We start from the raw sequence: 143,549 nt of genomic DNA, 5'->3' as shown, positions 1-143,549 counted from the left end.
CTAAAAATATATGTATTTTAGCAATTTACCTTATATGACTATAGAATATTGGCACCTAAGCCTGGCAATATTGACTCATGGCACTGATGGAAGTCTTTCATCAATTGTTACAGCTGTTGACCAAGCAAAACATCTCAACCAAAGTAGACTTTAACATAATATAACTGAAACACACGTTGCTTCTATATTGGAGTAAGTAGCAATGTGCTCTGTAAGGAAGTTAAAGCTTTGTTTTAGTAGCTATTAAGAATATGGATTAAAATATGTCTTATACCATTTTTGTTTAATCATAAAAAGTTGAGACTGCCTGGAGATCTGGTTCCATACAAGAACACACCTCTGAACACCCGCTAGAAGCTGTAGAAAAGGAGAGGATTGGAAACACTCCACTTTAGCCTAGGGAAAACCTGCAACAAGGAAATATGCCACAGCCTCGGCTAGCAACCCCTGCTGAGTCACCAGAAGGTACCAACTCTTTAAATTTTCTCCTTGAATGAGATAAACACACCCACAGGAGAAACTTCAACTCGGTTATTGTAGTTTCCAAGCACAGTAAAAAAGACAAAAGCTAGTTAAGTCATATGGCATAGTGGCTTATGTATTAACACATATTACAGTACTTTTTTCACACTGCTTTTTTGTCAAATCACCCACCTGCTCGTTTCTAAAATCTCAATTAGAGTCATTTGTCCGAGATGAAAAACAGCACATGTTTTCAGTGAACATCATTTTACTGTCTGACACGGCAGGCATCTTAAGAAACTCCAGTCCTGGGCCTGCTGCTGCTAAAACTAATAACTAAATGGAAAAGCCACTGAGGCTCTGAACAGGTTACACAGAGGCCCAGGAGATTTCTCATGGATGTGAAGTAAAACGGGCACATCAGATCAGGATGTCAAGTGACTACAGTATTTGTAGAAAGTAGCCAGGGTCACCAGGCCAGCACTGACCTCTGAAGGCTCTTTTCACTCTTTGTCATTTGTCACTCTGTCGAGGCCATCAATGGTAATAGATTATTGACCAGCCCAGTGCAGCCTCAGCGTACTATGTGGTCCAATTCCTATAGGCTTCTTTATCACAAATGGAAAAACCACCACGTATTCGAGAAGACAGGCTACTAATGTCTGTCCCGCCATTTCCAATACTGAAACTGGTATCAAAAATGATTCATAAATTACACCAATAATTACACATATATTGGATATTGTACAATATGTCATATTTATTCAGTCACGCATGGAAATTTAATGTGTATGCCCTCCCAAAAAAACAACGATTCTTTTTATCCTACATATAAAATATTACAAAAGGAATAAGTAGCACAGGGTGGACAGAGTGTGTAAGTAAAAGATATTTTCATCGCGTGACTCGAAGTCTTGGATGTGAATGATTCGTAGATGACGTTATCAGAAAAAGTTTAGCGGGGAAGGAAAACAACAGCATTTGTAGGCATTAACTTCATAGTTATAATCGCCAGTAAGTTGGTTAATTAAGAACAATTAGGTTTTTTACCCAGGATCAAAGGATCACATTATATTTTAATGAAAACAACAAGAACACCAGCATAAAGTGCATAAAGCCAAAAATGGCGTATTTTAAGAGTCAGTTAAACAGATGGCAACAAATGGTATAAAATTATATAGGCATAATGTCAGTTCATAACATTTTGTCAACATTTTGTCGACATACTTGATTTAGTCAGTTAGATGCTGTTTCCCTTTTTTTGAGTCCATATGGTAACAAAGGCAAATGAACCTTTTTAGATTGCAGTACCAATCTGGCACCTTAATCACAAATAGAGAAGCAAAGTAAATTAGACATTTTGACTGGAAAAAAAAAGAAAATTAAGAAAATCACTAAAATGCAAAAGATGTCTAAAATGTCAGAGTTTCCAAAAATGTTTTAAGAAAATATCTACAGAACTGATAAACATTTTGTGTTTTATTTTTGGCACAGTCTGGGATTTTTAATTGTATGATAATTCATCTCGGAGCTCTAATTTACCCCCTGCCGTTATCTTTGTGTGTCGTACCATTTTGTGAAACATTCCACAGAATTCTAAATGAGCTGGTGTTAAAAAAGGCCTTTCTTCCAGCTAAAGCACCTATTTATGGACATATTTGTTTGTCTTTTCTTCAACATTAACCCCTTAGGTAAATTAGTGCCCATATGGGATGTTTTTGACCATATAAGAAATTTATAGTGTTTTCTTAGCCTTCAAAGTGAAAAAGCCATCCAAAAGACACATTTTAGGCACAAGACACTTTTTTACTTCAGCACAACATGACCAAATTTGAATAACGTACATATTTGTATCTGCTGAATATATAAGATTACATTGTTCTTAAAGAGTAACAATAATAATTCAAAGGGATCAATGCCTTTGAGGTCACAGATAAACAGAAGGAAAATAATTTTCTGTATCAGTACATAATATTTATCAGAAACAGAGGCAGTGACCACTGAAATTGTACCTTGTATTGCTCTGAAGTAGATGTGTTCAATATATTGATATATAGTATTACTTGATCACCATCAAGTGAAGACTATGCATTGATTTTTATGTGCATTTTATTTTGAGCGAGAGGAGATTTGTTGGAAGACACAGCTTTCTTGCTATTTTCTAGTATAACAGTGGTATTTTGAGAGGTTAAAATACCGTCTATACGACCTGGTGGACGTGATGTTGTACTGTAATTCGCACGTATAGTATTCACAGACTATTTTTTTTTAAATCCTTTTCACTATGATAATAATAATTGCTTACACTTATATAGCGTTTTTCTGGACACTCCACTCAAAGCGCTTTACAGGTAATAAGGACTCCACCACCACCAATGTGCAGCATCCACCTGGATATTATGATATGTAATATAAATAATCGTTTTATGGTAGAAAGTGATAAATCAAAAGTTAAAAAACAGGCATCGAAACAGACCTAAAAATATCATATTAAGTCTGTCAAATACCTGGTCAAAGTTGCGGAAATTCAGTTTTCAGAAATACGGAAATTTCAGAAAAGGTTAACCATTGTTATTAACACCACATCAAGCCTCGGTTTTGTTTTATAGGTACACCACCACCTATAAATCTCAGCGGTCAAACACGCATTTTCAAGAGGTTCGAAACAAATAATCCATAAAAACAAGAAAATAGGAGCTAAACGGCTTTGGGATTTTACCATGGATTTTACAGGACCGCGCCTTGGAGATCAGATGGCTGGTCTTGGACTCCACAGCGCAATGGGAGATAACATTACTTCACTTTTAACGCAGTGAAATTGTTCTTATTTGTGTTCCCTAGAAAGAGTAACTCACATCAGAGTTGCGTGCTTATTCGGTGCGCTGAAGAACCACAACTCTGGAGAACTCCACGCACCGAGCTTCTGCTGCTCCTAGTTGAGAAACGACTGCCCCCCACGCTTTCATTACGCCTGAACTGCGGGCCTTGAGCACCGTTTCCGCTGTGCTATTGCGCTGTAACCTACAACAATTCTAACCAGAACTAAAATGTTAATGAGACTTGCTAAAAATTACATGTATCTTTTTTAAAATTCTACATGTTGTGCGGCATTAGCGTTTCATTCGGGAAGTCAAACGAAACAATGTCGTTTATAACATTTTATTATTGCAAGTACGATTGATTCAAATCTGAATTATTCCTATCCGAAACGGAATCATTGGTTTAATGAGCGATTCATATAAAAAACAAAGCATGACATTATCAGCTATCGCGACGATGCAGATGGATTTATCAAACTTGTTTCGTTTCTAAAGATGCGTTCCCCGGCCGGCTTTTTATAATCCGGCTCAGACCGTTGTTTCTGCAGAACACCAGCTCTGCGACACGTCCCACTCCACCACTTCACATAATAACTACCTGCTGTTCTGATTCTTCCGCCCTGTCTGTCAAATAATTCTGGGACGTTTAGTATTATTTTACACCATTGCTTATTTAGCCGCAGGAAGCCTATTAATTTCAACAGAGTCTGTCCTCTCTAGAGGCTATCAATATACAGCGTGTGTCCCATTGTTTAGATATATTTACATCTGTAGTCAAAGAATAATGACGGCACTTTGGTAAGCCTGAAATACAAGCGTGCGTGCACACACACACTGGTGTCCTGAAGTATTAGTGTCCTAATTAGCTTCAATATATGTATCCTTATATTCAATAGCTGTTTCTTTTTTAACCAGCTGTAGTAAAAATCCCGTGAGTAGGATTTTAAGTGATTTGTTTTCAAAATGGGTTTGATCAACCATTAGCTACCAGATGTGAAATGTTGGACCCATTAAGTGTCCCAACATTATTAAACTCCCCTTTCTTAGGCCAAAAAAAAAAAGCTCTGTGAAATTAGGCCAAAAAGGCTCTGTGAAAAGCAATTAATGGTCTCCAGAAATTTACCAAACCCAGTTACTTTCAGAATCAGTTACAAGGGTCAAGACTGAATGTTTGCTTACGGCAAAATTGGTCCTACAACTATCTTGACTGGATTAAGGCGATATCTGGAAAATTAAAAAAGACAAAAATGTTGGACATAGCTGTCTTTCAAATCTTGAATAAGAACTTTGAGAAGTAACATGAAACAGTCTGTTTTGGGGGAGAAGTCACAAACAACCACTAGTGTCTACTCAACTTTTCTTCCCAATAAGTAATTACTTACAGTCTGTCTCAAATTTTCATTAACAAAAACCTTCAGCAGGGGAAAAAGTTCAAGAGGTTGAGATAATTATAAAACTACACAGAAACAATTCTGACATTGAATGTCTGCACTCAATGAATTAAGAACACAGCTTTATCAAATATTAAAAACTAAATTGCTATTCAAAGAAAAAAAAACTGTTAGGGTTTGACCTGATGCTGGGAGCAGAAAAATCTCTCTTGTTCCTCTCAGCATCCTTTACATCACCAGTATCTTGGGAAATAAATCTGTCAGGTATTCAGGCTCCAGTAAGGAGGCAAATATTCTCTGGTTGAGCCTATGCCTTACAAAGACAGTTATGCTAAATATGGAAAGACAAGATTATATATAAAATAGCGTTCAGTTTTGAGTTACAGAGAAATAAAACATTTTTTTAAAATATTGTTTTATTCTTTTCTTGACACTAAGAAAAAACAAGACGTAAAATTCACCACATTGTTAAAGGGATTTTTTAAAATACAATGCACTCGCAATGGAGTTTTGGAAGTGAGTCTTTAGTTTGAACAACAAATTGCTATTGCCTAAGATTGTGTAAGATTGTCAACTTCTCCTGCTTGGCCAAACCTATTTCAATGAGTTTCCTAATAATGAACAAGCAGCTTGCTGTTCACATCTTCAAGTGTTACGTTTATTAGCACTGTTCAGAGCACATTCTTTTCTTGCACTTTTTTGGTCTTAAAGCAACCTTTTCCCCATGTAACTGCTTGTAAAGTGATATCAATCAACTGCTCCCATTATTTATTGTAAACTGCATTTATGGGAAGTCTCCCGTGCGGCTTTTGACAAATGTTAATGTAAGGGTATTATATTAGTTTTGATTTTACAGTAGTGACAAAGGCTTTCGAGACTGTCAAAACAATGTTCTTTAAAGTTTACTCCCCTAAGGTTTAACACTGAATTTGTAATACAAAGTATTGAAATTATCATTGAAAGTATCAGGAGAAAATAGACAACAAAAAAAGTTAACATTCTGTATGTAAAACAAAATACTATCACTCATATCAGTGCTACACAAATGCCATACATTTCTTCAAGAAAACCCATCTGTGTATTCTGCCAGTCAGATAACAGTCATGAAAAAGGTGAGGACACACAACATTTGTGTTTTGAGTTGTCAACTCCAGTATTTTCTGCTCTCCATTAATACATCCTGAATGCTGCAATATGGCCATATAATGTTGCTGTGTTCACAGATAAATGTGTAATTCAACGTCTACCACACCTCAAACTGCATTTTGACTGATTCGGTGCTGTTGCACAGACAGTACCAGCAGAATACATCACAGAAAATTAACCCCTCCTGCTTGCTGGCATCCATACCAGATGGCAGAGCGCATCAGAACGCAGTAACAGCTGTCAATTTCAAGGTACTGCCTCACTAGTTGATTTTTTTCTTCTTTTTTTCTTTACTCTGGGGGATCATGTGAGGATTTTAAAAACAGAATAGCAAAACCAATGCATGGTTTAAAACAAAATGTCCATGAAAGAATCTGAGAACTGAAGAAAAACAGCAGCCAGGCTCGAGTCAGTCAGCAGAGTATTACACATATTACATCGACTGGAAGAGGTCTTTCACATTAAAATGTAGCAGCCAGCTGAGGTTTCCCTGTCTCCCTGGCTTCCTACGTGAGAGGTAAGTGGAGACGATGAGACATGGTCCCTGGTGCCTCCTTCAACTGCCATTCCTTTTAAATTAGAACTGAGTTCTCCAAATAAATTCTTCTTCGTGGGCCTGAGATGCAGGAAAGTTGCATTTCACTCAAGTGCTGGCTTGGGAATTCCCTCCATTTATTCTTGTTATTTGCATGATAAAGGCAGAGGCTTAGGGACAAGGCTTGGAGCCATGCTGCTTTCGTTTATTCATTTCTTTACTAACATTACTCTGCTTCAATCAGAGCCAGCTAAGGAAAATCATAAGAGCAATTTATGTCAGGCCTAACAAAAGCACTCCAAGGAAAAAAGGAGGGGAATTGGCTTAAGCACAGACTCTCACACTACCTGCAGATTTTATCACCTTTTCTGAAGAGCATTGCCACAGAGCAAATCATTGATGCCAATACAAATATTGCAGAGCTCCTGTTAGTCTTCATTACATTCACTATAATGGCAGGTATGCAGTGCCTCTTGAAATTCGACATCTTTTCTGATCATTACACACTATTTCTATTAAACACAGCATCCTATTTATTTTTAAGTTGAGAAATGACATATTTTTCATAACATTTGCCATTCCAGAAGACGATGATCTGTTACAGAGTGTATTCAAATCATCTTTAACCCATTACAGTGCTCTACTACATTGGAATCAATGAGAAGCTTTGTGGAATTGCATATTCATCTCAAATAGCTATGGGACACTCATGGCTAGGTGAGCATAGAGTTGATTACCTTTTAAGTATGTGATCTTCACCTGGATCACTCTACCTCTTTCCACACAAGCAATCTTATACCCATTCAACTTTCCAGTGTGGATTCACCAGCTTCCTTCCTTGCCCTGTTTAGTGATGTTGAAAAGTTATATACTGTATATATTTATATAGTTGTAGTCTCATGCCCTGGCCAGGATCCATGGAAGAGATTTGGGGTCTGGGAAACGGTACAGTTTGAGATCTGTGCAAGCTGGCACAACGGGTGCTTCATTGAAGAAATAAAGGCACTGTTTCCAGTTCAGCATTGGCTCTTGCCAGAAGGCAGCTTTCATGTCATGTTTTGCACCATTCCCAGGTCCATAAATAGGGTACTTTCCATAAGGGGCAGGTTGCTGGAGTAGGAGTTTTGGCAGGATTTTATGTTACACAGATTTCTTACAGGGTCAGGTGGCCTGTCTAATACCACATTATCTAGGACTAAGGTAAGACTAATACCCTTTGTGCATGCATGTCTTTAGGACCCTTTGAAACAAGTTATTTTGTCACTATGTATAAATACAGTCTGACTTCTAACTCAACAGTTGTACCCTGTTTACATACCGAGCTTTATTTAGAACAAAACTGTGACATACATTGCTAATCAAAATAATACTTACTCTTCTCAACCTTTCTGTAACCTGCAGTAACCTAATCGAAGATACCCTTCAGATTTTCCATCCAGTACTATAACTTGATTGTATTATCTTTGCGTTTGTAAAAAATTTATTTACAAATATTTTTGAGACATTTATCTAATTACTGAACAGAAATAGCAGTTGAAGCTAAGCACTGAAGCATAGGTAGTTTTAATGCATGTTAAAAACTATTAACTGATCTCCCTTTTTACTATTGAACCTAAAATCATGAATAATTGCAGTTACTGGTATTATTATTAATATTTTATTATTATTCCAGTTGTAATTTGTAATATTTACTGGTTGGAATACTACATGAAATTCAAATGTCTTCTCACTAAATAAGAACACTTTTGCTCATATGTGGAGTTCATTTGCTTGTTTGGGTTATCCCAAACTGGATAAAGGACCAATGTTTGTGTTACTATTCTTGATATTGAAAAGGGTATACAGTATCGGTCAACATCCATGTGGCATACATTTTTCAAGAAATGGTTATTTCATTAGGAGGATAAAAATTATCCTTGTATTTTCATTGGCAACACTTTGAACACTGAGATGTAGGGCTCATTGAAAGTCCCAAATTAGTGGTATAGGCCTTCTATTCTCTTCATTTTGTTTAGTACACACCTCTGATTAAACCAGCAGGGGTATGGAGCAGTGATTAGGACGTTAGAGCCTTGCACTAGGTTGTGTGATCAAATCCTTTCACCCTTGAGAAAGGATATTCACTTACTTAAAAAAAATAGTCTGCTGAATAAAGAGACACGCACATAAGTCACTTTGTCAAAGATCATCAACCTGAGAAATTAATCATTTAAAAAGTCACCCCAGACTCCTGGAAAGCTGTACTGCATCATCTCCTTAGTCAGCTTAGAATGATCCTGAGTGGGTTGACCAGATCTGCACGTCCACTGTGAGGAGGCTTTCCCAACCAAGCTCATCATAGAACAAGTGTTTCAGCTGTGAATGTGAATGGCCAAGCCCTCGGAAAGCCCACCCACTAGCTGGTCCAGACAATCAATACTTCCAAATGATCACCCCTCCTGCCCAAAAAACTTGCAAAAATCAAAACCATCAGTCCAACTGGTTTTTCATCAGCCGTTACCTTCAGGAAGTTCTTCTTCAAGTCCCAACCCTTTCTATAATCATAAATCCAATCTCAATGACAATGACATCTTCCTAGAGACTGAGAAGCCAGGCTAATAAAAGGGAAGCACTAATGCAGCATACAGTACATAGCAAAAAGCAACAGCCTTCAAGAACATTCCCCAGTTCTCCCACAATAATATCCAGTTTGTTCCTGTAGGAATGACAGTCCTAACAAAACATCAATATCTAGAGCTCTTTCTTTGGGTTGCAGGCATTTGTTTTTTGGAAAGTACTTGCTACATTTATCCAATAAACTGAAACTGTTACTTGCGCATGGTTTATGGAACATATACCATACAAGCCATGCCCATGCCCTGTATGGTTCCCTAACACACCCAGGATGGAGCTCACGAGAATCTGCTCATCAAACTGTGTAAAAGCATCTGACGTGCCTGATACATGACCAAAGCAATCGGCACTCATCTTACCACTGCATACAATTTACATACCGGGGTAAAAACAAAGCTGATTCCTGTGATTAACATAGCCCATTTTTTTTGTTAATAATCCTATCCAAACCCCACCACCACCACCACCATCTATTTTAAATGGTATCCTCCCCCCTAAAGATTAATTGAAGCCAAAATAAAAGAAGATGACTCCCAGGGGGTGGCCCACTATTTGTTATTCATGTTGGTCTGAAAACGGCAACAGTAAATCCTCTAAGTTGTTGTTAAGCTGGGGGTAATACCATATGTGTGCCATTTCCATAGAGTGACAGCCCCTCTGGATCAACTAGGGACTATTGATCCTGCAGCACTCCATTTCAAGTTAATTGTGCTTGAAATGAGGTGCACACTCTCAGGCATACCTGCTTTGGTAACGGGGTTTTATTTATTTATATTTTCCAGACTGTTGATGTAAGATAAACGGAAAATATTCCATTCGCATTTGGTTTTGTATTTAATTTTCAAGAGCAACGTCTGAATTCTGCTGATGTGTAATAGTAGTCAATCTGCACATGCTTGTCCTGCGTCTGACAGCCTATGTCTGAGCCCAAGTCCATGTGTGCCCCAGAATCCTTATACAGGACCCTGCTGGTATATTCATCCCAGGGGAATAATGCAGCGTCACCAGATTTTCATCAGGAACTTTTTAAAGAAATAACCTCTAACCATGTCAATCTCCTATTAAATAAGGTTTCTGCTAAAGACTGTTATATTAGAGAATAAAGGCCTTGAGCAGGCTCAACTTGTAATTTTTCCAATATGCGTCATCCTCAGTTTCACAACTTGATTTCCGATCAATAAGCTTTGTGTCACTATGTAATGACGCCACATATGGTGCAAGTCAAAACATTACGTTGGAACAATATTAATCTACATCTAAACTTATTATCTGATTTCTCAAGTTTCATTTAAAACATAAATACATTTGAGGTGCACTTCCTAAAAGGGTAGCTTACTCCCCCAGATGCTGGTAGTGTATATATTCTTATTTCAGTTACACATCTCAACTACAGTAAATACTTTTTTCTAAAGAAAAGAAATATGTCTATTCTCATTTAATAAAACTGGAGTTTTGGGCTTTTATTGACATTTGTTCACAAATCTATCTTCTCCTGACCGTAATTCAGTTAGCTTTTCCTGATAAAAAAAGAGTTGGAACATAGTTCAATAATCAAACATCATATGTGAGGTGAATTCATTTCAATTTAATAAAACTTCCTGAAGATGATACCTCTTCAGTTCAGGCAAATGAATTATACATACAGTACCCACTACTGATCCTTAACCCTTCTAGTGTGAGCCTGTTTTGGTTTCAGACAAAAACTGTTTAACAGGATATATTTTTAAATAGCTATTACTAGTACCCAATGAACATATGTATCTCAACAAGGAATTGTGTCTATTAATTTATTTCTTAGGTATTCCTTAATTAAAACGTATAGTTAAAAAGCACTTTAAAAACAAACTGACTGCTACGACTTCAAACATAGAGAGGGAAAAAACTTAACCAATAAATTCACTTGTGGAAGGTATAGACTGTGAAGGAAAATAATTGACTGGCTTAATGCCCATAGCTATTAAAGGTTGCTCATCACAAGTTGGTTCCAGGCCCAATTCTACTGACAGGTTCCACACACCATGCACTGTGGCCTACTAATCCAATAAAGTGCTCATAAAGGAATGGGAAACGGATAATAATGCCAATGTCTCTGTTTCAAGGCATAATGAATTTCCACCAGTGTGAAGCCTTTCTTACACATAAACTTCTAGTTCATACCGAATGTGTAGAGTGCCCCAACTTTAACTTCTGTGTCAGCACATCAGGAGAGTCATCTCAAAGACAACAACAGTCCTTATGTCACTATCTCAAAATGTCTAAAAGCATGCCTCATTCAGCACTTATCAGAAAACCGCTTATTCTTGGAAAATCTTGTGGCAACCCAGAGTATATTCCAGAAGCACAGGGTGCAGGGCAGGACCACTGACTGGAGCCAGTCCATCGCAGTCCACACGCACACGCAGAGACAATTTAGACACTCCAGTTCCAGACAGAAGGAATCAGCCTGGAATCAAACCCAGGACCCCAGGGCTGTGAGGCAGCAACATTAACCAGGTAACATTTTACCTTAACATAATGCAATTGAGAAAAATAACTGATCCAAATAAGTGCACAAAAGTTGAATTCATTTAAGCACTAATACAGTACGTCTCACACCTGTCATTTGACATCTTTCAGCAGTAAATTCCTTGATCTAAACAGCCAGACCCTCTACTGGAGAAGTGACTGTTCTCCAAACTGAGCAAAAATATATTTTTCTGTAGAGATTTATATTTTTGGCACGTTATCTGTATTATTTTAGAGCTGTTTCCATGTGTGTTTTGTATTCGTCTGTACAGACAGGTCTTTCATGTGTTACCATCAGAACATTGTGTTCTTTCCATCAGTACCAGACATGTGAGACACCATTTAAAGGCACAATGCCATCCACTCTGGAAAGTTGCCACATTCTCCTCTTGAGTTTTAAATTCCCTTGCTGGGATGTGAACTTGTCAATCTGGAGTACAGAAGGTGGCCGGCACTTTCTGCACACAAAGCAATGTGCGTGCCCAAGTGTTTCAGGAGCGAGAACTCAGACCTCTGACGACCTCCTTCCCCTTGCTGTTAACGGTGGAAGTCCGGAGTTAACCAGGCATGGAGAGACCAGCAGAAAGGCGCATGGGCAGAATGCTGCCAGGGTCCTGGGCTCGCTGGGATGAGTGTTCCCATAGCGCTCTGCTGTTCCCAATTAAACCACAGATCAGCCTCGTGCCCAGAGCAATTGGACAGACACATATCTTCAAATTGAATACCCACTCTACTTTTATTTATACTTCATGTTATTTTATGTGGACTTTGTTTAACGAAGCCTGTATTTTGTTCTCTAGATAGGGGTGAGAATTCAGTGCTATTATATTGCTGAGGCCAGACCAGAGGAATAACAGCAAAAAGATGAAACCTCTCATAACTTTGCATGTGAATATCTTGGTAGTGTTAACTCGCAAAATCAGTGTTTTGTGACTAACTATTGTTGCTAACATAGGTTAGTATTTGGTAGCATTAACATACTGTGTAAGTCAAGCCCAGCTTCTGATATTCATACACAGTCAAACAAAACAAAAAAACTCCACTGAGGTGTAATATAAACATGTCTAAAAAAAGTTGGATACATCCTGCTACTGATTGGGCAGAGGCACTCTTAAGATCTCTCCCTGTTCATAAAGCAAGAAAAAAAAAATAACCCTGACAGTGGGAGTTAGTAAACAGAGTCACGGACTACGAGCCTCAGTGAAAAAAGGCATATCGCTGCTCCCTCCACTGGAGTCGGGGCCACTCTGCAGGGAAACCAGAACACCCAGCCCCAAACAATCCTCATCTTCCTAAGTAATTACTTTTCTATTCTGCAGGGCCCAGGCGCTTATAAGCCTATTTCTGTTACAATATTAGATATAAACAAGTAAAAGTGTGTAATGGATCACATTAACCAGGCTGGCATATTGAGGCAGGATTTAATTTGCATGCCAGATTAGCCTGTCTCTGGTAGGAGCAGCGCCTCAGGGCATCCACTTCATTAATAGGATCTAGTCTCTTAAAATCCATTAAGTCAATTGAGCGAACCCGTATATAATCTGATTTCAAATCCACCATGAAAATGCTTAAACGGCAGCCTCTTTCACAAGCTGGTTTTTTACCTTCCCTGCAGCTGCCTGCCACTCAGGACTAAGGAAACTGGCCCTGACAATCCAACAGGAGAGGGCTTTTTACACCAGGTTCCCAGTATGGGATTTTGCAACACTTTAATGTATGCTAATTACAGTCAGAAATTAGGTTTAAAATGAACGCCTTTGAAATGTAAAAGTTCTTCAAATCTTAAAATATGTATATGTAAGTGCGGATCCTTATCTTTGTTCTCATTTCAGCAGACCTCAAAGTCTCAGAATTTCCTTTTTCAAAGTGTAGATGTCCTGAGCACTAAATCGTCTTTTTTCCACCCCTTGCTGTCGTTTACCGAACGCATATCGCCTGATTTCACTCATTAAAAGTAGTAGTAGTAGTAGTAGTAAGGGTTCATCACAAGAATAAAAGAAAGGCAGAGAGGATAAAATAATTTTCAGAAATAAACTTCTCTGAAGGAAAAAGAGACGGAAAGTGAAGTTCCTGTCCAGCCTTGCTGGCGGCTTTGAAAGTTCTGTGGAAGCCCCAGCTGGAGGCGGTTTTCTTCTGTGGCCTCAGCACACAGGCGCTGACACAGTTGGGGTCATGCCCGACTGCCTGAGCTTGCCTCAGATTTACACAGCACACACTCGCACAGCTGGGGCGGCTGGAGCCAGGCAGCCAGAAAGAAAACGCACACTTCCCAACTGTAGATTGGAAAAGAATGCACTTGCTGGGGGAAATACAAAATTCATACAATTTATAATTGGCGAGGGAAAAAAAAAAACAGAAAAAGGATTAAAAGAATCTTCACAAATCTGCCACAAGGGTTACATTAAGCTGAACGGTTTTTAAAGTGAGCAATAGTGTAGACCGTGGTGTTAGAAATAACTGCATATATTTTTTTTCATTCCTCTGTTAACATTCTTCGGATGTTTTAAGTATACCTACAGCACAGCATCTTTCTGACTGATTAAACAAAAGTGCGACAAAAGCGTTTTTTTTCCACCTTTGATTTGGCTGCAGTTAAAAAAAAGAACTCAAGCCATATTTTGAAGCATGTACTGTAATGTCTCGGTTTTTATTTCAGCCTAATTGTATTTCAAGAGATTCTAGTACATCAAAGGTATTATATTTGCTTGTTGCTATCATGCATTTACAGCTTTTAAAAATGTATGACATCTTGCTTATTCAATAAATGGCAATACCTATAATGTGAAAGTCAATTTTAGATATATGAAATATTTTGTTATAAAATATCCAATTGAAATTAAAGGTATATTAAGTAGAACATTAAATTAATATTTAAATTGTATCTAATATATTTTACAAGAAGGTCAAGAATATTGCCATGGGGTTAATGATGTGCAACCACAATTGCATTATTAATAATTAGAACAGGTTGCAAAAACACAAAGGAAAAACAGACCTATCTTAGAAATGATACACAATCTTTTCTGTGATGTAAAATTTATGTAAAATTATCTTCTAACTGACTATAATACCACAATTATTTTTTCCTACATATTATTTTCTATTCTAATTATTTATAAAAATACTAAAAAATACATCTTAAAACTGATTCCAAGGTGGTTACTTGAACTAATGCTAACACTTCTCCTTGAAATTATTTTCCAGATATTTTCCAGGAGTAAACCACAAGGCGTCCAAACTAAATAAACTCAATAAACCAAATATAAGATTAATAACTAGGAAACAATTGTTATAGTGGAGTTGACATTAATTCCAGATACCTTAGAACTTTAAATGATTAAATGATTGAACCGTATGTGATGAGATACCATACACAGCCATTCCATTAGGAGAAACATGTTCCGCATTTGTTTCTGAAGAACAAATATATCTAATAAAAAATATTGAAGTTGACTGTAAACATACTGCAGATCTAAAAAGCATTTGATCAAGAAAATATTTTGATAATGGGTTGTAGCTCCAAGCTGTAGAATATTGCAAATTCTGTGCAGATGGGGACCACTTTTGAACACCTCCTGTATCTGATAATTTGTTTGAAAACCACCGATATAATTCAAAAAATGATGAGAAACCTTCAATGAGATGGCATACTTTGAAATTCCTGGAACTGAAAACTGCCATTCAATGTATTTATAATTCTATACTTTATATCAAGTTCTTCCTTTTGCAGAAAAATAACCCAACACAACCTGTTTTTCTCCCTTATCGCCTCACGTGTGAGTGAATAGCTTGCATGCAGTTCTAGGAATTCCTTACAAAGATTCTGAAACGCACCAGCTGCCTCACCCTCAATAGCGTATCATAAAACTACTGATCTTGACTTTACATTACATCTGTATTCTTTTCCCTATCTGCATCTTATTAACATATAAAGCACTGTAAGAACTAGGTTTTCTAACAGTTCATGCATTAACACACAGGGGGTTTACACATTCCTGCATTTCAAATATAAATGTTCCCAAGTGCGATGTTGTATCAACAAAATCTTGCAAATAAGAACTGCTTTGTATGCTTTGACTTAATGGGCTGGCCATATTGCAGTTGCCTATCATTGGTTAATAAAATGGCTGATTGCCTAGTCAAGCAAAAATCTTATAATTCTGTTTGCCCCACTTACATGCCGTAACATCTCTAAAACGTAATACATGTATATATCATTTTAATCTGCAGCGAATCACTGCTTAAGTTTAATTCACAAAACACCTTGCACAAAACCTTCACTGTAGGAGGCAATTAGCCGGATTTCTTACTCAGGACTTCACTTTTTCCTAACCTTTGCAGAATGGTCTGTGTCAAAGGATTTGTCGCCTCTGCTGTGAGGTCTTCTCAGCTTTTCAAAATACACAATAGGAAAAAATTTTAAATCCTCCACTGAGGATTTAGGCACTTATATAACTCCCAATTATCAAAACTTCTCAGAGCAGCCTCACAGCCCTCTGCACTGTTTATACGACTCACAAATATCTAATACTGAACAGTGAATAATGCCAGTGTGCCCACATGACTGGAGAAAAGGCTCTTTTGCTTTCTGCCCCACTGAGTTAAGCATAATGGGTGGCTTGAAAGACTACGGGCTTAAACTAGCAATGTTAACAAAGCCATGGTGACGTGCAGAGAGTCTGCATCCCGCAAAGTTGCCAAAAACTCATTTTCAAGAGTACTCATAGATGGGTTTCCTTAAAAGTGATATTCTCAACGAAACAGGCTTCAGCTAAAGTACCAGCACATTATAACTGGGCCATTGTGCGATGGTAGTCTCCACTTGCACCTTCAGCAGGATCAATCAACTGATTATTGCATAAATAAGTATTTCAGAAGAAAGTGTAATGCAAACAAATGTTTCATTTGCTGCTCTAGCTGTTTTCTCTTGGTTTCTCCTTCTCGTCAAATCTCTTTTCATTGACAGCTTGTTATCTGAAACATTCCGTAAATATATTCTCCTTATAATACACAGCAATGTGGCAACAGAAATAAAGCCCTTACTGTGCAGTTTTTTAAATGACACAAAACTATGATTTGTTTTTAAAAAAATGTAGTTTTCATAAATATATAGAGCTTTAACCTCTAGAAATACATAATAATTCATTAGTTACTTTTTAAATAGAATGGATAAATGCATCTATAGGTACTTACTATCACTTTTATTTTTAAAAAGCTTGTACTTTCTGTGCATTCTAGTAAAATATTTTTAATGTATATTATATATGAAAATTCAAGTTATTCAATTTAGATTATGTGTGACTCCAACAAAAGAAAATAAATACAAATTATGCTCAACAGTAATTGGGTTTAAATTACTTTATTCAAGTGTCAAATTAAACCAGTCTGATTTCTAAGGCTACAAAGCTATTCATTTATGATGTTAATAGAAAATTGAAAATGTACTGAAAGTCTGAGAGGCTATAATATGCCACAAATTGAGTACTTGAGCACTTGACGGTATTTTCTAATACAGATTTAAATTGCACAATAATAGACAAAGGCCTAAATTTCGGTTATAATCACTGTCCCATGCTGGTCAGGTGACAAACCTGATACACCTGAAGTGTCCAGGGTGGAATTTCTGGCATTCAATTGAATTTAGACTCTTGTTCTTCCACAGAACACGCAGATAAATTTCCCCATCCAGCAGAGCAGTGCACCACACAGGGATCGCGATCCGCCAGCCAGCCGGCCTCCCTCCTCCTGCTCCCTCTCTTTTCCTTTCAGGACCACCTTAACGTACCTGTTTACCTGACACTGGGTGGTCTTGGGCCTTTCTAAGCATAAAGGCCCTTTCCCCACAGATCCAAGTGTAGAGTAGCTGTTAATCCGATTTCAGGAAACAGCCAAAGCCGCCCTCTAGCTTCCCAGCTTATTTTTACACTGCTGCGAAGGCAGACAGGGGTGGGGGCATCATTCAGCGAGTGTTCCTAGGCAGGCTTCAGGACCACCTAACCTGTGGCTTTTATTGCTGACCCCGTAATGAGGGGGGGCATATTACCTTTTCACTGACTGCGCCTACCTAGATACGCTCTGCCCCCACAGAGACATTACAGTGGCCAAATATAATGTGGGTTTTCATGGAGCCCGAGCTTATCTGGCCTCTGAAAGTATGTGAGACATGCCTGTGAACAAAGGCCCGTCTCTCAGCCACAGAGCAGGGTGAAGGGATCTCTTTCAGCGGCCACAGATTGCCCTGTGTTTCCTTAATTGACAGACCCTGGCCGGGTTTGACAGAAATGACATGCAGCTGGCTTGGGCCCCGGCCTCGCAGGTAGACCACCTTTCAGCAGGAAAATTGTCTCCAATCCACTTCATGAACAGCTCTCCCTCCTGCCCCTTCTCTTTTTTTCAGGAGGAACTGTACAGATAGTCGTGACCTCCACCCAGTCCACAACGGCGAGGACGTGTTCCACGCCTCACTCGCAGACAAGCTGAAGGCACTGTCCTGGTCTCTCAGGGAAGAAAGGCGGCTGACGATCCTGCCCTGAAAATGATTTAATTTCACCAACGCAATCTAAGACCTTGGCTACAATACAGTCCTAAACAGCGCCACGTTTGGGAGATTGTTTTGTTACAAGAAAAAAGAAAGCGATAGTGTCTTAAGTTCACGTCTAGTGAAAAGGATCACTTTACCCTATACTGTACTACTCAAAGCATCATGGATTTGAGACAGGACGAATTAAAACACAAAACCCAGGGGTCAGTTTAAATACAAGCCTTCACAAACACTCATTTAACTCCTAAAGAATAGTGTTTTTCCAACAACATAAAAGTAAAAAGATTAACAGCTATCGCATCGGCCCAGTAATCAGGTCTTCAACTAGCAAAAGACGTTTTACCCAAAAAATACCTTTTATCCTTACTAGGCTGAATATCGGCAAGGAAATTAAGTGTCAAACAGGAATTAATCTTATATTAATCAAAACTGAAAGTAATCTTAATTCAGATCCTTATTTTCCTATTTCTTGGTATGACTCACGGCTAACTCGGCTGACTCAGAAGGCGGACTCAGAGGCCACAGACACACTGCCAGCAGGTTTTACTGTGAGTAGCGGGGCTTGAGCGGCATGACCAAAGGACGAAACCACAGCGACTGTTGGATGTTTCAGCAGAACACGGTGAACGTCCTGAATTTCACAGGATGCTGGTCATCACCCAATGATCACCAAACGTACTCTTGAAAACACTTATTCATAAATCTCCTTTAGTTCATTCTTCTCTACCATCACAAACTGGTCTGCAGCCCAAACTGTGACGGCGCACATTAAACATCACACAGCACAAATGCCGTGGGCTCATCTACAGCAGCCACGGGCACCTCGTGCACTGGGCTCAAACCACACCCATACACAGCAACCAGCGTCATTGCCTGTGGGGAAAACTCTCATGCTGAATAATAAATAAGCCGAATTCTGTCAAAAGAGAGGATTACTAGACTTTCGGATTTCACATGCATCAGAACCAGTTCCAACTCAGAGGAAACAACAGATTCTTACATTTCAACTATGGCCTCTTTTGACATTAATTAACCTTTTCCGTTGCTTTAGAAACATTGATGTCGATTATGTAAAACTGGGACTCTGAGGTAAGTCCAGGTGCAAGGCTGTTGTTTACTGTTGTGGCTCTTGATCTCAGACAGGGCCCTCGCAGGATGTTTTTCAGGAGGGAGTGGAGGGCAGGAAGGTATCTGTTGCATCGGTTCACATCAGATATCAGTGTTCCTTTATCATCCAGCCCTTGTTCTGGGATCAGAAGGGGCAGCTCACTCTGCCTCCCCTCACCTGCAAGGCCCTTTGTATTGCAGGCTGGGAGGTTCCAGGCAGATAAGTGACTTCCCATCTTACTCCAGCAATACTGCTATTTGATAAGAGCTTTTAGAGTCAATAAAAACCCTCTTCTGTCTGTCAGGAGTCTTTCAGCTCCCTTTGATGCCTCATCACTCTCATCCTCAGCACAGATGACCTTGATCCAACACTTTGCCTACCAAAGGAAGCACTGTAAAAGGGGCAGTAAAGCAGACTGTTTGTTAACAGGGATTTCCCATAACAAAAAGGTAAATAACACATGGCTGTGAATGCATGGGGGAAGGAGGGAGAGGGGGAGGGGGAGGGTCTCTCCTACCTATTTGTTCACAGGAATCAGGTGTTTATAACCTGTGAATGAAAATAAGCATACCACAGCAACTTACTCTAAGATCAGGTCAATAAGGTACATCTACATATGAAGGGCAGGTGAGCTCTAACACTAAATAAGACAAAACGAGAAATGCTCTTCCATTGTAAAAGTGTTTCCATTTACAGAACAGGAACCGCATGTCTGAAGTCAGATCTGACACTTTCTATAATCAAATCCATCCGCCTTTCTCATTTCTTTTCTTCTCTTGTTTAGGATTTTTCAGTTAGTCCCATTTACTGTACATTCTCTAATCACGGTGTTCACACACACTAAACAATGATCAAATCAGGGCATATTTCATTGAAATGAACAGACTGCTTCTAGTTTCTTTCAAATTGATAGAAACTTATAAGAGTGCTGCTGCCTAAATGTAAATGAAACAAAAAATACTCATGCAGGATGGAAATGAAACATCCTCAGGGGAGACAAACTGTCAAAATAATTATTTTAAAAAAAACAAAGAAGAGGTTTGTAAAAAACAAAAACCTAAAGAAAGTTAACTTTATCGCAACACAAAAACCAGCCCAGTGAAGTGCCGGGCCATTGCAAGTCTTAGTTCAAGATGAGCCTTAGTGCATATGGGCTTCTGGGTATTGATCCAAATTTACTAGACAAACACGAGGGACTTATCAATAGAAGATTTGTTTTATCAGTGGATGTTCTGCAAACCAGTGAGATTCTGTGGAAGCGGCTTTGTGTTTTTAGCATGTACGGAAAGCAGCACACCAAGGACCTGAAGCGACAGTGGTGTTTTGATTAGTTTGCTTGTTTTCTTTATGGCTGTTCTCTGAGTTCCTTATAGAGGGAGGAGAAAAGCACAGCTGAAAGCCCTGCTTTCAATCTGAGGAAGTCAATAGCTCTTCTGTGAGCACTGGGGAAAACAAGAGGCATTAAAGACCTCTCTTTATGCTCCTGAAACAAGATTAGAAAAGTGACTCTTGTCTCAAGAACATAAAATGTTATTGTGTGCCCAGGAATACACAGAATAAACTACCTAGGAGGTCACAGACTGCACTCTGAAGACAAAATGTTTTTTCCATGTGTTTCATTATGGATCCTGGCATATGTTAATCAAATAAAGTAACAATATGTTCCATGTTATATTGTATTTTGCTGAGAAAACACAAAATATATGTTTACCTTGAAAATAGCACCACTTTAAGATGATATAAGACTAGGAAGTTGTTTCTCATTTAAAAATTTAAAAAGGCTTACAATAAACTAAATGTCAAAAGCAAGTACCCACCTCCATTGAGAAGAGAAAATCTGTTGTTAAAACTTTCTGATTTTTTTAAACCTTTTTTAAAGTCCTATTAGAAGCCACCCAAAAAGATTTTTGATATTTGATAGTTTGGGGAATTGTCAGAACTCCTACACTTGGGTGAAAATATGTTTTCAGAGAACTTACTGTGTTATCACTACTAAGCCCCTTTTGTTAAAAATGTTTTTGAAGTTTGACTGTATTTAATTAGTAGTGTCATGGTTGTTATGCGTAGTACTAATTTGCTATAACTATAAACTTAGGGGTCTATAGTTTGACTCAGAAATAAAGTTTATATTACACAGACCTTTCCTAAACTAAAGAAAGGCGGAACTTTTATATGGATTTGGCATGAGCTTCACTGACCATTAAGATGCCTCTTCATGAATTATTTTCTGAAACTTTTGAAACTCTGCTGAAATTAATTCACAATGCAGAAGCATGCAATTTCCCTAAATACCACTTTTCAAAATTAAAAAAAAATCTCAAAGCAAATAAAAGATGAATTAAGAAATTGTAAAACACCAAGATACTATTAACCAAGTAAAATTTGCCTAACACAACCTTGTCAGTAAAACCCAAAGTTTTACTTCCAGTGCTTTGTAAAAGTATTCACTCCCTACCAATGATGTCTGGGGCTTAAGGGCATGTCCAACACTGACAGATGAAGGAACTGTACAGAGGGGATTATAAGAGGACCTGTTACATGTCACTAGTATTCAAAATCCTCTCCTCAGAACAAAGTCCTTAGCAAAATCAACCCAGTGGATTTCCTCAGAATGAACAGGGGGAAACACCAGACACTTCTTTATCTAAAGGGTTGTAAAAGTATGAAACAGGTTACTGCTGGAAGAGGTGTTAGTGGGGCCAGCAGGGGGCGCTCACCCTGCGCCCCATGTGGGTCCTAATACCCCCCTTATAGTGACAGGGGCACTATACTGTAAAAAGGTGCCGTCCTTCGGATGAGATGTAAAACTGAGATCCTGACTCTTTGTGGTCATTAAAAATCCCAGGTCTTTTCCTGAAAAGAGTAGGGGTATAACCAAATTTCCCATTGGCCCTTACCAATCATGGCCTCCTAGTAATCCCCATCTATGAATTGCCTTCAATACTCTTTTCTTCTCCCCACTACTAGCTGGTGTGTGGTGAGCATTCTGCGCACTAAGGTTGCCGTCACATCATCCAGGTGGGGCTGCACATTGGTGGTGGTGGAGGGGAGACCCCATTACCTGTAAAGTGCTTTGAGTGGAGTGTCCAGAAAAGCGCGATATAAGTGTAAGCAATTATTATTATTATTATTATTATTATTATTATTATTATTATTATTATTATTATTATTATTATTATTATTATTATTATTATTATTATTGTTATTATTATTATTATTATTATTATTATTAACAATTTACCCAGCTGTGTTGTTGATTTCAATACTATGCTTTCGTTCTAGAAACGGCTGTATGGGAGTCTGGGTTCAATGATCTGCTCACTACCAAACAGGCTAGATGGGGTGAACGACCTCCTCTCATCTGTAAACTTTCTTATGTTCTTATGAAGTTAGACAGGCCCCAGAGGCCAACAAGCAAATCTTCTGGGCCAACAAACAGGTCACATGGCGCTGGTGGGTTTACTAGGCTTTGAAATTCCAGAGGACGATGGCACCATAACAGCTCATTCCAAACAGCATGGAGCTGGAGCCGAGTAGGAACCCCACCTGAGACCTCACTGGCAAAAGAAGATAGACGGACCCCAAACAAGGAATACAAAGCCCACCGCTGTCAAAGGTATCGAGACGCCACATAGGGCTGGCCAGTGTGTCCGTGCAAAAGCAAGTCTTGGTGACCAGTAACTTCTTCAAAGAAAATAACAGTTAATTTGTTCAACTTCTGGCAGCAGGGTACACATTGTCTCTGACACATGTGAATTAAAGCTCTCAGGGCAACACAGTCCACAAAAATCCCAAGCCGACTGAGCTCTAGCGGCGAAGTTAGCATCGACCGTCGTTAGGAGTCAATCCATGAGCATGCGTGTGAAGCACTGGCACAGGCCTCCTTTCATTCACAGATCCCCTCTTCGAGAAGAATGTAAATGATCCCTTCTCCACGGCTCCGCTTATGAAGAGTAATTTGCCAACCGCTGGCAGCTGATAGCATTTCAGCCCTGTGATAAATATTACATGCTCAGTTACCACCTGAAATCAAGCTGACCACTTCTTTCAATGAAAACTTACTGGACCCTGCTGGTGACCACAATAGCAAAACAGACCAGTTTTCATCTGATCGTGTTGTCCAGAGTTAATCCAATAATGTGGGGGGAAGACAAAATATTATCACTGTTGATTGCTGAACCAATTCTTAATATATTATGCCTAGCTTTCCTAAAAGTCTCTCTCTGATTTTCTAGAAATGCAGGTTAGATTTTCTTGGAAGACTGTCATTTTTTCCGAATTAAAAATAAAAGCAAGAAATGGGCAATTTCACATGGAGGATAAATGTCTTAAAAATGTTATTTTTTATAATTGCCACTGAAAGCAAACATGTTCAGAGGGTCCCTGGATTGTGTTAGTCTGTTAATTATCAGTGTAGCCTCAGATTAACAAACAGAACCAATGATCCTGGCCTGCTGAGAGCTCTATCAATGAAGTTGGGTGCATCATAAAACCTAAACTACTTGCAAGACTATTGCTCTACAGTTAAAAAACTAAAGAAAAAGTTTTTTCTTAAACATGCATACTCACTCACAAATCCATAGCATTTATCAGCTGTTTTAGTGAAGTTCAATATTATAAAATTATTTTTAACAACCCAAAACGGACAACTCAGCTCTCTTGTCGAAAACCTGTGACATGTTTTGAACTGATACATGCACCACTGAGTAAAATTAAAGCAGCTAGCCAAAGTGATCAATGAAGAAGGCTCAATTCAATATTGATCAAGGCTATTGGGTTCCTCAAAACTTACGGACAAAGTGAAAAAAGATTTGTTAGAGACAAATCAACACCCATTTAGCAACTGCTGGATCAGTTGCTAAATGTGCCTGTTGGATCAGAAAGCCAGCTCGTTCTGAAAATCCAAAAGGGAGGTGTGATTACGGATTCAACCTCAAAACGAAACAGTTGTGGGTCCGATTCCCCAGGTGGGTCATTGTTGCCGTTCTCTTGAACTCAGAAATTTACTGCTTCAGCAAAATGTCCAGATGTATGAAAGGATATATATTTAATTTGCGTTGGAAACACCACTAATATAAAATGATAGCATTTAAGCACATTTGCACAAAGAGGTAAGCTCAAAGGGTACCCTGCTCCACATCTGCTGGTAGGGCAACTGCAAAGGTGTTACTACCTAAAATAAAAGTGGATACAGTGTTTGCCTTTGACACATATGGCTCCACGTAATGCAATTTATTACTAAAACGTTGAAATAATGTTGATACTACTGTATTTTATCATAATTTTAACAAATAAGCTAAATTAGGTTTTCTGCATTGTTTTTCTGGACTGTGTCAGTTCTTTTAGCTTTTTGGTACAATGGTTCATTCCTAATATTTGCCATTGTGTTTTAAATGATAAATGCTTTCAAACAGCGATCTGCAGTTGAATGACACAGTGGAGGGGAATTAACTGTCTGGCCCTCTCCATACTCCTCAGGCACAGTTTGTCTGTGGTATGAGCTGCCCGCACTGATACTGAGCCAAAGCTGAGGGAGTATGGAGCAGCAATGAGGGGACCTCCAGGGTCAGAGTGCTCAGGTGCACCTGATTGAATGGGCTGCTGTGAAACTGCTGTTTTAGTACAGGTGTTTAGTACAGATAAAACGCACATACTGTACCCACCCTGATGATGACACTTTAGACTCACTAACTATCTCTACAGCAGAAAGAAAATTAAACGCAAAAAATGAAAGTAATCTGAAATCATTTCATCACCATATCCTAGCTGAAATCCCAACAGATTTCTTTATTAATGCAAAAAAAAGGTCAGATTGTAAATAAAACTACTGTTTTTAAAATGTATTTCAATGTTTTCAATATTTCAATAATTCATTACAGTCGTATCAGCTTATTCCAGTATGCAAAAGGGAACACAATAAATATCAAAATATGTATTTGTCTATTTTACTAAATCTTCCATTTCAAAACAAAAAATAACATTTTTTAAATAATTTTAAGAGTTTACGCTAACATGGACATTTTTACTATGTTCAAATTGACAGATTTCCTAACACTATGAGACAAGTTTAGGCAAGTTCATAGGAGAATGTAATAAATCATAATAAAGTAATACAGATTTTCTTATACACCTTAAAGTTACTTCATAAAGTTACAGATATATGATAAAGAAGAAAAAGGAACTATGTCTGATTCTTAACAGAGAGAAAGTAATGAGATGATTATCTCACATGCAGTTTCTCCACTGCCCAATCACTCAGGTATAGGCAGTCTAAAATATATAGGTACAGGAGCAAAGCTGTTACAAAGGGCCTATCATCACACATTTCTTACATTCTTCACCTATTCGTGAGTGATTCATTTTAAGATTTACTGAAGGTATTATTGTAAATGTTATAAGTTTCTCTGAAAATATGAAAAGGGTTGTCTGCTATGAACATAAATCATAGTAATATTCTGCCTCCTTGTGCCGTTAATAAGATATTTTCGAAATGCTCAGGGAGTGGAGGAGTTAACCATGCCTGTGCAGGGTGAGAATACAATAGCTCAGGTTCTGGGGTCTGAAACTGTAGACTTTAATAAAACCACTGACAGCAAATAAGGAGTTGCCTTCTGTGTCAAGTTACCAACAACAAAGGGCTTATTATACTTCAGGCTGCTTTTTTTTAAAAAAGCACTCTGGTACAGTAAATTAAAAGGAGGTGCATATGACAGCATTTAATAAACAAGACATTGAAAACTGAAAGGTCAGAAAACAAATTTCTGTCATCTTAAGAGGGTCATTTAACAAGATGCATTGGGCCAAACTCCCTTTAGAGTTTGAAGTACAAATCTGGCTAACTGATTTACACATTGATATATTTTCAAACAACTCCTTCTGACAGTACATTCGACCGCAAATGATGCTCACTCATATATTTACAATATTAATATTTCTTTGAAACAAGGGTTTTTATTTGTTGTTCTCATTACAGAGTTCCCACATGCAAACCACTATACTGGAAGACTATGCAGTGCAACTGAACTGTCAGAACATAACAAAGATAAGCGACATTTTCTCTCAGTCGAAAATGTTTCTGTATCACGTTAGAGCATTCAAAAATATCAGAGCTTTCAGCCCAGAATAATGAAGATACAGCTATTGTAAAATAAAAACAGTTTCCAGGATCATCAAAGACAAGCATATACCAGTCAAAGGCCTTAAAATGCAGAAGGATGTGGCATTTCACATGGTCTCCTATGTAGAGGCTCAAAGCATTAACCAAATGAAGATTTCACACAGAGGGAACTAAACCAGCAGCTCGAAAGATTAAAACCCAAACCTTTGAAGTTAATACTAATTAAAGGGGAGTAATTGACATGCACAAGGCTTAAAAAATGGGGATGGAGAAATGAGAACAAATGGCTAACATATTCCACTGTTACTACAAAGCATTAAGTCTCCCACCTCAAAAAGAAGCCAGATTAACAATACCAACAAAATAAACTGTAGGTCTGCAAACAGGCCGAAATGCCATACTTGAGATTCCCGGACAGCAGCGGGGGCACCACCTGAAGACTGTCTCTAAGCTTCTGTCTAAGAACAAAACAAATTTGCTGTGCATTGAAGTCCTTGTCATCCTTGGTTTGGTGCCAGACCAATCCTTCCCCAGCCACCTGTCTGCGCACACACAGAAAGCAAAGTTTGGAAAGCTACTCCTCTGGGCCTCCTGTTTGGACACAAGAGGGGTCGCAACCTCCCCCTTCATTTCTCCCGGAGCTGTTGGGCTAATGAAGTAACAACAAACTGGGCCTGCGGCTAATTTGTAGTGGCATTTCCTGGGCCCTCTTGGCCCGTGGAGATGTGTTTCATTTTCTCTTATCAGTGCTTCAGTCATGTGGCTTTCCGCATGGACGCCTCTGTCTCCCCCCATCGCCGTGCTAATGGAAACTTCGTTAATGTCATTAATCTGCAGACCAGGACATGTACTAAACACACATTGGGCTGTTTGTGCTGGCTTTAGGGAAAAATGCCAGGAGCTGTTTAGAGTCATAGTGTTTTTGGAAAGCATGGCCCTAATGAGTGTCCATTGCCTTTACCAAGAGACAGGACTTTTGGGGCAGCATCATGCATTGAACGTCTATGGAAGAATAGTTCTTCCTCTATCACAGATGGTTTTTCCTCATTTACTTGCTACTTGGGTTATACTGCTTAAACACAATTAGTAACAAGGTATGCATTCTGAAACATTAAAATGTGAAAAAAAATCATTGGAATCAGTAAAAGCAAATAGGTAAACTGCTGTAAAGACCAACAACTGCCAGTACCTGTAAAAAAACAAATAGATTGTGGAAAAGGGTATGAAGATTACTTCACAAATCCTCAATATGAGGCATTAACCATGCCTAAATTTAACCTCATAACACAGTAAAGACGTATACAATTCAATACGACTCCAGGGTTTTTGGATGTATTCGGGCCAACCACAATCAGCATGTACAAACGTCATCGGTACAGACCTCAGTGGACAACTGTGAAATGATTATAAAGAATACTGCCATAGCATGGTCAGACTCAGAAACAGTGTAAACAGTGTAAAGAAAGTCTAAATAACAGGTAAATGTATGCATAGACATAGACTTTAGATGAAAAGGGATTTGATTGCAAAACACTTGTAAATAGCCCAACCCTGCTGATATAATCCTAAAAACAAATATTCAGTAGTCCTGGAAGATTCTCTTTCTAGGACGTACCAATGTGAACGGGAACTCTACCTCAAGAGATGATTAAGGCCAGGAGAACCACAATTAACTGACCCCTACTATCTTTCCATAAAAACCTGTTTTGTTCATTTGGAACAAAAAAAAAGCTGAAAACACATGCTCTAGCAAAATTCCTGTTCAATAATTTATGTAAAGTATCATGCACACACTAGTGAGGACAGATGCTAAAGCATTTGTTACCGGAATAAATTTCTCTTTGCATGATTACTGAAGTATCATACACATCACGCATCATTGTGTTTAAATTATCAGGACATATACTGATATACTGGAGGAATATTTCCTTCCTGTACGGCAGTACAAAGCAAAATTTCACCTGTCAACACAAGCCTTGGCAGGCATGTGAGTAAAAGTAAGGATTAATTCTGACCTGCACTTAGACCTGGGTCATGGTCTATCCTCCAATTAATACACTATTACCCTAATATGAACCTGGTACAGAAACAAATCACAAAGCAGGTGTCAATTATTCCCTGTTCTGCTGGAGAAGTTACAGCTGGAGTGTTTATGTTAAAAATCTTGGGAAAGCTGAAAAAGTAATTGTATTATAATTGAGCTCAGTTAAAGTCACCTTCCTGCTGCAATTTACTGAAGGCTTCCATTTAAAATGCAAAAACGAAGAGGTCTGTGTACATAATACCAAAAGCCTAGTGCAAACGCCTTGCTGCTGAACTCTGATCCTTGCTTGCTGGGGGACACAAGTTCAGTATGTATTCCTTCTGGCCCAGCAAAGCACAATTCTCCTGCACATTCTAATCCTCATCACTCAGAAACGCTGTGGAAGACGTGAGGGATTTGGAATTAAGCTCTAACACTTCATGATCACAGATTATCTTTAATGTAAGGCCCAAGACCTTCCCAAAAACACATTCCTTTTTTGCATTTAATCCATTTAATTAGCAGTACCTTTGTTTTTGAAGAGTGTATACATTGATCATCATCCAAAGCACTATATTAAGCTTTGGGATGTGCAACACTTCAAAGACAATTATCAAACCAAGAGGTGCCATAATCTTTCCCCTTCCAGAACATTGTGCAGCAAACATACCATTTCAAAGATGGAACTTCTAATTTTGCATTCAACAGAATTGAGCATATTGTGCTAGTAAGCATCTTTTTTAACTGATCTGAAGTCCGTATTGCTAGCTGCTACAGTGTATTTCAGTGAAGTTCATAGCTCAGTGTATAGTTCAGTGCTTACTTCTTATAATAATATCCTAGACCAAAGAGTATACCTTTTCCCCTGAAATCATATTTTTGCAAATCTTCGACTGGGCAATATTAATAGTAAAGTAGCAATTTATGAACGGAAAACAACTCTTAACAATGTATTATTTTAATAGTTATTAGAAAAACCATAAGGTGCTGTACAGAGTAAACACTCTGCATCCTTCTTACCAAAAGCAAATTGTTATTTATCCAACAAATAACTTATACTAAACTTACTAAACATAAGGGGAAAAATGTCACAAAATGTGCCTTTGAACAAAAATGCTTTCAGGATAGAATTCTTGCATTTTTCTTTCAAAATGGGTCTACTGAACTGCACATCACATTTTAAGTGTTTACACAGCTCTGAAGTACCTGAAGCATGAAGTTTTAAAGTATCTATTTAAACATTCAAACTCTTAATGCCACAAAATGTCACTCAAGTGTCATTTAACTCAGATTCACTGACAGGTCTACTGAGAAGTTTAGGCTACCCCAAAGCACTAAGGGTTTATCAAAGAAGAAGTGGTAGAAAAGTAGCCATCTGGAGAGTACTAATCTCTTATTGAAAACATGAGCCTGATTCAGGATGAATTTACTTTCAAGAGCTGCAAGTACCCACTTTAAATGGTGCCTTGGCGCAGGGTCTTGTGATGCTTTTTTGTGTATAATTTAGATTATTATCCTATTTCATATATATATCCAACTTTTTCAGTTCCACATTTCTGTACACAATATCTACATTTGGGCAAAACACTAATACTAGAGCTTGCCTTAAAATAAGGCTCTGGTTTATCACAAATGTAACGGAAAATGGTTCACTGCTATAATCGATTGGTATATAGTAAAAGGAAATAGAGCTCAGGTCAATAAATTCTTGAAATACGTTATTGTAATGAAAAATGACAATTGGACTATCTGGGATTCAACTGACCTTGGCTTTCTGCCTATTTTTAAGACCACTAGTGTTATTATCCCATCAACAAGCATGGTGAATTCTGTGTGTATTTGACAGTGATTTTGAAAAATGCATAATTATGGATTTGAGAAATAGACTGTATTGACCATCACAGCAGTATGATCTGCAATTATTTTCACTTTATGTAGATGCACAAAATAATACAGCATTTAGGGAAAATAAGAAACTGAACACTAAAAAGACTGGCTCTAACAGAAAAGAGAAATCGAGGGGCAACATAACTTACTCTGACTGCAGAATGATTATGATGTTTAAGGCAAGGCCTCCAAATCTGTGAACATTTAAGTTTCCTTCCCAATTTAAAATAATCATCTGTGAAAAGAAAAACAGAATTACCTTTGCCCCTCCATAACCTGCAGAACGTGAGTTAGCAGTTCCAAAAAATCAAAAGGTATCCTACACACTGCAGGCTGGTGGCTTAGAGGAGTTTTGTCTGCTCCCAATCAGTGCCAACTGGCATGCCCTATTCTGAACACTAGCTCATATATGTCAAACATAATTCCTTTTGATGAAACATTTGCTTAAATCAGCAAAACAAAACATGTTGGGAGAAAAAAAATAGAATTTCTAATTAAATGTGTATAAGCCCAGATAATACCTTTCTCCTATTTTGGCCTCCTGGGTGGCTGTTCTATGAGGGATCTAAGATGGGGCATCATAAACAAAGAGATGTTCCTTCCACCCCCGTATTAAAACAAGAGACCACTATAAAGAAAACTTAATGACAAATCAGGTGACTGGCTGGGGCCTCTCTCTAATTAAAGCCTGCATTCACACATTCTCTGGTTCTGTGAATAGGGACTGTCAGCCTCAACTGTCATAAAGTTTCATTCATAAAAAAAGACAACAAGGGAAAAAAACTCCCTGAAGAGGGATGGGTAACCCACAGGACAGTTCCTTTTGTGAGGCACTCAGCTTATGGGGCCAAATTCCAGCAGGCCTGCCCCTGTCCTGGCTGTCCATGTGTTTCAAGGCCGGGCTCTTTCTTCCTTGCTAAATGGAGTAATTAGGAAGATCGTAATGGTTTTGAAGGTTATTAGTGTCCAGCAAAAAGCTTCAAATGTCAGTTTAATTAAGGAGGATTCCAAAGAGGGCTTGTATGCCTGTGTCACCCATTCTCTAAAGCCCTGTTTGGGCACAAGAGGAAAAGTGGTGCAAGTCGTCAATGTACACAAAGAGTCAGTCTGCAAGAAAAGCCAGTCCAGGCTCTAGCTCTGAAGCAGCTGATCTGACCCCGAAGAGCCACACAACTGAGTGCAATTATCAGCTTTTAGACAAAAAAGCTCACAAAACAATTAGGCCACGAAAACTACCCCTCCCCCCCAATGAAACAATTTTTGGACAGAATCACTCTAAACATATCTCATGCTTATTCATGCAGAATATAAAATCCTAGATTATTTCTTGCTTGGTTAACCTACATCCGGTCACCAGCGTTCACAAAGCCACTCTGATATTGTCATTAGTTATGCTTCTCTGGTGGCCAAAAGACTGATCCTAAAGTCCCAGAATCCCTTAAATGTACAAGCGAAATTAAATACGCTACATCAAGACAAAGACACCGACTCCTGCAAACCTAATGAAAAGAGACATTTAAAAGATAAAAATGGAAATTACATTTGAAATAAAAATTCATATAACACACAACATTTGTACACCCTCTGTGAAATCCTTCTGTTTATAAACCTCAGCCTATTGTTTAATACTTTAAGAATTTCGAAAAACCAAAGTGTTATAGGCATTTAAATGAAAGATTTCCAGTTTTCTTGATGAAGAGGATTATTGATAACACAATCATGTTTTTACTCATTAATAATTACTCATTAAAACAAAAATTCATTTTGTCATCACATAAGATGAATAACTCGGTGAAACTTTCGTGATGTAATCACACAGGTTTTCTCCTTAGATCAGAACTTTACACACCTCTGTGTTGTTTTTAAAGCTTAACTTTGTTTTTGAGTCTCTAAATACAATACTTTGTAGAGAATAGACATTATTTGTTATGTGTTTGCGACTTACTGTCAAGAGGTCAATGTTTTTTTTTTTATCTAAACCTATGAATGTTCTAAAGGACTAGAATAAAAATCAAAATGATCCTGTGAAGATCTTTCAGGAAAACAAAGCAAATGTGCCGGATGGGGGTGTTCCTTAGTCGAGCAGTTTTATGCCAAGTACATGCTATTTTGTCAAACATTTATGCTGTCAAAACTGTATTTAACTAAGCCGTAAGACGAGCAGATAAGTAGAAATACCAGAATGGCTGCACTTGTCAGTTTCTTTATTTTGAAATATATATGCTAAAAAATCTCCTCCACCTGGCAGTCAACAAGCCTGTTCAGTTGGATATTTATTTACTCAACGCTACAGTTCCCCTGGAGCCCTAATGCATCACTACTCATTGTGTAAAGGGTCATAATTCCTGCTGGACACACAATGGCACTGGCTTAGCTGTGCACTCTGAAAACATACATGGAAAATGTTCAAGCCGATTCACTTAAAGCGACCAAAATGGAACATATTAGGAAACAAGCAAACAATATCCGATAATAAATACGCATAAATAAGTATGGCTTACAGTAATTGGATGCACAAAACAGCTCAATCATAAAACAGGTGTAGTCTTTTAATAGAAAACCACATTATTAAGAACAGATTAAGTGTAATATACAACCATACCATGGTGCAAAAAAATAGCAAAAAATTAAACCCTTTGTGTTTTTATTGATATTTAACAAAGAGATGCTACCACCATGTGGTACTGTTTATATCAACTTCTGCATAACTTTCACTTACTACAAACTTTTAAAAAAGCCTGATCCATGACCACTCTGTTACGATTCATCTCACGTAGTTGTGTAATTATTTAAACAATTGCATTAAATATTGAAATTTGAATGGCCACTGTCTAAATAAACAGTACCAAGTTGTTGTGGAATTTAATAAACTATTCACACAATATTAAAATAAGGATTTTCAAAAACAATCATCCAAACCAATAAACACCGGTGTTTTAACTGAAAACATCTTGTACAGCTTCTTTTATGGGAGCAAGTGCAGTTGTATTTTAAATAAGTAGGAAGGTTGTTAGAGCATTGTATTCAGTCTTTTTTAACACAAGAGAACTGGAATCTTAAACCATTTTGCAGCCTCTCTGTGCAGGACTGCAGCAGTAATAACTCTTTTAGGCTTTGCAAAAATATAATTCCACCATCACACGAAGGACGAACATGTTCAAAGCATAGCCACTTTTCTTTAAATCACCAAATACTATTATCTATACACCTATTAAGTTAGCTTAGCATAAACTGAAATGACTATTGAAATAACTGCAGAACAGTCTCTATAATCACATAAAATTGGCAATATGGTGTCTTTAATTAAGCTCCCTTCCAGCTTTAAGTAATAAAAAACTTTTATGAGCAGGTGCGTTTGTCTTTGTGAAAGGAGCTGGAAATGTGATCTGATAATTGGTTGAGGGGGAAACAAGAGGTGGGGAGGGGGGGCAGACACAGATAAGGGACTGGAACATGTAATCAGGCATTTTATTAGGTGTCAATCTAATGGGACAACAGGCCATACTCTCAAACTAAAGGGATTAATGATGACCTGAAGTGTCTCTTCCCAAAATGCCAATTTTTATATTTACTGTGCCACCTTTGTCCTTACTCGACCAGTATAAAGGATTTTACCAAAAACAAATAAGCCTAGACACCCAAAAAATTACAAATCCTAAAAAGAATCCCTCACTGTGGACGTGAACGTCTTCTGCAGAGTTTGTGTTGCTGAACAAGTCACACATATCAGATCTTTCTAGTGATTATTGTTTTCAGTGCCAGAAAAGTCCCTTCAATAAGACACAGACATTAACAGGAAGGTTCCAGTTTTAACACAATAAAAAGTGTGCTGTTCATTTGTTTCTGGTAAAGTGGTTTCTCGAATAAACAAAACTGAAAGCAAGCTTTAATACTCGTTTTTAACAACATATACTTTACAGGTCAATGAAAATGTATTGTAAGAAGCTTTATGTTGTGATCTATAACATTTTACATAACATGGGATAACTATATCAAAGGAACAAAATCAGAATAATCTAGTAACAACTGAAAAAGAGTAGGTCATCTCCTCTTAATAAAACTACCACATTAAAAGCCCCAAAACAGCAAGAATTTCAATATTACCACATGTGTACCTAATAATCATATGAAACACAACACAGCTTGTTTAAAATCTACTATAAAATGATGCTAATAAATGAAGTGAGAAAAATAACTGTTCTATACTTCAGATTTCAGATCCCTCAAAAGAATTCATTAAAAGTCCTATCTGTAAGATCCCAAAATAGGCCAAATCTGTCATTGCACAGTACAGGGGTTCTTCCTAGATGGAGTGGCTGTTACCATATAAAGGGATACTGTAACTTTAAACCAACCCAATTTGCCCAGAGCTTATTTGTCTGCCAAAAAAAGGGATACTGAAAGTTTCATTAAAGTAATAACTGCATGTACAGATTGAATTGTTTTGTGTTTTGGATGTCTGTTAGCCTACAGTGATGTGGCCTTATTTATGGATTCCCTGAAGTGAAGTTGACTGTTCCCTTGTTTTGACTGGACACTAATGTCTTGTGTAGATGAAGAATTACTCAGAGGTGCTCTATGACAGAAGACAAATGGCAACTGACCTGAAGACACAGAAAGGTGAGCAGCCTTTTGGCATTGCAGAAAGTTGCTCCTGAGACATTTCCTGTGTATCTCATAAAGAAAGCTCCATGCATTATTGGCTAGAAAGCACCGGCTAAAGTCAAAAAGTTCACCAAAGTTTTCAGGTAGGGATGAATGCCAAAGAATAGGCATTGATCTCAAACAACAGAAAAAAATGAAAATGTGAACAAGTACAGTAACTACATAAAAAACACAACTATATTTTTATACCTCAGAATCACTATTAGGTTTTCAAGAAGAAGAGATATTTTAATTAAATCTTCTGTTAAGATAATATAAAAAATCTGAACAATACACTTCAAAGCCACCTGTAAGCCAGCTAAGCATTTTTCTGAAATCCTCAACAGATTGACTTGCACAATACTAAGACCAGCAATTAGCTCTGTTTGTAATACATTTGTTTAATACTGTAAGTATGACAGACAGACCTGTAACGTTCTTTTCAGGTGAATCTGTGGTAGCCTTTTTAAGACTTAGCCGTTCTAAATTTACTGACTTTTTGAAGTCTTGTTACTAGTTTTCCTATCAGCTCCTTAGCAGGTATGTTTCAAATCCAAGGGTAAATTTTTGGATTTGTGGATAAAAACGGTTATGCTATTTGAAATGATAGGGGAGCATAAACAGGTGCAAATCTTTTCAGTGCTTAGTTTTCAGTGCTCCGGCCTTATTATGACTAACAATCTGGAAAACTAATAGCTTTTTCTCTTTTTGTTGTTCTCCTAATCTTTAAATCAAACCTTCCGTATAAAATTAAACCAGGAGGAAGTGAAAAGCCTTCTAGGGAGTCGCTCTTTGTGCAAACTCACAAAAGCTTTCAAGGAAAGGGAATTTTCTGACTAAAGCATGAGTCGGGAATAATACATATTACCTCGCCTTAACACCACTGACACATTCAGTCCTCCAGAGATATCGCAGGGTCGCATTGCAACTTCCAAAGAAGGCATAAAGCCGCCCAGGAGACGTGATATCACACTTTTTATAAAAGTGACACACTGCAGCAAAAAGTTATCTTCACTAGGTTTGGTGAGTAAACAGAACAGGAAAAAGCACACTACACTCAGTTCAGCTGGATTTTCAAGATGTTACCCTTAATGATGGCAACCTTCAAATTTAGCTACTGTAGATATTCTTTCTGCAAATTACTCTCCCTCGTTAAAACAGACAACAGTCTTTAGAAAACTAGAATAACTGAAAGGACGCATAGCAGCCCACATAGACGAAATCGGACAGCTTCACAATCGGGACAGATGTTATTTCTGAGGGGAGTCCTCTTTCTACTGAGCAGTTACTGGCATGATGGGAAGTTATTGGGCTTAGAAAAATGTCCCCCAAATTTAAAAACTTCCCCTTTCACCTTCCTCCCCTCCTCCAGAACACTAGGCATTGAACCCTCTCTTATTCTGTTAAAAAGAAGTAAAAAATAAATAAATAAAAAATTGCCAGGAGCAAAATTACATCTCCAATAAAAAAGCCAACTTCATTATGCCTTAACATAAAAAGATCAGCTGCTATTGATCCATAATTTGGACAAGTGCCACGTTATTGACAGGAAGACAAAATATGTTAGAGCGGCCATGTTTCAAAAATTCTGCCTGTACACTCAATCACTGAAACAGAAATTGCTCCACTGTATATAATAACACAACCGTGTTCTTTATTTTCCCCGTAGATCAATGCTAATGTGACGAGGGCCCCAGAAGATTGATGTGGTCTGCAACAAATTTAACCCCTTAAATACAGAGCCAAGAGAGGTGGACTGCACATTCTGAATGTGTCCCACACAAACACATTGTTGATCACCAGCACAGGTCCATGAAAATCTCAATCTTTCAGTTCTGTCTTGTGTACCGTGTTACTAGCGCTGTTCTTCTGTGCTCCATCTCAACAAAGCCATTGAAACACCTTCCAGAGCATTGATTCAATGTGAGCAAACTTACCTCATTGTATTTATCCAATATTAACTATTTGAAATAAAGACGATACCCTTATTCAAGACAGCTTTACCTACCTGTTCTGTAAATCTATGAAAAAAATATTGTGGTATGTCTGACGTAAGGCAGATTAATTAAAATTAATTTTAACAATGGACACTCTGGAATTTTAATCCATTGTATTTTTTCCACTGTGTGTATCTACTGTCTATTCTGCGGGGAATTTATTAGCCAGATATGGATGCTGGTAAATTATGTAATAAATTGCAAATACTACCGGATAGCCTCCTGTGCACATCAACCACTGCTTTCTCTTTGGTGCCACCTTCTCCTGCTTTCCCACATCTTGACAGAACAGAAGTCCCTCCAAATGAAATTTATGTGAGACAAAGGACATAATCTGGAGCCAGACGGAAAGGCAAATCAGCTTCATAGGAGGCCAGATAAAACTGCTCTGATGGCTTGATACAGCTCCAGGCCCACACTTGACACCCTGGCTTAGTAAATCAGGCCAAGGCATCGCTGCAGCACTCATAAAGCCATGGTGGGATGTGCCTTTTTCATTTATTTCTTTTAAATTCTGATCATGAAGCATGCCACAGCTGTGTTCTTTTTTCAGTAAAATAAATATTCATTAACATCCTTCTGAAAGTGTTGGGGTGTTTTTGAGACCGAAGCTTTGTACTCACTAGATTATCAGTAATACTGGATATAATTCAAGAATCACCCCAGGTTTGAGTTTAACTGTTGTGAACATGAGCCAGAAAACAGTTCATAATTCCAAGGTTTACAGACAAAATAGTAAAATATAGTTCCTCACGTGTCCACGTTTATTTTTTGCTTTCTTTAGATCACTTATTTGTTCTTCACAGAGGAGTAATAGGGTTAGTGTCCCTTGAGGTTGAACATTGTCTTATTTAATGCTCACACTGCTAGCTTCCTGTAGGTAACTCCACAGAGGCCCATACCCTGTAACCTTAAATAATCAATGGTCCAGTTTAAATGGGCCTTTTACGCAAAGAAGGATTATTAAATAGGTGTAAAAATTTGATTTTCTGTGAGACAATTTAATCAATCTTATTTCCAGTAAATCATTTTATTAAGATTATAGCTCTTATTAATCAAACCACTATAAAAATAATCTAACACGGCATAGTTAGGGTCTTTGTGGTGTCACCTTTCAGTATCTGATATTAAGTGAGCGTTAAGCAGGGGGAACATTTTCACCTTTTCATCATGGGTTCTTCACTGTTCCTTATTTAATCAATGAAGCCCATTTAATTACTGAGATGTGCAACAACTTTTGAAAGACAAAACATGTACATCACATTTGTAAAAATATGGATTTTTGCTTCTTATGTTTACAAAAAAAAACATTACTAACCCGTCTTTTAAAGCTGTTGTACTGTACATACAATATATACCGTATATCTCACAAGCTGAATATTTAAGGTCTTTCACTGCCATGGATGTACAGACAACTGACAGAAAACAATTTCACTCTGTGAACAGCCTTTTAGAGCTAACTGGTTATTGTTGGGCTAAATGGAAATAATGCAGTAGTGTTAAATGAATGATTTATGATGAACAATACATATTTCAGGAAAAGTTATATGATGTTCCTAAATCTTCTTAAATATGTGGCATAAATCCCTTGTAAAGTATTTCTTTACAAAAAAAAGCATTACCCTTTTTCACAAATGCATGTAGTAAAAAAATATATTTATAAGTTATTATATAAATTTATATGGTAAATGTTTTTTCTGATTACACTTAAGATACAAAGAACTGATTGGACCTAATTAGACCATAATATCCATATTAGATATGATTTTTTTGAAGATGTCAGAAGCTATATATATGTAAGTAGTAACATACAGCAGTATCACTTCCTCACCGTCTCCAACTTAGAACAACAAATAGCGCTGTTGATTCCTCACTAATCTGTAATATTAAAATCAAATGTGCAATTAGATTTTAGTACAATATCATATTAATATTTAACATGCCATGCCAGAACTGACAAAATAAACTTTAATACAAATGTATTTCTAAATTTGTTTTGAGAAAATACCACAATATTGCTGTGAAAACGTTCAGTAAAAAGGTATTTACAGCCAAGGCAAAATAAATAATTATCACCCTGGAAAATGTGTTTAGGGAACCTTACAAGAGAAAGGAAATTAAGGATCAGGTCCCTCCCTCGCTCCACTAACGCATTTGAAATAATGAAAACTATTATTTTATTTAACTATTAAAAAACACAATATAAATATTGTATATCAGGATTCTCAATTTGATTAATGTCATGCATGATCAGAATTTCCTTCAAATACATGAAGTGGGTTCACACACATTTTTGTTTCCTTTAGCTTCCCTCATGCATGGGTTTCAGAATGCAGACACATGAATATTCCGCACTCAAGTTCTTTGTTCTAATTTAGAAATTCTAACCACTGTCTCCATTTCCCCTATAGGAAAAAGTAATAATAGTTTTCCATTACAATCAAAATCTCTAAAATATTCATTACAAACTGTCTCAGAACTATAATTTGCAGGCTTCAGAACAATTAAAGGAACGTCAACAATTTGTGAAGGTGTAACAGCTTCTAGTACAGTCAATAGAGTGATTTTCATTAATGTACTGTATTTGATTTCAACAATGCATAAAATACTACACTTGAATCTGATTTTAATTAGTTTACATTTATGTGAAATGGAAAGCTATTTTATTGAACAGAAGCTTTGAATATGTAGAAAGCATTTTTTTTTCTCAAAACCAGAAGTGAAAACATTTTATATAGTATTCAGCTGCCTATTTTTGACTTTATAATTCTTAAAATTACATCCAAGAACTTTACTGGCACATTAACTGATTACTAGATATTAGTTCTCTGAACAAAAATACTTCATTGAAAGGTTAGGTATAAATTATTTTAAAAAATGATCACGTATTTAATGTTTCACAATTTTGCTTCCTTTAAAAACATTTGGAATAATTTATCATTAATGAGGATACAATTAATTGTACTTATGAAAGTTGATTTTAATATACCGTGGAATTTAAATGTAGATCAAGGCTCCTTATAATTTATTATTTCTCACTCTCTACAAAATATTTATTCATTGCATGGAATTTATTGCTGTAGTGCTGTGATCTTTCAGCAGCTCTCTTTGGGCGAGCATTCCAAACAAATATTTCTCACACAAGTTACAATTTGCCTAAGAAGAGAGACATTTTTTAAACAGCCCTTTAAAGAAATGTGAAACTGCTGTCAGTTGCTTAACTAAATGCCAAGGTTTTGTACATTTGTAAAAACAACCAATACACTCTGAAAATTCACATCTGATAACAGAACTAAAAATGTTTTGTACAGAACACCAATCTCATGTACAGTATTTAATTTTAAAGAACCGGCTTCACAGAATCACAATTTCCACAGTGGGATTTGGTTCCCAGCAGCCTTAATATTAAAATCTCTGTAGGTACACCTTGAGTTCCTGGTCTCCATCACATTGGCAGATGGGGCACACAGTGCCATGAAGTGGAAAATAGATCTCTTGTGTTTGTAATGGCATAGAAGAAGACTTGAAGCAAGACTGCACTGTCTGCCAAAGTTCCAGAAGTGAAGTCTTGCTTACCAGTGACAGTGTCTGCTGCTGGAAAGGTCTGTATCGTCTATTCCTAAATACTCTGATTTTTTGTGGCATATTAAAAAATAACAAATTAACATTATTTTATTAAAGCCGGGTGCTAATGTTTGAATCAATAAACGGTATTGACATAAAGCACTACAAATTTTATTTGCAGCCTATTTTATTTTCCCCTAATGAAACCAGGTGTGATTTACGGTTTCAGTCTGAGACTTCACAAAGGGTATATAGTTTTTACAAATATTTGGTATTTATAAATCCAAAACACAAATTCTCGTAGTTTTAGAATGGATCACCTGTCCCTCATATACTTGTTAGAATTGTTTCATGTAAAGTTTTGTGGTTTTATTGGTTTCAGTGGTTTTCATTGAACATCATTTGAATTTCGCTACACTGTCTGTGAGAACAACAAAGACAAATTTTCGTTTTCAGAGTTTTTTCGTTATAAATAACCACCTCCGCAACCTGCAGTACACAAGCCATCTTAAAAACAAAGTGAAAAGTTAAAATTTTCAATGAACTGCAATGTATCTCAAGGCTGACATCTAGCGTTCTATTTTCAGAACTACAGCTTGCAGTTTCTATCGCTTTGCAAAGAGCTAACTTCAGTTACAGAAAAGCCATTTCACGCTGTATATATCATACTCATACACACAGAGCCTCCATGTAGCGAGACCTGTTATTTTTAAAGGGCTGCTGTGGCAGAATGGTGACTCTTCAAAGCACCGTGCTCAATGCTTTTAGCGTAATTAAGCGTCACTTCAGTTTGGTAATGCATAGCTAACTGGCCAAGAGAAAGCTTTGGTCCTGAAACAAATACAATTAAGTTGCACCACTTAGAGAACTGCTTGCAAATGGTTTTGTCATTGTTGTTTGAAATCCAAGATCAGCTAGCATTTGGGAAGTTTTTCTTTGGCACTGAAGTCAGCGTTCAGCTGGCGTAATCTAAAAGCTCAGTGTGTATCTGGCATGACCCTGTTTGTCGCCTGCATACTGGAATGAAACTAGCAACCTTATAATTAACCTGTATGTACCAACAAAAAAAAAAAGCAGATGCAAAGGCTGGAAGTCTTTGAGCTTTCTTGTCTTTGACAAGATGTCATGGAACTGAGAAGTATTTTCAGTGGAGGAGTTGGTTTGTGGGAGGCCCAGTAAAGGTTCCATCTTCTTCCGTACGTGGTCCAGACATGTATTGGAAAATAATGTACATACTTAATCAAAAATGTATCCAGTGCTGATGTAACACTCGTGTTATACCTAGTGCTGATGTAACACATTATATGAAGAACGTCATGAAACTAAATAAATAAATTACATCAGAAATTATTGAAATTCCAATAGTCAGAATCACACCTTTTCTCACCCTTCTCTCTCTATCCTATCCTCACTCTTGTAGCTGCCTCCCCGATTCATTCATTGTAAGTGAGGGGGTTTGTGCTGACAGCACTGATCTTTGGCCAATGCAGTCATTTCCTTAGCCAGGCATGTTAATGGCAAAGTACTAAGGATGCCCTCCCTTCATAATCATTAGCTTGTGATTATTCATCTCTAGAATCATCAGTAGAATTCATCACTAAAATCTGACCAAACTACTGAATTTGATGATGGTATTTGCCTTTGGTCTAAAGAGTCTTGAACTTTGGTTGTGATGTACTGTAGAAGTTTAAATTAACTGTTTGCTTAGACAATTCACCAAAATACTTTGTACATTGAGATTGTGTGTCTTTTGAGAGTGAAATGTTCAAGGCCACACACGTGAGAGGCTTGACTCCATGTGCTACATATGTGTAAACTTGTCAAGACAAACAAACACAATGGGTCACCTGTAATGTTTATTTAGACCATTATCTAGGCTCAAATAATACTTCCAGTTAATTCCCAGTTTTATTGCCTAAATGTGAACAGGACTAGGATGCATGTGTGTCACCACATTAATAAGGACTGTATTTTTCTCATGTTTTTTGTTTAGACCAAAACAGTGACTCTGCTTTCAATGAAGCTGTCTAACCTGTAAAAACAGAGACAAGTTCTTAAGCAGGGTTTCACAATCCAAGTCAAAGGTGACCCAATATCTTCTGTTTTTGCTCCAGCTGAGATCTTGGTTAATTAAACCCCACATTTAATTGTTCCTAGACATTTCTGTATTATTTTTAGCCCTGCAACCCTAAATGATTTTAAATTTACATTTAAATATTTGTAAGTAACTTGAAAAACACAACCTTTTAGGAGCATGGAGCAACAGAAGGGTCGATACCTTACATATTTAACTATATTAAGGCTTCAGCTGGGCACCCAAGAATCCTGCTGGCAGGAAAACAAGGGCATCAGAGTTTATTCATCTAATTCAGCTAAGAGACATCTCAGGGAAGATCAATTCTCCCCTTCATGAACATGTGGCCAAACAAATCTTTGACAACTTACAAATAAGTCAATATCTGGGCAGGTCACTCCAGTTTTACAGGGTTGTTTTGCAGAACTTTCTGTGGCAACAGTGCACACATTTTCACAGAAGGTCCATTAAAGATTCCTCCGGCCTGCCCCGTTTAGGACATCTCATTTTAAATAAAGAGTACAAACATGTGAACAAGAGCCTTTGGTTTTATTTTCTCAAGTCGCAAACTGATGTCCAGACAAGGAGCACCATGGCCTGCCCTAGGGGTTATTTGCAAACCCCTGCAAATAGTGTACACTTGTTACTTTTAACAGCCTAATGGAATTTTACACAATATTTCATTTATGTTTTACCTGACCTTACTAATGTATTTGTAGATTTGTTGAAGAGCTGAAAAGCTACAACGTAGAAAGACCCCTTGCAGGACATTGTAACCACCACTACATTTTTTACATTATGCTGCAGCTGCTAGATAACTCATTTTAGAGTTGTACATGTGAGCTGCCTAAAGAAAAACCTGTCATATTTTAATGACTTTTAACTATGCTCAACATACAAGCATATGCAGCTCTGAAAAAAATCTTAAAAGAGATAATGTTTATTCCGCATCTGTTTTGTTAGTTAAAGGCTCACTACAGTCCAGACCGAGGAGTCTTTTTCTTCTTTAATTATTTAAAGTTATTTAAAATGGGAACTGTTACGTACTTAAAGATTTTAGGTTTTAGGGATTATTGTGACCACACCATATTGTTTGTAATAGGAACTTTTTCCCACCTCAAAAGAATCACCACTTGCCAGTAGCTAAAAATGTTTAGCAATACATTTTTTTATTTTAAGTGTCAGTTACTTGGTATTTGTACTTTAGTCTTTGTATACAAGTAGTTTGTATTTATTAAGCAAAATGTATTGCTTAAATAAATCCTTTAATTGCAAAGAGTACTATTTTCACATGGTGGAGCTGAGAGTACTATTTCAGTTATCTGTTCTCCTGGAGAGCTACAAGGTCATCTGGCTTTCATTCTGTCTAAGCTCCTAATTACATAATTGAATAAATTATTGACTTAATTGGTCTTAATTACCACTGTTTCTAATTCTTTTGTTAAGCATTTGAGTACTCCATAAAACAAATCAGAGAAGTGGTTTTCCAGGCTCAGCAGTGAAGTTTCCTGGTCAGTTACCTTTTCAGGGTAAATATTCTTTGGAGCATCAATATCCCACTTGCCTATCTAGTGATCTAGAGGGAGTTTTACCAGCTACAATATGTTGCATGAATATGCAATAAGATAAGGTGTGTCTCCCTGCAGATGATGGCAGAGGATGATCTGCTTTGATCAACTGAGATAGAATTTTTCTCCCACTACCTTACCACTGCTTGTACCTGTGACTCCAGTCAGATTTGGGCAGAGTCCATCCAAACTGAAACATTTTCTCATGGGTATAATAGATCAGCAACATTTATCAGTGTTTGATAAAAAGGTATAACTGGCACAAGTTACTAAACCATCTCTTGGGTAGTGGAAAATAATTGAAGACATTAATCATTAATCATTTTTTCTGCTTTCATTTTAATTAGACTTCCTTCACCATATGTATCCACGTACAGAAAATAGACAGTTGTAAAGCTAAAAGAATTAGATTAAATAACAGTTAATTAGCATGATGTGGGGGGGACCTATTGAATCTCAAGAACAGTGGGAGATATGGCTGAGGTTCTCTTCAATTCTTAGTGCAGGACATGACAGTACTCATGAAGAGGAAAATCACATGACAGTGATCTAAAGATTTTTTTTTTCTTGGCCTACCAAACCAGCACTTCTTCTGCCAGGACTTAACAATATTGAGTGCTTTGTCAATGAAGTTGACTAGATGGAAAAACTGTGAAAGCTTCTTGTGCAATTCAAATGCCCACATTGACAAGGAAGTGGACATGTAGTTGCTGAACACTGTCTTTTCCTCTTTTCAGCTGTCTGGCAAACTCAATTTAAAGGCCTCTGTTTATTCCGTAAAAACTGGCACCTGTTAGAATCTTGTAGTTCTAATTCCACTGCTAACAAAACTTTGGTAATTAGACCGTAACTGATACAATTGTATTGGAAGGCCTATGGAATGACTAAGCCTAGAAAGTGACAGTAAGCATGCTCAATGCTAAATAAACAAATTAGATCCAAACTTTGGGAAGCTTGATTTTTCATTCAAGATCAATATCATTCATTGCTTTGATGCGATTGAACGAATGAGTGGATTTCAAGGTGTTTTGGGGAGAGGGTGTCCTTTGAGATATACATGTAAGCTGCTGAATTTAAGAACTTCATTTTTTAAAAATGGAAGATTTTCAAGTGTTCTGTCCCAGGAAATCATTATCACTACTATGGCCTTGTGATTTGATTTTGTGAACAGCTAAAAATTAAGTAAACATCATATTTATGCAAATAAGTAAAAAATTCCCATGGGCATTAAAAAGTTATTATTCCAAATTTTAAAGAAAAAAATTATAATGGTTGAACAGCCTTAGATTTAAGAAATTGTTTAACTCTTCCATTAAATACAAATGAGAGCTGTATCCATGTTGTTCAATGCTGCTGCATTTGAATCTAAGGGTTATGATGAAACTCACTCCTTGGACAAAGTTATAAAGGTGAAGTATGTGGAAGCCTATGATAAACATAGAATGCTGTGATATTTTAAAAAGTGTATTTTAAATTACACTTGTATTTTACATGTTAATTTACAAGTAAATTACAAGTTATTAAGTTGTTATTTACAAGTGCATTTTAAATTACAGGTGTGATATCACCTCTCTAGGTTTCCAGGGGGGCAATATCACCTCTTTAACATGTTAAGTGCCACTGAGTTATACAATAAATGCAATACATAGGAACATCAGAAAAAAATGTTCCAATGAGAGGCCAGAAAATGCCTTTGCTAGGATCATGGTATTGTTTACTTGACCTTGTGCCATTGTAATCCTTGCATTGTGTGGTCTCGCATTGTCCTGCTGGAAATTGACACTTCCAAACTACAGAAATGGAAAAACTGTTGGCTTTATCAATGTATCACTGAGCAGTAAAGTTGGCTTTAGCTTGAATCAAAGACATTCTGGTTTTAAAGCCTGTTTAGCACAAGACAACTGTTAGCCTAACGCTCAGTATGACATTGCCACTCCCATTAGCTTCCACAAGGCCTTCTTGAAGTAGCATAAATCTGGGAAGAAAAGACTCCACAACTTGCCCTGCTACCTCTATCCTCTGGCAGCAGAAGATGGCAAGCTCATGTCATTCTACTGATGTATAGTTTATTTCTTCCTAAACCTTCCCTCATTTCTGGCACTGCTGTCTGAAAATGAAGATGGATCAGTTCCCTGGTTTTCCTGGACTTGTCTGCAAGTCTGTTAAAGCAAACTGATATTTTCACAGGTGATGCTCAATCTTGCAGTTAGCCGCCCAGTGATCTTCATTATAAAGTTGGGTTTGACCATATTGTATGCTGTTCTTGTATTCATTCAAATTGCATCTTTTTGAATGGCTATCTGTAAGGATCCTTAACTCACATTGGCAATTTCAACTCGCATTAAATACTAAACACAAAGCACCTTGTGTTTATCGGAAACAAAATGACTTGGGTTCAGTGTTTTGTTCTCTAAAGGCACAATGCTGCTCAAATCAACAAATTGTTTCTACCTGCTCAGTATTTAAAGTTGTAAACAGCATTAAGACTTTACCTAGTAAGCTATTGTTGCAGAATACATAATAATCGTTTAAATTGTAATGTACATCAGTATAAATATGCACATATTGTATACAGTGAAGTGTTTGTGTATCTACTGCTGTATAAGTATAGTATATTTAAACACAATATATTAATCCTCCCCTAACAGTTTGTACTTCACCTGACTGTACAGTTATCAAGGGAAATTATTTCAAAGATCTATACAGAGTCGAGCCTGTTATAGGACAGTTAAAATGAGGCAATACATATGCAAGATTAAACAGTGTAAAATAAACAATCAATGGAGAGTTCCAATTACCCAAGGCAGTGGTTGATTTAATCACATGGCTCCTCTGTCTTGGCTTTGAACAGCAGTCATCAAAAACACATAAACGTAAGCTAATACATAATGAGCAAATGATCCAAGATTCTCATCTCAAACCCATGAAATCCAAGTCTAAAATCTAATCTACCCTTATCAGCCATGTTTCTTTCCATATTAGGCTGTCACACAACACAGCACGTAAATGATACTGTGGCTGTCTTATCTGTATGAACATCCAGGCCATTATAAATATTTGAATGGGAAGATTTAAAGCCAGCACTGCCAGGTTTTTAAATAAGCCCTCCTCCCTCCCTAGCTTCAGTCCATGTCTGTTCATTCAAAGCTTTGCCAAAAATGGTTTCTTCCTGTTTTATTTTGTGTTTGTGTGCAGAGAGAACCATTGGGCTCAAGACGCTTCTACTGTCAGTTTATTAAAATCCATTCACATCGTTTACAGCAGCATTACAAAAACAAGAGGAAATGTAATAAACAATGATTGCTCACAGGAATTCGGAACAATTATTCTATTTGATTTCTTTAAGGCTTACTAGGCTAGCTCTTAAACTAAGAAAAGGCTATTTTCGGATATAATTATGAATTTGTCTGACAGCTTCATCCAAAGCTACTTACCCAGTTACAAATTTAGCTGTGCATGTTAATTAGCGATACTACTGTAGAGCCCTGTGCTTCTGTTATTACAAGCTATTTGGCGGAAAACAAATATCTGTAGTGCTTTTGCGGCAGGGTAGGAATTGATAGTTTTTACATGTACTTTGAGTCTCAAAATGCCTTTTCCAGCATTGCATTAGGCTAGTTCGTTTTAGAATCGGCTGGAATGTGACATTTTTCTGCACATGCGTATTTTCATATTTATTTTTAAAGGATACGCATGCATTACGATTGATTGTTAGCTTGTGCGTCCTTGATAGTGAATTCATCTAGCCACAACCGGCGACCGGCAGGACTGGAACAACAACAACAACAAAAAAAAAAAAACCAAGCACATTACCGACAGGGGGCGCCCTCTGACACATGGCTATGGCAGTCGAGATGCTGGTACTAGGGAGGGAAGTGATGTCAGACGTTTTAAACAAGGAAGACGGCGGGCTAGGTCTTTGCTGTAAACACGCATTTTTTTCCTGATGGCACGGATCATTTGGCCGTAAAAATGATAAACGATAATTGATTTTAATATATTTATTTTGTTTTATGAGTTGGATTTAAAAAAAAAACAATATCGCCTTGTTTTTTAAGTGAGTTGTTTACATTTTTTCCGAGCGTGTGGATTCGTAGCTACGAGGCGAGTCTTTGCAATGTAGATGCCTGTGTTGCAGGAGGCGCATAAGGAAATTTCTAGATAATTTATCTTGGTCTTAGCAACTAAACAAACACCATTTGCCCAGTCTGTTTATTAATCTAGAATTGTTTTCTATAGCTGTCGTTTGTTTCTCTGAAATGTTATATTTGGACAATCGTTTGTAGGGATCCGGTTTTATTTTCACGCATGATTAAGTGTCCATTGAGAATGAGTTCTGCCTCTCATTCTCAGTTTGCACGTTTCGAATGCTAAATGCACCGATTAGCTACACAAGTAACTCTTCAATATGTGAGGTTGATATCAAACATAGGAAAGGTTGTAACTTGGTGCAAAATATACCATCGCCCCTTTTCATTTTTAGTGTTTTGTTTTTTAAGCACAATTATCTATCAGATTACTAGGCAGTTTTGCAGACACGTCGATATAGTCATCTTCTCCTGAATTACCTGCAGCGGATTTCGTCAGAGGCATTGCAAGGAGAAGTACAGAAAGCTAATCTTTATTTTATATAGCGCCTTTTGTGATATTTGTCATCTCAAGTCACCTGAAATTCCCATGACATGCATTGGAAATAATAACTCTGCCTTTTTGCTTTTTTAACAATGAATACGTATCTTGTACGTGTTGTCTAGGAAGATGCATGAAGATGCATGATGGTGTATTTGAGTACAAAAAAAGAGAAATGCGTACATCTGAACTTAGGAGTGAGATTCACTTTTCATGGAAGGGCACCAGTCCATCTGTGTATAACATTAATGCTAATATTAGTATTTGGATAATTATTGAGTAGGGTTTTAGATTTCATTTCATTCCAAAAAAAGACTTCAGAGAGTTTCTGTGGTGTGCAGTATGTTACAGTGCTTTAAGCCCTGTAAGTGCTGTGCTGTGTAGCTGCAAAGTGCAGAGTATTGTAATTCAGAGACTGGACACTCCCCATAATCAAGCTCTTTAAATATATAACATCAAAGCACAGGTTTGTAATTCTGTGAATTCAGGTGAAAAGCTTCAGGTAAAGGAAACTAATGTAAATGAGGATGTCTTTACACTGGAGAAATTGATCAAAGCAGAGGAGCAAGTCAGCCATTTGTGTGTTTGTTCGCAGTTTGGGGGGTGTGAAATGGATGCCAATAAAATAATTGAAGAGGCCCTGTACGAGTTCATCCAGTCCTACATCCCCAGTGCTGACCTGAGGTAAGCATTGCGCTCTGGGATCTTCACAGACTTTTCCAGCATTACTAGTATTCCAGACCAAAGTATGTAGCAGTAGTATGTCCTGACTGTGGCTGAGTACTGTACTGTGTAATCTTAATTAACTTCTAAAGCTGAAAATGTTACTTTGTCAGCTAGCACAACAGGAAAAACTGTGCTTCAGGTGCGCTGTTGGTTTAGTCTGACAGAATGTCTCGAACTCAGGCTTTCCTTTTTTTGCCTCCCGTCATCCTCAGCACGCTGGATGATGTCATTCTCTCCTACATCACGGGGGTCCTGGAAGACCTGGGCTCTCAGGAGAGTGTGGAGGAGAACTTCGACGTGGAGGTCTTTGTGGAAATGCTGGAGGCGTACATTCCTGGCTTTGCCGAGGTTGACAGGTAGGGGGAGCCCTAGAGACCGTTCTCTGTCGGCTCTGCAGTTGATCTGAAAACCGAAACTTTGTCATCTTTAAATTGTTCTTGTGCATGCAGTTGTGATGATGTGTTACATCTAGCTAAGCTCTGCCAAGACTTAATACAGTACAGTTAATTCAGTAATGCATCATACAGCCATTGAAAGGACACTGATTCTCCATTTGTAGTACATCACACATGCTTGCTGTTAGGAGAAAGGTTTGGCAAACTGTCTTTTAGTGGCTCAAGAACAGAACAACAGTCTGTTTATGATCTTGTTTTGCTTTCTAAAAATGGCTTAAGGCAGAGAGTGACCCGTTTCCTCACAGTTTCTTCTCTGAGATGTATTGGAATGGCCTCAGAAAGTGTAATATGCAGCCTTTGTGGTCATTTGCTTGTTTTCTACAAATGTGGGACCTGCAGCTTTGGCTTTTTCTATCCCTGCTGTTAATTCTCTTCACTGGTAATCATTTCGACTGGTGAATGTAGACTTTCACGTGCAGCATCCTGCATTACACTGTGAATATGCTGGAAGTACCATTTAACACCAAGAACAGAAGGCACTTCTTCACGCAGTTAAGGGTTGTGGGAGGATGGAATAAGCTATATACAGTGTTCTTTCAAGAAATGGCTGGACGAGGTCCTTAGATAACTACTACCAGGCAGGCATCCCACGATTAATGGCCTTCTCCCATTCTCTTAACTCTTCTTATTCACTGCTGCCAGGCATAAGGAGTTTAGAAGGGAAGCCCTTAAGCCCAACTTGCTTGTGTGGTCGCTCATAGTAGACTGGACCACGAACTTCATCCGTCCATTCCTAGAAGTATACCGGCCTAGAGCGTTCATCTCTTTGTTTCTACTTCTGCTTCTCTTGGCGTTCATGTTGGTGCTGGTCTGGAAGCAGGGTTTACAGAAGAGTCAAAAGAAGCAGACATTCTCACCTTGCGAAGCAGAAAGAAAAACAGCAGGTCCAAAGAGCCACACCAACACGGCTCCGGCCCTGAACGTCGTGTCTGCGAACCCAGTGTTGTGAGGCAAAGTAACCTTGGCCTCAGCTGTCAATGAGCACAGCTGGAGCTCCAGACCTGCAGGGTCTTGAGTTTTAGGGTTCATACTGCTTCCCAGAAATCAATCAGGCAGCATGCCAACTCATTTTTGACAATAAAGGTGAATATTATTATCCAGTTAACATTAGCATATTTCCCCCTCATTCTTTCTGTAGTGTGAAAGTCTGTGAGATGATGTTTAGCCTGGCAACACGTCTAGCTACAGCCCGGAACCAAGGTATTGAACTGTTTTATTGTTTAGCTGTTAATGAACTGTTGAGAATTCCCACTGAACATTAAAACCACAGTCCTTTTACATATGTTATGCAGTTCCGGACAATTACATTAGCACCTTTTAAAGGTGAAAATACAGCTATATATTTTCTTGGGTACATGTTACAACATATTTTTTCATCAAAATGATGGGAGCTATAATTAAAAGAAGTAAATTCATAAAGCAAAGTGTAAGTGTTAAAATTACCTATGTGTTGTTTCAAAGCCAATTTGTAAATACAATTACTTTGCAGTTTTGTTAAGGAGACTTTAATGCTTTCTTAAAGCTAATTAAATGGTGCTGGTAAAAGGTTCTGCTGAATTATGCAGTATCTACTAAAGTGGAGACTAAAGGCTGTACACTTTAGGATTTTTGTAATGATTGAAAGATAATTTCAAGGTGAAAACATGGTACATTAAGTACATAATCAAGGGGTGTAGTCTGTTAAGCATGCCACAAAATGCATCTTAAATTCTCCTGTAGTAAAACTGAGACTGGGAGTCATTAAGGCTGTGCTCTGTGGTTTAAAATCTGAGCAGTCTTATAAATAAATGCAGTGCTCTTCAAAACAACTTGAAAAGCCGCACGGAGTTCTCATCTTGCTTTCCATGGAAGGAATGGTAATTTTTTTAAAAAAAGGAATGGAATTTGTGTAATTGATCCTTTTGTATATTTTTTTCTGTGTGTATTTTCCTTGCCATGAAAAAGCTAACAGCCCCCCAAAGTCTCCAGGAGGGGCTTCATCATCTCCAGACAGCCCTTGCAGGAAAGAGACAGCTTCGAGCAGCGAACACTACTTCTCAGCACCGGCAGAGGGCGCTACAGCCACGGTATCTCTTTATTTTTTCAGATTAACTACCATTAAATACTGAAAAGAAAACACTAAAAAACAAAAGAATTTACACCTGGATAAAATCAAAACTTCCATGTGCTGGACTACAGAAAAATACAGACAACTAGCTAGTGGATCCAAAACGTCCCTTAATTCCTTAAAGTATCTAAGTAGTCCAAAGGTGAAGACGCAAACCTGTGCAGCAGCGGATGCAGTTTTGTACTCTTTGGCGTTCAGGATTCCATGAACGACGGGGACAGCCAAGTGCGCCTCCTTGTGGAGATGTTCCCAAAGTGCAGCGTGACCGAAGCCAGGAGCGCCCTGTCCATCGCCAAGTGGGACATGGAGGAGGCTGTCCGGCTCATCGTAGAGGGTGACGTGCAGCTCAGCCAGACTCCTCCTCTCAAGGTAAAGCAGGTACAGAGGCCACATCTTCAACAGCTCCTCCCATTTGGCATTCAACGTGTTTTTAAAAACAAAACTCTGAAAGCAAATCCCCCCTTTTCACTCTTCTGCTGCGTATGATTAAGTGCATGAAGACCGAAATCTCCTTCTGTAATTTTTATAAAACATACCTTTGTCCTTTGCTAATTTTTAGAAATTCACTCTCCTTTTGTTCTTTACTGAAGTTTTGTCATGGCTGAGCAAAACCCTTTCTAAGCACATTACTTTTTTTCAGCTTGCCTTGTGAATGTAATGATCATCATTATAAGCCGGTGATCTCATTATTGTTTAAGATGTTTCAAGCATAAATTAGATGCATTGCTTCTCTGCAGTGGGAAGTTTTTAAAATAATTAGTAATTTGTGTCATTTTAAAAGGGCTTAATTGTCATCTTAAGTCATTAAGTGACTTTGTGTGCTTTCTGTTCAACAAAAATATTTCTGAACACTATAATCCCTTGTAGAGCTCATTCTAACATAGCAATTTAGATTTGTACTTAGTTTTCTAATAATCTACAAACCATACAAAACAGTTATTTTTTAAAATGGACCATTTTGCACCTTTAGCAAATAACAAGGTTTTAACCACTTTAGTTATTAGTACATGCTAAATATGCCACTATGTTTTTGTACTATAAATAAGTATATATATATGTTTTTTTTTACTAAAACCTAAAAGCATGTGTGATTGTCGATAACTGAAAACTCACTTTCAGAATCCATACAGTTCAAACACTTACAGATGCAAGCTTGCTATCTATTATGGGTATTGTGACCTTTACTTAATTCTACAGCAATGAGAGGATTCATTATAATAAGTTCTGTCGAGATATAGCCATCCAGGGTAATGGAAATTAAGTTTTAAAGAAAAATCATAGTTAAATTTGCATTTGTAACATTTTCAGTGAAGAGAGAAAGGTGTAAGGCTGTCTGCTTTCTTGACACAAACGTATCATGTGTGGAAACACAAACAATTTCTTTTTATTTGAATTTCAGCAGTTTATAAATAATTAACTTTGTAACACCTTTAGAGAAACAGATTCTGTCTGGAGTTAAAAGGTTGTGGAGCACATATCATGTGCATGCTTGTTTCATAAAATGTCAGCTTCTAGTTTTTTCAGAAGCCTCTTCCTTCATGGCAGAAATAACTGTCAAGACGTAGTTCTCCCTAGCTCAGCTTGTAAGCTTTAGAACTAAAAGCTAATTATATGAAACTCAAAGTACAACAATATTTGTGTGTGATGAGCCATGGAAATGTTCATTTTGGTACAGAAACACATTGTACCCGCTGTGTAAGTGTGCTGCAGTCCTCTAATATAAGCCGCTGTACAAGATACATAATTTATCAGAATTCAGTCAGTTTAGTTTAGAAGTCAATATATTTAACTTCTATTACTGAGTGCTCAAAAGGTTTGACAATACTCTGGAAAAGTATCTTCAACACAGAAGTGCTCTACGAATGTGCCAGCACACGGTGTTTCTCATCTTTGAAATTGATTCATTTACAGATCTTCAGATAACCTGGAAACAGAGAAAAAAAAACATTTTAAAACTGCAGTTTTGTGAGCGGCGTTCACCCTTTTTATATTTGCAGGTAAACCGTGGTAAAACGGCTCCTCCACAACCTGATGAGAAGCTGAAAGCAAGCATTCTGGAGAAGTGAGTCCCAGTTCAACCATGTTTTTTCACTCTTAAGTTTATATGAAATTGATTTCACGGATTAGAGTGATGATTGGATAACAAGAAAACATTTAAACAGCGATGCAAATACAGTATCAGTTTAGTTTAGACTTGTACCTCGGGCATCTTGTCTTTATTCTGATTCCAAAACACAATTTGTTTTAAACTACCTACATCTAAATGTATTTTGCGCTCCTTTTAAGACTTGGCTGGAGACCATGTATCTTTTCATCCCTGGTGGAGGAAGATGTAGACATCCCCTGGAGAAATAGACCTAATGTGGAAAAAAAAAGTGTTTTCTGTGAATGATATCTAGAATGATGTCTTTGCAGCCTGTATATATTCAGAAAGCGATAACTGTTCCTCTTTTAGGTATATGTTAGTGGACAATGAGGAAGATAAGAAAATTCACAGGCCTGTTACACCTAAGGAGGTAAGCCCATTTGCTGTCAGGAAAGAAAAAAAAACATAAAGGTGGCGTTTTTTGAATTTAAGCATAAGAGACATCTCATAAATCACGATTAAGGCACTCTGTAATTCATGGGTGAATGTGAAGTTTAATAGCTTGGTTTTCATTCCAAAAACCTCAAGATGTCAATCAGTCTTCTCCAAGGGATAATTAAGTAATCTACATAGAAGCTACCGGCAAATTATAAAATATCTTCTCATAGTGAAAGACGGTTATGGTTATTCAGTATTTGATATGTTTAACATTTAACTATAGTACACTGATACTTAATTTGAAAAAACAAAGGGTAATAGACTTTCATAGAAAGTAAATATGCAGAAAAAGAGTAACCTGGCATTGGTATTTGTGCTGTTACACAGAAAAGCTGTTATGTGTGGTACGTGTTGTGCTACTGATCAGAAGGTCATTGTGTTGAAAACTGTTTAGTTAGTTGTTCTGACACCTCTGTGAATTGTGCAGGTCTTTGTTTAGCTGATATATAGACCTTGAATTGTAGAAACTCCAGGTGATGTTTAAGGATCAAAATGAATGTGAGTTTGTACCTTCTTTGTACCTAGAAAAAAACTCAACATTTCAGCTTGGCAAGTCTTTCAAAGTGTACACTGTTCTGCACCAGATCATCTCGGTGTCTCCTGTGTACAGGCTCCGAAGAAGCTGATTCGATACCATGGTAACCAGGTGGTGACCACCAAGGGCGAGCGATACCAGCAAGTCAAGAAAGAGGAGAGTGAGGAAATGAAGAAAACCTATATCAGCCTCAAACCTGCCCGTAAATACAGATTCCACTGACTCTGCCCCGGCCTCCTCGACTGTAGCTCCATATCCCGAAGAAAACAAAGAGTGATGGTTTTGTGTAGCATTTCCAGGTGTCCCCAGGTGGGTCCTGCAGAAGTTAGGTAGCAGTCTGTTTTTTCCACGTTGTTTTGCTTCGTCTGAACTGAGGGGGTCAGCTAAGCTAAGGTCTGAAAGTGTCCATACAGCACAAAAACCAGAAAGACCTGGACCAAGACCGCACTCCTGAAGGGATGAGCTGGCTCTCTTCTTGTTTTATGTTTTCACTGATGCATTTAGTCTAGGTTTAAGGTTATTTTTAGGTTTAAATTCGAGACATCTACTGCAGGTATCTTTGGCACTGCCGGGCATTTAAATTCATGTTTTACTACTAGATGTCCCCAATACAGTGCTAAGGGTTTTTCAGGGTAAACTGAATTTTATACTTTACTCGAATAATTTAAAATAAAAAAAATCGAATTTGATCATTAATCTTAATAAAGTATAGTACATTTCTACTGGGTAGAAGCATTGAACATGTGTAAAGGCAGTTAGCAGGGTGTACATGAGAGGATGTCAATCTCCCAGATCGTTTAGGAAAATGGCTGCATCATATAAACCCCTATAAGTCAAATAACTTGTACTATAACAGGGATGAGGTAATTAAACCTGCATTCTTGTTTAGTTACTAGCAGCTCAATGGCCTGAGGATCCAAGGGACACTGTCACCTTGTCTTCTGAACATTGTCTTCCATGCAGGCCTGTCTGCAATTTTCAAACATCTTATCCTCTCTACATTCTTACATCAGTAATGAAGGTGGCCGACTATCTCCTGACATGCATCAATGTGGAAGCACAGAACACACCAGGCATCCAATTCTTCATGGGGTGGTAGATTCCACCATATATATATATATTACATGACTCTGGTATTCAAAAAAATGATCTTTTCACTGTAGTCCTCTGAGGAAAGTCATTTCTCAGGACTCTGTACTGGGGGAAGGAAATGCCTTTCACCAAGTGTGCACGCTTCTTCTTAAATACTGAAAAGTGCACGGTGTCTTTTTTTATAATCAAGTCATACACTGAAACAGTTTGAAAGGATTTGTCCTGAGCACAAGTAAGGGTAGCAGATCAAGGTCTACTCCAGCATCGCAATTCCCAGTCCTAGGGAATGGCTCATTTTCCAACATCTTATATATCTTAATAGGAGTCACTTTTTTACTTGGCTTTATATTGCAGTATTAGATTTCCTTATTGGCTGGTCTTTGACTCATCCAGTTGGGGTCAGGCCAAGGCCTAGGCAATGCCAAGACTTGGACCACTTGGCCTGTTCTGTCCCTGTCATTTTGAATGGACACATCCCCTTTTCTCTGTCAGCCAAGGGAAAACCCATCAAGTACTGTCTACTGTATAATGTGTGACTGGGGGAGCTGGAGTTTTGTGTACCTGTTTACATTAGTTTTAAGTAAATCTTTTGATGCCTTTGTGAAACGCATCACAATATTACATTTCTCAGTGACAAAAATAACTTTGTAGCTCTTGTCACTGCCATTAGCTCAACAGATAAGCACAGTTTACGAAGATACCAAAAGGCACAATTTCTGCTAGTACCACACTAAGCAGTTAGACATCAGAGACTTCTATAATCCAAAGTAAGGTCCTACTGAAACACAAAACTTTATTATGCCATTTTTCCATTTGTGTAAAACAGTCTCTGTAACAATATTGAATAACTCAGACATTTATTTCTGAGTACCAGACAGATTTTCACTTAAAAAAACTGACTTTTTGTTCTTCTTGAGATTTTTTTCTTCATGTTAATAATGTTACTTCCACTGTTTCCTTTCAGTGTAGTGTGTTTATCCTGCATCCTCTCTTTACTACAGCAGATTAGTTTTTTGACATGTTTCAGTAGTATTAAGTACAGTTGCACTGCTTAATATTCAGTTGTTTTGCATGTTTTTAAACAGTGATCCTTAGTTTAAAATGGAGTCATATTAACTGCAGCACAAGTATTTGAGTTAATTTCTCTATTTTGTATTTTTTAAACTTATTATAATGTGGATTTTTTTTTGTGGTGGACCAACATGTGAGTGAATTTTGTGCCCTGTAATAAAAATATATATTGTGTCACCTCAAGAAATACAAATTAAAGTGCAAACCCACAAAGTCATGAAAGTGACAATAATTGCATGGTGTTGTGCCTTTTTGTGGTTTCTCCTCTTTTATACAGATTAATAGCAACCAATGTTACGGCACTGACCACAGATTCTGTATCTTACAAACACCAGCCAGCGTACATCTTTAGGGTTCACGCAGTGTAAATCATACCTGTGCACTATCTGGAGATTGAAAAGCTGAGTGGTGCTGGAGATCTTTGCCTAGATTTGAGGATTGACGAAAGGTGCAAATCCAATGACATCTTGCAGCAGAACCAGAGCTCTCTGCAGGGGCGGCTCCACGTCGATCTGCACATTCCTATTCCGCAGGAGGCCTAAACTGGACTCCGTCACATTGTGGCAGTGGTTCACCTTCAGAGACTGCAGCTTCGGACAGTATTCTGCGACCATCCTGCAGGCACAACACAAGACCTTTCCACAGTGTTTCTCCTCAAAGTCCAGAAAAAGAAAAGGCTATTTCAAGCGCCCCCTTTGCTGCCGTATTTCAACTTCCCACAAAATCCCTCACATAACACCTTGCCTTTCGCAAAAGGAATTCTAGCTTAGGACCAGTTTAAAGAACATGCAACAGCTAATGCAAGATTGCTACAGCTTGCAAACAATTACACCTTTATAGTGATGTATTAGATTATGTCATTCAAATTCAGTATGGTATGTCTGCTTTCTTTAACTATAATAAACCCGCTTCCCTGCAGAGTTTTTTGTAATAGGTTTTAGCAGTTCTCAAGTTCTCAGGTTGTAAACCTGGGGCAGCATGAGATGTCTGAGCAGTAGAAACTTTTTGAAAGGTGTTTAAACAGGCAGGCGGAGACTAAATAGAAAATACAAAATCAAGCAAGCTGAAATCGAGGAGAACTCCCTGTGTAAACCTGTAAATATTCAAGTATACATCATGAGAGTTATCCAAGGTGGCACTTCTCTGGACCAATACTTCAAACCATGTATTTCTCTTTACTGATAGTGTTATCAGATCTATATGCACGTACCAGTCAGGAGTGAAGACTGATTTAAAACCGTCACTATATTGCATATGTATTAATAAATGTTGAAACATCCTGTAAAATCTCTAGTACCTGATGGAGTCATTCCTAACCCGAAGACAGCCTGTAAGGTCCAGCTGTACCAGTTCTCTGCAGTTCTTCGCCACCTCCTGCACAGAAATGTCGCTGATGTTGGCATTGACCGCTACTGACAGCGACCTTATCTTTGGACACTTTTTGGCCAGGTAGCAGATAGCTTCATCTTTGAGTTGCCGGCAAGCCGTCAGGTCTATGGACTGCAATCCCCCACAGTGATCGGCAAGGCTGCGCAGGGAAAGACTGTCCACCCACTCACAGTGCGCCAGGCCCAGGTGCTGTAAGTGGCTGCAGGTGAGGGACACGGCCACCAGGGAGTGGCGGCTCAGCCGGGCACAGCCACTCAGATCGACCCGTAGCAAGTGCTGATTCTGGCCAATCACTGGCAGCAGCTCCTTATCGGTCAGCCAACCAGAGCAGTTCTGGAGTGCCAGGTTCTGCAGGACTTTGTTGTCCCTGAGCATGGTATAAAACACTTCCTTGGGTATAGATGGTCCAACCTGAAAACGTCAGGGAGTAAAACATCACATGAGTTAGTATTCAAAGTTCCTCTAAACAATCAAAAAGCGTGCTCTTTAAGTTTAGTTTTCTAAAAATTGCACTAGATTTGGAGCTGTTCATTTTGTAGACAAAATGTGGATAGATGTTACAATATATATTGTAAGGCACTTAATAATCACATATCATTTTTTAAAAGCATTATAATTTTTTTTCCAGAATTGATAATAAAGGCTAAATCCTAAAACACAATCGTATACGAAGAGCAGGGACCACTGCGAACGTGCCCCGCCTTCACATTACAAAAATCCAAATCCACAGAGGCTTTACCTGAGAGAGGTCAAATGTGCGACAGTTGGCCAGGTGGACCTGGACGAGAGCTTGGAACTGCTTGCTCACTCTCTGCAGTCTGACTATCTGACGCAGGGGAAGGTAGCAAAAGATGTGAGGGACCAGCACATCCTCCCAGGGCAAATCTAGGAGATGACACCTGCAGAGAGAGAGATCAATTCATTCTGCCCACCAACATTTGGATTAGTGTTATAGCTCAGCCACGAGATCCTCCCCCCCCCCACTTAGAGAGAGGGTTGTCACTCTCCTGCCTCCCCTGTAGGCTCCACAGTGGACTGCTGCACTAGTGTATACTTTGCACTGGGGAGCCTGTCTTGGCTTGTTTGGAGTTGATTTGGGCTGAACCCCACTAACCTGAAGCAGGCCCATTCCCCAGCCGAGCAGACGGAACATGCACAGCCCTACTTCCTTAACACATTGTGAAGCTTAGGGTGTTACAATGATGTCTTCTGAATGCTTCATTTGGCCTGGATTGTTTAATAACCCTGCTCCTGGAGCTGCCCTGTCCAGCAGGTTTATGTTTGTAACCATTGAATCAGTCATCTCTGAATTACCGAGATAAACTGAACAAGAATAATTAAAAAAAAAAGGCCAAAGGCTTTCTGGCCCTCAAGGACCCAAGTTCCCTTGATTGAACAAATCACTTGTTTAATCCGTCAAGAACTTGCATGTGTTCCCAATCTTCAAAATGCGATTCATAATACAGGCTGGTGCTTGAGAACCAGGATCAGAGACTCCTGGTTTAAACAGTGAAAGGACAGCCCCTGAGATAGGTCCTCCACTTCAGAAGAGAGGCAGCACAGAAATATCACCTCGACCCAGAGCAGCCGCTGGTCTGGAGGCAGTTGTCATCTGTGACTTGCCTGATTCTCCCACCCCATCGCCCCACCCTCTCGCTAACTGCCAGCACGGTTATTCCTTTGTGCTCTGTGTCAAAGCTCACATTCATGGCAAAGACACCTCTGAGTGTACTTTCCTGTAGTTTCCATTCGTGTTCTCTGCCTCATTTTGAAGAGGTCCACTGGTTTTGACTTTGACCTAACAAGTAATAAAATTAAGACGTATTGATCTGTAATTACTTTGTTCAGTCTTGTCACCCTTTTTAAGAATGGGCACTACACCCCGTTGAGATAAAAGTATACTAATGGTTCTCTCACTTCCGACTTTCTCACTCTTTCTTGTTTGTTTTAATCGTCTAAATCAATACAGACATTTCCCTCAGGTGCTCTGACGAAGGAAAAGTCTATAGCCATGTTTATCGCCTCAGTGTCAGCAGCTGATATCCCTGTTGGTTTTTCCCATGGACTTATTTAAACTATGCAATTAATGCTGCGAGCAATCGCACTTGAAATACACAGAAACATATTTTATACTTGTGTATCCCTACACTATACATAGCACTATCAAAAATCATTCTTGCACATTTTGTATTCAACTTTAACGTTTAAAATTTTCCAAAGCTGCGATCCGGAATTAAAAACATCGTTTATGTTGTTATGAGTGCACTCAAAATTCAACAGCTACTGCCAAAATGTCGGTTACTAATTACCTGCAACCCTCCTCTTCTTCCATTTCTGTAAGCCGCCCCTGCTGCCTAGACCTTCGCCTTTCGCACAGTTACACAATGAAACCGCAAGCACAGCGTTCCGGGTTCTTGTGTTCCTCTGTTTTTGTTCCCGTAATTTCGAGGAAACAGCCTCTGACGCTAATAGTTCCTCTTTCTAAAGTGTTTTCATAAATCACAGATATTCAATATTTATTGGTTTATTAAAAGTTCGCAAAAGTTACGTAGAGTTTGTTCTGTTGACATATGTTATGGGATACTCGAAAGGAATAGATGCAAGCGTAGTATAATTTAATATTTCTATTTCCACTGCACACATGTACTCCATGATTTGTATTTTGACGAGTGAGAAACGAACATGTACAGTAGCTTGGCTGCATGCAAATAATATGCACTCAGCGAAGTAATATATATATATATTTACAAAAGTAGTGATGCAATGAAGATAAAATCATGTAAACCAGTATGCTGAAACAAGAAATTAGCTTTGCTGGTCGTGTGTGGGTTATTCCAGTGGTAAGACCTTGTTCCATGCTATAATTTGTACCACTGACCATGGGTAATTATTTATTTACGAGAGGAACAGATTCATAGTACCTGTCCATAGACAGACACTGGAGCATGTGACATGTAAAATTCGCGTGCCTACACAAACGCTTGGACAAATAACGGCTCAGGCAAATCACCTCTGTGTACGCGCATAATGGGGCCAGTCATGCGGAGCAACTGCTGACCAGACAGATACAAACCTAAAACTAAAGAGAGGGGAGCTCGGTGGATCACTGGGTGCTTTCTCCTGGGCGAGATGTCTCTCCCAGCAAGCGCTCCGACTCCGTGCTCCCCGACTGCAAGCCAATCCGTGTACGGTTTCACTGTGCAGACCCTCCAGGGCCAGCAGCGCTCTCTCAGGAATTATGAGGGCAAGGTGCTGCTCATCGTCAACGTGGCCACTTTCTGAGGGTCAACTGTGGCTGAGGTAATTATGTCTTCTGTTTCCCATATGAGTATGGGAACCAGAAAATTAAGGTCTTTGTAGCTTCGTGCCAAAACAGAAGAGCATTACTCAGTCAATTTCTGCTTAGCTAGCTTGGTGAAAATGCAGCACTATGTTCACTGGTATTCAGTCTGTTTTCTGCTTAATTGTACATTTAGTTAACGTTTACTTTTAGTAAATTATTTTTGGTACATTCATTGATTTTGTCGTCTTTATTTTGAGGAACACTCCCTGCCTAGTATCCCAGAATGGAGTGCGCTTTAATTCTGTTTTGATATTTTGGCTTATTCTACAGTATCACGCATTGAATGCACTCATGGAAATATTTGCTGACACCCCGTTCACTGTTTTGGGATTCCCCTGTAACCAGTTTGGTCTGCAGGAGCCCGGTAAGATCTGTCTCACGTTTCGTATAGAGACAATAACAGTTTTCATTAAAGTACATTCCGTGCTCCAGAATGCCTTATCTGTTTTGTGCAAATCTGGAAAACGTCAATGTAGTTCTGATTTGATATTTTGAGGTTGACACAAATGGTTAAAAAAAAAGGTCATCCAACTTCAAAAGCAGCACTGAATTGTTTTTTTCATAATTTGTATTACAAAAAATATTCCGATGGTCCATGTACTTGGTTCCTGCTAGAGTAGCTCAACTGATAATTCTGTTTATAGTGCTGATTTGCCTTTGAAGATGTAGCCTCTGTTCTATTAAACTCTTTTTTGTGACTGAATAGAGTATATAGTAGTAAGAGTGTATGTTCTCATTCATTAATATGAATTTGAAACAGGTTTAAACAGCCTGATGGCTAACATACAGCCCATCTCCAATAGTTATGCATATAGCTGGCAGAGGTAATTGGGTGTCAAACCTTGTACAAGAAGCTTACAAGAATCATAAATTTCAGCTTGGAACATTCAGGGATAACATGGCAGAATAATGTTTAAAGAGTATTAAATTAAAGCTTCATCTGTGTTTTTCACAATATTCCATTGCTCTTCTCAGAGGAAGATCATGAAACATTGAATGTGCTAAAGTACGTAAGACCAGGTGGCGGATTTATGCCAAAGTTCCCAGTGTTTAGCAAGTTGGAAGTGAATGGAGTAGGTGAGGATGCTCTCTTCACATTTTTAAAGGTACAGTAAGCCATTTCACATATTTTAATGCTACACATTAATATTTTTAGAATTACCCCCTGAAGACAGCTTTCTAAATGTAGACCTACAAACATCCACGAATGAATCAAGTAAAGCTGCAATATTATAAATTACTGTAACAAAAGTATTGCTGGGTTGCAAAATTCCATATCTTATTTGCCAGAATAATGAAATCAATTCCAAAATGCAGCAGAACCTATGCTGTAAATTGTTTTCTTTCTTTTATATTTCCATATGGATGTGCTGCAGGATTCCTGCCCCTGTGTCAACCCAGTTATTGGCGATCCCAAAAAATTATATTGGTCTCCCATCAAAGTGAACGATATCCGCTGGAACTTTGAAAAATTCCTGGTCCTGGCTAATGGAGTACCTTATAAGAGGTGAGCTGCTTGAAGCAGTTTTCAGTGGCCAATGTTTCGTACATAAAATTAAAATAACTGAAATTATCCCAATACAGCCCACCACTATACCTACTATCTCTATTCATTATAGGTAATTAGCAGATTATTGAATTCCATATAGTTGTTTAACACATAATGGTGAAGATAAAAATGTTAGTGTATATTTAAAATGTTTTGAATTTCCTAAGGTGGTAAGTGGGAAGTTATTTTTCAGTGCTAACCCCCTCGATATGGAGCAATTAAAAATAATCATCATTATCCTAAAACAGTCCTTATCTTCTAGGTATGAGCTAAACACTCCCATTAAAGAAGTGGAGAGAGACATTGCAGGTCTCTTAAAAATCCTACGTTAATTCCAGTGAAATCAGCAACATCCTCCGTGGAGCAGAGACGTGAAAGGTCAGCCCTTTGCACACACAGAGACAGTGTGAAGATCTCTTGGTAAATGTGGACTCGCACCTGAGATGTATCTGAAGTGGTAGGAGAGAACACTCTGTGTTTCAGTGCATTCACACAGAGGTGTCGTCACCTACTGGTCTCGTGCTGGCTGGCTGGCTGGAGGGACTCAGGAGGCCACTGTGCTCCTGCTGTTCACTGGACCCACAGGAAGAAAAAAAACAGGTGTTCCACATTGAACTTAATAAATCTCTAAAAACTGCTCATTCATTTTGTCCTTATAGCATTTTTGATCTGGTACTTCTTAGAAACAATGGTTTGGTGAAATGAATGTGTTCCATTGAAGTAGCTCAGTATTGTGTAGATCAGAAATTAACTGTTGAATAGTTAGGTGTTCACAAAATCAGGTGAGATCTATCTTCGTTGTAATTTTGCTTAGCTCTCCCGTGAGTCTTTCCAAAGCAAAAAATCTTCAGTTATTAGGAATATGTACATTTATAGATTTTTTACAAGCAAATGTGTCATAACTCAACATACTGTACAGCCAGAGTTTGAAATAAAAAGGATAAAGTAAATTAGTCATTAATTACATTCTACAATTATATACCTAATAATACATTCATGTTTGGGCTTAGCACAACATTGTAGACTGTTTCGTAGTGTTAGCTTTTATTCCAAATGTTGCTCCACGACTCTGAATTCTTCAATTCATACAACAACAATGTATATGCATATGTACAGCATATTTATGTTTTAATAAAAGTATTTAAGGAATAGTATTCATGTTTCGCTGATAAAAAAGGGTGTCAATACTTCCCGACATGACAGTACAAGTTACGTTCTATACAAACCTCATAGTAATTAAATGTTATAGTTTCTTACATTTTATTTAAGAACTGTATGTACAGTTATTCTGACATGTTTTTCCAAGCGTGACTCCAAATTCACAATCAGTGCACATCACAGCAAAAATAAACACATGAGCAGTAGCTTCCCTTTTGTAAGAAACAAAAAAATTATAAACCCATCTACAAAGCAAATCCAGCAAACCTAGAAGGACTGCATCCCCACTGTTTTGATGGCATCAGGACTTGCTATTTAACTCCTCTCATCCTAAATCTGTAAGCGTTTACAGAACTGTCCTATATGTATTGCCCCTATTCTTGCAGTAATGTTGTAATCCAGAGGTAGCCACAAACTGGATATTCAAATCCATTCCAGTGCAGGGCTTTCATACAACAAGCTTATTAATTATGTCTACATTATCAAACAATTAATCAATTAATAAGAAGATTGTGCCAAAATCCAGTATCAGAATGGAGTGGAAAATTACCCATGCTGTACAGCATTTCTTGTAAGGATTCTTCAATTCCTCAAAGAGTATCAGTTGACACATAAAATTACATATTTTGCAGTATAACAGATCAATTTGTCGATGCTAACACAGACTAAAGCATACATTTTGTTAAACCACTTACTTTTATAAAATCAGTAAGAAAAAAAAAACATACTAAGAAGGAAATAAATGACCGGATGGAACAAAGACACTAATAAGATGACCAATAGAAAACCAAAAGGCAAAGCATTAACTTTAATTATGTCAAATGTACATTTTTACATGCAGCATTTATATTTGTTCAGTCAATACTCAGCAAGTCACGAATGCAATTTAATTTAGTTATGCCCACTACGGTAAAGAACAGGGCCCAGTGTTTAATAAATACAGCCTCCCTGTTTTGCTGAAAATGTATTTTTAAACAAACAGCAGCAGCCTGTCTTAAACAGCATTCAACAGTCAAAGAGCAGCATCAATAGATAGGATGCCAGTGCTGTACAGAAATAAAACACAGTGGTTGGCACAGTAAAACATTAGGAATTTAGTTTGTTAAAATGTTTCTTGTTAAAGTCCAAGCTGTTTTGCTCTACCCCAGCTGCTCTAGGGGTGCTGTATAAATGGCTGACCCTGTGCTCTGACCCCAGGCTTCTCTCTCCTTGTCTGTGTGTCTCCTGGAGAGCAAGCTGGGGTATGCAAAAAGAATGGGGTATGCCAATAAAGTGATCTCTACCTAAACCTGACAAGGGAGTCAAATTCTCAAACCACAAGATAGGGTGCTTTGCTTGTTCCAGTTTAAAACTTAGATTTCCTATTGTGACAGGCAAGTAATTGAAGCTACGGAAGAGCGATCATTAAAGGTTAGGGAAACCTTTCCCTGTATCCTTTGCTAGGTTTTTACATAAGATCATGCTCCAGCTGTACATGAAAACAACCGTTTAAAAGGATTGCTACTTTCTACAGTAAATGTCTTTTGGTATTAATGCACAATAACACTTAAGTTTGCTTTCTATGTTGAAATGAGACACCATGTGAGCAAGCCACCAGTTATACTTTGACATTTGTGCTTATTAACATAGGAAATAATGGTTCTCTCCCTAAGCATTGGTAACTTTATTGCATTTTATACAAAAATGAAGGCGTGCATTCTTATCAGCAACTGCCTTTGCTCTTAAAAATAACATTAAGCAAATTCCTAGAAGACAACTACATTAAAATGAAAAAATATAATGAAGTGAAAAAACTCCATGCAACTCCATACTGAATGATCAAAAAAGAATCCAAATGTTAGGTTTATCCAATGTTGAATAAACACCAAATTATAAAAATGGGATCTTTAAAGCTTGTGAAAGTAAGTTAATTTTACGTTTCACAAGAAATGCTGAATTGACCAATATAAAGACATCTCTAGAAAATAGAGGAGTCTTGAAAATTATTTTCAACATCACTACTAACCTCTTAGCCATCTCATAGATTTACTGGCAATGAAGGTGTGGCAAATGATTACTTAAACCCTCAAAATATCGGGTCAAGAAATGCTTATGTATTCTAGAAGGACCATATTATTACTGAATGTTTCAGAAATTAGGGTATTTTTAAGATCTTCATTACAAATAGGCACTCTAAACTTAAATCCAATGATCCCGTTCTCACATACTGTAACTGAAAAAGATTCTAGAAAACAACTGCACATGTGTCAAATTATCTAATGAATTTAATTTAATAAAAATGAATAACGGCACAATTCACAATGCTAATATTTTTAGAAAAGTCACAAAATTCTATGTGGCACTGGATTCCCAAAAATACACCAATGCTGAAAAAAATCTAGGGATGTCATTTAGCACCGTGAATGGTCTTCGAAGCCCTCATACCTGCTGGTTTTCATTACAGATGATTTTAGTTACTTAATTGGATGCTTGATTGGAGCATTTGCTCTGGATTTTTATATTCTTATGAAAGGCAATAGTTTCCAACAAGTTTAAGAGCTGAGAAACAGTTTAAATTCATCCTATTGTTATGTCAATTACGTGCTTAATTACTTAACTGAGAACTGAAATAAACCCCAGCAGGTGTGTGCGCATCCAGGACCAGGACTGGAGTGTACCTAGAGTGAGGGTATGATAATACCTAGGGTACCCATTCAGCCGGGTATTAGGACACAACTGAGTTATGGACTGGAGGACCTATAAACTGAAATAAACTGTTCATCATCTGCTCTTCCTTCTGAGGGCTTTGCAGGCCTCCTCTCACTGTTCCCTTAGCTCATCAAAGGCTAAAAGATAAAGCGGTGAAATAAAGACCTGTCATCTACAAAGTATTTTAAATTAATTTAACTGAGGAGCATGAATACATTTAGCTTTTTTCCTGAAACTGAACTCTACTGAAATCATAAGCAAACTTTACAGTTAGACTTTCAACATAAAAGACATCAAACTTGTCATAATGCTTATGCACATTCTAACAATATCAATTTACAAGTTAAACTGTACCATATAGAGTGTAATAAACAGTTTTAAAAAAGCCCAGACGTGAACAATGAGGGCATGCCATAAGACGGTATATAAATGTTACAAAATACCAATTAACAAAAATGCATATCCTAGAATTAATCAGCAATAATTTAACTTAAACCTATTAAGCCCCCCAAAAATTCAAAATGCCACAAACTTTCCTTCAGTTATAAAACACTCATATATACAAGCATTTTCAGTCATCTCTGCTCAGTGCATCACTTACAAATATACTGTATATTTGTGTTCTGTTTCCAATAAGCCTTCTTTGCTTTAGACTAAAATCTCTTATGTAATAAGAGAATAACACAGAAAAAACAGTACAGGTATCCCTAGATTAATAAGTAATTGGTTTCAGCAAATTCCAATGCATTTATCAGCTGCTTTAATGACAGCCTACCCTGGGTCTGTTATCCATCCATGACTACATCACAGAATCCTTACAGGGTGACAGTCAATTTTCATTTAAACAATTTACATCTATACCAAACAAACTTAAAAGTTATTTTAACTCAGCCGAACAAGTTACAGACATCCCAAATATGGAACACAGCATTAATTGTCACACATGATAAAGAGTGCCCTGCAATGTGTCAAGCTGGACACAAGCAAAGAGGATACAGAAGAGGAAAAAGGGATGCATTCATTTCCCTTTTGTGAATCAAGGGATACCTGTAAAGAAATGCAGTATCTAACATTCAGCAGCTGTAATATAATCTGTACATACCTAAAGATGTCTGACCACTCTGGAGCAACCAGCTGAGTATATTTATTTAATGAGTAGAAAGTTAACATCTTTGTGTACCTGGAGCGAAGAACTCACGCTTAATTATTATCAGGGAGCTGTAGGTGTACAAATGCACCACTACTGTATATCAAAGGCATAATGCTGTGCCAACACATCCACACAGTCAGGGAAGACTTCCAAATCAGCATTACATTATACAAAGGCCATGAATGACCTAAAACCTTTCACATGTTGCAGGGTAACATAAAATAATTTTGGGGGAAAATTGGACTTGTATTTGGACATTTTTTGCCCAAATCAAAAATGTCCTTAATGACCTTAAAAAGACTGAAAGAGGCTATATGAATTACACAGGCTGCAGAATACCAAGTTACAAATGGGTTCCAACTCAACAGAACTGATTTTTTGGTGAGGTCAAAACTGCTTAATGCTCTTCAGCTATGAAATCAAGTAAGAGGCCAATGTTTTGTGAAAGGACTCTAAGACAGACATCCCTGACCTCACTCCTTGATGGCTACAATTGTGCTGTTTACTATTTCTCGTCACATCATTAACAGCTCACGAGGAGGAGGAAAACAACAGCCTAAATGAGGTGCAATTTGAGGTGCAGAGTCTTAAAGAGCAAGAATGGAGATCACTCATTCTACCAAATCTGAGAACAATAAAATGATTTCATTATGTTTGAAACACTTTTCCAAGATAATGCCCTCACTCAATCTGGCAAGTGTGTTTCCAATTTGGAATATTTTACTCAACTGCTGATATACTTTAGTTCAATTCAGTATTACCCATCTTTAGCTGTAGTGATTAAATTATTCCCATCACCCCGGGTTAAATTTCTTCATATATGCAATGTTCAATATTAAATGTCTCAAAGATTGGAAACCTTTTCATTCTTCCAAAATCATTTTATGGAAACAGAAACAGGTAGGAGAATCCACAGTAACAATTAAGTTCTGACAATGAAGGCAAACTGGAGGACAGACAAAAGATTCCAAGGTGTCAGAGCAATTCCATGCAATACTGGCTCCGGAGTTCACACAGATACTGCCGACTTCAGTCTCTCCTGCAGAAAACACATCCAAAAAGTCCCTTCAAGAAGCCACTAACTGAAAACATGATCGTATCGTCCTTTTATCATGAGGTTTAACAGAGGGCCAACCTGAAGAAAAAAAAAACAATTTTATTGATCTCAAAATATGTAGAAATCCACAGAGTGCATAAATGCCACATTTCTTTATTTGAAAAAACATGGTCTAAGATGTATTTCAATATGGCACACCCTTTTAGTTTCTTTTGCATGATCTATTATCTTTTTCACATTTGCAAAAAATACTGTGGAGTTTGACTTTAAGTTCTAGAACAAGGCTGTCAAACATTGTCAAGTATATTTGTTGAGCCCACAGGTCAGTTGCAGTTAAGAGACCTCAACAAGTATTCAGTTCAAGTCTTGTTTGAGCCTGTATACTCCATGCACAAAACAGGTACATTTGGTGGCATTACTGTAACAGTCTTGCATTCACTGTGTGCTCTATGGTCTGACTCATTTAATCAGTTGTCATGCACTTGTTTGAAAAGGCCACAGAATTAGCGCGTGAGGGATGTTTCTTGGCGTGATAGCAGTGGGAGAGAAACTGACATCACCTGACCTGTTCACACAAGTCACCCAAACTTCTCCAAGCAATAGATGATACTTTAATATTGCAATCTATTGCAATAGATGATACTTTAATATAGTAATGAGGGCTTAGTACTTCTGAGGTTTATAGGGAGGAATTCAATTTTATATTCATTTATATGAATTAGAAATGTTTGTATTTCTTAGTAGAACATACTTTCTTTGTATCATATGTAGCCGTTGCCAAAGAGCAATAGCTGTATTCGTACATTTTCTGCTGTTTTTACACTGATCTCTAGCACTGTTCTGCATTTTCTATTGTTTTACACAATATTCATCTTAGATTTTGCCAGTTCTGTTTTCCAGTAAAATACATAACTTTTGCTGATTATGAAACAAGGTGAGCTGCTCCTCATTTATCAAATGGCTTTGTTAGTCCTTCAAGCAGATGATTGTAGTAACTAATTCTACACTTTGTACATTTCAGTCTGCAATTTACCAACTGATATAGACCCCTCCCTCACATCTACAAAGGTAAATCATTCCTCAGAAACTATTCAGAATGAGAAATGTTGTATAATGAAAATTAAGTTCCCATTACTTTCTATGTAAAATTCATACTCACACACAAGATCCTGAAAATCTCCCAATACTATTCAGTTACCATAAGGGGATTCATTTTCAAAATAAAAACATTACTGTATATTTATCAATGATATTTAGAAGATTTAACATAGTACATTAGCTTATGACAAAATATGTACAAATTGTATATTGGTGAATTGCACATTGCAAGCAAGTTGAAGGCAACAGAAAGCAACACAAATGTCTCTCAACTGCTCATCTTCTTCAGTCCTTTTCAGTCACATTTTACAGACAAGAGAAATGTTTTAATTATTTTCTTTGCCTTTTGACAATATTATGTTTAATACAAGTATGCATCATCTTTGTAGTGAACATTACTTCATTCAGATGAAAAAGGGTATTAAAATACATGCTTTAGTGTAGCACAAATTCATAAATCAAGCATTTGTGAGGTACAGATGTATATAGTTGCTCATTTAATTTGGCCTGACAGATTTACAAAATACAAATAACCACAACTACAGTATTATACTTCTATAAAATATACAAGACATAAATAAAACAATGATACTGTATATATGATATCATCTATTCTATATTTTAAATCTCCATGGTTAATAATACAAAAACAACATACAGTACCACACTCAGAGGGTAACATCCTTCTAAATTGTAATCTAGTGGAGATGCAATTCAAAGGAGATATTTTGTTGTGAATACCAAAACACTGCAAAGACATAATACCTTGTAATGAATGTGCCTGCTATTTTGATCATTTATGGTATGTCTGGCTTGCATAAATTACATTTAAATGAAATTAAGACTGACATCAGATCAGCAGATCAGGTTGATACCCCTGGCTTAGAAAGTTAGCATTAATTAAACATGTAAAGAACCCTAGGTTAATTTGAATGAAGGCCGCCTGATTTGCACAGCTTAGATGTTCCTGTAAAACGTGCTTGAACTTGATCTTATAAACCACTAGTACATGTCAGTTAACTAGACCTTTTGCATATGTAAATCCTTCTATTTCTTGGACATGTCAGCTGTACCTCATGAGGATCCCCCAGAGCTTCTCCCAGCATCTTCTCTATATTCCTCATGATAGCCACCTTCTGATGAGCCTTCAGTGGATACTCTATCCTTTTTGGGGTAGGCGCACCCTAAGAAAAACAAAACCAGTAAAAGTTCTAGGAGTCTAAACTAAAAACCCCCAACTCACAAATATCAGTATTTTTTCATTTCATATAGATAGTTAAGCTTTTCACTTCAAAGAAGTACAGTACATTGTCTTGTTTAGTTTTGACAATTTGTACACTGCAGATACGAAAAGTAAATATGCACACAGTTTGTGCATGACATGAGCACCTATGCTAATTCTCCCCAAATCAAATCCCATGCGATACATCAAAATAGTCTTACTAGAAATGTTTTCACAACTAACTCTGCAAAGGATGAAACACAGCTGTACATGTGGATTAATACGCTTGGATTGACAATACAAATGAGGCTTGTAAAATTCAATATTTCATTTTATTATTTTGCTTCATACCTTGTACCAGAAGTTTACTGTGATGGTTGTTCCTCCATTTAGCAGCGACTCAATGTGATGCCACCTAAAACATTAAAAAAAAACAATGATTATTGTTAAAACAAAATGACTTGTATATTACGATAAATATTGTGCACCCCCTGTGTTCTGAAGAATTGAACTAATAGGTATTCCTTGGCTGTAATATGCTTATATACAGTACATGTTTTAACATTTCTAAAAAGCAGATCAGAAATAGTTCAATAGTGATGAACAGACTAACAAATGCTGCCAAGTTCTAGGTGATATCCTAGCCCAACAGAAATCTGTCCAAGTTGAAACAGACCCTTATTTAAAAAAATAATAATTTACTTTTTAATTTCAGGCTACATGTGCTGATCATAATCTGCAAGAGCTCCCATTGTGAGCGCAGCCCCTCTCAGGTCAACAAAGAGAGAAACAGAATCTAAATGAACACGAGAGCAGCCATGGAGAACAGGAAGAAGCGGCATCTCAGTACGAACTTCTAAATATTAAGCAGCTGGTTGGCAACATCCTCTCTTCTATTTGCTGAAGAAGTCGAGAGCTACTGGTCTGGAAGAAGGGGTTGTCACAGCTGGATCAGTCTCTGACAGCCTCGCAGCAGAGTGGGAGGCAGGGGAGACTTGTCAGCTGGCACAGCAGTGTTGCTGCTCCATTGGCAAACAGCCAGCCCACCGAGTGTTTCTACATCCTGAGCCTGTATATTCCGTTGGAGTCCATTAGGTTTAGTACTGCTGTTATGGCCGCATTATCCTGTGCAGAATACAGCAGGTTGCACGAGCTGATCCAGAACATTTATAAATATCTAAAAAGCTCTGAAACAGTGCGTAATAGGCCACAAAGCAGAAATGTCAGGAAAACGTGTCTTTTAAAGATTCATTCATTAAAGGCATGATCGTTTAAACCTGAAACAGAAAATTGTAAATGACATTTTGTGGATTTATTCTTATAGGCTATATATATATATTAACACAGACTATAAAAAAGTGCCTCCTTTGTTCTGGGTGGCACTAAGTGGCTAATCCTGAAGACTAGTACTGTTTTTAAGCACCTCATGTCCCACAGTCACTGCGCTATTAGATGGGCCAATAGTGAAAACTCAAACAGCCTTGTTCTGGGAGCTGTAAGTGACGTAAGTTTCTATCCATCATTCTTCAACCTGCTTTATACAATTCAGGGACACAGGAGAGCCCATCTCGGCAAGCAACGGACACAAGGCAGGAGACCCCCTAGACAGGACACCAGTCCACAATGAACACACCGACACAAACGTACACACTCACACCAGGGCCAGTCTTACAGAAGCCAGTTAACCTACCAGTATGGCTTCATACTGTGGGAGGAAACCAGAGCACCTGGAGAAAACCCATGCAAGCACTGGGAGAACATCCAAACTCGACACAGGAATTGAACCCTGGGGCTCGCAAGGCAGCACTGCTAACCACTGTACTACCATGCCACATATTACAAAAGTAATCAATTCAATACAAAATTAAACCACATTAGAACTGTTCTCTCACCAGTACATTGGGATATACAGCACATCTCCTGGGCCAACTACAGTCTCATAGCCAATGACATTTTTGAAATTAGGAAACTTTTCATAGTCAGGGTTTTCAAAATCAACCTAGAAAGACAAAAACAATATTAAAGCAATAATGTTGCTTTTTCTAAATGTTGCATTATTTTTAGCACTCATGCTTACATTATTTAAAACCACGTGGCTCGGGCTTCTTATGCAAAAGGTGACAACTCAGTGGGCCTTTGAACATCACTTTGATGTTTCTTTTATGTTATTTAGATTTAAATGGAAAATTCTTCTCTAGGATTTCCACTGTAATCTTAGTATTAAGCCTGGACCACAACAGCACACACAGCATGCCTGTTAATCCCAAAGAACATATGTCGCGTGCTGAAAGATGGTCTTCCGGCAGCTGGGGGAGGCCTCCTGCGAAGGTCTGGGCTTGACATTGGCAACTGGCAGGTTTGATCCAGGCCCCACCCTGCCCGAGAGCTCACCTGGCTCTGTCGGTCACATGGGTGATGAACGGGGAATGGGTACAGCCTGTCGAACTGATCAGGAGGGAAGAGTATGCATCTCTTGTAACCCTTAATTTGTGCAAAAAAGTTCTGTTGCTCATCATAATGGGCTGGGGTCACATTTCCTACAAAGAACAAGAGAGAAAATTACAACCCAACTCCTTCCACGCACCAGGGTGTTGAATTTACACAGTATTCACTTTTAATGACGCAATTTTCAGCACATCTGGACCCAACAAATAAATATCCTGATAAGCTGGATCAGAGTAAATGATTAAATTATTTAAAAAACGTAATTATAAAAGATGGCTCATTCTTCAATACAATATAGAAATGTGTCATTCACAATGCACACAGAAGTGACAAAATGCAAGACCTGCCGTTTTATGAAGCAGATCGCTACAGTCCAGAAAACATGAGGAACCAGGCATTCTTGATACATCTAGGTCCTTAGCGGTCAATGACCGCTTGTATGTACAAATAGAGAAACATGATAAGACAACACCAAAAGGACCATGCTGCACCCAAAGTGGCAGGAAGCACCGTCCCTACCTTCCATGCCTATGAGAAGCAGGTTTGATGTCAGCTGCCCCCAGTTTCGCTTAGCTTGCTGCTTGTTAATCCAATTCCAGTTAAAGCCCAGGAAATCCACCACTATTTTCCGTCCTACTGTGTCGTTCAGCGTCTGCTGCAAATAAACCCTGAAATTAGAGAAAGGTTACAACTCAGCATTCAAGCTTTCTACTGCAACTATTTTAGCAGTTTATTTAAATGACTGGACCACTTATGCTTATATAATGATCATAAAAGCTAACGCATAGAGCTACAGTTCTTGTTCCACTCCCCTTCACAGCTGGCTTTCAACCTCCTCCAAACGGGTCTTCACTGACCCTTGCCTCTGCTTACTGCCCATTGCTTTGTTCACAAGATGAGCAAACTTGTATTTGCTCTACTGCTGGATTATCACAAATGCATTCTCCAGATATCTTATCTAAGATGTTTCAGCATCAGCCACTTCCCATACATAAAGTACTTAAACAAAAACCCATACAAATAATTCAAGATAAGTGCCAAGGCTGAGAAGTCAGTATTGGGGGAATCGTGTGTATGGCATGGTGGTTGGGACCCAAAGTAGCTATCCAAACTGCTTGAATACACGGTCATGTCCAAAAAAGCATTTTCAATTCATGAAATATGACCAAACACATTCTACTGACTGACACACCTGCAGAAAAACTCTCATGATACTTTTGCATATTGGTCTGCTTGGATCCTCACTTCATACAATGTTCCTTGACCAGGAATGTTTGTGCTGTTTAAGTACTGAACTTTGATTCTTGACTTCTAGAACTGCAAAGCTCTTCCAATAATCCACAGCACTTTTCCCCCAGTTGTTAACTCTCTTAATGTTTTTAATTAAAAGCAACAAAAATAATTGTTCAGCTTCTCACAGTGAATGGTTTCCCAGCACATCGGACTGCAAATGCAACATTTATGGTCTCTTATCCATCAACCTGTGGTACAGTTTTAGCAGAAGTGCTCCACTGTGGCAGGAGAGGGCCATGCTAGTGGACCATTTCCCTGCCACCTCCGGTAATTCAAGGGAACAAAATGAAGGAACACCAAAAATAATTTTCAGTTCCACTCACTGGTAAATTACCTTTCATCTCCTCCTGCTTTTTCCATCTCATCCATCTTGTCCACAAACTCTTGAAATTTCATTTCCACGCGTCTCGACTTGGGAGCGAAGTTCTCAAAGTTTGACATTTTCTTTTCGTCGTAGTACAGGAATTTGTGGGTTTGCGCGATATACACAGAAAAATCTCCCCCTCCTATGTTCTCCTGCAGGTAGTTTAAGTCCCATTTGAGTGCCGGATAGACAAGGTCGGTGTCTGTTAGGACAACTGGTTCCTGTGAAAAAACATTTTTTGTTTAAATGCAAAAAAACAAAAGAGAAACCAACAAGAAATTAAATATACTAGCCACTGTAAAGTAATCTGTAATTTTAGAGTCATAAACATCTTTGCTTCACTCGATTAACAAGGACCTCTTTCTCACTTTAGAATAAGGTGAATCTATATATTTTCACTAATGCAGACACTTTGTACCAGATTTATGAAAGTACTAATCAATGGCTTAAGAAATCTACAGGAAAGCTCCCTAAACATGAGAAACAAAACAGCTTACCAAACAATACTAAAAAGGCCATCACTTCTGTTTCTTGCTTACGGTTTGTCAAATTCGTTGCCACTTAAGAAAAATCCAAATTCACATTTTGAAATGGATCCAGAAACTAGCACAATATTTTGCGCATAAAATAATGTTTTGCTTTAATTTTCCTATTTCTAACACTTGGGAACGGCCTCCTAACTCCTTACTGGATCTTGATTGGGGAGCAGAAGAAAAGGGGTATAAGGTGGGGGGTCAATGGCTACTGCTCAGCCTCCTACAGGGTCCCCAGAGGACCCACACACACACAAGGCAGGACGAGACTGTTCCACCCGAGTTCAATTAGAGCCTCACACGTGAGCTGGGAGAGCAGTGTACGGAAGACCGGAGCATGACTCACGCTCCCCACATTCAGCTGCTAGGGCGCTGCAGCCTCACGTCATCAAAAGCCCTTCCACACCTACAGATGCTGCCATCTGTGCGTCACTGCGTACATCGCCCAAAGTGGTATTTGAACAGGGCCTGGAGCAGCAGGTCTCGCCAATCGGACTTTCTTTCCTCCAGTTTACGAATTGCAATTGCATATCTTCAGAGCGAGCTAAAAAAATCAACAAGGGCCCAGGGCTGCTTTTACCTGCAGCATCCCTGACAGGGATCTTTTTATAGGAAGAAGCTGCCCAGCCATGTTGTTGAAGCCCATACCCTGGTTTCTTTCAGGAAACTGCTGGATGAGATCTAACTACTAACTACCGCGAGGCTGGATGGGCTGAGCGGCCTCCTCTCGACAGTGTGTGTGAGGGGAAACTCAGGGACGGTCAGGGACAGTGTGCTAGACAGAGGAAAACTGCTACATGTTTCTCATCCCTCAGCAGCAAGCGTCTTCACTCCTCTGTGAATGGAAACAGACATTTGTAAAGCTGCCTTTGAGGATTTCTAAAAGAAATCCCCTTCCCCGGGATAAACGTTAATGACATTAGTTTCCTCCTCACCAAACAAAACTTGTCACACATTACTACACAACACATCTTCTGGGATCCAAGATCTTAAGACAAACAAGTGAGGGCTGGAGAGAAAAAAAAACGTTTTTCAAAGGGTGGGATTTTATTTTATTATTCAGTCCTACTTTATAGTACTGTAGGAATAAGTCAGTTAGGGATGGAGAGAAATAAAATAGACATTTCAAATCAAAATTCTTCCTAAAAGCAGGCTGATAGCAGATTTTTTAAAGAATAAAGAAGAACACCACTGCCAGCTCATTCAACAGTAATACCCCTTCAGATTCACAAAGACAGTTTTCAGTCTGTATTCAAACATCGTCGTTTACATTCATGAAAAAGAAACCCCGAACTAGCAATAAGGTAACAGAACCTCTGTGATACGATTTAATGCTTGCGTTTTTGTTTCCAGATTTGAAAATCAGGTGAACCATATATTTAAGCATTTTGATAGGCTGCTTTATGTAAGAAGCCGCGTCCTTTATAAAATAACAGCACTTTAAGTTTAGAACAACTCCCGCGCACCTGTTGTGACCTAAACTAGCAACTGGAGAAGGCTGGCCCCACGCGCACCATGAATAAGTAACCATTCTGGCACGCGGCAGGGATGATGCTTTCTCGAGCACTGTGCTACGTGACAGAAGGAGCGTACTCAATCTGAGCACGTGGGGCACCTCCGAGTACAGCCTGCTCCACACTCGAAACTATCAGCTCCAACCGCAGACCTGCAGGGTAGTTGCGAGACAGAGTAGGAAGCAGGAAAAAAAAAATTGAACATAATCTTCGTGTGCAGAAAATGTAACGCGCAGGCTTGCATTAAAAAAATCACGGCTTGCAAAATAACGCCTTTCGAACGAAGCCTGTTATCGGTTAAAGTGTAGCAGTTCATTCAGGCTCCTCCAGACCATAAGGACGAGGCAACTCGCCGAGATGGCGAAATATTTTTTTGCGACACAGCCCAGCTTTAAAACTGATTCCGACAATGTAACGCAATATTAACGTGTCACGCTGTTGTACCCAAAAGGAAAAAAAAATCTTGTGTTGAAATCCTAATAATATATTATAATCAGATACACAATTTCTCTAATGAACATTTATACATTTCTTAAAGTGTTAAAAACACCTCTAGTCGACAACTAACATCTTATTTGAGAATGCAGGTAATCACCGAAAACCTCACTAAGGCCATTATAGTAGAACCCAATTACCCTTAAGGCAGAAATTACACACTTGCCTCTCCAGCCATAATTTACCTATGTGTAACAGTGCGCACACACAGGTATGCACTTCTTAAATTGCAAAGATGAGGTAAAGACGTCTGGTGTATGTGAGGTCGTATGTATGCAAAGCTCAGGCATAGCAAACTCCATTTTGAAGGGACTATAGCAGCCGCAATAATCAAACAGGAACTTTGCTAGCACTGCAAACACAACCAGTCAACAAAAACACAAACACTCCAACATTTACTTGCGGATGTCAGGGCTGCTCACACCACACCAGCTGAAAAAATGGAATTCAATTTAAAAAACGAAGCCCTGCCAGCAAAGGATCTGCACAGAAACTGGGATATCGGTGCAGGTACTAGCATAGCAGGGCAACATTCACAAAGGCCACAAAGGAACCAGAAGCCCTTCTTCAGGTCTTAGCAATTTTAATCACGCTGAGAAGATGCTGTTACAGAACGGTTTGCCTGTTTTCTGAGATGCCTAGGACAACTCATTGAAGCCATTACAGTGCATCCCGATCCCAGGCATTTTGCAGATGAGGCTATACACTGAAGCCATCTTCCCAGTGGAAGTCCTGGAGTGTCAATAGGTGGGAGAGTCCCCAGCTGTCCTTTTTACAGCAGCTCCTCCTAACTTGCAAACATAAAACTCCATAGAACCGGCCCCCCCACATTTTAAGGCAGTTTACAGCTTTCCCACATGTTAATTCAAAATGAAAGACCCAATAATGGAGCCACAAGGCTGTGCAGAAGCACCATCACATTTTCTTTTAGAAATTAGAGGAGTGAGACTGAGAAGTTAACAATGTAACAGAGGAAGAAGTATATTTAGTAAATATAAATTTCTTCACCTACATCTTCTACTAATGTTATGAGAGATGGCACATTTGTCCAAATCTAATATGAAGAGAATCACATTTGAGTACGTAGGTAAAAAGTGACCACTTACACAATGTTGTGCCTATAGCCCCTACAGTGCCTCTAATGTCTTAGAAACACTGGCACAAAAAAGACATTGATATTTTGAGAATATTATTGTGATTATGAGATTAACAAGAATGTGATTACCATTAGATTCTTATGGTGTACTGCATTTACAATGTTAGTTACTACAGTTTTATGAATAAGGCCAAGGTTTCTACCAGTTACCTTCCAATTGTCATTATTAAATACAGCACCAACATTTTTTGTTTTCCACCTACTTATTGTAAAATATTCTGATCCAGTTTCAGGTTTGTCTTCTGCACTTCTACACTGTTTTATCTAGAGTCTGTTCCCTGAAGCTGATAGAAGATCAATTAAAAGGTATTTAGAAGTGAGCTCCAAAACCCGTCTATTCTGATGAATGTCTCCTGCAGTAATGGTGACTGATGTGTCTGTCTTAGAAAACACATGCTCGTTTTCTCTCTCCAGTCTTTTCTCGTATATTTAAAGAGGGACTTTACTTGGCATACAAGGAAAAAATATATTTCTATTTGACATAAAATACAATTGAAGTAACTCCTGAGAGTTTCTCCTATATTATGTGCTTAGTCTCCAAGTAACACTGTGAGAACTGTCATATGTAAGATCTCCAAGATTTTAAACATTACACACTCTTCAAGATCGTAAATAACGTGTTATACATTGTGATGACCTTAATGCATGAATGTCTTAAAATTATTTTTCTAATCTTTTATAACAAATGCCATATAACATTTCAAAATAAATGCTGGTTAGTACTTGTATTGTCTTAAGGAGCTCTAAAACACTTAAAAGAGTACTATTTATAGAACGACACCACACGTTTAACAGTCAGTCGCATCGCATTTTCTAAAAAAACTATTCTTAATTTTGGATATAGACTGTCTTCGTCAGGCAAGGACGTCAGTGTCGAATTAACACTCAGCTGGAACACAGCAGGCACAAAACCGCCGCACGCTTGGTGAAGCAGGAAACAATATTCTACATTCAAGACAATATCATCCAAAAATGAAACCACAACAAAGTCTCCTTACCTCGTTGTCTATTAGAATCTCAGCCCTGGGGTCTCTGTGGGACAGCCTGGGTATGGGCTTGGTTGGGAAGGGGTACTTGCGGAGCTGAGACTCACTCCAGCCCGAACTCTGGACCCCGGAGAATCCGGTACCACCCTCGGTACCCGCAGGATCCGCTTCAGCCACGGCAGTTGCTGCTGCCATTTCTGAGCTCCGGAGATTCAGTTTTTTTTTTCACTTTGACACCCGTTCTTTCGGTAGGAAATACAACAAAACCAGATGATATCGGACTCTGTTACTTAATGCGTAGTCATTTCAAACCGCACGACAATAACTGCTACATGCAGAAGGTGTTTCCACCGCCGCAGCGCCAGGCAGGGAGACTGTAAACACACACACTGGCTGCCAAAGAATCTGAAACCTGTAAGACAGGCCGCTCTGCGAGGGGCGCGCCAGCAGGACAGCGCCGTCTACCGGCGGGAGGGAAAATATACACTGATCCCGCTTCCCCGCATTGTGATAATTGTTGTCATTTCTAGTTTGGAATATAGTAAGTTTTTTTAAAAAAAAGAATTAAATCGTCTAGGGCACAGAAATTGTGATCGAATGGAAATACCACTTCTTAGATATTTTTATTGACTGTAGGATTACCTCAAGTGTTTTGAGTAATAGCACCATCTGAGGAGTGGTGGCAGTATGGTGCCAGGAGAACAACCTCTCTCTGAACATCAGTAAGACTAAGGAGATGATTGTGGACTATAGGAAACATCAGGGTGGAGACCACACACCTATTCACATCAATGAGACTGCAGTGGAGAGGATCAGCAGCTTTAAGTTCCTGGGAGTTAACATCTCAGAGGATTTAACCTGGACCCTCCACACCAACACCGTGGTCAAGACAGCACGGTAGCACCTATTCTTTCTCCGCAGGCTAAAGAAGTTGGGCATGCCGTCACATACTGTATCCAGGCCAACTTCTACAGGTGCACCATTGAGAGCATCCTGACTGGTTGCATCACTGCCTGGTCTGGGAGCTGCTTCGCAAGGGAACACAAAGTACTGCAGAGGGTGGTGAAGTCAGCGCAGCTCATCACCGGTTGTGAGCTACCAAACATCCAGGATATCTACTCAGCTAGATGTCTGAAGAAGGCCAGGTCCATTCTCAAGGACCCCAGTCATCCCAGTCACAAACTGTTTTCCCTCCTACCATCTGGTAAACGATACCAAAGCATTCGGTCAAAGTCCAACAGACTACGGAACAGCTTCTACCTCCAGGCAATAAGACTGCTAAATAGCCAACCTGCAGCTCCTTCAGTAAATCCCCTGTAATGGCTACATGGACACACAGTTTTCACTGTATTCAGCATAACTGCACTACATGTATATATTGCATACACCATGGACACATAGCAGCTCTACTCATATTGAGTTTTATTCAAATATCAAAAATGTAACCTCAATTTTGTGATTTTTGTGTTTTTGTGAATTTTTGTGATTTTTGTGATTCTTGTAATTTTTGTGAGCTCGCAGAAAAAGACAATTCATTGCCAGCAACTACTGCTGCACGCCGTGTTGTTGTGCATTTGATAAATAAACTTTGATTTGATTTGATCTATTGTTATCTTGAGTTGGTATCTGGAGATTATACTGTATGTTTAATAAACTGTCATCACCTGTCATTTGTCTGCATTGTAAGTGCAGTTATATATTAAACGTCATCCTTTCACTCAAATTAATAACTCTGGCCACAAGAATAATAATATTCTTTATTACGCAAATTTGATTATCAGGAGAGCAGAAATACTGTAAAAATAACACACACAGTAGTACATTTACACTTGACTGAAGTTTAGTCAAGCAGTACTTCTCTTCAGTGTTAACATTTGCAAACACACGTTTTAATGAAATATAATTCCAGATAGGCAGGGGAATTGCTGATAAACAATACCTCCCAATAAAGGTCAACCTGCTATGAACTCCCTCCCCAGTGATCTTCAGTACTGGGTTTTTTTTTAATCTTCCGTCCCTCTCAGGTTCCGTAGCCTCAGAGCTCGCGCAGGCGTAATCGGTGTTTCCGAGCTGATCAGGCAACATGGCGGCGCAGGGTGTCCGCTGGGTCCGCACCCTGTCCAAGGGGAAATGGACGGGCGTGAGTGCGCTTGTGTCCGGGGCCAGGGCAGGTGGGCTTTCCGCTTACATATCCTGCATCTGAATAACTCCTGGAATGGGGGCGTTGTTTGAACGCTCAGAAATATACAAAAGGGCATTGCTTGGGTAGAAAGGAAGAAAACATCTAACCTTGGGAAATAATTGAATCATCGAAAATAGCTCAGTTTGGTATAGATGCACTAATCTTCAGATTTTCGGTGGCCACTTTTGTGTGAGTTTGCGGGAGGTTTAAGGTCACGAACAGAAATGTGTTCTATCTTACATCTTTAATGTCGCGTTTCTGATGACGACGTGTTCCAACCTTTCCAAGTTCATCGCTTCGCTCTGTTTACATTGGCGATGTTTTGCTTTTTTTTTTGAAAGGGAAAGTATTTCCTTCTAAGTCTCAAAAATAAAAGTGTTGTTTTGGCTGTTGAGAACAATTTGGGTACACCTTCAAATATAAGTAGTATTGAACTGTTAAGGTTTAATAGTATTTCATCTTTTCAATCTAGTGGTAAATGTACCCTATAAAAAATACTGACATTTGTCTGGGTAGACATGATGATACGGGGTGAGACCTGCATGAGTGTTTAAGACGTTTTCTTGAACTATACCAATGTTCTCGTGTATTTCCACTCCAACATAAAACCCCAGATTTTTAGAAGATGTTATGAAGTTAGCAATTGACCCTTGACTTTCCATTCTGTGTTGAAACCTTTCTGCTGTTTACCGTTTGACAGCCTCTGGCGTATCTAAGGATATGCTGCCTGGACCGTACCCCAAAACCCCTGAGGAGAGGGCCGCTGCTGCCAAGAAGTACAACATGCGGGTGGAGGATTACAAGCCGTACCCCGATGATGGCATGGGGTACTGTGGTCCCTCTTTATCCACTATATGGGGAAATGCTACTTTGCCCAAGTTAGAGGTGGTGGTCGATGACCATTCACCTGCATTTATTATCAACTAAGCTTGACCGTTACCATAACCAGCTTTCCTAAAAACTAAGGTAATGTGTGATTGTGTGATTGTAACTACAGTAAAAAAAAGTGCTGTAGTTTTTTCAATTTATTTTTTCCACACAGTCTCAAACGTTAATTTTTGTGGTTCAGTTTTATGACATTAAAAAGACCAAAACTGGATACCCACCTCAAGGTGTGAAGATGTTTGCTTTCCATAGGGGAACTTTGTTAAATGCAGAACAGTTGAAACAGAGTGCATGCAGGTTTCTCCATTCTTAGGAGCATGTTCAGGAAAATACTCTGTAAGCTCATATAAATGTTGCCGGAGAGCAAAGGAACAATATTGCAATATCATTTTTCTGAGTGTGGCTTGATTTGTTTAGTTGCGGGCCCTGATTCCCATGTCATGGTGTTTGTTTTGCCTTCTGTGTAGGTTTGGTGATTATCCCAAGCTTCCCGACAGATCTCAGCACGAGAGAGATCCCTATTACACCTGGGACAACCCTGACTTCAGGAGGAACTGGGGAGAGCCGGTAAGGAGTGTGTGTCACTCGGCCTCCAGCTGGTGAGAACTCCCAGAGGGGTGTTTAAAACCTGATGTGTTCTGGCAAAAGGAAGATTTTAGGAACACTTAAAAACTTAATTGTCCATGGCAATATTGAGAAAAGTTTTTCTCTTCTTGAAATCCTCATGATAGTTTTATCTTGTTGCTATTTTTTGTAAAGCTGTGCGTACCTATGGTTTAGGTTTGTGTTAGCAGCATAAAACCTTGTGCCAGATTGTTCATCCTTATTATGATTTAACGAGTTTCCTGAAGGATACAGTGAATGTTTTGCATTTTCAGTGTTTATTTTACAATGAAATACCTTGTGAATTTCAAGTCCTTGCCTCTTCACTCTATCTCTGTGTAGTAAGCAGTGTACTCCTTGCCCTCTGAAATCCTAGCATTTTTTTGTTATTAATCATGATTATTGTAAACATTATCAACAATCTATTTTGTTGAAAATAATGTTACCTTTTAAGAACTGTTGAAAACAAATGGGCAATTAAATATCCAGCATATCCCTAAACCGCAGGACTGAAATGTGAGATAAATGGACTCTGGGATTAGTGATGACCTCACCATCACCTCTAAACTCTGCTTGAGAGATTCAGGTGAAACACTCAGTCCCCGTGACAATAAGCGAAAAGCAGCTCGGATCTTGATTGCTGTTTTAATGTTCTTAACTGGGGGGGGGGGGGAATCATGACATCTTGTTAAGATTTCAAGGAATGTAACGAGACAAAACTATAAGGACTATAAATTTGCAGCACACACAGCTCCCTTTTTACTGTTCAATACTCTCTTTTTAGTTTTGACCAAGAAGTAAATGCCTTAAGCGTAAAACTGTATTTAGTTTGGGTAAAAATATTCCATGTGAAAGCAGATTTACTTAGAATGCATTCTTTTTATTTTCGTGGTGATCTGTTTCTTTGAGGCCGCTAAGGGTGTGTGTGCTTCCTTACCAGATGCACTGGGATTTCGACATGTTCACCCGGAACCGAGTGGATACATCCCCCTTCCCGGTCCCCTGGCATACAATGTGTAAACACATCTTAGGATTTGTTGGCTTCATGCTCTTCATGTTCTGGGTTGGAGAGAAATTTCCCTGTTACCAACCTGTGGTGAGTTCGCTCTGGAGGAGCTAAAAAAATGAGATGATCAAAACTAATTTTCTTTAGGATTTACCAGGGTTCATATACAGGAGTTATATAGAGGAGGTTGGCTTTATGATCTTTTAATCGAAGGGTAATGTCCTACACTCACAAGATGAAGGAGTTGAGTCTTGGACTTTAGTCTTGAACAGAGAAGGCTGCAGGGGGACTTTATATAAAAGTATTCAAAATCCTCAAAGGCATTGACAAAATCAACTCAGTGGACATCTTCAGAAATCTTCAGAAGTGCAAGACAAACCGCAGGACACAGGCAGGAAGTATTTGAGAATGGATTTAAAGCAGAGAACGCAGGGTTATTCTTCACCGTAAGGGTTGTGGGAGTGTGGAACAAGCCATGATGTTGAAGCCGAAATCCTTTCTTTCTAGAAATGGCTGAAAAAAGTTCCTTGGATTCATCATTTATACTTTTGATTCTGTTGGGCTGACTTTGTCGATGCCTTTGAGGGAGAGGCACTGTCCACAACAATAATAAAAAGATGAGTCAGTGTAGGGCTTTCCTTGAAGCTGGGGAATGTACCTACTGTACTTTTCCTGCTGTGGACTGATAGTGACCAGACGTGCTTACAGTATTCTAGATAAGGTCTTGCCACTGCATGATTCGGTTTAAAATAACATCCCTTTAACAATTTAAATTCTACATAAGAAGGTCTATACCTGGTTTACAAACTGTCGTCATATGTTTAGTAATTCAGCTGTTTTCTGCTTTTTCAGGCTCCCAAGCAGTATCCTTACAATAACCTCTATCTGGAAAGGGGAGGGGACCCCAGCAAGGAGCCAGAAGAAGTGAAACATTATGAAATCTAGTGTTTAAACTGAGTCTGTCCGTTGTATAGAATCTTATTATGGCTGTTATTCTAATAAACTTTACTATATGAACAATGTTATTGTTATGTTTGCTTTAACTGTATACATTTAGCTCGGGCTTGTGTGTGGAGTTTGCAGGTTAGTTTCATGTTCGCCTGGGTTTTTTAAATGGCTCTGGTTTCTTTCTGTCTTCAGCGACATACTGGAGAGGTTAATAGGTGTCTCTGAGTTGTCCCTGAGTGTGTGTGCATGCCCTGTAATCAACTGGCGTTCCTTCCAGCATGTAGTCCTGCCTTGTGCCCTGTTCTTCTGGGGATACAGTGGGCTCCTGGTTTCTAGGACAATGACCGGAAATAAGGAGCTTTCTAAAGGTGGATGGACCAAGAAGCTGAAATTACACCTCCTCAATGTTCTCCTAGTGTGTTCTAATACTGTATATCATGTAAATACAAATATATGATGAAGCGGTCTTCCAAAACCCTTATTTTATCCATTCAATTGAAAGCACAATTATATGTGCCTGCATCAGTCCTGTTAAGTTCAATTCCTGTGTGGTTTACTCTACAGTAGGTATGACACAGTCACACAGCACAGGTATTTGTTAGAGTAAAAGTTTTGTTCAGCTGTAAAATGGGTTATTTTGTAATTGCTTAAGTGCACCAAAACCTTAACTCCCAGAAAGAAAAAAGGAAGAGTTGGATGTGCACTGAACACAAACCCCTGTCCTGGCTTTATAAGAATGTCTTTTAGTATCTGCCAGCAGTTATTTCTCACAGAAAAACAACAGGAAAGTTAACTTTGAGTACAGTACCTGTGTCACTTGTATGTACTGAAGTTTCTGCATATATGTAGTTATAGGAGTTTGAGTCGGGAGCTGCGACAGCAGCTGCAAAGGAACAAGTAACAGCACTCTGCTGAAAGGAAAAAGGAGTGATGCAACGCTTCATCTGCAGTCTTCTCCAGGTGTCCTGAAGAAGGCTCCACAACCAAAACACCGTGTCTCTTATCTTTTCCTTTCAGCATGGAATAAACTTTAACTGTCTCTTTGTGTGTAGCGATGCTATCTGTAACCATAAAGGTGTTTGCTGTTTTTAGAAGACATTTTTTGTTGTTGCACCACAGTACAAGAAATACATAACTATTTCTATAATTATAATATAAATATAGCTTCCAGCACCACTGGAGTGATTGTTTTCTCTGAACATTTACCTACCCACTTGTAGCTGTTCTCACCACACAATAAGAATAATATAATAAAAAACTATAATAAGAACTTGTAAGCACCAACTGTAGTGATGAGTTCTTTGTAAACAATCTTTTGTTTTTACTATTGAACAGAGAAGACTACAAGAGAACCTGATTCCCCTGATAACAATATTGGAAAAAATCCTCAAAACCATTGACAAAGTTAACGCAGTGGGCCTATTCAGAATACAGAGCTGAAACACGAATTGATAGAAACGAGTAGAAACGACAGGTATATGCATTTACAACCTTTTTATCCAAAGTGGAATTAGAGTAGAGAACAAGCTGCCCAACCTGTTATCAAAACAGGATAAAATCCTTGGAACAATTAAATACTAACTACTATACTATGCAAAAGACTTATCGTGAATTTCTTCGCTTCGGGCGATTTTCAGTTGGGTTTTTTTGCCAAGCAGTTTTGTCCCTCTCGGCCTCCGTAGCGTGAGGCTTCCGAGGGAAAAGAACTACACATCCCGACGCAGATGCAGGGAGTGTTGGGTGGACAAGGCACCTTTCGGGCTTGAAATAGACAGGAACAGCTATAGAAGACGCATTGATATCAACTGTGAGTATACTCTAATTGCCTGAATCCTTGACACCTTTGTTGGCTTTAGAATGGACTGCATTAGAGGGTAGCTGTGCCCAGTAATTAATGGAACTGTCTGTAGTCTGTGTAGCCGAAAGGGAATGGCAGGCCCACGTTACCCTTTGCAACATTGCACAGATTTTGAAAGAAATATACATTTTAGATCCGCAAATGTTAACATTAGTTTGATCGCATTTTTGCTGGCGTCATTTGTTAAGAAATAGAGAATAAAACTGTGTTTTTTATCTTATCTGTTTGGGCCATTTTCTTTCTTAATTGTATCAGTCATGCAGTTATTATTTCATACTGAAACGTTTATTAATAACAGATTTAGGAGAATGATGCAGGTCTACGAGAAGTGCAATGAATTAGCCTCCAATATTCATTAAATTGAAAACCACCCTGAAAATAGTTTTACTAGATGCCATTACCGTTATACATGTCCGTGTTTCCAGCTCCTGTCATTCTGTATGATCTGTACAGAACTATAACTTATTTTCAAATGATAAATTACAGTCATAGAAATACGGGACTTGTTTGCTCATACTCCACTTAGCGCGTGAGAGTGGGAGATGGTTAACTGCACCCTGCTATTGTTGCTATTGTCATTAAGTTTATTATTGTCTTTTGTACGCATTGAAGACAGATTTTTTTTTTGTGCGAAGTGACGCCTTTCTGGCATCTGGAGGAACAATGAAGCTGAAAGAAATCCAAAGGACCGCGCAGCAAGCGTGGAGTCCGGCCTCTCTTCACCCGGCCTACCTGGCCACAGGTACGACCCCTCCCCACACTCACTGGGAATCCGAGTCGCTGCTTGTCTCGCAGCTGGGCCGCTATCAGAGTAACACAGTTTACAGCTGCAGTGCTGGGACAAGATCAGGACTGGCACTTCCACTGATTAGCAAGAAACCCTGTGTGTATTTTTTTAAGCACCTATAATTCTTCTGAAGTCATGTATTACTTAAACACCCCCTATCTGACATGTTTATTTTGTAATATCAATCTACTTGGCATGCAGATTGTCAGCTCTTTCAACAGATGGTTACTGCAGAGGGTCAACCCCCCCAAAACACTTTTCTGGTGCTTTTACAGGCACCTCGGCACAGCAGCTGGACGCGTCTTTCAGTACCAGCGCCGCCCTGGAGATTTTTGAAATGGACTTTGCAGATCCTTCACAGGACATGAAACTCCGAGGCACCCTTCCTACCTCCAACAGGTAAACGAGAAGCCCCTGTCCTCCCGAGCCTTGTTGTTTTTGTCTGAGAGCTGCTTCAGGTGGCGCGGGTGGCAGCATTGCACGTGAAGCCCGTCTTCTCCCGCGGGACTTGTCTTGTAATACTGTTGTGCCAGAGCAGACCCAGTTAACTTAATGGGGATTCACCTCTGAAAGCCGGACTCAAATCCAATCAGAATCACTTCAAAGTTTATCAGGAGTTGCTGGCCATGAAGTGTCTTTTCTGCGAGCTCACAAAAATCACAAGCATCACCAAAATCACAAAATTAAGGTTACCAAAAAAAAGGTTACATAATATTAGATGTAATAGAAATGGAATAAAACTCAATATGAGTAGAGCTGCTATGTGTCCATGGTGTATGCAATATATACAAGTAGTGCAGTTATGCTGAATACAGTGAAAACTGTGTGTCCATGTAGCCATTACAGGTGATTTACTAAAGGAGCTGCAGGTTGGCTATTTAGCAGTCTTATTACCTGGAGGTAGAAGCTGTTCCGTAGTCTGTTGGACTTGGACCGAATGCTTCAGTACAGTTTACCGGACGGTGGGAGAGAAAACAGTTTGTGACTGGGATGACTGGGGTCCTTGAGAAAGGACCTAGCCTTCTTCAGACTCTCAGCTTGACAGCGGAGAATGGCGCAGACATTTATTATAGTTCCCACGGTGTATTGCATCAGAGTGAAGAGAGCCCTTTGTGCACATGGTCTTCCTCCCCTCCCAGGTTCCACAGCCTGATCTGGGTGAATTTCGGCATGGGCGTGGACGGGTCCTCGGGGAGGCTCGTGGGAGGAGGCGAAAATGGAGTCGTCACCGTTTACAGTCCGGAGGAGATACTGGCGTCGGGAAAAGAGGCAATTATAGGACAGTGTGAGAAGCACACCGGCCCTGTCCGGGCTCTTGACTTCAACCCTTTTCAGGTAGGTTTCCCGTAGTCCTGAACAGAATGGTAGTTTATTTGGATGAGCTTGCCGGGAGGAGCTAAACTGATTCTCAAGGGAGAGTGCATTGAGTTGTGCTGATTTTAGGTGAGGAGTGCGTCCCTCAGAGATGAGAGACCCAGGTTGACCAATCCCACCACCACCCTCTGCGGTGCTCAGCCCACTGTGGGCCACAGTTCAGGGAATCCAGTCTCAGTCAGCTAGTGACTGTAATGACCCAGGCTCGAACCTGTGATCATAGAGCTTTACCTGCGCTTGGACACAGGCCTCCTTTACTGGTTAAGTGACTCAAGAGGTCCCCTTGTCGTTTCCTTTTAATGCATTAATAATAATTGGTGCTCTTGTCTGCTTTCTCTCTCTTTGTAAAAATGATTTACGTTTATTCTTGCTGGTACTGTTTCTTGTTATATTCCTTTGAATATGTTCTAAGTTTGAGGACATGCACTCTGTTTCAGAGCAACCTTTTGGCTTCAGGAGCAAATGATTCAGAGATATACATCTGGGACTTGAATAACTTTAACAATCCAATGACACCAGGGACAAAGTCACAGGTAATTTACTTTCAGAGTTGTGCATTTTTCTTTTTTTAGTTGCTGTTTTTTTCTCAGACAACATTCAATATCATAAAATTACCTATACATGGTGTCCAAAACCCAAGGCATATCTTTGTTAGGATCAGTATTCATTGAGCACTTCTTTTGTTAATCTTTTTTACATTAAATATGCATGTATTTAATGACCTGTGGATAGAGTTGTGCTGAAATGTGTGGTATATTTCTACTGGTTTGTTTTCAGTTGTGTTTTTGCTTACTTCATGTGCATGACAGTATTACATAGAAATATATTGTGTGTAGTACATAGCTTATATAATCTTATAAAGTATTTGACAGACTTTGTCATTATCTTAAAAACACTTTCAGAACAAAAATGTAATACGAAAACTGATGCACAGGTGTATTTCATGAGTAAGGTGAAAAAAGAACACCTTTGCAATTTTAAACTGAGGGCTTTTCAAGAACCATGTGGTTAATTCAGATGAGTACATTTGTTGACCTGTGTAAAGTGATATTGTTCAATCCATGTGGGAATACAGATATTAAGACACACTCTGAAATGTAAATTGCTTAGGAGCCAAATTTAGGAGTGGCAGCCATAATTTGTTCTTCTATATGTTGCTGATGCCCAGCAGTTATTGTTAGGGCTATCTGTGGCATTCAAACCTTTTGTTTTAAAATGGTCTTTGTGTTTCTTTACTTTATAGCTGTGTGAGGTAAGAATAGCAGCACTGCTCTGTGAACTGGAAGGGTCTCTGTCCATGTGTGTTTCCTGCACGGTGCATCACAGCTGTGTGGTCTCGGGGGGGATTGTGACACTTTTTTTTTGTGGCTCTTCCACTCTTCTTTCACTGAATAAATGAGATGTGGTGCAGCCACAAGACTTTTACTGTCTGTTGTAAAGTAGTTCTGCAGTTTTTTGTATGTACGAGAGTGGTTCCCAGCCCTGGTCCTGAAGAAACACTGTGTATTCTGGTTTTTGCTCCAACTGAGTTCTTAATCAAAGGCTCATTGGCTGCAGTTTCCCATTTGGGGCATGTTTTCATTATAGCCAGTAGGCCTATCATCCTGTCACATCAACCCACTGAAGCTCAGCAGATGTGAGTTTGGCCAGTACCTGGATAGGAGACCTCCTGGGAAAGCTAAGGCTGCAGCTGGAAGAGGTGTTAGTGGAGCCAGTAGGGGGCGCTCACCCCATAGTCTGTGTAGGTCCTAATGCCCCAGTATAGCGTTGGGGACACTATACTGTTAAAAGGCACTGTCCTTCAGTGAGATGTAAAACAAAGGGCCAGACACACTACACAAAGTTATGTGCGTTGAAGATGTTAGAAACAGCACCCTTGGAATGGCTTATTGTTGACACCTTTTGGACTGAAAGAAGAAACAAGTTAAAATAAAATTCTAGACAAGCAAGGTGATCAAGTGAGTCATTAATTAACACTGGAGATATAGAGCTCAGCTGGAATGAAAACGAGCAGATACAATGTTCCTCCAGGACCAGGAGCCTCTTTCACACAACATACTGTAGCAGATACTGTAAACACCACCAGCAGGATTATAGTTACTATATGAATTGCTGCTTGCAGATGGTTGTGAATCTATTCACAAGTACCATCCCGTGCTTTGTATTTTGGACTGTCGATTTTATGTTGGTTGGTTCTACTTATAAAACTTTGTTGCTGTTTTTTTAATTTGGTATGTAATGCAGTTTGCTTTTGCTAGTCTGGCTATTCTAACTGGACATGCTGTAGTTAAGAAATTCTTAAAGGGTTCATAATGGAAATCATGTATTATTAGATTTTTTTCTTATTTCCTAAATAGTTTGATATGAATATTTTCAAAAGCTGTATTCTGGAGGATAATTTTTGAACAATTTAAAAATCTGTAGCTCTTTTAATGCTTACGAATCTTATTGCACAGGCTTTCTCAAAAATCTTTTTGATCAATGCCCAATAAGGAAAACAAGCGACAACAATGGAGTGACCAGTATGTACACAAAACCAGATGGTGGAGTTTCTTGCTTGCTTTCTTTCATGTTTAATGTTTAACTGGAAGGACAGCGGTATCACGGTTATCTGCCGTGATGTGGTTTGATTCTTTGAGGAAGCAGAAATGACAGGAGCATATTTACATTTTATTTTTTAACATTGACCCTCAGAATGCAAATGTTAAGTGAACTGTCAGATCATATGAACTGATTGGGAATCCAGAGAAGAAAGTAAAGATATGTAAAATCAATGTGATACATGAGCCCTTTGAGGTAAATTGTTTATCTATGCAAAGTAACCTTGCATGTTGTGATAAGGGCACTTTAATGATATGTCTTTTTTTGCCAATGTAACATGTGAAGTGCTTGTTCTAAGTCTGTTTGAGATTGTTTTTCAAATTAGTCTATAAGGAAGTTTAGAAATACAGAGTCTAAAAGTACATAACATAAAAGTGGATTATTTCCTATTGCCCATAGTGTTGCTTGGCGTCACTTTGGTGACTGAGATGTTGTAAGGCAGGGGTCTCACTCCCTGGATCATGGGAGCCCTAATTCAATTAGTCCTGTAGGTCACCTGTTCCTGAAGCTTGGGCACAGTTGTACATTATGAATCAATTCAGCATGTACTTGATTCAAATAGGAGAACTCGGATCCTGAGGGTTCTGTGATTTTGGTTCAAAATGATCTCCAAAGCGCCTAATTTAGCAGATGGCCTCCTTAATCAATTCCAAATGTTTCCAATCCCTTATCAGTTGTTACTGTAATGGCTGCCTATAAAACCAGCTAGACTGGGGCACTGCAGCTTCAGAGTTGGAAACCCTCAGCTTTACAGTTTCCCCTGTCTCACCTCCATGTTGTTTGATTTGCAGCCACATGAAGACATTAGTGTCGTTGCCTGGAATAGGCAGGTCCAGCACATCCTGGCTTCAGCGCACCCCAGTGGTAAGGCTGTTGTTTGGGACCTGAGAAAAAACGAGCCAATCATTAAAATCAGTGACCACAGCAACAGGGTGAGTGTGCATGAATGAAGGCATTTCCCAATAAGGCAGCAATGTCCAGGGATGTTTTTGATTGGTCTCACCACCTCTGCTTTTCATGTTAACACACAGTCTGGACTTGAGAACCGATCACATGCATTGTCACATTGTAATAAAGAAACAGCTAGGAAATTTGTCCAAGTTTGTCTCGGAGATCGTATTTCTGGGTGACTTGATTGACTAACTGCGTCCACTGTATTTCTGATTCTGCTCTGCCTCTCCTTGTGACATGACCACGTCTTTGATTTCGGACTGCAGATGCATTGCTCCGGGATGCTGTGGCACCCTGAGGTGGCCACTCAGCTGGTGCTGGCGTCCGAAGACGACCGCTTGCCCGTCATCCAGATGTGGGATCTGCGGTTCGCTACGTCCCCTCTGAAGGTTCTGGAGAACCACACGAGGTCCGTAGACTGATCGATACTTTTGAACTGAAGGGTAAATCTCGTCATTTGCACAAGTCCGAAGCTGTTGCAGCACTCAAAAGGACTCGTGTGGGTGTGTGGATTTTCTTGGATGCTGTCTGTCATTGCTTGTTGTTTAGTTTTGTAGCAGTCCATTTGAAGATAACAATGGCCACGTACTGTACTTGTAGTCAGTAACACCTTTTCAAGATATGTAAAGGATTGGTCAAGTGCTTTGTTTAAATAGCCACACAGTTCTTCTCATTTAGAAGGGCCGTATGTAGCTGCTGGTGTGAAAGTGTCTGAATGCGGCTTCCTTCCAGGGGAATTCTGTCTGTGTCCTGGAGTCAGGCAGATCCAGAGCTCCTTCTTAGCAGTGCTAAAGACAACAGGATCCTGTGCTGGAATCCAACCACAGGAGAGGTAAGTCAGACGCAGTCAGTCCTCACAGCTCACACAGACAGATCCATGGAGCAGCTGATGCAGTCCAGCTGCTTTGCTAACTGTTTATCTGCGATTTCTTTCCCAGGTGATCTATGAGCTGCCTACCAGTAGCCAGTGGTGCTTTGATGTGCAGTGGTGTCCCAGGAATCCTGCTCTTCTCTCTGCTGCTTCCTTTGATGGCCGGATCTGTGTTTACTCAGTCATGGGAGGCAGCCTGGAGGCTCAGCAGCAGATGTGTGCTGATAAGGTTGTAAGATGACATGCACTGGTTTCAGTCCCAAACGAGTATTGCAGATTCTGTGAATGCGCTGTCTAAATGTATTTTATCTGGAAAATATTACGGCATTTGATTTTACTGCACTTTAAATGTTTAGAATTGTATTTCTCTACTGACTGAATTGTACTGGATTTCTTCTTAGAATGTTAGAAATTCTGGAAATCTGAAAAACTTTCCTGCTTTAAGTCTGATAACTTGTTCTGTCATGACCTCTGCTGGCATTTGTTACAGATTTACTTTTCTGTGAGTGATTTTTGTAGTTTTTATAATCATGCTCAAAGTGAAAATGCGCTAAATTGACAGGAGAATGTACAAAGTGTCTTGTTTCCTAAAGTCCCAGCTTGACATATGAGTCAAGCAAGACTTGACTCAGTAGGCTTGACTGATAGATAGAGTAGAGTTTGAAACTTTCAGGTGATGTTGAATTTAACACTTAGACTGTTGAAAATTATATTGCTTAAAAATTTCATTTGCTAATTTTATATATGAAAAAATACAGCTTCTCCAGCTTAATGACAACAATTTCCTGCTTAAGGCTATGATTTCCAGCTTTCTTTTTAGAACCAAAGTGACCTCCCAATGCACATACAATTCATGCAGTAACAAAGCTGCAAACAGAAAGTCAACAAGAGCGTCTGTCAAACAAGAGCTGTAGGACATTATGTAGAAACCACACGCGTATCCCTGTTGATTAATATTTATTTCCATGCAGTCTTCTCATGGGTAACATATTAACAAGGGAGTAAGTAGTTCCAGCTTACAGTTTGATCAAAATAAAAATAATAAACAGCCTATACCCATATTTTCTCAGTGTTTATTATGAGTTTATTTGTCTGATGCTTTTATCCAAAGCGGTGTATTTTGTACCCATGCCTGTAGCTGGGTGTTTGACTGGAGCAATCTGACTGAAGAACGTTGCTCAAGGGTTTGACAGCAGTACCTCACCTGTGATTTGAACCCACAATCTTTTTCACCTCCAAGTCCAGATCCCTAACTTCCCCTCCACTCCCACTGCTGGCTTTTCTGATTGATTTATTTTTTGCTTTGTGGCAAACTCTCTCAAGTAAAAGATATTTCCTCTCTGTGTGCGAACCGTGTGGTGCACAGATCTCCTCTTCCTTCAGTGCCCTGGACTCTTTTGGAACGGGACAGGCCCTCCCCCCACTACAGGTCCCTCAGAAGATGGCCCAGACCACAATGATCCCACCCCTGAAGAAGCCCCCCAAGTGGATCCGCAGGCACGTGGGCGCCTCCTTCGCTGTGAGTAAGCCAAAGCCTTCACCAGACATGCCATGTTCAGAGCCTCTCATGTAAGTAAAATGGGCCTAGTTTGCCTTCATTCAAATAAACTTCACTAGGCATATCTGTATACGGGGCTCTTAAATGCTTTGGTTTTTTATGTGTGAAGCATTATTTGCAAAGCAAATTTGAAGATAAATACTCCGTATCTAAACTAACGGCTTACCGCTTATACTTATATAGCGCTTTTCTGGACACTCCACTCAAAGCGCTTTACAGGTAATGGGGACTCCCCTCCACCACCACCAATGCGCAGCCCCACCTGGATGATGAGCTGGCAGCCATAGTGCGCCATAACGCTCACCACACATCAGCTATCAGTGGGGAGGAGAGCAGAGTGATGAAGCCGATTCATAGATTATCAGGAGGCCATGATTAGTAAAGACTAATGGGAAATTTGGCCAGGACGCTGGGGTAACACCCCTACTCTGTTTGAGAAACACCCTGGGATTTTTAATAACCACACAGAGTTAGGACCTCAGTTTAACGTCTCATCTGAGGACAGCGCCTTTTTACAGTATAGTGTCCCTGTCACTTTACTGGGACATTAGGACTCACACAGACCTTGGGGTGAGCGCCCCCTTCTGGCCCTACTAACACCTCTTCCAGCAGCAGCCTTCGTTTTTCCCAGGAGGTCTCCCATCCAGGTGCTAACCAAGCTCACCTGCTTAGTGTGAGCTGCAGGATGATATGGCTGCTGGCTGGGGGAGGTGGCCTGATTTTTGATTCCCTCTGGGTCGTCAGCGCTGTGTGAGAGTACGTGGACAGTTCCAGTATTGTATGTAGTTAGAAGGCAGCGTCACTGCCCACTCTCACAGACACGTGTTCTTGTGTCTTTGCAGTTTGGAGGAAAGTTAATCACCTTCGAGAATCCTAAGTCCCCTCAGCCTCAGGGGCCACACCCCCTCCCCAGGAAGGTTTTTGTCAGCCAGGTCACCACGGAAACAGAATTCCTGCAGCGCTCCAGCGAACTGCAGGCCGCGCTGCAGTCTGGCAGCTACTCCAGCTACTGCCAAGCCAAAATCCACAGCTCTCCGATGGACTCCGAACAGAACATGTGGAGCTTCCTCAAGGTACAGGCCCTGGTGGCAGCCCTGAAGAAAACATAAGAACAGTGGCGAACGAGAGGTGGCCCTTCGGCCTACTTTGCTTGTTTGGTAGTTACCGAAGCCATCGGTAACGTGACTGATCCAAGTATCTCATCCAGCCATTTCTGGGAAGTAGCCACATTATTGCCTTCATCAACATACAGTAGGTGTGTAGAGTATCCAAGACACCCGCAGCCCATTTGGATAAAGAAGTTTTTCTTGTTCTCTGTTTGAAATGCGTTTTCCACTCATGCCACTCATGGTTTCACTGTTTCAAATGTTTCAGTGTTCACTCAGAAGAAATCCACAGGGCTGATATGGGCAACACATCGTATCGAGTCCCTTCATAGTGTTCTCTGTTCAGAAGTAAAAAGGTCCAGTTCCTTCAGCCCGTCAGTCTTGATTTTAGAACATTCTCTTTAGCCCTGCTTTTATAAGTGGCGTTCATTTTCAGTGCAATGTCTTTGTTCGTTTCCTTCGGCGTAATGCGTTGTTGGCATTGCCCCAACTTTTCACATAATAAAAGTTGATAAAAACCAATGGTTAGGACTTGATCAAAATATTGATTCATGGGGGAGTTTATTGTTCAGTGTCATTTTTTACAGTAGGTTAGGCCTTTTTAAATCTTTTTATGACTGAATTTCTAAAAGCCTGAGCAAGTGGAAAGCACAGAAAGAGATAAAGAGATAGTGTTTACATTTCACCAATGCACAAGATAATCTCTTTCTAAGGAAATACAGCTTTTATGTAAAGGAGTTTCTGTTTTCCAGAGATCAGAGCTACACTAACATCAGTGAGTAAAAACACAACACTAGTAGTACTGCATATGACCACTAGAGCTTGCTGTCATTCCATTTAAAGAATTTGTAAACGCCAGTTTGATTTGCCTTTGTAGCCACAGTGCAGTCTTTGCTGACTTGTAATTTACTGTGTTCAAGGATTTCGACTCCAGTAATGAAGTGGGCTGTAACCGCCTGTGGCCTGTTTGGGCTTGAAAGTTCTACCAGTAGAAAGAGTATGAACTGTTTCTGGGCTTCAGAGGGGAGGAAGGGAGGGTTGTCAGTCAGCAGTGACAAGACAAGAATCAAAGTGGACACTGGCTAGAGCTCGTCTTCCGGAGAGCCAGATGTGAATAGTGGCCTTTGTTATATGAGGACGTCTTTCTCTTTTACACAAAATCGAGCTTTCAGGCTTTAAAGTTGGCTGTGGTTTGAAAATATGGATGAGCGCGAGATGCTGTATTTATATTCCTGCTTTCTGCCCTTCTAGGTGAACTTTGAAGAGGATGCTCGTGTCAAGTTTTTAAGACTTTTGGGTTTCAGTAAAGAAGAACTTGAAAAAAAGGTAAAGGCAGATATTTGTACAATTTCAGTGTTATGCATTCAAACCTAAGGACCATAGTGTCATGTTAGTTCACATTTTTAGCTGTTGTAGGGTTTCTCGGGTAGGTCTGATTCTCCGGAGGCTCATGCTGATGGGGTCTTTTTCCTGTTGCAGATTTCTTCAGGTTTAGGAAGAAACTTCCGGCCTAACGGACTCGGCATTGATGCCAACGATTTGGCAGAGAAGATGCAGCACCTGTCTGCACAGGTCAGCCAAAAAATCCATCGTTTAAATTCATGTAGTGCTTGAAACTGAGAATTAACTTGTACTTCCATAAGACTTTTCCAATAATCTCGGATAAAAATCTCATTTTTTATTTTAATGTGCATTTAACGCACACTCTACATTTCCCATGTAGAGTATGGTAATTCAGGGTACTTTATTCTCTGTACGTAAGCTACATTTATATGTATACAATATTTTGCTGACATTTTGAGCTGCGTCCTTCGATTGTCCAAGCACAGAGGTCAGACGAGTCCAGTGCTACAGGAGACACCCCCTCCTCCCCGTCCTCCTCTTCGCCATCGGACTTCTTCAGCCACCTACCCAAGGAAAAGCCCAAATTCCAGATCCCCGTCACTGCCGGTAACCAATTCCACAGAGATATAGGAAGACACACTTCTCAATGTCAAAGGTGCTCCTTATCCTCCATGAAATCTTACTGGAGTGCAGTTTATTTTTGCAAAATAAACAGTACGCCACAGCTCAACAAGCTCAAAACCCTAGGAAATTTTTCCTATTGTTGGTCCCTTCTCAGAAAACCACTCTGGTGGATCAAGCTGGAGATTTCTGCATTGTGATTGCAGTAAAGAAAGGAGGACAGAGCAGCCAATAGCTTGCCTTTCCCTCACTTTCTCAAGAGCAGCAACAGGCTTTTATTTTTGGAGACGCGCAAAACTTCCATACAAAAACATACATTCTAGTGATTGGTTGTTACCATATATGGTACAAAATCAGATATTTGAGACGGTTTGCATATTTTTTTCGACAGTGGTCAGCCTTGGGCAATGAGCCAAAGTCCCTCTTCCCACTTCACGGAGCTAAATCAGACACAAGATACAAAAATCACACCGCCGCCCATGAAACCCAGGCTGTCTGGAGCACAGATGCAGATCTTGCAGAGTTTGCAGATTTAATGTAGTAAAATAACATCATAACAAGCATGAATGCCGAATGCCTTCACTGCAGTAACTGCTTGTGAATGTGTATGATTTTTCAGACACTGACGGTCTGATCAGTCAGGCTCTTCTGGTGGGGAACTTCGAGAGCGCGGTGGAGCTGTGTCTCAGTGACAGCCGCTACGCTGAGGCCATCCTCCTGGCGATCAGTGGGGGAGAGGAGCTTCTGAGGAAGACCCAGCAGAGATACCTCGACAAGCAGAGAACCAGCATTTCAATGGTACGTGGAGAATTGAATATGAGTTTTTTTTGTTTTTAAAAATGTGTGGATTTAGACCAAGGCAAAGTCTATACCAGAGCACAGGGGCTCATTGGGCCGGAGCTCATCCTGGTTACCACAGTGAAAGTGACTCGCCCCTGAGTGGGACACTAGTTCACCACAGGAATGACCCCCCAGCACTGCAGATGCTGACTTACACAGCTAGGTGGACAGGAGCCACAGTCCCCTTTTATGATGCTCTGTATCATATAGCTGTTTTAATTATCCTTTAAGGCGTGGTTGCCATTACAGGTGCAGTACATACTGTACACACCTGACATGTGTTTTTAACATGGTTAGCAGTTAACCAGTTCCATTAAAATAAAATAATGATTAGCAGTTTAACATGGTTAGCAGTTTTCAAAGATTTATGGTATTACAGGAATTGTTTACAACCAAGTTTTGAAAGCTGAAATAATACATATTGCGATTGTTTTTAAACTAGCCCTCATGGTAAATTCATGGTCGATGTTTTTTTTTGCATTTACAAAATAAACCTGGAAATGTCCATTTATTTGGTTCCTCAGCTCATATCTTCCATAGTCACCCGGAACTGGACTAACATTGTGCAGTTGTGCGATCTGGACAACTGGAAAGAAGCATTAGCTGCCCTTCTGACTTACGCCCAGCCCGAGGACTTCTCCGAACTGTGTGGTAAGAGAGTCACAACAACGAACACAATACTGACCGCCCTGTGGCGTCAGAATAATTGACTTTGAGGGTTGTACACTTGAACGCTAAAGGTAGCTTTACAACTCAAAAGTAGTTCTGACCAGTTGACAACATCGCTATTCGGTGTAAGAGGCTGTTGTCCCCTCTTTTAACACATTTCCTTTTTCAAGTTCGAGGGGTCCTACGACTGTGAAGATTATTTACACGTGACCACAGCAGAGTGTTCATTGTAAGACATAAGATTCTCCCCACGCAGGATGGTGATGCGTGCATAGCGAGAATGTTTTGCTGTTGTCTGAAACAAAGGGTCTGGCAGAACTCCTTGTTACCAAAGCCCTGAATGTGAACTGAAGAGGTCCAGCCACAGGCGTAACTGACTGAAATTCTCCCCTCCCTCAGATACTCTCGGGGCCCGTCTGGAGTGTGAGGGCGAGGAAAGGTATTTCTTACAGGCCTGCTTGTGTTACATCTGCTCTGGAAACGTCGAGAAGCTGGTGGAGTGTTGGGTGCATAGAAACGACTGCTCCTCTCCTCTGGCATTGGAGGTCTGTGTCTGCTGACTTGTTCTGTTGTTCTGGTGTCCATCAGGGGCACGCTGCTCTGAGCAGCTCTACATCTGTGTGTTTATTGATTTTATTATTAAAAAATCAGTTTAGCTGTGTTTGGAAACCCATAACCTCACATTAGCTTTTGTTTGGAGTGTGTTTTCCAGGGGTGATCGCGAAGTATTCGTTCACGGTTCACTGTTTTCATCAGCCCTTGTCACTGTCGGTTTAGATTCTTCAATTCATGCTGGTTATTAAGGCCGAATTAGTCCTCGTGTGAAATAGTTTAACAATTAAAGGATAAATTTGCCTAGAACAAAGTCAGGCCTTTTTAATTGATTCTTAATCGTTATGTTTATTTTATTATTAGGCAGAAGTAAATGCAGACATAGGTGACAAAAGGAAAGCCCTGCAGGTAAAAGAGGTCTTTGTCATGTTGCAGGACCTTGTGGAGAAGGTGATGATACTGCGCAGGTCCATTGAGAAGCTGCGCGGTGGGGAGGTGGAGGTCCAGAGTCCCCTCCTGGCGGAGAAGCTCACCCAGTATGCCAGCCTGCTGGCTGCACAGGGCAGCCTGGTCGCGGCAATGAGCTATCTGCCACTGGGCTCTGACCAGGTGGGTAAGGCGCTTCAAAATTTCAGGACCTCCTCTGGGCCTTCATGATCGCCGTGTGCAAGAACGTTCAGGGATCTTCTTGCTTCCCCTGATAGAATGTATAATCAGGGAGGGTAGAGAGAATATATAGTGGAAGAGAGAATGTATAATCATGAGAGAATGTGTGATCGGGGAATTTTTAGAGAACCTATAGCGCAAGAGAGAATTGTCAGCGAATGTGTGATCAGGGAATGCATAGAGAATCTATAGCGAAAGAGTGAACGTACAGTATAATCATCAGAATGAGTAATCAGGGAGTACATAGAGAACATGTAGCGAAAGAGATAATGTAGAATTATGAGAGGATGTCTAATTAGGGAATGTATAGAGAATATTTAGAGAAAGAGAGAATGTACAATCGTCAAAGAATGTGCAATCTGGGCCTCTTTTTCTAGCCATAGAATGAGAATGTACAATCAGGGCCACCAATCAGTGGCCACTGTTTCTAGTCCTATCGGTTCTGTTTTGAAGCTTTAGAAAGCATGGAACGGTGTGACTCAAGGTAGTTAAAGGCGAGAGGTGTTAACCCGAGTCTGCCCCCTCCTGCTGCAGCCCTTGATCATGAAGCTGTGGGACCGGCTGTTTCACGCCCAGGGAGAGGCTGTCGTGGGCCAGCAGCCTCCTCCCTTCCCTTACACCCGGGTCCACGTGGGAGGGCTCGCCCCTGCTCCTGCCCCAGCTCCAGCACAGCCTCTGGGCCAGAAAGTGCACCAACCGGTAAGGCATGAGTGCAGCCAGGACACAGCCGGATAAACTTATCTGCTCGTGATGGACTTTCTGCATTTGTGGTGCATTAGCCGGACTCACAGAAGACTTCAAAATGTTGAAGAGGGCTTGATTTCCTTGTCCTGTAAAACCTAGTTTACAAGCCAGATTTATAAATGTTAGAACTCCTTCATCAGGTGAGGTTTCTTCATGGTGTCTTGGCTTGTTTGCATTGCATAATGTGTTAAGTGGCACTTTTTCTTCGTAGTGTGCCTTTAAGGCCAGAGGCATTTTTGGTAAGGGCTGTGGAAAAGAGACATTGAAAGAGTTCTGACGGGCTGTTGCTACTCATTACAGGGGATATACCAGCCTGGTTTTGCAACTCCGATGGTACCTCCAGGGCAGCCTCCAGTGCCCACAGCTTTCCCTCCTCAGCCGGCCGAGTCCATGCCCTCCCATTCCTACTCTGCCCACGTGCCCCTGACGAGCCTGCCCCGAGCTGGCCCACGAGCACCGTACCCTCAGCACCCTGCCACCGCCTCAGGTAGACCAGGGCCTTTTCTTCAGATTCTGAAAGACCGTCTTATTCTCAGTCTGTGACAGGGAGCTGCTGTTGTTCTTTATATTTGTGCCCATCCTACAGTCACATGGTTCAGACCAGAGATCCTTCCATTATGTTGAAAATGACTATTGCAGTAAATGGTCCAGAGATTTTTTTGTCTTTAGAGACAAAGGTGTAGTTGAGCTCCGAGTTGGCCTAGGACTGCAGCAGTCTAAGCATTCCCAGTGTTTGATTCCAGTCTGGCTCTGCAGTTTACAAGGTATTGGCTCTTTTTGGAGAAAAAGAGCACGAAGCTGGCACAGACGCCTTCATCGCTTAGAGGTTTGCCATCGAAAAATCTCAGTGACCTGTTGTGAGAAACATGATATTGACTAGAGGGGGACAGTCAAACCATGCCCTCACAAGATAAATCTCTTATAAACACAGTGATGTCTGAAAAAAATACCCTGCAGGTTTAACATGGTCAACTTTCAACTGGGTGACCACCAGACACTCCTTTCTGTCTTTCAGGTTTCCCCCCTCATCAGCCTTTCGGCCAGCCAGCAGTGCCTCTCGGTGGCGGCTATCCCTCCAAGCCCACCATGCCAGCCTCCAGCCTGGCCGGACCCTCCCTGCCTCCTTCTTCTGCCCCCGGAGCCCTTCCAGCGCCACCCAGCCCTGCCGGCCCGCCGCCCAGCCTCATGTCCGCGGCAGGCCGCCCCTCGGCTTCTGTGCCACCCTCATCCCAGGCAGGGGGGCCTCCTCACATGTACCCTGGTGGTCATCACCCCCAGGCCTCCGTGGCACCGCTGCAGCCTTCTGGCCCCTACGGCCCCGCCGTCCAGGGATACTCACAGGGCGGCCCCGGAGCCCCAGCCTCCCAGTCCTTTTCCGCTGCTCCTCTTCCTCCTCCACCCACAGGTACGGAGCGGGAAGTCCGCTGCCAGTGGCGCAGGCTGCCATCCTTTAAATGGGCGCAAGGTGAAACTACCTGGAAGTGCCTTTAAAACCAAGTACCTGAGGCACTCCCTTACACAAAGGGTGGTGGGAGTGTGGAACAAGTCATCGTGCCATGTTGTTGAAGCCGATACCCTGGCTTCTTTCAAGAAATGGCTGAATGAGATCCAATTAACTGCTAACTACACCGAACAGGCGAGATGGGCTGAATGGCCTCCTCTGGTCTGTAACCTAATCTGGCATGAAACCATTAAACAGATGTGACAGCTGTATGTACATACATGTCCACAGCTGAAACAGGGTCTTAGCTGTGTGATTGCTCTTCAGTGTAGAAGCATTATACTTTTCCACAAGTGTATTTAGCAGTTGTACTACATACATTATGGGGGGGACATTTCATGCCAGTGAAGTAAAGAAACATTGCAAATATCTTAGAATTTGGCCGGGGGGTTCTGAGCCCCTCTCCTGCTGACAGTGCCTTCTCCAGGGGCAGACGTGGCCCTGTAGCCAGGTGGCCAGGCTGAGCAGCTGCAGGCTTGGGTTGTCTGGTCTGCAGCGGCCTGGTGCTGATTCAGCGTGAATATTAACAGGCTCTGAAAAAAGGGTGGGGATGATGATGGGGAACATCTTCATTTTAGAAAGAAATGTGATATACAGCATGCAATCTTTTCTAACTCCACATATTATCTAGGCGATCGGGCCGTGAGCTTTGTTCTGTGACATGCTCATCGGTGTGCTGTTGTACAGACCTCCCTGTTGTCTGATTTCCAGGGTACTTCCCATGGCTGCAGTTCCATTGTGATGATGAAGGTGAAGGGAAAAGGGCTGTGCTGTAGGCCGTGTCACGCCACTGTGTGGTTTTGTGCAGTGCGTTGCGTTTTGTGCAGCATTGTCATTGGTCTCTTCCAGGAAATTAGCTCTGCTTTCCTCTTCAAAGCTTCAGATTGTTTGGATTGTTGAATTTACCTTTTCCTTTTATTTAAAAGTTGTAGTAATGGCCTACATTTCTGGAATACCACTGACCATTTGCACTGGTTTTGCTAACAAGAAATGTCTACACATTTTTGGTGAATCAGGTGATTTTTAAAAACTTTATACTGAAGCCTGTCATAACCAACTTTTACTATATATAAATAATACATTTCCATTAACAAATATAAATATATTACATTAGACCATTTTCTATTTGTGACATAAACTACATCTTGATACAAAACGTTGACCTATCCTGTCTAATAGGTCTTCTCTGAAATTGTGCAGACACGTATGTAATATTTAGTAGCAAATCTTTAAAACTGAGTGAAAGTATAAATGCAAGGGTAGCATGTAAAGTGATTTGTTACAATTTTCTGTTTTTCAAGACATACAAGTTAATTCTGACTTAAAGAGCAATCCTGTGACCCATAACACAATCTGCTGCACTGACAATGTGGAGACATTTCTGGTTGAACATTAAACTTCTTTGTGTTGTTTTTTTAACTAACACTATACATGTATATACCTTAATTCTTTGCAGGGTTTGATTTGTTTTGTTAACTGGATTCAGACATTTCTTCATTTCAAATTCTGAACAATTGTAATTTCAGAAGTAAATCTTTCGGTGACTTTGGCATATTTTCTTTGTAAATTAAAGCTTTTGAATTCTCAGGTTGTTTTAAATCGTCAACCTGCCTTTTTTTCCCCAGACTGATCATTTATACTTTTTAGCTACTATCCTCCTAAATTACTTAAAATCCTTTTCATAAACCCTGCATTCATGCTAGTTGCAAATTCTAGTTCTGTTAGACGTGCGGAGATCTTTCTAACTGTGATTTCACAAGAAATCACCGTTTCGAGCGGTCATGACACAAGCAGCTGGCTTTCTGAGACGGAAGATTCAAAAGGACAAATTACTGCAAGGCAGATTGAGCTGTGGCTTGAGGTGTAGTGATGGAACGATGTAGAAAAGGCTATAATGCATTCAAGGTTTTATATATGCTGTAACTTTATTATAGTGGTGAAATAGTGATTTTGAGGTGCCAGCAAATTCTCCTTCAAATAGTTCATAAAGTCCTTTGTCACATAGTTGTACGTGTGGCAGCAAAGTGTTCTTTGATGTTAAATGCATAATAATTGAAAGAATATTCAGTCTGTGTTAAGCTAATTTATTTGAAGTTTTTTTGTGCTTGTAAAAGGATGTTTTTTTTTTCCTTGCATCTCACCTAAAAACAAGTATAGTCACTTGAATTTCTCATGTTTGTTGCTCCTGAGATTTGGATGAAGCTGTGATTGACTCAACAGCCCTACAGCGAATTGCACGTACTGTATAGCAATTTAGAATTTTAAGCAAAAGTATTGGTGATCGGCTTGCATCCTTGCCTTAATTTAAGGTTTCATTTTGAAGCCTTTATGTAATTATCAGATCTGTTGTAACTACACAGTAATAAGTTGTCTACAATTTGTTTTTGATCTTTGCTCAGACAAGAGAGAAATAACCCCTGTACATGTGTACATCTGGAACACGAGCAGCAAAATGGTTAACAGCTCGTGCTCTTGTATAGTTGAGTTTCCGTTTGTGCCATTTAGCTGAGTTTGTGGTTGTGACCGACTTCTGGGAATGAAGGTAGTAAACACCCAGACAGAACTGAGAAGTACAGGGAGACGTGTCCCAGGAGGAGCTGGGGGCAACAGTGAGGGTTTGAGGGTCAAGCTGGCAGACTTGAATGCATGCCTCGGATGTGCACAGCGCTCACACTCAAGTGCAGTCTTGGCCTGCCTTGGGCTACCCTTGCTTTTTGCACTTGCAAGTGTCTATGCTGACAGATGGCAAGGAAACGTGTCTGTGTGCTTGTCTGACTGTGCTTGTCCATGTTTACTCCTTCTCCAGGCCCTCAGGACGGCTGGAATGATCCCCCGACAGTGCGAGGAGGGCCCAGAAAAAAGAAGGTATTCCCTGCACTCTTAAATCAGTCCTGCTGTCTCAATGGACACTGCTTAGCTCTTGCAATAACAGTCTGCTTTTATGAAGCCACATAATATAATACACCTTTCAACTAAGATCTGTTAGGTTCATTTTTTTTCCCATTTTTTTTAGTAATCTGTGTGCAGTTTAATAAAGAGACCCAGAAGCGTTTCACCTTTGTAGTGTAATGAGATTAGACACAGGTGGTTTAGATCTCAGAGCTGTTCAAAAACTCTGTATTTGTTTGTTGAGTCGTTTTCATTTTAAACTCACTTTGACAAAAGTATTTGAAAATGCACATCCAGGTCCAATCTAGAAAAATTGCATACAAAGCCTCTCTATTTTTCTTCGTTTTGTTTTTTTATGATACTCAATGGGGTTACATGGAGGTCACACACTTTAAGTTCTCTGTAAAAGCAAGGAAATAGCCTATTAGTGTTTTCAGATGTAGAATTTCTAAATGAAGTATCAAAGGTGGAAAATACTGGCTGGGGGAATGCTCTCATGTTTTTTTCACGTCTTGCATGCCTTTATGAAGTATTTTTAACTATTTGTTTGCTGTCGTCCTCATTTCCTTAAAACAGTAAATAATGGCCAATACATTAGAACTTAAATCTCATTTTACCCAGCAGCTCTGCTGTCCTGGTGACTTTCTCATCCCTACTGACCCTGGCCCCCTCTTGATGTTGTGTACAGGAGGCCTAAGCCCCAAATCCTATTAGTCAGGGATTCTTGGAAGCATTAGTTGTAATTTTCACATGTTCTAGCACTTGTATCATCACTTGTCATTTACACTTACAATCATCTTTGTCATAAGACCAAAGTGATGGATTTATTTGGTTAAATCTAGTCAGTCCACTTGGGTAATATATTCATGGGGGTATCCTTACTCACAGATATTTATTGCCGTTATCCACTTTTAAGCAGATTAACATGACTTAATTAAGAATGAAACAATGCAGATTTGCCGGTCGTAGTAACATAAGGCAACATTAAGAGGTACAATTTTTCAGATTTCTAAAGTACCTTCTAATGATTCAGAAGTAAGATATCTAGATATTCTGGACAATAATTGGAAAGAATTACAAGCAGACTGGAAACAGTAGTAGTTTGGTACATTCCCTGTGTAGGAGAGGAGATGATTAAGCCCCATGATGGCATTCTGAACTTGGCGACGCTGGTCTCTTCTGTAAGCCCTTGTAGGCAAGGCCTTAATTCTTAGGTGCCTCTGACTTGTTCTCTTGTACAAATTGCACATGGCAAGGGCAGGCTTCATTTCCTGACCCTTAGTTTGTCCAGACAGTCAAAGAAGGAAGTGCAGCTTAGAGGTCAGAGGTCAAGATAGTTTGAGGAACTGGTGTTTTTAAGTCTTAGCTCACCTACGTTGTTTTTGTATGTCTTCTCCCCCTCCGTTTAACAAATTCCCTTTCAGCTGAGTGTGACACTGCATAACATCACAAATGCAAAGAGAAGGTTTAGTTTGTTAAGGAGTTAATAGTAAAAGTACTGTTTTTATCAAATGTGTGAATCCTCCTCTTCAAAATTGTTGTATCCAACTTTTTCCCCACTGTTAAAGGTCCCAGAGTAACCTCAAACCTCTTGGGATTGTGTCGATACCAGGGTGTAGTTAATTGTGAGAGTAGTTGCCATTTGTAGCACACTGCACGTATCATCATTGTACAAACCCAAAGATCAAAACGTGAAAACAGCTCCTCAGATTTTGAGTTAAGCTTGGTATTAGCTAAAGATCCTGCTCACTAGAGCCGGATTAGTTCATCATTAAAGTCGTTTTCTTTCATCTCTTCATCCCTAAAGGAATTGGTCTTGACCGAACGGGTTAATGGTGTCACAGCAGTACGCTTTGCAGCAGCATGTGCAGATGGGCTGAGGCCCAGAACTAATCAAAGTCTGTGTTTGCCAAATTAGCTTCTGAAAAGTCAAAGACTAAAAGGAAAAGTGTGGATCGTTAAAAACAAGACTTTAAAAATATATTTTAAATCTTATTTTTTGAAGGGTTCCATACTTTTCTGTCATCTATTCATGTGATTGGATTTATGATCAACTACATCAAGACCAGCTTTAATTAAAATTTAAATAATGGTACTTTGGAGAGTATTGTTTTGGAAGTATTTGAAATTGTATTTTCGATTTTCCACGCAGACTCATTTAAAATGCCATTTTGTGCAATAGTCCTTCCTAAATGTACTCAACAGTATGCACAAGTAGATGTACTGTATGTGTGCAGAAGTTCATCTACTGGATATGCACAGTGCTGCCCAGTTTTACTTTACTGTGTGTCTAGCTGAGTCTTATTGAGCAACTTGAAAAAATGAACATAACATTTTGAAGTCAGTGTTAGACTAGTGGGAATGAAGCTGTTGCAAAGAATGCGTAATCAAAGCAGAAAACATTTCATTGTGATGATATTCTTTAATCAGCTGTGTAAACTAATACTTATCATGAATTTCCGTACAGATGTGGCTTCTTCTCAAGCTGTATCAAGAAAGTCAAAGTAACAGTGCCGGGGCCCTGTGTTTCGGTGTGGCGGTTGAGGTGCTCAAAACAAGTAGCAGGCTGAAGTCTCCCTGGAATTTGGCCTGCTTTATTTTTTTCCGTTGCCTGTGTCTCGTAGCTTCCAGAGAACTACACTCCTCCTGCTCCGATCACGGCTCCGGTAATGGGATTCCCTGTGGAGCAGCACGCCCTGCAGCCCCAGGTCTCTCCGCCTCACGAGCGCGTGCAGGCCCCTCCAGGAGCTCCGCAGGAGCCCAGCATCCAGGTGCAGCCATAGAATTCCCCCTGTGGGAACAATGCGGATCAACAGGAGTTCCATATTCAGGAGTTCCTCATTATGAGGACACAATGGGTGGATTGTCCCGAACTTTTTTTGCTGTTGTGATTTGCACGGTTCATTTTGTTCATTTAATTTTTTTTTTTTTTTCCTGTTATGTGGAGGGTAACTATAAGAAGGGAATATTTTATTGTGTCCACGAACTTCACTCTTCAGTGTGTATGCCAACTGACTTTGGCGATGTTATGAGCAGAGTGCCAACTGAACAAGCCAATTGAACAAAATTTCAAAAGCCTCCCCAGGAAGCAAGGTGGAGAGAAATGGTGTCCGTGATGCTTTTGAGCAGATTGTTTAAGAATTCAGACTTTTCGGGCAAGCATGTATATTCATGTCAGAAAACCCCCCGATAGATCATTTAAGACTGTACCACAGTCCAAAGCAGATAGAATCTCCACAAGCATTGGTTGTAATCAACCTTCAATGGTTACAACATGAAACTTCTGGATATCAGTTGAAATGTCAAACCGCTGAATTAACACGACACACCTGTCGGTAAGGTGTGGAGTGGAGACCCAAGGCTGATTCCATTTTGCTGTTGCCTCCCCCTCTAGAGTCTCCATCAACTGCCTGCGGAAAAGATTGAGAAACGAGAGATCCCCCCAGAACACCTGGTGCTGAAGACCACCTTCGACAGCCTGGTCCAGCGCTGCCTGCTGGCGGCAGGAGACCCGGTATGTCCTTCACCCTGCGGCTCAGTCGGCTTCGGGGTGACCAGGAGCCCCTGCAGCCCCCCTGGCCACTTGAATGAGCACACATCCACCTTGAGAGCAGGCGGACACTGAGCAGTGGAGCAGGTGAAGGTTCATTCCATACTGAAATGAAAAGAAACCTTGCGTCTCTTGTCTTTTCAGCAGGGAATAAACCTTTACTTTTTCCTTTGCAGCTGTCGTAGCTACCTACTTGACACTGAGACACGTTCCAAATCCAGGAAGGTTTCGAGAAACGTGGATAATGCAAATGTAAAGAAGCTAGTGGGCTATTTTAGGTTATAAGATGTGTTTTTTTCCAAACCCAATTTGTGTTTAAATCTCATTGTTTTTTGGTGAGCGTGCCAGAAGTGGCTCCCTATTAAAACAGGTTTCTTCTGAGAAAAGTAGACCGTGCCATCAGTTTGGGGATTTTTTCCCCATTGAACTAAGTGGAAACGAAAGTAACCAGGGAGTACAAACAAACAGCTGGGGATGGAATAACAGAAATAATCCGAGGTGCTCATGTCGGAACAGGCAACTGATCAGAACTGAAGGCCCAAGACTCGCATAATGAACAGAGATATCACGTTACTTTGACTTGAAACCTTCTTTGCGTTGCAGCAAACCAAACGGAAACTTGACGATGCTTCAAAGCGCCTGGAGTACCTGTATGACAAGCTGAGAGAGCACGCCGTGAGTGGTGTCTTTTTTTTTATCTCCCCCCCCCCCCCCACCAAAGTACTTAATAATATCGCTGCCGAGTCCTATACTGAGCCCAGCTGGTGCGCCACTGGTAGTCCCCCGGGAGAAGCGCCGCCCTGGAAATCCTCACTTCTCGCTTGCCTTCTCCTCCTCCAGCTCTCCCCCAGCATCCTGGCGGGGCTGCACGAGGTGGGCCGCTGCATCGAGGGCCGCAACTATCAGCAGGCCCTGGCGGTCCACACCCAGATCGTCAGCAGCAGCAACTTCAGCGAGATCTCCGCCTTCATGCCGGTCCTCAAGGTGGTGATGACCATCGCGAACAAGCTCGGCGTCTGACCGCGGAGAAGCAGGTCGAGCCAGTGCAAGCCACTGACGTCTTCACAGTAGTCCAGTGTTAGAGATACTTAAATTATCTATATTTTTGACCTATACAAATGTGCTTTGAACAATGCCGTGCCGACTCTTCATTATATCCACTCCTGTTTTCCGCAGTGTTGTCTCACGCAAAAAAACGTGTGTGGCGTTTACCAGTTTGTGTGTTTTTTGTGGGGGGAAGGAGGGCACCCATTCTGTTCCCCGCCTTTATCCTTCCATGTCGTTTGCCAGCTACCCTTTGGGTTTTTGACTCGTGCGTATCAGTGAAGTGCAATCAGATGTCGGTTAATGAATTTGATAAAAGAAGGAAAAGGATCAGGCAGTGTAGGATGAATCCGGACAAGACTGAGCACCACTTCATCTGCCCTTGGTCCTCCAATCCATGGGAATGGAAGGATGGAGGGTATGGAGATGCTCATCCTAGAGGATCCATGTTAGTCTTCTTTCCCCCCAGCCGAGCCTGGGCTGTGGCAAAGAGTTCAATTTTGTGGCAGAATAGATTTCCGAACTGAGAGGGATATTAAGGTATACAGAATTTGCTTATTGAAAATATACAAAGAATACCTACATGCACAAGACCAGTTGATTGTTATTGATTTATAGCATTAAAAAATCTTTTAAAAGCTTTTTAAAGAAAAAACAAATGTGCCATTTCCTGCCGGGAGCTTTATTGAGATTTGCTGCTCAAATCTAAACAATCTAGATAACATTAATGGAATACAAAACGATCGTGTATGAATGTGCACAGTGGTATACCCAGATAGTAGACATCTTTTCTTAGGTGAATTTTTTGCTTACTGTTGTGGGAGGTGGCCTGGTACTCTAGAGATCACAAAAGCTTACTTATTTTTTTAACTGAGGGTCTTGACAGTTAATGACCTTACTTGCAATTAAGCTTCTCCACATATATTAAAAAAGAGCAGAAATGCAAAACCTGAAAGATTACATTCTGTATACAGGCATTCGCAGTCTAAGAACTGGGTTTCTCATAATATGCTTAATGTACTCGGAGAGTAACTTTAGAGATGTTGCCAGTTTTTGATTCTGCAGTTTTCAATTATCAGAACTGTTAGGTGAACCCCTTTGTTTTCAATTAGTTTTGATACAAACGTGAAAGTAAGTTGCTTCACTGAGACCTGATTAGCTGTTTATTATTGTGGGGTCTCTTATATACTTTCTGTACAGTCACATCTTTTCTCCTTGAGACACTCTGCAGCACTGAAACAGCAGTGGGCACCTTGAGATGTTGTTTGTGCATTCCTACGTATAGATTATTTGAGGAAATTTAAAAGTATTGATGCATTGTGGATTTCACACCTGTTTCCAAGGCTATGCTTTACAATGCTGAAATTCCAGTTGAAGTTAGAATGAAAATAATTTTTCAGTGAGATTTGGGCCTTGTTTAAGAAGATATCAACCACCATTTAAGAACATATTTATTTAAATGTGCCCTAGGAATTTTTGTGCATCAACTGCAGTAAATATTTATGAAATTAATTTTAGGGTTTAATTCTTTTCCCCATCTGAAATGTGCGTTACAACGTGTTACAAATGAATGTTGTAATGCATTCAACAGTTTACTTATTAATGTTAAAGGCAGCTGTTGCACAAAATCCTCACATCAGGCTTTTGCCCAGCTGGTGAAGTTCCCGTATTTAACCTAAAAACCGAGGAGCTGTCGGAATGGCCCACGGTGTGACCACAAGCCCTTCCTCCTGGTCAGGTGGTTGGCTCTGGTTCCATGTAGAATTCGAGGAAAATTACAATGGTGTTGAGCATCTTTGTTTCAGGAGCCAGAGCAGTTATCCCAAGCAGTTTGTCAGTGCTTGATAAAATAAGAGGTAACTTCTGTCTGTAACAGAATTGTTGGTTTTGTAACAACGGTATTGCTTTCCTCCTAGGAGGAGTATTTCACTCCTTGCCCCTTTAAAATGCAGTGGAAGAGCTTTTGCTTTTTTTCAGATTCTTCTGCTCTTCAGAAATCTGGCACTGAGTTAAAAAACAGATGCAGTCCAGCTGTGAGGTCAGTGTTAGCTGGGCAGTCACTTGTTGGAGGGTACAGTTACAGTTATTGAAGGCAAACAAGTGCCTCCATGCTCCCTCTTCTGCGCCGTTATTTGTACAACCAGATTTCCACCAATATTGTCATTCAGTGATGTAATGGAACTTTTTTTTTTTTTCAAATAAAGCATTGTCTCAGACTGCTATGTGAACGAGTCGTTTTTGACTTTGCTGCTTTTAGGTGGTATGAGGTTAAGTCTAGGTTGTTCGGGGATTTTTTTTGTATCTCTGAACTGAACCCAGGCTGTCATTCTGAGGAACTGATCTCTCACTTGAGCCTCTTAAGTGCTGTTCATGACAAAAAAAAAAAAATGCTTTCATATACAAAGGAAAATATTCACTGCAGTCATCTACGTTAGGGGTTTTTTTCCCCAAAGGGCAGGTTTGGATGTGTTTACTGCAAAATATGGTCAATTACAAAGTGAGTGTTAATGAATTGATTATAAGGTTCGCATTTACTAGACAGGGACAAGTCCCCTGTAATGTCAACATTATGAATGTCAGCATTCACAGGGCGTAAATAAGGGCGTATTATTATTTTTTTTCCCAGTCTGTGTGATGTACAACTAGGGGTTCTTTTCACTGTCACTAGCAGAGCTGGTGGTGAACCACTTCTTGGAAAGAGCTCTTTTCAAAACTAATAATTATAATTCAGGAGCCTATGAATCCTCTAACAAGAAACAGTATTTGAAAGCATGCGTGAAGATTGTTGCATTCAAATGTCTTTGTAGTGGGGTGCTAGAGCAAATGAAAATAAAAATGTTATTTTTTTTATTTAATTGTTCACCTTGTACGTAATGTGTTGAAATGAGCGGGCGTGAAGTTTTTTAGTGTTGAGAAGAGACCCAGCCGTAAGGGTTCTGGTACAGATGCGACAGTGATCGTTAGTACTTAAGCACGGGTTCCTTCTTCAGTTTTGAGCTCTTTTAGGTCAGGTTCTACTGAACGTTTCAGGTCAGAACCTGCAGTTTTAGCTGACATTCCAGACTTTTGCTCTGATGTCATTTGTTCTTTTGAGCCCACCTGGAAAAAGCACCAACCCCCCCCCCACTGAGCCATCAAGGGTCAACTTCAAGTTTGGAGGGAAAAAAACATTCCTCGCCCCGGTCGTTAAGAGCTGTTGTGAAGGGAAGTTTTGATTTTGAATGTATTTTTTTAAGTAAGATGTCAATAAGGTACTTCCTTGTCACTTCACAAGGCCTTTGCTGAAATGCACTGCCCTCAGTCAATGGAACTTTAATCTCCTTTTCAGATCACATCACGTTTGAAGGGCCCGGGTTTTGTCTCGGTGTGTTGCTGTGGGGTTGGCGCTTTTGCAGGTGGGGCGGTTGTTGGCAAGTATTTGTTTATAAAACCCACTTGTTTGGGTACAATACTTGAACTAACTTCTATTCACAAAACAGTGTGAATCCGTGCAAAGTCTTTTCCCAAAGTCCTTTTGAAGGCGACGGCCCATTGAAAGAAGAGGAGAGAGGATTAGCTTGTTCGGTGGCTGTGGGTTTCGGAGAGGCTGATTAGCTCGCCATTCATTGTTAAATCGAGCAAAGGAAGGCCCTGGAGGAGTGACAAGAGCCAGTTAGGTGGGCCAGGAATAAGAAATCCACAGGAAGCCCAAGGCAGGCAAGAAGAAGTTTTCCCAACATTTTTTTTTTTTAGACGGTGGCGTGAAAAAGGAGATTAGCATACAAAATGAAGAGGCAGGAGGATTCAAGGGTAACTTGTTTAAAGTTTTCCTTCAGATCCCTTCTCTATCCCGACAAAGTTAATTAAACCAGTATTAAACAGTAAAGAAACTTCCAATCAGCAAAGCGTCAGGGCTTCTTTGAGGATTACCACGACGGGACAAAGAGAAGGAATTTGTATAGGCGAAATTGAGAAAGGCACTAAGGAAGGAAGATCATTATTAAAGCTTTTTTTTTTTCTTCTTCTTGTTGCTTTGCCCCGGGGTTATCTGATACCAAAGTGACCACTACCTGAAATTTAAATTCTTTACATAAAGCAAAAAAGAAATTCTATAAATAAAAATATCCTTGGATAGGATATAAGATGGTTGTTTTACTTTCATATTAAACAGTAGTAACTTAAGGTGGATAGGTATAAAAATGTTAGTCTTTTCACCCTGATTATAAAACTGCAGCTATCCTGTGAGATCACAGTTACTATTAAGGAACTGATTTGTCCATAAGTACTGAAATGAGGTTTTAGATTAGTTTTGGTGAGAATGTAAGAGTTTGGAAAAAAATGTTTGCACTTTCATTGTACAAATTCTGGTGCATTGAAGTTTGCCAAGTAAGTTCTTCAGTAATTCATCAGATTTTATGAGTTAAGTTTTGAGTCCTTATTCTTTATTTTATATGCCTTTATTGAAGCATTTTGCATAAACTGACAAATTTTAGACTCATTCCCAATTAAGTATTTTGTCGAAATGTAAATGTTCTACCAGAAGAAATAATTGTTGATAGTAAAGATACACCCTGTTCTTGCTAACTATAGGTGAAAATATAGTTCCTGCAAACTATAGGTGAAAAGGCACATAACTCAGAATGTTCCTACAGAACACAAAACAATTTTGTTGTAACTAGAGGATTTGGACTTTAGAGAATGGAAGGAGTGTTATGTCTTCATTCTTGTGCTACTATAATGTATCATCACAGATGAGCAGGGATCTGTGTGAGTGAAATGCACAAGGCCTTAGTATTGAGGCACCTCCACAGGTTTTTACTCTCTCTATACTTTTCTATGTGGCATTATCCTCTTCTTGATCCTTTAATTATATTATGTACTAACTGGGTTCCACAATATTGGCAATTGTAAATATTCTGTAGAGTTTCCAACCTAAAACAACAACAAAAAAATGTTATTCTGGACTATACTTTTTAAGGATGGAACATGTTGCGATATGGAACACAAGTCAGGATCTTCACCTCCCCTCTAACTGGCTGTAGTGCCTGTCTGTCTGTCTCGCCACACAAATGCACATCCAGATTACATTCAATCCCTTACAATTGTTTATTGAAGAACAGGCAACCTTTTAGTCTTATAGACCTCTAATTGTTACAGGTAAAGTATACGCATCTGGAAATACAACGTGCTACTAAGAAACAGACATTTAAGAGGTGATATTCCATTATATGTGTCCCTTACAAGCAAATGAAAAAGTTCAACTACAAAAAAAAATACAAAAATAAAACAAACAAACTTCAGAATAACTGCAATAAATTAACAATGTACAAAGTGCTTAAATTTATGTACAATTAAATACTCTGATGGGAAAGAGGAGGGTGCACTGTTTGCAACTTGTCATTGTGAAATCTTGTTAAACTGCTCCTAAACCCCTTTCTACTGTAGGTGTCAGAGTGATACGCTAGCTTGCATCTGCAGACCTGCTCTCCTCTTTGTTGAAAGGTTGAAGTGTGTAAAACCAGGAAGCTTTTTGATTCTTTACAGCATATCCATGTTTGCATAACATGTCTGATGGTTAAGAAAATGCATTATTTTCAGGTTACTGTACATCTGAATTTATAGCTGAGCAGCAGACACGTGAAAGAGATTTAACTTGTGGCGGAAGATACATCAAGTAACATGAAGCTAAATGATAAGGTGATGTTCAGAATAAGAAAGAGGCTGCGTTCTGATAACTACTTGAGATGGGCAGTTATAATGGGAATTCTGTATGCATATATATATGTATGTGCGCTTTAAGGGAAACACAAACAGTTAAAAAACAACAGATGTTAGTGTTCACTCTAAGGTTTCCTTTCTTGGCCTCCTGCTGGCTTTCAGAATTGAGCTTGTCTACTGCTAGTTACTACTCTACACAGTGCATTCAGGTCCTTGTTAGAGTACCTGCTTCCTAGACGTCTTAGCATAATTATCAGACAGTCCGATACTCCTCACTACTTTTCTCACTACTAACAGAAAGGAAGCTGACAGACCGTAGATCGCTAAGCAAAGCAAAGCCAGTTCTGTGTAACGCATGCAAAAAATGCATTTAATATCGGCTTTACCCACTTTTGTAACTTAGTTGACTTCCATCAGTTTCGCAGAGCAATTACATTCGCAAAAACAAAAATGTACACATGGGGCCTTTATTTCTACACCGCTGTCGTTTGCGTGACCTCCCTGAGTCCCGGACGCCACACAAACGGGGGAGTAGGGAGCCTCCTTCCCCACCTTTGCCCCACACTGCCGTCACACAGCCGCCCTGCTGCTGCCTTCAGCCAGAGGCCCGGGGGCACAGCGGGCAGCGCTGCCCCCCTGCAGCCCCCCGCGGGTCGTCGCCGTGGTTCCCCCCCCCTGGGCGTCGCCGTAGGAGCGCCGCAGCGGCCGGGGCCTAGTGCTTCTTCCCGGGCCTCGCACCCTTCCTCCGGCCGGCGCTCTCGTTGCGACCCCTCCTCTCCCTCTTGACGCAGAAGTACTTGGTGACGGTCTTGCGGCACTGCTCGCACCGCACCGCGCAGCACCAGTGGAACTTGCAGTTGCAGCTGGACACCGTCTCGGCCTCCCGCTCCTCCACGGCCAGCCCGCACTGGCCGCACAGCCGCTTGCAGCTGCGCTTCTCCCACTTGCTCAGGCCCTTGCCCTTGCGGAGACACTCCCGGCCCTCCGTGCCCGGCAGGCCCAGCGTCCGGTTCTCCAGGCAGTAGTCGGGGGAGTCCTCCAGGTGGACCAGCTCCTTCTTGGAGATGGAGCTGAAGGTCTCGGCGATGGCCCCCCGGCTGGCGGCGCTGTTCCCCGCCCCCTTGAGGAGGTCCACTTTCAGGCCCTTGTGGTATTTCTCCTTCAGGTAGTTGCCCACCTCTCTGAACTCCGGCAGCTGCAGCCAGCAGGTCTGGGTGGTACAGCTCCCGGAGACGCCATGACATTTGCAGGTCCTCTTCATCGTCCCTTTCACCGCCTGCAGGAGGAACGGGATGGGATGGAGGTGGGGGGGACGTCTCTGATTAACACAGCCTCAGCCACAATCACGGACAGCATAGACCCCACTGTCGCCCATAGAAAAACATGCTATTTAACGACAGCTGAGCCCCAGAGGTGCTTTTTCTGTCACCCATTTTTCGTGAATCTAGAAGTGGAAATCCAGGATAGGGAATTAATAGATGTGGTGCTTGTGTTTAATTGTGAACTTGAAAGAAACTGTCCCTGGGAAGCAAAGCTTTTCAGCCTGTTATTTCATGATGGCAACACTGGTTCTTGAATTTGCACATTCTTCAGTCAGGTGGGGAATTGTTCTGTGCTTTTTTAAAAAAAAAAAAGAGAAGTGAATGAAATAAAAGAAAGCAGAGCAGAGTCAGGGTTCAGTCTGAGGTCCGTCTCACTCTTTACACTTCCTGGATATTTCTTGACTTCAGCCGAAACAAACAGCTGGTCTCTTGAAAAGGAGACGTTCTCTTTTTGTCACAGTGCTTTCTAAGGAGAAGAGTTGGGGGGGGGTCGGGTGGAGGGGATCTGAATTTCACATTGAGAAAGATTGTTCTGCTTGTGAAAAAAGGAGAATTTATTTAGCATGGCCATTGTCAATATGTTTCTGCTATGAGAAGACTAAATAGAAGCTCTTTTGAGGAGGAAGTTAAAAAGGGTTTCTTTGGTACATTTTCTCCTCCAATGATGCCCCAGGTGCCATGGGAATCATACAGGACTGGAGGGGAGAGCACTGGCAGTAAAAACAAAGAGCACTTAAGTACCATGGCAGTGATCACCATGGCTTTCTTAAGTGTCACAAAGACCAATATAAAATGTAAGATCCTTATTGCAAGAGTGAAAATAAACACTTATTTAAACCCCAGATAATAAAGAAGCTTTCTAATGTATGGCTCCCTGGGTCTCCTAATTAAGACTTGCACCACTGGGCCCAAGAATCTTGAGTTGAAATCTTGTCATAAAAGACATTCAATACTAGTAATAGGCCCTTCTGGTACAGCGCACACAGTGTTGTGGGTAAGAGTGGCACCTTACTAATAAGAGTCTGAATAGGATTCTTGGGTGGTACATAGTGTTTGTTGAGGGAAGAAAACAATAAAAGGAACTTTCTCTTCAATGATGTGTAGGTGGCCTTGTGAATTTTTATCTCTTATTTTGAAATCTTAATGACATTGCAACAGAATGTGCACAGTTCAGTTCCTTGGAACGTTTGAAGGGCTTCTCCGGGCAAGGGAAATTGCTGTAGCACACACCCAGAAGACCTGCCTATCTGCGGTCTCCCCCCCCCCATGCTGTTGGACAACCACCTCTTTTGCGGCCAAGAAACTGGAATCTACCTTGCGCCCGGCTTCATTGTTGTGCAGGTTCATGGCAGCCCTGGCGTCTTGTCCCGTTTCCAGGGCATCGACAAACTGCTTTGAGATAGCCTCCCCAAAGCCAACGTTGTCACTGCATCCCCCCCACAGCCATCCCTGGCCCCCTGCAGAGGACAGGAAAAAACACACCTTCTTTCCAGGAAAAGGCCCGATCACCGGGTCACACGACAGCACTGGAACTGTTACACGTTTTAAAACACTTGGTGTTTTTGTATTGCCCGTACAGAAATTCACCATGTTTCACGCATGGTAAATGTCCAGTTTTCCTATGGTTTTACTATGCCTGTGCTTTGCACTTACAGTACCTGGTCGTTGTTCCCCACGATGTACATAATAGTATGTCCTAACCTTCCATGGACGATTTCACCATGTCACTGTGCTTTTTACTACGCTGATCTGTGCTGTACTGCTGCAACCTTTTATGTGTGGCCTTTACATCGCTATCTCTTATTCATTCCATCTATACTTATGCTCATTTCACTTGAAAAGCACACGTGTCAGTGTCTGTCTTCCCCAAGTTGTCGGCTGTCAGGACTTGCCTACACTACAGATTTCAGCGAACACATCCTTTGAGAAGTTTACAAGGATATCGGTTGCCAAGATTCAAGACTCTTCACATGCCCCTTGTCACATTTGTAGTTTTTGCTTTAAGCTGATGATTTATTAATATCGTGGCACGGTGTTCTTAATCATTGACAGGACAGGCGTGTCTCTCACCAAGCTGGCCATTCCTCGTGTCGTCACACCCACAGTTGTCGAAGTCTCCTAAACTGCAGTTCCTGGTCAAGGTGTACATGACTCCAGCAGAGCTGATTGCGTGGACAAAAGCTGTTTCTCTGTTGGCTGGGAGCAAAGTCAATGTGTAAGTAGGGGCAAGCCGGACCAGGACAATGAGCTGCAGTGCAGTTAACAGAGAATCCGACAATAGAGCACTTTCATAGTTTAACCTTAAAAAAGTCTTTTACTTTTTCAAACGTGACCATTCACAGAGTGAATATCCACCTTAAGCTGCTTCTGGCTTCAAGGTTATCTTACATTTTATTGACTGATTTGACAGTCGTGGGTGATGGTAATAAAGTGAAAAAATGGCATATTTTCCCCTTTACATAAATCTTTTTTCAAGACAAGAAAAGGGATGAGTTACCGACTCTTATTCCTGTTAGATCAGTTCATTCTTTACAGTATGTGGATACTCATGAATACAAGCAAGCAAGGGTCAGAATGTCCAAATCATTCATAGTGGTTTTGGGCTCACTACATTCAACAGATACAAAGCATAGTGCTTCTTTGTGTCTCTATATTGTATTACCTGGTCAGAATTTCAGACATTTGCACAGGAAATCAAACAAATGTTTATTCCAGTGCTCTGCATACTCACATAAGCAATAGATACCCTTAATTTGAGAAAACATCCAGTAATGGTTCATTCTTTCAGGACGAATAAAAGTTCAAAATAATAAAATCAGTCTGAGGACGACCTGTCCTTTCCTTTCTTTTCTTAAACAGAAATAGAGTATCTTAACTGAACAAGATAAATGTGTGTACAGTACCTACTCTGAAAAGGACCATGTGTAGGCTGTAAATACACTTTCAGCTTGTTGTGCTTGTCAAACACAGCAGACTGTGAATGTGAGCAGTTTAATGCTGATGTGTGTCTGGCTGGTGCGTTGCTCTAGTACAGTTATATCGTAGCCTAAGAAGCCTTCCAGGTCTCAATAGAAGCAGAAGTCAATAGAAACTGTACTTAAAAATTTGGATTGAACAAAAATCTCAATGTAATCGTATAAATGAGTTGCCTGTTGATGTTTAGGTGCTCACCATGCAAAACTCAGCAAGATATGTCATTTGTAAGCCTGAACTAATTATCCTTGGTGTTTTGAACACATGTGGTCTTTTTCCCAGCACAGCCCTCTCTCCTCTTACCACTCCTGAGGCCACTGTGTGTGGACAGCTGCAAGGCCCTCTCCGGACAGTTCCAGCGGTCCCAGGCAAACTGATACTTGCACTCCTCGATGCCACTCTGAGCTCCGGCTGCCACGCTGCTCGAGTAGATCAGATAAGCCTGGAAGCCGAAAGAAACACAGACGTTAACCTTGAGATTCTGCTGTGATCCATACATCCTAAAAACTGAACGAAGCCGGTTGGAGGAAGTGAATTGGTGGTCACAGTTGTTGCAGGTGCTTGAGGGGAGATTGAGAGGGAGCAGCAGGTGGAGTCAATCACACTTTCTATCAGACAACGAGCCACTTCCACAGTCACAGCCTCTGTGCTTCCAACACCTGAGTCACAGGGCACAGACCTGATCAAGTTTCTTCACAAGAAGACCAGCATGCATGCCAGACTTTGTGAATCACAAAGTCCTTCCTGCTCTGGCAGTGTGGCAGTGATTCAGCTTTGAACTAAGCCCATCTTGAACAGCGAGAACAGACAAAACGCGAAGAGGAAGAGGCCAGTCCAGGTCAATGATACATGCACGGACAAAGACCCGTTCCCAGAAGCTTCCTTGATGTTGGAACCGATATTTCACATTAGCCTTAATAATGAAATCACTTTAAATCCATGTGAATTCAGTTCTTCAGTTGTAGAATATTAGGTGTGCCTCTACAAAATAATTTCTCAGGTATCTGAGGCCAGCATTTTACCCCTAACTGCAGGATTTGTAAATTATAAGTAACTTTTTATTTAAAAAAAATAAAATAATCTTTTTCTGAATACCCTTTGACTGTATTATTAATTCCAGGCTTTTAGCTATGTTTAGCTATGTTCAGTTTAGAGCAGAAGTCTCAAACTCAGTTCCTGGAGGGCCTAGCATCTTTTTTTTGCAACCTTTATGTTTCAATTAAGTAATGAACCTAATTATTTTCTAATTAAGACATATATAGGATTTTTTAAGGCCTTTTATAGTTGATTATACAAGGCATTTGCTTCATTATTTCAGTACATCTATCCATTATTTTCTAACAGGCTCTAGTATAATCAACTATAAAAGACCTTAAAAAATCCTATATATGTCTTAAGTAGAATTTGAGACTTCTGCTCTAAACTGAACTGAATTCCAACACTGGCTCACAGGGCACCTAGAGCCTAACCCGGCAAGCAACAGGCACAAGCCAGGCTACATCCTGGACGGGATGCCAGTCCATCGCAGCGCACACAGAGACCCAGACACATGTTGGCATACACAAACACCAGGGCCAATTTTCCCAGAGTTCAATTGAGCCACCAATATGTTTTTGGATTGTGGGAAGAAACCAGAGCACCTGGAGGATGCCCACATAAACACTTGAAGGACATCCACAGAGATAGCACTGATCTCAGGAGGACCCCTGTGTTGCATGGTGCCACTGTGCCACCCTAATTCAGTAAGACACCCTAATTCAATAAGACAGTTACCTATATATCACCTCAGAGCCTAATTATAAGTATTTCAATGATATAACTAATTAAGCACTCATTAATAACAACTATGTAACTCAGAATGTGGGTGGAACAAAACCCAGAAAGCACTGGACTCTCCGGGATTGAGCCTGACGCCCCTATTATTCAGTACTGATGGGTAAGCAAAATTTAATTTTGGAAACAAAAGTACATGAGAAAAAGAAAGGCTAATAAAGCTGTGAACAGTAAGTGCAAACAATGAGCGAGCCACCTAAAATAACCATGTGTTTTGTGTTGAATGACTCAGGAACAGAAAAGATAAGCCTGTAAGTCGTCAGTATCTCCATTGAGAGCTTGGTTAAATTTTGCCAGTTGAATTTTATTAAGTAACTGGTGCTGTAGGCAGTAGCTGGTGCTGTGTTACTGATTAAACCTGTTGCTTTTTGACTTGGCTCTCCCTTGCCGGTTGAACCTCGCCTTTGACAATGAGAGAGCAAGCGATACGTGCTAATAAGTCTCAAGTAGCCCCAGCGAGACAGAGCAGCTCCTCCTCTCACAGGAATCCGCGTGCTAATGATGACCACCCACCAAAACCACCATGTCCATTCCTATCTTGGATGTGTACAATTAGAAAGATTTTCCTAGGCACTAGAAATTTCGCTTTTCAACTGGAAAATGTGTAAAGCCCTCACTGTTTTACATTGCTGGGAGAGCTCTAACCAAGCATGCAATTAAAGGCGTCACTTCAAAACGATCACTAATCCCAAGTAGATGTAGGTTCTTCAAGTGATGTATGTTAAGTTCCCAAGAAGAAGTCACTTGGCATTACGTTTAACAATCTGGAACAAAGACCAGGATTAAAATAATGCCAAACCATCCCATCAGTCTCTTCTTCAGTACAGCCCAGAATAGGAGTATATCTTAAGGTCTTAAAATCGAGATGGACCACCTTAAACATTACTGTTCCCTTTAGAAAGAGTATAGAATATGCAGACATTAACGTTTTCCATTCTCTGTGAACTATCTTCTGTTTTTTGATTAATTAGAAAACAAAAGATCAAAAGAATAATGGCTCACCTTTGGGCCCGTCATCAGAAAATTATTCACTGACCTGGAAGACAAGGAACAACTGATTATTTTGCAGAAGCTAAATTTGCCCTTCACCAGTCCTGTGCAATTTCACCTTTACTCTTTTTTTTGTCAATGTAACCCCAGTATATCTGCACTTGAAAAACTCTGGATAATTCTGTTATCTGTGAGATTATTAGGACAAAAAAAAATGTGAAGATATGAATGGATTCTTACCTACACAATTTTCAATAAAAATATTAAAATCGAAATGCATTTGGAGTTTCAAGGAATAATAATTGATCTATTTGAAATGTATTTATTTTTTGCATGAACAGATTTTTGTAGTGGTATGTGCAACAGCCAATATAAAACAGACAAAAACGGAAAGCACTAAGTCTGATGTTGCTTCTATGTAGTTGGTGTTCTGTGGTCTCACTGTTATTTAATAGGAGCACTGGAATTTAAGAACATAAGATTTTGTCAACTTTATAAAAGCTAACACAATGTAATACATATTCACTAATTAGTTAATTTAGGTTAAAAGGCATATTTCGTGGAGGGCATGAAAGTAGAAAATTCCAAAATGTAACCACTATGTGCTACTTGCCGTGCAAATATTCTTTGCAAGGAAAGTAGCATAACTACATTTTAACATTTTCTGATTTCGGGGATTTTTTGAACAATTTGAAAAAGTCAGTGTTTTTAAAAAATAGGCTAAGCAAAGATGACAATCTCTATCGAATACATCTATCAGAATCGCGGAAGTTACAGATTTCCATTACCTTTGGAAATTTCCTCCTAGATTTGTACTTCAATGGAAGAGCATCCCATAAATAAACTCCAGGCTAAACCGTCATCAGCCAGACAGCGAGTCAAGCGCTGCCGGTCCTAACACTTGTTGCGTTTTTGATGCCTCTCATTATATTTAATTTAAATAGGTATAAGGTATAGGTTTGAATTTCACAGCTTCGTTGACTACACTGTTTTAATATAATTATTCTAGTAGCACCATCTGGGATGTGAAAGCAAAACAATACCAGATAACCAAAAGTTACCATTTTATATTTTAGCAGCATGTGACTCCTAAGATGTTCTCATCGAAATGTAAAATTTCGTATTTATAAGCTTTATATAAAAGTATATATATTTTTCTATATTATATATAAGAAATTTATGTAACTCTATTACTGGTGGACTGAAGGTTATTTTTCATTCCACAATTATAAATACGTTTACTGATCCCCTGTTTTAAAAATGTTTTTCTCTTTTCGTTTTAGCAATGAAACCCAAATAACAGCTTTCTGAGGGTCCAAAAAACGGAAATTATTTAATAAGATTAAAAGCAATCCGAATCACAGCTTAAAGGAATGGTTCGTGTTTCCGAATCTCGCTCACAAATCGAGTTTCTCCTTAATCGTTAAACTGAGAGGTGTTGATGTAAGTAAAATTATTTTGAAAGTCTAACAGGGTTTGATTCAACTAAGAAAGAATATCATCTGTGCGTGGGCCTCTCATGATTAAATAAATCAAAAAACGAATCAACCAAAGTGAAAGGCGAAGTTACTGGCGTGAAGAAGACTTTCAGGAAAATGAAATATTGTGACTCGTTTTTCTTATCCATCGTTCTTCTACCCAGTTGTTTCTGAAGCAGGCTACTTACTGTACAGTCGTTTAACGCAGCATTAATAAGTATCTTACATTTAACACGTCTGTGGCATGTCCTTCAGGTGAAAATATTATATATATGAACCTTTATGTGCAAACGCAATTGGAGGGGGAGTTAAAGAAGGGAACCTCTATATAAAGTATTAAAATCAATTCGATATTTTGATGCGCAGTACTGTTTAAAGCCAATTTGAACATTTGGGTGTGTTCATTTCATTTCCATTATGTCTGAATCCAAAATCCCCGGAAGGGTGAGAAAACAAAACATTCTTACCAACTGCAACATGTCTTCATGTGGGCCATCAAAATAAAAATGTAATAATACAAATCCAAATGTAGAAACATCCTGAAGAGAGAGTATCCCAGGAGTCTATGTGGAAACCCGGTGGCTGTCTCGCTGAGGGGATGTCTACCTACATTCACTACTTAGGAGGTTGAAGGGTTTATGTGAGAGCCGAGGGGGGTTATGAAATGGAGCTCCTCTTATCCCAACAAGAGATTATCTGCTTAATTAAAGATTTTCTCCTTCTAAGTCTTCCAGCCAATCAGGGCTAAACTACCAAAGAGAGATTGAATTGATCAGAAGGGCACCCTGGGCTCCTTGGAGGCAAAAAACACCAAACCCCGAGAAGAGCCTCTCCGCATGGCAGCCCCTAACAGCCAAAGTAAACTACTAAGAAATCAAAACAGGATAACTGGTCTCCCCGAGCCCTGGTTTAAAAGTTCGTTTACTCAATACACAAAGTCCCAAAGGGTTGTGTATGGTTCTAGCAGATATCGATGAGAGAATACACAAACGATTTTTGATTTAGATGCACCAATGTCATTTTGGATCAGCGGTTGTAGTTTTCAGGATAGAGGGAATAGGATCGACTTTACAACTGATAGTTGACCGTCAACAAAAATCTTGAATGCAAAACAGCTCATCGCTGTTTGTTTGGATATCGAGGTGTTTGGGTGTAACTCCCTCACCAGGCTCAACATCGAAAAGGATGAGGCAGTTGAGGCAGTGTTGAGCCACTATAAAGCCTATATTTCTGGGTCTTCCCTCACCATTGACATAAACAACAGATTATAAGAAACTTTTGAACATCCGACACCTAAAGAACTAACAGACCTGTACTTTTCATTTTAGTCTCCAAACGACTTAAAAGTCCAAATGGATCGATCAAGGCAGGGAAAACCTTCAAAGGGGAATAATAAATGGAGCAAGTAGAAAATATGGTGAGAGTAGCGCAGCAGTATGACTTTAAGCTGTCAAATCTCTCCCATGACGCTCAGTCATCCATGGGGTGGCTTATCTCTTTTAAGCTGATCGAGAAGAGTTCATGTCGATACCTTTTTGGCTGGCTTTCTTTTAGAGAGATTGCTTTTTGTGGCCTGAATCTTTGTCTCATTGAAAAAAACAATAAAAAACAATATATTGTAGGAATATATTAGGAATTCTTCTTTTCATGGAAAATAACTAACATATTTTCAGTGCTGTACCAATAATTACAGACAGCAAGACGTAAAGAGTTATGTCATATCGGACAAAACGTCGTAAACCACAGCGAAATATCTCACTAAGCTATATGGGGTCAGAAAATATAAAATTGATTTAAGCAGTAAGGTGTTTTAGTCTATAGCTAAAGTAACATTCTCCTGCGTTTTGCTTTTCTCTTTCTTTCCAGTAAGTAATATATCAGCGGCTTTTCTTCCATTCAATTAAATATTCTATCAAAAAATAATTGTGGTTTCTCCGAATAAATCACATTTTATATATGGGTCTCATAATGAGAAAAATATTTTTTGTTTAACCGTGATTAACTGTATGCTTGTAATTAATTCGTATATAAATAGCATAATTCTTGTATTTCTTCCAGCAATATTTTGCTTCTATCTCGATGGATATATTTTTTCTGTAATTGAAACAATTACACAATTAACTATCGGTTAGCTAAGATCGACTATTAAAGCAGCTGGGAAAGGCGATGACTGAAAGAACAGACTCGTATTTAAATACAAGGTACACATTTCTCGTCTTGCTGAAGGTAGCATTAAGTTACTCACGTCCACTAGTCTTTGGAGAATCAGTCAGTGAGAATAAGAAAGAAAGAAAGGAAGTTTTTGTGAAGTGCGAAACACGTCGATGAATCTTTAACATTTTATGACTAAAAAGCTCTTGAGATTATTTTAAACAAACGTGATTAATTAAGGGTTATTAATTCGTTAGGGCAATTGATTTAGACCTGAGAACTACATGAACGCTACTTTGTGGAAAGTATGCTTCTAAGGGGAAATAACGTACGTGTCTAGGATATGTTTTAATTGAATATGTACGGTGATGGCAACGCGCGAATGAAAACAAAAATAGACCCTAAATGTGAACAAACTGAAAAAGCAATGTCAAAATCAAACAGAGCCAGCTGTTTGTTTTTGGCGCTGATCCAGTTAGATAATCATATCAATAGACTAGTAATGGACTCAATGTGTGTCGGCCGGCGAATTGTGAGCCTGTTTTCTGTTTATCAGATAGACGATTGTAGCGTCGAAAGACTTCTATAAATAGCAAAGGAGGGGATGGGTATTATTATGAGTTTTTTTAAAAAATATTTACAAAGTTATTATAAAACCTTCTATGTGTTAAAAAGGTGAGATCGGTCGTGTTTCAAGGTTCAGTCCCACCTGAAGTCTTACCGCGCTTCTTTAACTCACTGTTACCCGGGCTCCTTTCTCGTGAGACCCTCGGGTGACCTTTTAAGCAGCTAAAGGCTCCATTCGCTTTGATATCGCCGAGCCTTGTTGTGTGCAAATAAGGATTAACACAAAGTCATTTGAGCGCCCATTATACCGTAGGGTGCAAATTCATTAGTATACTATTGTAAAGATTGTCTTTTATTGAGCCCGGCAAGAAGGGGGAAAAAAAAAAGATTATTTCTATAATTCAAGGTTGTTTTCCCTAAATGCATCTTGCTAAATGAAAAACGAAGTCTGGCATCTCTTATGAAATCCAAAACTGTTCTTTCCGTCTTCACCCCGCGTTGGCCCTATATTATTTGATGTTAGCCTTCATTTGAGGATTCTTGGCTCAGTGTTATTTTATTTCTTGTATTTTCTTATTGTTTATACGTGTTTTATGTTATGATAAACCATAAAACGCCCATTCGATGTTTTCCTTTTATGATATTTCTCCTGGGGTTTTCTTTAACAAACTGGTGGCACAGCTAATAAAAACTACAAAAACAGTGAGTGTTGTAACAGATCTGCCCACTGTTGAAAGTGTACAGTGTGTATAGACACCATACAGGTAATTGTATAGAAAGGGAGGCCAGACACTGATGTGGAATTATATGTTCCTCCTAAACACAATATTGAGAACAGATACATTGACAAATGAAAGCACAGATCGAGTATAGCCCAGAAATTCAATTACCAATATAAACTTTGAAGCTACCCCAAGCCGTTTGACGGTTTCTGAAAGATGAACCTTTAAAACGATCAGAAAGACCCGCAAAGCAAGCTCGCGGAATCGGCTGCGGAAAGACAGCCGATCAATAACTCACGTGCAGACTGCTCTTCTTTGATGTGCTCATTTACAACTTCTGCCACGCCCGGTCCATTTCCTCAGGTTCCACACATGGAAATAGATGGACCTCTAGTGGTGAAAAGTAGTCACGCAGGAGACGATTTTGAAAAACTACAAGACGTGCCCACTTTTTAAATATACTGTACCTGTATATGACTAAGCTTTTGAGCAAAGGGAGACCAATATTTGGGAAAACGTTTTTTAATTATTATTTTAGATGCAATAGCAGCAGCACAATACATATGATTTACCTTTAAATGTGTTTACTCGTATAGTCATAGGCCAAAACGCTTTGTAACACTGTTCCATTTTTAGATGTCTGTAAGGATCGATTTCTGTTTATGTTCTTCTTTCATGTATGAAGCGAGCATAGATGTTTAGTACTTAAACGCTAAAAATAACCTAATCAATGAGCTGATTACGGTTTTTGCCAACGATCTTAGAGTAAAGTTGGGCTAATATGAAACAGGGTTAGAGCTCAGTACCTGTAACTGTACTGAGAACCAATACAATCCTTTCTTTTGTCGGTAACCTCGTCTGCTGGTTTTCTATCCGGCTTGACATTCGGTTTCTTAAATAATTAAGTAACTAACAGATAATTTATCCAGGACAATCTTGTTTTTTGCTGTAAGAAAGACAGTTTAAAGAGTTTTAAAATCTCCCTTGGTTCCCAAGGTGAAAAGGACTCAAAGCGGAAAGGTATGAAATCGACTTTATAAAATCAAAAAAGTTGACTTTCTGTTTCTTCTACCTTTTTTGCTCCATACTGTACAAATGTTCTGTCTGTTAAGTCAAGTTCGAAACTTCTTTATCATTTAGCTTTAAGAAGGTGATTTCATTCCCCTGAAGCGCGGCGTCTCATCCAACTCGGTATCTCCTGGAAATCTGTATCCCCCTCTGAAACACGCATGCGCGTTTATCTCATATTATTTTTCTCATCCTCCACATATAAAAAGGTTTATACGTAAGACAACAGGATGAAAGTTGCACATAGCCTGTGTATTATTTCTTTCGGGTTCCCTGTCGTGTGTAACGGTGATTTAAGTTTTCAGTCATATGGCGGCGGCAATTTTTTTATATTACTTTAATCCATGGAAAACGCGTTAATTACACCGAAAATCTGATACAAACAACTCCTTTTCCATGCAGATCGTAATAAGCAAAGGCAGAGTCATACACGCAGAAGCTGGCTGTATCACTGAGTACTGTATCCTGGAAGGTTTTGGGGGTTGCATATGCCAGCAGGCATGTCACCCTGCAGTTAATCACTGACATCCCACTGAAGCTCAGCAGGCGTGAGCCTGGTCAGTACCTGGAAGAGAGATCTTCTGGGAAAAACTAAGGTTGCTGCTGGAAGAGGTGTTAGTGGAGCCAGTAAGGAGTGCTCACCCTGTGGCCTGTGTGGGTCCTAATGCCCCAGTATAGGGATGAGGATACTATTTTCAATTTCTAACAAAATATACTTTATTTCCAAAAGAACATCTCACAATAGAAACATTCTCACAATCAGTAAAACATTCCAGCATGGTATGAATCTAACATGCAATAAAAACTTTCAGAACGTGGATTGTCCATTTTCAATCCATGCAAGTGGATGATGGGGCCAGATTTGCGCAATTTAAGAGTCCCTCCAAGCCCTACCACTTGCTTTTGTCCATTAGTCCCCGTACAGGGCCTAAAGTCCTTTCCAGCGCTCCCCCACCGCTCCCTCCCCACTCTGTGTTGTGCGGGATGAGAGTGTTCCTCGCTCCCACAGACCTTGTTTTGTTAGGGACAACAGCAGCCACAGCAGGAACTGTGTGCCCTTGTCCAATCCGGTTGGTGCCAGCCCCAGCAGGATACACTGGTAACTGAGCACCGCTCCCGATCCCAGGAGCTGCATACAGTAATTTGGTCCATTCTGCCCCACGCCGCTTTGGCAAAGGGGCAGCTCAAGAACAGGTGCTCCTGAGTCTCCTTGACGAAACATGTGCCCTGGGGGCAATGCGGGTTCCTGGTGAGGACCTTCAGCTTGTTGTCCAATTCCTTCGGTTGTGTCCTTTCCCAGACTTGTCTGGGAACCCGCAGCCTTTTGTCGGAGACCAGTTGTCCCCTCACCTCCTTGTACAGGGCTCTGTGGTTGGTGCAGTGCTCTGGCTGTTTTGTGGCCTCACACCTCCTCCTAGTCACACTTTTCTTTATCTCTGTGCTCTCGTGGATCCTTTATTATACAAGCCATTGATAATGAGAATAATGAGTGCTTTAAGGTAATATGTCAGGCAAAGAGGCGATGAAATAGACTGGGACTCTCCATCCTGATGCCGGAGAGCTCCTTTTCCAGCAAGTTTCACTATAAACCAATAGCTCAGCTGTTAAGGACCTGGGAAACTTCGACTGGGATCAGTTAAACGGGCATTCCTTTTATCTAATTACATAAATTAGGCATCATTTGGAACAAATCTGAAGCCACTTCAGTCCTACAGAACCAGAATCCCATTAACTGTGCAGATGACCTAACCTTTAACACGCAGGTGATTCGGTGTGATCTATAAAACTGGTTTGCGGCTCCCCAGGACCAAGATCCCAGCTCTAGACACCTACCGTGAGTCTTTCCATCCTCCCGCTGTTGGCTGTTCCTTTTCCTTTGCATTTTGTCATTCCGCTCCTACGCAGAGAGCTCCTTGTAATTAACAGCACCCCCAGCGAAGTTCAGGCTACTCTCCTTATTCTCAATTTCTATAGCAAGGGTGGATAACTCGCGGCACTGACTCGACAAACTCACCACCAGGAGGAGTCATCGGACAACATAACCTAGCATTAGGAAAAGAACGCACACTCGAACGCACAAATTTGTTGAGGTTCTTCCACTCAAAACGGTAAAGATAGCAAAAGCTACATGGCGAACACTCTAGCGAGCTCGCGGAAAACTGGTACCACCAGCTGAATTGAACTGTTCTAAAACATACTACCTGGGAATTAGAATTGGACAGTTCCAAATCTCCTGGAAAGGGTAAATATGAAAACGCAATGAAAATGACCAAAAATAGTAGGTAATAGACAGACCGAAATAAGATTCATTTGCGCCTCACTACCCTTGGCAAAAGAACAAGCTCTGCGTCATGAAATCACAATAGTCGCCGACTTCAACATACTGTATGTAGTTGGAGGGTCAATTTCCTGTCATTCAGGCAACACCAACAAAACTTTACTAATAAAACCCACCGTGTAATAATAGAAGACCGGCGACAAACGACCATTCGTCCCGCGCCATTTGGTAGTGAGTTGCCTATTGCTCCCAAGAGCTCATCTAGCTCTTTCTCGAAGGAAGCTGGGGTAACAGTTTTAACGAAATGCTGGGTAGATTGTCCCACACCCCTTGGGGTAAAGTATTTCCTGTTCTTTCCTTTAAATACAATACCACGTTATTTCCACATGTGTCCCGTGTTTTCACTGGAGTGACTCACCTAGGATCTGGAATACTTGTATCAGAACCCTCGTAGGTCCTGGTCCATCGCCGTAGAAGCAGGCCCAGTTTATGGTTGGTTGTCAAAGTAAAGTGGCCCTGGAAAGGGGTAACAAGGCATGGCTAAGTCTTTCATAAAAGCAATATATAAATGCAATCTATAAGTCAATCATACCTTAGAAGGTAGTACTGCAGACGAACATTTCCAGAATTTTAATATACAAAAAATAGGATCAGAAATAGTAAATAATAGATACAATAAAGTAAATAAAAAGAATCTGGTAAGAAGGCATCAGACTAGTGGTGATAATCACCATTTATCCGTATGCTCGTTAGGCTCGTGGTTCGATTGAAGGTTGACGCATCGCCTGATCCTGCTGTACTAAAAGACGAACAGGAGGTGGAGACACAGACCACTGCATCCGTATATATGTAAACAATGTGCTGGTGCAGGCATAGTGTTTTTTATAATTAAAACCAGAATTGTGTACCTCCCTGGAATATAATCATCACAATTCAATTTACACTTCCATAAGATGATACCAATAATTTGTTCATAATCAAAGCGATAAGGAACAGAGGTGAAAGATTAAATGCAGCAATCAGAGGAAAATGTTCTGTTGTTCACTTATATGTTTCTCAAGTTCTTAATCAATTATTTAAAGGAGAAAACTATGTTGTGAAAGCAAAATAAGTAAAAGGTAAAGAAACTATTAAAACTTTATTATAATTACATGCAGACCGTCTTTTCTGCATTGATTCTTTTTCATCGTTTTAAGCACAAATACTGAGCCAAAGCAAAATCAATAGCAAAACCATAACAAAAGGTACCGTTGCTCAAAAGCACTAAAAATTTTCTGATTCTGTAAACCAGGGGGAATATCATTTAATTTGAAGGTCAACAAAAAACAAGCAAATCAGTCAATTCTGATTTTGTGAGTATCAAGGAAGAGGCAAGATATTGTACTGTTTGTCTCACTGATGAGAGTCAATACGTAAGCTTTTGTTTCTTTTTTTAATTCAGGAAGCTTTTGTCTGAAGAAAGAGCTTTCCACTAATTTCCATCTGACTTTTTGAACTGTGTGCAACTGATTTATCTTTCCGCTTTCAAAACCGTCACTCTTCCTGGTTCTCTGCACACTTGATAACAGTGTAGATTAGTTGAGTGGCTGTATAATCTCCCAGAATTCGATCAATGTCAATATGTTTATCGCAAAGCAGCAATGAATTTATGACATGCATGTAGTCCATAGCTCAGTTTTTGTAACTTTATTTTTTCGCATTTTCATATTTCTTTAAATAGTTTTGTATATCTGCTTTCTCACATGAAGCTGAACAAGAACAGTGAAGCATGAACCAGTTATGAGTGGAAAATAATGCGAAGTGGCTTTAAAGGGGACACTACTCTGCACAGAAATGGTAGGAGTTTGTACGAAACTACCCAGCCATGCTGGTTTAGGCTGATGTCTTGACGTCTTTCAAGAAGTGGCTGAAAAAGATTCTCAGATGAAGTAGGTCCTAGCAAACAAATAGGTCTGAATGACCTATTAGCAACCTTTCTGAAGTTCTTGAGAGTCTTATTGCATTTGGCAATTTGTAGTTGTTTCCTTCTCAGGATAGTTTTCACCTTCTCTGTAATACATAAAAGGACCTTTTTTTTCACCCATTCTTGTATTCACACAAGTCACATTAAAATGAATGTATGCCTCCAGAAAACATCAAACAGCAATTAAATTGTTTCATCTTTCACGGTACTAAAAGACCTCTGGTTTGCAATCAGACTATCCGGGATAAGAGCTTATTTATCTTGAGGCTCCCTACAGCGCGGTATTGCACATTTAATCAGTCAGGAATCAACACTTCGCTCTACCCACTGATATTTTTTAATCTGCAGCAGCAGAAATTACAGGGTGTGTCTTCAGCTGCCTTTACCATACAGCCTAAATTAAAGGGAAGTGCACCCTCTCATGATGTGGAGCGGTCCACCTTAAACTGCACCAGAGGAGTGGTGTAAAGCCTTTCCTAGGTCAGAAGGAAATTGTAACATGCTGAAACATTTAAATGTTGAGGAAACGAGAAACCCGTGGGTCTCCGAAATTAAAAGGCTTTTCTGAAAAGTATTAGTGCTCCAAACTGAGTACATTGGACTTTTAATAAAGAAATAATCTGATATGTAGAACATAATGTTCATTGCTGCAAGAGTGTTTAATGTAAACAAAGTCTTGACCAGGTATGACCCTGCATACCTTTTCGTTTGGAAAAGATATACAAGATTCTAGATAAAACGTGAGCACTGGCTTTTCAGAGAATTAAGACCTTTCATAATAATGTTTTATACAGTTCATGGCAGTTTATTATTATTATTATTATTATTATTATTATTATTATTATTATTATTGTTGTTGTTGTTGTTGTTGTTGTTGTTAATATTGTTGTTGTTATTTGCTTTTTAGACTTTATGAATGCCATTTTACAGAATTGCAGGTTTACCTAGAATACCTGGGAGACAGATTTGCGCTCACTCTGTTACTCCTCTAAGATTAAAATAATCCCACTAAAGAAAGCAACTCTAGTAACAACAATTCAAGGTACACTTTTGCATACCCCATTATCATTAATCAGTTTACTTATTTTTGGTCTGAATGTGTGTAGTAGGTTGTGTATGTAACAGGTTTTAATATTAGCATCTTTACAGCAACAAGGTGTCAAAACAGTTCAAGGGTCTTAATACTCCTGCAATGTTCTGTTAAGTGTTTTGGTGTGGAAAAACGCGTTACTTATTTCACATGCTTCAAGAAGAACTAAATCCGAACTTCATTTGACATTTAATGAAAATTAAAGATCTGGCACACACACACACAAAATATTCCCTTGCCTTTTCATTTATTCCAAACTTGAAAACTTCATAAGAACGAAACTGTCCGTGAATAGTTTAATAGAGAGTGTTTTTCCATGTTGCCTGGAAAGTGTCTCCAAAGCAAGGCTTAATACCTATAATTGTTTAACTAACGTTTAAATGGTCAAGAGATGCAGTGAATCTCCAGTTTGTATTTTACTGTTACTGTTACTTAGCAGCGGGTATGAAGCTGCACTGGCAGCTGTTTTCAGTCTGGGCACCTCAAACGCCCTGACGAGTTTTCCCAGAACTGCTTGCACCTGAATTAAAACTAATGATTCCTGCCGGACTGCCAGCGCCGTTTCACGACGCGTCTGTGTATTATGAAAGGATGCTTGTCACAAAAGCGACGAAGTGTGAAGAGAGTCATTTACATAGTGGTATTCGCATCTGTCTCTCTAAAATTACCGAGCACCGGATTGGTCGAGAGTGAATCACACAAGTACTAGCCCAGTAACTGATTGGTTCTGTTGTGATCAGAAGTTATAGGCTGTTGTGCGGCTGGTGAACTTCCAAGGGGAGTTGTGACTTACAGTAACCTCTTAACAGTCGCAGGTGACGTCAGACCAGCAGTGGGAGAGCTAGAGGAAGAGAAGAGGGGGCAGGACAGCTCAAAAGCCAATAACAATTTCCCGCTGTCGCCTCGCCAGGTGGGTGTGTTCGTTAGGCTCCGACTTTCTTTAGCACAGAGGTGTGGGAGTCTAGCAAAGTAGACCTCTTCCACGGTGCACAGATAAATGATGATGACAAAAAAATGTTTGCAAAGGTCTTGGTGCGTAACGTGCACGGCGGCAAATATCCCATGATGTTCCTGTAAAAAAGCAATGCAAAAGGCGTAAATATCACCCAATAAGAGAAAGGATATTCATTTCCTATTTAAGGTTACGTCATACCAAGCATACCAAGCATGCACTGTTACACGTAGGCTTAGCTTACAACACATATATTTCGTCGTTTAAATACACATTTAAATATTACACAGCTGGTTTGCTCTGCATGTTGTTAAACAGTATGTGCAGCAAGTGCTGTGGTTACCTTTTCTAGGGGATGTGCAGAACTGACGTTTCAGCGGCGCGCTGACAGCCCCTGGAATTCTAGTCCTGGCTCCTCCACAATGGCACAGCGCGAGCGTTTTGTTTGTGTCTGCCCCATCAGCAGTTCATTTGTTATCCTTCACAATGCAGACAGCGAGCTATTCTGTTCCTAGTACTGCGTATGCACCATGCTGCATATAAAGGGGGGGGGGTCTATTACTACATTATTTCTAAAACAAAATGCATTACATATGTACAGATCTGTATTGGTCTGAATGTTATGTTGTGTCTGGTTTTGTACTTAACTGTAATTTAAAGGGAAAAAAACAATACACAGAAAGGCAAGTTACAGGTACATATACTGTATATTGTTGTACATATAAGGGGTATTGTTGGACACTGTAAAGGATGTTGGTGGACCAGTAGTTGGTGGGACTGTGTGCTGTAGGGAGTGCACTCCTTCAGATGAGAGGTTAAATCCTGACTACTCTGTCATCAGCATTCCCATGGTGCTGTTCCTCAGAGCAGGATAAGCCACTGTGTCCTGGCTGATCTTCACTCTGGGCTTATCTAGTCTGTCCTAAAGTTCTCTCTGAGTGAAGAAGCACCTTCCCACTGCTCTGCCTGGCCCGCTGGCTCAGAACGGCTGCTGCGTGTCACCCAGGTGAGGCTGCACTTAAGTAGTGGAAGAGGTCGATCCCCCCCTGTGTTAAAAGTGTGTAGGGATCCCATGGGATGAAAAGTCCCTCATAATTATGTAGTATTATTAAGTATTTACATATGAAGAAATGCCACATTTTCACCCATGCCACAATTATTTTTTCCCCAGTGTGAGCAAAATGTCACCAAACAACATGACACGTGGGTTTGGTGTTGCTCTTCTCCTCACACACAGTGGTCCTAAAACTACACTCAGAAACTGAGGCATTTTGAAAGAGAATTGGTTTTTAAGTCTGCCCTTTAAGGAGAAGACATTCAGCTGAAAATGTAGCAATGATATTGGAGCAAGGAACACAGAAAATACTTATAATACATACATTTGTCTAAAAGGTTATTTTTAATTAACAGAAAATGACTATGAACTTTAATTTTATACAATGTTTAAAACCCCATCCTGGTCCCCATCCTATAGTTTTATTTAAAAGGGGGCTCTTTGTAAAGAATCTTGCACAATGTTTTATTTCTCAAAAGCATTTCCTCAGAGACATACATTGGCAAAACGTCTGGATTTCTCCTGCAGACAGTAGCACAGCCTCTGTTCCCAATCGCCAAATAAATTACCTTCAATGAGAACAAATTCTGTGTGGTTGGAAGTGCAGTAACCCTGAGCTGTTAACCAAGGTCCTGAGGTGAAAAAGGAGGCTGTAATTAAAAGCATAAGACACTATTGAATTGTGAACTGAGAGAGCCTTAATATTTAGACTATACAGGATGTGTTCTGTGCAGGAATACTATATATGTGGTGTGTGTTTATATATATAGGAGTTTACAAGATACAATTAGTAAAAAACATATTATATACGCTTCTGTTAAAGTCCTATAACAGTAGGAAGGGTTAGTCCTCTGCAACATGAAAGCTTTACTTAACCCTTAGAAGCATTTTTCCCCCTTATTACTCTCATCCTTTTGCACTGGTCTCTGTCAGTGTTTCTCTTTCTTAAGTTGCAGTGTTTGATGACTTGTGGTCATTGGTGTCCGTTAACCAGGCACTACCCTTATCACCTGGATGCTTCCCATCTATGAAATATTATCATATTATTGCTAACATTACAGTATTTTCAAAAGGTCTTTAAATCTTCCTCCATTGCTGTTGTACTGCCCTTGCTGATACTGAGGTAAACAATTGGAAAAAATGAATTCTGTCTTAATGTGAGCATGTTGGAGTCACTAGTTTCAAGAATCTGTTAGAAGCAGTGTTTTTTTCTTTTATTGCTGACTTTGCACAAAATATTGCCACAATCCCCATGTTTACACAGTGGTGAAATCTATCACTTAGCACTTGCAACACTTACTGCACTGCCAGAGCCTGTCCTTGCCCTTCTCCAGCTGGCAGTCATGTCAGCCCAGGCCTTCATTCCATCTTGTCTGCTCTCAGTCCTTGCCTGCCCTCTCACCATGTCACTCATGGTACTGCACTCACAGCAGCTGCGAGGATATTAGGTGACATGGAACAAATAAAGATTTATTCCGTGCTCAAAAGAGAAGAAAAGCAACGTTTCGGCTGTGGAGCCTTCTTCAGGGGTGTTGACACATCTATTCAGCCTATTAGGTGCCATTCAGATTTTTAGTTTATGAAATGTCACTCATGTCTCTTTTCAAATGTACGATGAACTACATTTCAGTTAAGGAAGTGAATGCAAGTCCTGATCTAAAAGTCCTTTTTTTTCCTTTGGCTCACTTACACTTTGAATGCCTGGCCAGACCTCCTGGGAAAGCTAAGGTTGCTGCTGGAAGATGTGTTAGTGGGACCAGTAGGGAGCACTCGTCTTGTGGGTCCTAATGCCCTAGTATGGTACACCATACTGTAAAAAGGGGGCTATTCTTCAATCCCAGGGTGTTTTTTAGATTAGATTTTTAAATGGGGCAAGTGCCATCATTGTTTTTGACCATCCAACACTGGAGTTGGAGGTGATGTGGTCAGCATCACACTCTGGCTGGCCTATTACCCCTGGAAGGATTAACCCCTGGTACTCATTGGGAAAGCAGGCTGAGTGGACCTGAGAGCCATCTGGAAGGAATTAGAACAAGTTCCATTGCTTTCCCCTACCTGGGATCGAACCTGGGACCTTCTGGTTAGGAGCTAGACACCCTTGCTGTCTGAGCTGCCACTATTATGTTAACCCCCCTGGCTAGTCCAAATTTCCCTCCTGGCCTTTACCAATCATGGCCTCCTAATAAATGCTATTTTAGCATTAATATCTTGCAGCAATGTATGTGTCCTAAGCCTTTTGTGCTGAAACAAATGAGGAATGTTTTGTTGTGATGTTTTAACGATTGTAAGAGTGGGGCAGTGATGTCATGGGGCGGGGCGTCTCTTTGGGGTTTTTGTTTGGGTAGAGTCTCTCTGTTCCTGTGGGGAGGAGAGGTGGGGTGGTGGTATACTTTAAGGATTAAGTTTAGAAGAAGGAAAAAGCTAGTTGTTATAGTGGGGAGCTATGTCAGTGTGGGTTGGCTGCAGTGGAACAAGTGAATGTTTAATTGCACAGCAAAAATGAGATGTTGCCAAGATACAGGAGTCTCATGTGAAACAACAAGGTGATTTGTTGATTTTTAATAAGTATTGCTATACAGCAGTCTTCTCTTCAACAGAGAACAAGACACAGGAGACCTCCATTGTATTACAAAGGTATTTTCAGACTTCTGTATTGGAGTCAGAGGGCAATACATTTGGGGAGACAAGTATGGATGCAAATAATTATTTCAAGTTAAAAAATGAGAATGGCATTCAACCTTTTTTTTTCTGACCAAATACCTGCTATAACAGTGTCTGAGATGTAAAGGCTGTCATGAATCATGTACATGACAGATCAAAATTGAAGGTGTGAAGCACTCAGTCTCTGGCATGCACAGCACTGTATGTGTGAGCTCTGTGTGAAAGATATCTGGTGTATATTTGGTCCCTCAGCCAAAGAATGTACGTTGTTACAGACTATAAGGAAACAGAAGTAGCTCTTGATGATAATCCAGGGCTCCCAGACAAACTGAATAATTTCTGTGGTAGATATGGAGTACAGAACTGCCATCAACAAACAGTTAACACACCTCTAGAACCACCTACATCTCCCATTATCATCTGTGGACAGGAGGATAGACATCTGCTTTGCAAACAAAATGGCAGGAAAGCTGGGACCCCAAATCATGTTTCAGGTGCAACTTTAAAATCTTGTGTAGATCAGCTGGCACCCACTCTTACTAAGATTTATAATGTGTCACTACAACAGTCTGGGGTTCCTGCTTATTTTAGGTCTGCTGTTATTATCCGAGCGCCAAAGAAATTGAACGTAACAAATTTAGATGATTACAGGCCAGAAGTTTCATAATCAGCCATTATGAAAGTGTTTGAGCAGCTATTTTGTAAGTATCTGTCCAGCATCCAGGAAGATACACACCAATTTAGGTACAGGGCTAACAGGTTTGTTAAGGACACAGTCTTTCTGTGCCTTCACTCCATCTTTCAGCACCTTGAGGTCCTTAGCACATATCTTGTTCGTAGATTACAGCTCTGCCTTTAACACAGTAGTCCCCCAGAGACGTTTTCATAAGCTAATTGACAAGGTTGTTAATCAATCAATCAATATGTTTCTAGATTTTATATCAGGCAGGAGGCAATGTAGTCATGTGGTCAAAGTACATCAGAAGGTCTTACAGCCACTGGTTCTAAATACAGGTGCCCCCCAAGGTTTCTGTCACCACTTCTGTACCCCTTTGAAAACTAATGACTTTGTATCTGCTATTAAATCTGTGAAATGAATCCAGTTTGCAGATGATACCAATCTGGTAGGGCTAATAACAAAAAAAGACAAATCGCTGTACAGGAAGGAGGTCACTGCTTTGGTGAGCTGGTGCAGTCAAAACATCTCCAGCTTGATGTTAGTAAAACCAAAGAGGTAATGTTTGATTTCAGATGTGACAGGAAGGAATTACAACCTGTCATGATTGCTGGTCAGATATTGAGGGGGTAGGAACTGGACCTTTAAGTTTCTTGGCACAACAATCTCCATCTCGAAATGTGAGACCAATGTACAACTTGTACAACTGTAAAAATGTGTCTTTGGCTTTGCCCATAAGACGTACAGTACATCAAACAGACACACACAAAGCAAAACATAAAAATCACATAAAATCACATACAGGTGCATTAATAATAATTATTATAATTGCTTACACTTATATAGCGCTTTTCTGGACACCCCACTCAAAGCACTTTACAGGTAATGGGGACTCCCCTCCACCACCACCAGTGTGCAGCATCCACCTGGATGATGTGACGGCAGCCATAGTGCGCCAGAACGCTCTGTGGGGAGGAGAGCAGAGTAGTGAAGCCAATTCATAGATGGGGATTATTAGGAGGCCATGATTGGTAAAGGCCAATGGGAAATTTGGCCAGGACACTGGAGTCACACCCCTACTCTTTTTGAGAAACGCCCTGGGATTTTTAATGACCACAAAGAGTCAGGACCTCAGTTTTACATCTCATCCAAAGGACAGCGCCTTTTTACAGTATAGTGTTCCCATCACTATACTGGGGCATTAGGACCCACATGGGCTGCAGGGTGAGCGCCCCCTGCTGGCCCCACTAACAACTCTTCCAGCAGCAACCTTAGTTTTTCCCAGGAGGTCTCCCATCCAGATACTGACCAGGCTCACACCTGCTGAGCTTCAGTGGGCTGCCACTTGTGAGTTGCAGAGTGATATGGCTGCTGGCGTAATTAAATAATTAAAGCAGAAAAAGAGTACATAATAGATAAGTAAATAAAACGTGGGAGTAATTTAATTACGTTCATTAAGCAGTTTTTGTTGTTCATTTTGCCATCCTTAACCATGGCAACAAACAGGACAACAATTGAGAGCTGAGAGCATATTAACTTTCTCTGTGACAGTCTGGTTGGGGAACTCACTCAGGAGAGGAAACAGCTGAAGAGATTGGTCCACTCTGCTTCTAAAATTATTGGCTGTGACTGACACCCTGTTGCTTCCATATACGCAACACGTTTAAATCCGAAAGGCTACCAGTGAGCACTCCCAGTCACCTTCTCCCTTGTTTGAAATCCTTCCCTCGGAAGGACGGTTAAGATATATCAAATTTAGAGCAGAGCAGCTCCAGAATAGCACTTATCCTGAGTCTATTCAGTCTCTTAGCTCAACAGTTTTATAAAAGTAGTTCAGGTAGGTAGCTGCGTCAGCATGTGTAGGCTGCAAAGGAACAAGTAATAGGTTTATTCCATGCTGAAAAAAAGAAGAAAGAAAACACAATGTTTCGGCTGTGGAGCCTTCTTCAGGTGTACTGGTACCTTCAGGCTTCACACCTGAAGAAGGCTCCATGGCCGAAACGTTATGTTTTCTTTCTTCTTTTTTTCAGCATGGAATAAACCTATTAACTAAAAGTATTTATTGAAGTATTGATTGGTAAGTACATTTGAGGATCCTATCTTCATTGTACTGTAGAATCATACTTTATTTGGTATATATGTGATATTTATGATTTTCTTTCTTTCGTTGCATGTTCTTTTATTTCAAGCACACCACTGTAAGGCAGTAAGACTGACTGAGACTTTGTTCTCCACTTTTCATTAACTGTACTTCAGAATTGACTATTTTTGCTTTTTTTCTCTGTTGAACA

The 143,549-nt window shown here is 39.8% G+C and overlaps 7 protein-coding genes across 12 annotated transcripts; 4 read left to right on the top strand and 3 right to left on the bottom strand.

The window, feature by feature from the left end:
* The first annotated feature begins 47,803 nt into the window (after positions 1–47,803).
* On the top strand, positions 47,804–57,426 carry cuedc2 (CUE domain containing 2). Of its 2 annotated transcripts, none has more exons than XM_015346468.2 (9): positions 47,804–48,051; positions 49,219–49,307; positions 49,562–49,705; positions 50,943–51,004; positions 51,749–51,870; positions 52,110–52,289; positions 53,909–53,973; positions 54,367–54,427; positions 55,106–57,426. In XM_015346468.2, exons 2-9 carry the CDS (start codon positions 49,234–49,236, stop codon positions 55,250–55,252), a joined length of 855 nt encoding a protein of 284 aa, XP_015201954.2. In that variant the 5' UTR covers positions 47,804–48,051; positions 49,219–49,233; the 3' UTR covers positions 55,253–57,426. The 2 variants fall into 2 exon arrangements, with proteins under 2 accessions (XP_015201954.2, XP_006630417.2); XM_006630354.3 differs by having other exon boundaries at positions 47,808–48,051; positions 52,110–52,280.
* fbxl15 (F-box and leucine-rich repeat protein 15) lies at positions 53,274–60,985 on the bottom strand. 2 transcript variants are annotated; one of them, XR_001478361.2, is made up of 5 exons: positions 60,892–60,985; positions 59,322–59,481; positions 58,491–58,993; positions 57,569–57,808; positions 53,274–53,835 (listed from the first exon to the last, which is right to left on the bottom strand). XR_001478361.2 is itself a non-coding variant. In XM_015346467.2 (4 exons), the coding sequence occupies exons 1-4, from the start codon at positions 60,912–60,914 to the stop codon at positions 57,619–57,621; spliced, it is 876 nt and encodes a 291-aa protein (XP_015201953.1). In that variant the 5' UTR covers positions 60,915–60,985; the 3' UTR covers positions 56,891–57,618. The 2 variants fall into 2 exon arrangements, 1 of the variants encoding a protein (XP_015201953.1); XM_015346467.2 differs by lacking the exon at positions 53,274–53,835 and having other exon boundaries at positions 56,891–57,808.
* Positions 60,986–61,542: 557 nt separating this feature from the next.
* Positions 61,543–64,111, top strand: gpx9 (glutathione peroxidase 9). Its single transcript, XM_006630352.3, has 5 exons — positions 61,543–61,882; positions 62,196–62,289; positions 62,901–63,031; positions 63,302–63,432; positions 63,737–64,111. Exons 1-5 carry the CDS (start codon positions 61,712–61,714, stop codon positions 63,804–63,806), a joined length of 597 nt encoding a protein of 198 aa, XP_006630415.2. The 5' UTR covers positions 61,543–61,711; the 3' UTR covers positions 63,807–64,111.
* A 1,310-nt stretch (positions 64,112–65,421) lies between these two features.
* hif1an (hypoxia inducible factor 1 subunit alpha inhibitor) lies at positions 65,422–81,044 on the bottom strand. The gene is made up of 8 exons (XM_006630351.3): positions 80,646–81,044; positions 75,920–76,170; positions 74,812–74,960; positions 74,239–74,384; positions 73,740–73,846; positions 72,199–72,262; positions 71,699–71,809; positions 65,422–69,605 (listed from the first exon to the last, which is right to left on the bottom strand). Exons 1-8 carry the CDS (start codon positions 80,826–80,828, stop codon positions 69,549–69,551), a joined length of 1,068 nt encoding a protein of 355 aa, XP_006630414.1. The 5' UTR covers positions 80,829–81,044; the 3' UTR covers positions 65,422–69,548.
* Positions 81,045–82,675: 1,631 nt separating this feature from the next.
* Positions 82,676–86,329, top strand: ndufb8 (NADH:ubiquinone oxidoreductase subunit B8). The gene is made up of 5 exons (XM_006630277.3): positions 82,676–82,804; positions 83,516–83,642; positions 84,168–84,267; positions 85,244–85,399; positions 86,162–86,329. Exons 1-5 carry the CDS (start codon positions 82,717–82,719, stop codon positions 86,252–86,254), a joined length of 564 nt encoding a protein of 187 aa, XP_006630340.1. The 5' UTR covers positions 82,676–82,716; the 3' UTR covers positions 86,255–86,329.
* Positions 86,330–87,962: 1,633 nt separating this feature from the next.
* On the top strand, positions 87,963–113,999 carry sec31b (SEC31 homolog B, COPII coat complex component). Of its 2 annotated transcripts, XM_069188910.1 has the most exons (27): positions 87,963–88,064; positions 88,751–88,857; positions 89,178–89,301; positions 90,042–90,237; positions 90,714–90,809; positions 93,669–93,809; positions 94,095–94,237; positions 94,561–94,660; positions 94,767–94,928; positions 96,066–96,218; positions 97,100–97,330; positions 98,615–98,689; positions 98,843–98,935; positions 99,193–99,313; positions 99,948–100,126; positions 100,693–100,819; positions 101,237–101,382; positions 101,825–101,998; positions 102,590–102,754; positions 103,100–103,286; positions 103,815–104,204; positions 105,012–105,050; positions 107,107–107,165; positions 109,814–109,960; positions 110,584–110,703; positions 111,343–111,414; positions 111,580–113,999. In XM_069188910.1, the coding sequence occupies exons 2-27, from the start codon at positions 88,779–88,781 to the stop codon at positions 111,757–111,759; spliced, it is 3,699 nt and encodes a 1,232-aa protein (XP_069045011.1). In that variant the 5' UTR covers positions 87,963–88,064; positions 88,751–88,778; the 3' UTR covers positions 111,760–113,999. The 2 variants fall into 2 exon arrangements, with proteins under 2 accessions (XP_069045011.1, XP_069045012.1); XM_069188911.1 differs by lacking the exon at positions 105,012–105,050.
* A 2,861-nt stretch (positions 114,000–116,860) lies between these two features.
* wnt8b (wingless-type MMTV integration site family, member 8b) lies at positions 116,861–137,321 on the bottom strand. Of its 3 annotated transcripts, XM_015346238.2 has the most exons (8): positions 137,211–137,321; positions 136,709–136,986; positions 133,281–133,378; positions 124,611–124,644; positions 122,079–122,217; positions 120,873–120,998; positions 120,117–120,259; positions 116,861–118,756 (listed from the first exon to the last, which is right to left on the bottom strand). In XM_015346238.2, the coding sequence occupies exons 4-8, from the start codon at positions 124,623–124,625 to the stop codon at positions 118,193–118,195; spliced, it is 987 nt and encodes a 328-aa protein (XP_015201724.1). In that variant the 5' UTR covers positions 124,626–124,644; positions 133,281–133,378; positions 136,709–136,986; positions 137,211–137,321; the 3' UTR covers positions 116,861–118,192. The 3 variants fall into 3 exon arrangements, with proteins under 3 accessions (XP_015201724.1, XP_015201725.1, XP_006630412.1); XM_015346239.2 differs by lacking the exons at positions 133,281–133,378; positions 136,709–136,986; positions 137,211–137,321 and adding exons at positions 129,815–129,906; positions 130,589–130,720; XM_006630349.3 differs by lacking the exons at positions 133,281–133,378; positions 136,709–136,986; positions 137,211–137,321 and adding an exon at positions 126,544–126,722.
* Positions 137,322–143,549: the final 6,228 nt, after the last annotated feature.

Source organism: Lepisosteus oculatus, chromosome 4 (assembly GCF_040954835.1).
Source record: "Lepisosteus oculatus isolate fLepOcu1 chromosome 4, fLepOcu1.hap2, whole genome shotgun sequence".
Lineage (NCBI taxonomy): Eukaryota > Metazoa > Chordata > Actinopteri > Semionotiformes > Lepisosteidae > Lepisosteus > Lepisosteus oculatus.
The sequence above is the reverse complement of the archived record's forward strand: the minus strand, read 5'-3'. Positions and strand labels throughout refer to the sequence as shown.

Bases quoted from the DNA above. Each gene is read 5' to 3' on its own strand.
- cuedc2 (XM_015346468.2), top strand. From the start codon at position 49,234: ATGGATGCCAATAAAATAATTGAAGAGGCCCTGTACGAGTTCATCCAG. The intron at 49,706-50,942 runs GTAGGGGGAGCC...TTCTTTCTGTAG, and splicing joins GGCTTTGCCGAGGTTGACAG to TGTGAAAGTCTGTGAGATGA. The intron at 51,871-52,109 runs GTATCTCTTTAT...TTTGGCGTTCAG, and splicing joins CAGAGGGCGCTACAGCCACG to GATTCCATGAACGACGGGGA.
- fbxl15 (XM_015346467.2), bottom strand. From the start codon at position 60,914: ATGGAAGAAGAGGAGGGTTGCAG. The intron at 59,482-60,891 runs GTAATTAGTAAC...CTCTCTCTGCAG, and splicing joins GAAGAAGAGGAGGGTTGCAG to GTGTCATCTCCTAGATTTGC. The intron at 58,994-59,321 runs GTAAAGCCTCTG...TGACGTTTTCAG, and splicing joins GCACATTTGACCTCTCTCAG to GTTGGACCATCTATACCCAA.
- hif1an (XM_006630351.3), bottom strand. From the start codon at position 80,828: ATGGCAGCAGCAACTGCCGTGGCTGAAGCGGATCCTGCGGGTACCGAG. The intron at 76,171-80,645 runs GTAAGGAGACTT...GTTTTTTCACAG, and splicing joins AGATTCTAATAGACAACGAG to GAACCAGTTGTCCTAACAGA. The intron at 72,263-73,739 runs GTGAGAGAACAG...TTAATGTTTTAG, and splicing joins CTGTATATCCCAATGTACTG to GTGGCATCACATTGAGTCGC.
- ndufb8 (XM_006630277.3), top strand. From the start codon at position 82,717: ATGGCGGCGCAGGGTGTCCGCTGGGTCCGCACCCTGTCCAAGGGGAAA. The intron at 82,805-83,515 runs GTGGGCTTTCCG...ACCGTTTGACAG, and splicing joins TGTGTCCGGGGCCAGGGCAG to CCTCTGGCGTATCTAAGGAT. The intron at 85,400-86,161 runs GTGAGTTCGCTC...CTGCTTTTTCAG, and splicing joins TTCCCTGTTACCAACCTGTG to GCTCCCAAGCAGTATCCTTA.
- sec31b (XM_069188910.1), top strand. From the start codon at position 88,779: ATGAAGCTGAAAGAAATCCAAAGGACCGCGCAGCAAGCGTGGAGTCCG. The intron at 107,166-109,813 runs GTATTCCCTGCA...TGTGTCTCGTAG, and splicing joins GAGGGCCCAGAAAAAAGAAG to CTTCCAGAGAACTACACTCC. The intron at 111,415-111,579 runs GTGAGTGGTGTC...CTCCTCCTCCAG, and splicing joins ACAAGCTGAGAGAGCACGCC to CTCTCCCCCAGCATCCTGGC.
- wnt8b (XM_006630349.3), bottom strand. From the start codon at position 126,614: ATGTTTCTACATTTGGATTTGTATTATTACATTTTTATTTTGATGGCC. The intron at 122,218-124,610 runs GTGAGCCATTAT...TTCGGCTTCCAG, and splicing joins TTCTGATGACGGGCCCAAAG to GCTTATCTGATCTACTCGAG. The intron at 120,260-120,872 runs GTGAGAGACACG...TGTCCTCTGCAG, and splicing joins CACGAGGAATGGCCAGCTTG to GGGGCCAGGGATGGCTGTGG.